This window comes from Thamnophis elegans, chromosome 11, assembly GCF_009769535.1.
Source record: "Thamnophis elegans isolate rThaEle1 chromosome 11, rThaEle1.pri, whole genome shotgun sequence".
Taxonomy (NCBI): domain Eukaryota; kingdom Metazoa; phylum Chordata; class Lepidosauria; order Squamata; family Colubridae; genus Thamnophis; species Thamnophis elegans.
Genome location: NC_045551.1, coordinates 13,047,006 through 13,191,184, shown reverse-complemented (window position 1 = coordinate 13,191,184; position 144,179 = coordinate 13,047,006). Strand labels below are relative to the sequence as shown.

At 41.5% G+C, this 144,179-nt stretch overlaps 2 protein-coding genes across 5 annotated transcripts; both read left to right on the top strand.

Annotated features, from left to right (window-relative positions):
- The first annotated feature begins 6,562 nt into the window (after positions 1 to 6,562).
- GORAB (golgin, RAB6 interacting) lies at positions 6,563 to 12,828 on the top strand. 3 transcript variants are annotated; one of them, XM_032227057.1, is made up of 5 exons: positions 6,563 to 6,906; positions 9,438 to 9,687; positions 10,487 to 10,588; positions 11,462 to 11,602; positions 12,400 to 12,828. In XM_032227057.1, exons 1-5 carry the CDS (start codon positions 6,897 to 6,899, stop codon positions 12,755 to 12,757), a joined length of 861 nt encoding a protein of 286 aa, XP_032082948.1. In that variant the 5' UTR covers positions 6,563 to 6,896; the 3' UTR covers positions 12,758 to 12,828. The 3 variants fall into 3 exon arrangements, with proteins under 3 accessions (XP_032082948.1, XP_032082947.1, XP_032082946.1); XM_032227056.1 differs by lacking the exon at positions 6,563 to 6,906 and adding an exon at positions 6,953 to 7,101; XM_032227055.1 differs by lacking the exon at positions 6,563 to 6,906 and having other exon boundaries at positions 9,224 to 9,687.
- Positions 12,829 to 50,276: 37,448 nt separating this feature from the next.
- Positions 50,277 to 140,745, top strand: PRRX1 (paired related homeobox 1). Of its 2 annotated transcripts, none has more exons than XR_004256144.1 (4): positions 50,277 to 50,994; positions 128,927 to 129,102; positions 134,536 to 134,785; positions 139,587 to 139,652. XR_004256144.1 is itself a non-coding variant. In XM_032226148.1 (4 exons), the coding sequence occupies exons 1-4, from the start codon at positions 50,751 to 50,753 to the stop codon at positions 139,726 to 139,728; spliced, it is 744 nt and encodes a 247-aa protein (XP_032082039.1). In that variant the 5' UTR covers positions 50,277 to 50,750; the 3' UTR covers positions 139,729 to 140,745. The 2 variants fall into 2 exon arrangements, 1 of the variants encoding a protein (XP_032082039.1); XM_032226148.1 differs by having other exon boundaries at positions 134,536 to 134,717; positions 139,587 to 140,745.
- Positions 140,746 to 144,179: the final 3,434 nt, after the last annotated feature.

The window sequence follows — 144,179 nt, the reverse complement described above, 5'->3', positions numbered from 1 at the left end:
CCCTAAACCTAACCCTAAACCTAACCCTAAACCTAACCCTAAACCTAACCCTAAACCTAACCCTAAACCTAACCCTAAACCTAACCCTTACCTTAAGTTGAATCGGCTTGCTATTTAAAGCGCCCTTCTTTCTCCGCGCTGGCTGTTGTCGCCCTGTTGATGACATCAGCGACGCGGTTTAATCGGGCGCGGCTTAGTCGAGCGCAGTTTTGATGGGTCACGGCATGCCACAGGTGGCACACAGAGCCCTCTCTGCGGGTTCACCAGCTGTCACCCCAGCCCAGTTCCACCGTGGATGAGTGCTCGCTTCCTGCCAGCCAACTGGTCTTCCGGTTTCTGCTGTGCATGCACAGGGCTCATGCAGGGGCGGGGGGCATTTGCACTGCATTTTGGGGCCTTGTACAGTGCCCTTGTGCCCCATTTTGGCTTCCAGGTTGGTGCAGAAGGACTTCCAGGTCCAAAACTGGGCATGGGGGACACGCGTGGCACCCCCGCACCCTGTTTTGGCTTCCAGGTTGGTGCAGGAGGCCTTCCAGGCCCAAAATGGGGGGGGCACCCGAGGCCCTGGTCATGTGGGGGGTCCCATGCACATTTCATTATGGGTGTGGGTACATGCTGTGATGGTTAGCCATCACTGCCATAGCTCATCTGATTGTCTTTCTGTGATGTTGAACAGTTCAAATCTGTTAACTTCAACTACATATGCTGGGGGAATCTTTTTGACATCAAATTTCTGAATCATGAGTGGTCATTTGACTCTGCAGCACCTGAACTTTACCTTGGGAGCTAACAGTTCATGGCCTGATTTAGAATTTGTACCAGGGAACATTTTCACAGTGAGGATGGAACTTTAAACAGTGCAACCAGTAAATTCTTCTTTTGCTCGCTTGTTTTTACTGTAGCTTGAGAAGCCTCTCCCCGATCCTAATTTATACAATAGATTGTTCTTCTGCCTGATTTACTGAAACTTCTAGAAGAAATAAACACCATTGACTCTGTAATAATTGCAACAGATATACCCTAGCCAAGGTAAACTGATTAGCAATACATAATCACAGTCATACTTAATCATCCGGTAACAATAATAACCCAGTACACAACAACATTCATTTGTGATGAAATTAACATGATGAAAGAGGGAAAAACTCTGTGCTTTGTACACCTACCGAATGCATAGAACTACAATAGAGCCACATAAGTGAGGCTGCCAAGCATCATAACCTCTGCCTGAAATGCATAGCAAGTCCATGAAAGTTGACTTTAGAAGAGAAAGAGGTACTTGAGATCCCACTGCTAACATCTAATGGATTATGGAAATGGGAATTTCAAAAGGACACCTATTTCTGTTTCTTTGATGAATCAATGTCTTTCAAATATGTAAATCACAGCACATTACATACATGAGTGTGCCAGGCTGAATAATTTATAGGAAGACAATATAGTAATCGTTAACATAAGATGTATAGCAACTAAACTGGGGGAAAAGTGCCCCAATAACTAATTTGCTGGACATATCATAAAAAGGCTAAATTAGGCAAAATAGAAATAGAAATTTTAAAAATTGGAATAAAGATCAGCAACATCAAATAAGAGATTTCACTTTAATGACTAGAAATGATGAATATTTAACAAATGTCTTTAAAGCCACAATAAGATAATGCAAAAGCAATCTTTTGCTAATTATTTAAAAACTCAACGACTAAGGTTATACCAAAAGGCAACGTGAATGTAGTGAAAAGAGATGAAGAAAATGATTATAGTTAAGATATTTAACTTCCTAGGCTCACACATTCACAGGCAGCCTTAAAATAAAGAAGCATCTGCTACTTGGATAAACCTAAACAACATACAGAGAGGTATCACACTGATAACAAAGGTATATATTGCCTAGGCCAATAGTCATGGTTTCCTAGTTTTAACCATATGGATATGGAAGCTGGACTATCGGAAAAGCTGAACAAAGGAAATTTGAGGTCTTTGAATTAAATGTTGAATCTTGGACTGTAAGGACAACAAATCATTGTATGTAAGATAAAGTAAAACCAGACTACTTACTGGAAGCACTAATAAAGCTTTAATATTTTAATATTTAATAAGAACACCAAAGCCATTGAAGAAAATCCTGATCCAAGGAAAAATCAAAGGCAATTAAAGAAAGAGGCCAATAGGTGCAACTATATTATCACAGAAGACATGATCATGAGTGCACATGAACTCATGAAGAGCCGAGGTGGTGCAGTGGTTGGGGTGCAGTACTGCAGGCCACTTTAGCTGACTGTGATCTGCAGTTCAGTGGTTCAAATCTCACCGGCTCAAGGTCGACTCAGCCTTCCATCCTTCCAAGGTAGGTGAAATGAGGACCCGGAATGTGGGGGCGATATGCTGACTCAATTTGCTAAAAAATTTGTAAACCGCTTAGAGAGGGCTGAAAGCCCTATGAAGTGGTATATAAGTCTAATAAATAAATAAATAAATAAATAAATAAATAAATAAATAAATAAATAAATAAATAAATAAATAAATAAACAAACTCAAAGAAACAGTTACTGACAGACAATGCTGGTAAATTATCATCAAGTCACAAGAAACAGAAATAGCTGAACAGTAACAGAAATAAGAGAAGGAGGCTCTTTAATTGTTGCTGACCCACTATCTTTGACCCTCATCATTTACAGACAAGTTGCAATATGTCAAGTACAACATTATTTCTTCATCTCATGCAAGTGAACAAATCTACAGTTGAAGGTTCAGTTGACATACTAAACCGTACCAGCTCCTACAGATCATAAACTATCCTAGAAAATTAATAGAAAAACGAGCGATAAACCTAGCACTACACAGTGTGAGCTTTACATTGCTATTTTAGGACAGTATTTAAGACAGTTGATTCAGTATTACCCAATCAACTATCAATATAATCTGCAGTTAGATAAATAATTAGAAACAGGAACAGTCAAATCATTTTGAGACAGTGCTCATCTGACAGTAAAACCCCACAAAGTATAAACAGGCTGTTTTTCTAAGTAGACACATATTGTATAGATTGAAAACCTACAATTCTAAGCAATCAATTGGCCTTATTTCCAAGTAAACATATATCCACCATGTAATTAGGATATTGAGTGTGACTGCCAGAACCTTCTTTCTCTGTTGAGAATAAGTACTGTGAATGCACACATGGGTTGTGTTAGTCATGCAGAAGCTGTTAAAATGTTTCAGAGATAAATCTCGGGGATTATATATGGTCATTCAGTTATGAATATTCCTCAAAGGTCTCTGAAATGGCAGAACTTTAGAGCCTCCGCTAATCCTTTACAGATCAGACAAGTGTGGAACTGTGAAGGGCATGATGGCATATGATTTAAGATCCACACTGCAGCATAAACATTATTAGTTATGCTGTAGCCTGCTGGATTATTATAACAGCTTGATCTTGTGCATGTTGATGAGAGGGGGAAGGAAATTTGAAGGTTCACAGGATTGAAGCCATCTCAGTCAGGCTTACTTCTGAGTATGTGTATTTCAGAATCAGGCTAAACACGCAAGTATTTATAGTTTTGCATTGCTATCTAGAAGTCGTAATTGTATGGACCATATTTAACTAGCTATCTTGCAACTCATTACGTGTGTCTTCTTCAAAGTAAGTCCACCTATGCTCTGAGATGATTGCTTCCAGTAAATTTTTAAAGAGCTGCACCTTTAGAAATAAATTACCTCTACTTTGATGACCTCTTCATAGATCCTGACCTTGTAGCAATGAAGGAGCTTCCACATCCTAATGACATTATGAGCTGTATCACTGGGACTGTATATTTTCAAAAGAATTCACAACTAGTTACAGACGGAAGATCAGACTGAACACAGTCCACTAGAAGTGTCAATCAATTTCAGAAGTCTATCAAGAAATCCAAATTCTTTCACAATCAGAACAATGACAACATGATATGAAAAATAAATCACAATCACCACCATCCCAGATTAAAAGATAATTAACAAGCTTTTGGGGAAGAGTAGAGGCAAATAGAAGTAGCACCAAGGTTTATGATGTGGCTGGATTAAAACACAAAATCCAGCTGATTATAATGCCCAGAGGCAAAGAGAAATTAGCAGCAGCAAAAACATTGCCATAAATATCAGAAGAGAATAAAACCTTCTCTTGCAGACAAGAAAAGTCATAGAAGTGGAATAGCATAATTTTTTAGCAAAAGTGTATCAAAACCTAAAATTATGATAAAACAATTTCAATTTGAATCCAAGTCAAGTCACTCAGTCATACAGTGGGGTGTCCCAAGTCTATATTCCAACCAGAAATGCAGAAAAAGCAGAAGTTGAATATTCAGAAGTTGAATGTGGTAAATTGCAGCACCTAAAGACATCATACTAATTATATGAGAACGAAATGCTAAAGTTGGAAATAAGTTAGCATCTGGAATACAGTAGTGGGAAAGTTTACCCCATATGTACAAAACAAAGCAGAAGTCAGAGAAATATTCTTCAGGAAACCTATTAGCAACAGCAATAGCAATAGCAGTTAGATTTATATACCGCTTCATAGGGCTTTCAGCCCTCTCTAAGCGGTTTACAGAGTCAGCATATTGCCCCTAACAACAATCCAGGTCCTCATTTTACCCACCTCGGCTGAGTCAACCCTGAGCCAGTGAGATTTGAACAGCCGAACTACAGAACTGCAGTCAGCTGAAGTAGCCTGCAGTGCTGCATTTAACCACTGCGCCACCTCGGCTCTCTGTGTATATGTATTCTGTGTATGTATGTAAGGGGGGGGGGGGGGGAAGGAAGGACTGATGACCTCCACTTATGGCAGAATTCCATCTGATATTCAAAACAAATGTGTTATCTGCATCTATTTTATAATTAGTGAGCTCAAAAATTACACTAAACCTGAGTTAAAATAATGCAGCATCTCTGAATGTTCTGTCCTTGATGCCAACAAACTATGCCTCGCCCTATTTGAATGCATAATAGTAGCAATAGCACTTAGACTTATATACTGCTTCGCAGTGCTTTACAGCTCTCTCTAAGCGGTTTAACCAGTCAGCATATTGCCCCAACAATCTGGGTCCTCATTTTACCAATCTTAGAAGCTTGGAAGGCTGAGTCAACCTTGAGACAGTGAGATTTGATCTGCCCAACTGCTGGCAGCTGGCAAGCAGCAGAAGTAGCCTGCAGTACTGCACTCTAACCACTGCGCCACCGCAGCTCAGTATTGATGGAAGCTGGTGAAGTTCAGCCCAAATGGCATTTTGCAGCATAACATTACAAGGTTTCCAGCTGCGGTCCAGTAGTGCACCTGTCATAGCCGCTATTTTTTTCTTTATTGCACCTCAGTGTTTGGTGCTTTGTATAGCAGATCTCGATGGGACTTTTCCCACCTAACCATTTTACACATCTAAAGCAGACGTAAAGTGAGATTTGGACATTAAGTGTGAAACCTACTGGGTCAGGCTGGACAGCCTCTTAGAGCCCCTCTACTTCTATATTAAAGCCACATAGACAAGAGTTGGAGCTTGCAAAAGAAACAGGAAGCCAGTGCCTAACCACAAGATGTCCCTATGTCAAAAGCCTATGTCAAAAGTCCCAGGTTCAATTAAAGTTCCTTAATGAACTCATAAAAGGAGAAGTAAGACCCCTCGCCTTATAAGGCTTTCTCCTCAAGGTAACCACTAAGAAATGTGTTAAGTATTTCCGTGTTGCAATGCTTTTGAGAATGTATAAGAACTCGAGCTTTGATCATGAAGGTTGTTCAGAACTTGCAATGCTAAGCCATGGACTAGCTTTCTGAACCTGGCTGCCAAATAAACTTTTCCTGTATCCTGAGAAGTCTAAAAGCCTGTCATTTTCTGCAACACATCAGCTTCCCAAAGGGTTTCTGCATTTAAAATCCTTCTCCGATCCAGTAGAAGCAGCCACTTCCCCTGGGACGCTTCTTCTTCCAGAACAAGGATTTACATTCATGGGACACACTGAGCCCCCAACTCCTAGTTGCATTGGTAGCAATGGAAGTAAAGGTGTTGAAAGAAATGTCCTTCTGGGTTCAGCTCCAAGTGGGGAAAAAGACACTGGAGACATGGAGGCTGCTTGGAAAGATGGTTTATTGTTGGACAGGGCCACATGGCTTGAGCCCTGAACAGAAAAGATGATCACATGCTTCAATGTTGGTGGAGAAGAAGAGAAGGGCTGAGGGAGGGGCTTGCTAGGCTTTTTATACCCTGTTCAGTCCCACCTCTCTGTTTCCTGTTCCTGTGTAAGAAATGTATTCTGATTGGTTGTCAGACTCCCATGGTGCCATGCAGGGGGCTACTCTCTAGGCTGTGATGAGTTCTCAGTTGCCTTGTGGTCAGTTGAGTAATATCCCTTCCCCCTACAGCTGCAGTGAGGAGAAGTCTTTATTATGTAAAGTGGGCTAGCCCGGCCATCTTAATGGCCCATTAGCTGGGGATGGGCAGAAAGCTATAGGCAACTATTTTGTCTTTTAAAACATGTTTCTTTTCACATCGAGAGAAATATTCTGCCTTTTCAATATTTCCTAGGATATTTCGTTTTTCTGGGAGAGGGCTGGATGATTAACTTCCCACAAAGGAAAGCAGGTGTGGCCACTTCAGTGTATTCTGTGAATGGAGCAAAAATTGGGTCGCGTGTTTGCAAGCTCACGTTCTTAAGGAGACCCACAAACTTAGCACCACCAACCAGCGTTTAGAAGCGACAGGATTGCGCCTCCACGCAATGAAGATACCGCGGCGCGCGGCAGACGGGAGCTCCCCGTTGCCCGCCTCCAGCGCTCCCGTCCGGCGACTCAGCAGCCTGACCGAAACCGCTGCCTCGGAGATGAGCAGCGGAATATACGGCGCCCCAAGGCGAGGCCGCTGCCTTTGGTTTCCATGGCTGCCCGTGTGTATTAGACGCCCAGCAAACCGCGCGAGGCCTCAAGGAAGGCCGGGTTTTCCCCAAGACGCGGGGCGGGTTTTGGGAGACGTGGCAGCGGAAGGCGGAGTGGGCTAGGAGGAGGAGGAGGAGGCACCATGGCAGGGGGCTGGGCCGGGTTCTCGGAGCAGGAGCTTCGGCAGCTTCAGGGGCATCGCAAAGGTAACCCCCCCCCTCCCCCCCAAATGTTAGCGGCGGCGCGGGTGGAAGCGAGGAGCGGCGTGGGCTGCTGGGATTGGCCGAGAACCAGACCGGCTGCGATCCCAGGATTCCGAAGCAGCTCATGGGTTCCTCTCCTCTGACGTCATCTGCCCGGGGTGGGAGTGCGGGGGCACGTGCGAGGCGCATAGGCTCCAGTGGTCTCTATCACATTGTTTCTCAACTTTAGCAACTTGAAGATGTCTGGACTTCAACTCCCAGAATTCCCCAGCCAGTGAATGCTGGCTGAGGAATTCTGGGAGTTGAAGTCCGGACATCTTCAAGTTGCCAAGGTTGAGAAACACTGGTCTATCAGAATGGGAATAAGACACACACACCCCCCTCTTAATTTCAGAAGAGCTTTCTCTTAAGAAAATGCATGGGGGGGGGGATATGTACAGAAAGCAAGGACGAACTAGGAGATCTCTGGATTTATCTGCAGCGGGGGAGGTAGCTTTTTTTTTGCAAAAGTTCGGATTAAGAAAAGGCTTTTGCCCCCCCCCCCCTCCAATCCTTAATCAGTGTAAAAATAGATCATTGAAAGATTCAGCCCAAAACGAGATCAGTTTGGTTAAGTTGTTGCACTAGAATAGTGTTTCTCAACCTTGGCAACTTGAAGATGTCTGGACTTCAACTCCCAGAATTCCCCAGCCAGCGAATGCGAATGCTGGCTGGGGAATTCTGGGAGTTGAAGTCCAGACATCTTCAAGTTGCCAAGGTTGAGAAACACTGCACTAGAAACTAAGAGGCCATAAATGCTAGTCCTCCTTTAGGCACAGGAGCCAGTTCCTTTGGGCCGATTGTACTCTCAGCCCAGCTCACATTATAAATTGTGGAGAAAATAGAGCGTGCACCGTTTATGTTGCTTTGACTTACTCAGAATAAAAGTGGGATATAAACCTAATGCCCTAAAGAAATGCCATAATATAGGGAGAACTATTCTCTTGCATAGTTTGTAAAGCTTTATGCAAGGAAGCAGGTACCTTAGAATATTAATTTTCCCCTGCAAGATCCTCAAAATTCTCAGAGGGGGGGGGATTTATGGATGAGAATGAATTTCAAAGAAAGTGCCTTGGCAGAGTAGAACTGGACTCCATAGCAACTATTTACCCAAGGCCTAAATAATCTCTCAGACCAAACCCAATTTAAGAAACCAGAGTTTTAACAGTCTCTGGGATCTTGCAGGCATTTCCATCATCTGCCAATCTTAATCTCAGTTGAAGCAACAATTTTCCTTGAAAAAAACAAAGGTTATAATGATGCTTTTTTCCCCAAAGGAAAGTGATAAGATAGAGAACTTGTTAGCCTCTGCATGGGTTTTGACTCCAACTTACGTCAGCCGGTATTCGTGTGGCTAATGTTTAGGGGCAAATTCTGGTATTGTTATTTGGGGAGTGAAAATGCAAAAGAGCAATCCCTGATTCATGTTCTTTATTGACATTAATTTAAAAATCAAAACTGTTGCCATGATGCTGTTCAAAAACCACTTGATTCCAAAATTAGTGCTGGTCTGTAAATCTCAACTCTTTTGAATAAAAACGGGAAAGTTCTGCTATTTGTGTAGAAATACCCTCTTCTCATAGATATCTGAAAGTCTGGCAAGAACTGATGGGCTTAAAGAAAGTTTACCATGTATTGCAAATTAGGTCTATGTATTACTTGTTAGCAGGAGCTGCAGAAATGCATTTCTTAATAATTTGTGACAATAGTTTGTTTATACATTTTAAATATCAGTTAATGCCACGGCAACTTAAAATTGGATTTGGATTGGATTTGGATTTATTACATTTATATGCCGCCCTTTTCCCCGAAGGGGACTCAGGGCGGCTCACAATTCAGTCAGGGAAGGGGGTACAGACAGGGGATAAAAAGACGAACATAACAGTACACAATTTAAAACACACAACAACCGTACCATTCGAGGAGGGGGGCAAAAGCTCTTTAGCCCCAGGCCTGTCGGAACAGCCAGGTTTTAAGGGCTTTGCGGAAGGCCTGGAGGGTGGTGAGGGTTCGAATCTCCATGGGGAGTTCGTTCCAGAGGGTCGGAGCAGCCACAGAGAAGGCTCTCCTCCGGGTAGTCTCCAGTCGGCATTGGCCGGCGGATGGAATTCGGAGGAGGCCTAATCTGTGGGATCTGATCGGTCTATTGGAGGTAATAATTTAAATAAGTTTTTATGAGGGCTAAACTCAGGACATAAGATCTCATATGTTTTCTATTATTTGTTCCCTTGGCAGAAGTGGTTTTTTTTCCAGCTGTGTAAAACTAACATCTACCTATTTGTGCTATCTGGATCCACCAGGACCTCTATCCAAACAACAGAATCAAAGACCTTCAGTAAACAAAAGCCGCCAACGTTTGCAGCAGAAAAAGGTGCCTCAGAAGATAGAAGAAACACTGGAATTGCCAGATGGAGCAGCATTGTCACCTCTGGAGAAGGCTGAGCAACAGGAGTCCAAAAATCAACAGGTGGAAGTTGGACTTGAACAGTCTTGTAATAGTGACCCAACTGCAGCAACAAGTCCACAGCCTGTGAAAAAGAAAATGGAATTGTTAGTAAGTCTGTGATAACATTGCAGGAATTTTACCATCCCTGATAAGTTAGTTGGTGATTTGTATAATAAATTGACATGCACATATTTTTCAGTGGTTTTAGGGTATTAGGTAAAAAGAACTTTCTAAACTTTCTCTTTTTGTTTTGGAATGTTTTGCCTACAGTATAAAACCTGGTCAATTGTATGTTTTCTGTAATGTCAGGCCACTTGCCTCTGTAGAATCATCATTAACTAGTCCAGACTTTGTCAACTAGGAATAATTATTCTGTGATTGCTGTAAATGACCCTTTTTGAAGTTTTAGTTTGACCTTCTAAGACCCCTCTTCATCTGCAGAGTCGGCATATTGATAGAAGTCCAAGGAAATCATGTTCAAAAATATGAGGCTATGTGCTACTTCCGCTTAAGATTACTCTGAGGGCCCTAATATGTGTAGTTTATAGATTTTCTGCCTTTTGGATCTTGTAACACTTCGCCTTTCTCTCATCCATACATACTATTTGATCATGTAGCCTTCTTGAGGAATTCAAGAATCCTTAGGGAGGATCATTGAGATCTGAAGTAAGTCTAAGAGACCTGACTTTGAATCCAGGCTTAGCATAGGAAATGTTTCTTGGGATTTTTCAAATGTTGAAAAAAATATTAGATACATAGTCATTTATTTATTACAAAGACTAATTTAAGAAATTGTATTTTGCCCAGAGTTTCTAGTGAGATGGGTGGCCAAATAAATTTGCTAAATAAGAGACAAAAAGGAATATAATTTAGTATTGATTCTTTTATTTTGTTATTGCTCAGGCAGGAGAAGTCTCGGTGGGAAATCCTTCAACAAGAGCAGAAACTGATGGAAGAAAAAAATAAACGCAAGAAGGCTTTCCTTGCTAAAGCAATTGCTGAAAGGTGTGGAATCTTATAGCTGGAAAAACAGTGCATATTTTATATTATATATTAGTTAATCAAATCCACTTCATTCTATTTTGCAGCCCTCCTTTAAATATGATAGAAATTGAAAGTCTTGTCAAGGTTTTATTTGAATAGTTAGCTGCCTGAGTATTTAGCTGCATTCAAGTAGGATGTAAATCAGACAAAGACATTTGAAGATATAATCCCATTAGTTTCATAAGGGGCCATCAAACTGTTTTTGTTTATGTATCTTGAGACTTTTTACCATGAGTCCTACCCAGCATAGGCAAATGATGGCATGAGTTCTAATTCAAAACATCTAAAATGCAGCAGGTTTCCTTTCTCAAAGTTACCCTTAGAAAATCCAGGTTGAAAATTGCTAGCTGCTCTTCTTGCAAATAAATATGTGGCCTTGAGTACATTTAAAAAAAATTTCTCTTGAGAATAATATGCATTTTTTTCAGGAGAATGATGCCGCATAAATGGAAACTGTTGGGAATTTATAATGCTGTTCAGTGAGTCCTGGAATTGTGGTGTCAAGCTTGATAAAGGCATATTTTAAATTGATTTGTTAGAAGCAAGCATATGATTTGGCAGGGAACATGAAATTTGTTAAACTGATGTCTATTTTAAGCACAATTTCTATTTTTTTATAATGTTTTCCTATAACTCAGGCGTTTATTAGAAAAAAAAAAGAGGGTTTCTTGGGAATCTCTCTTCCCTCTCTGGAAAATAGAATCTGCTTTTGCAATTTACTTACAAAAGAACAAACAAAAATTTTGACTGGCTTTATCAGGCAACCGTATCTTCTGTTGAAAAACAGTTGTTTATAAGTACAGGTCAAATGCATTTTACCTGTTCCTTCCACAGATCTAAAAGAACTCAGGCTGAAACAGTTAAATTAAAGCGGATTCAAAAGCAGCTCCAAGCTTTAGATGACATGGTATCTGCTGATATTGGGATCCTGAGAAATAGGATTGACCAGGCAAGCTTGGAATATTCAAGTGCTCGGTAAGGACTAAAAATTGAGGAATAATGTCAACTTATTAGTATTTTTCTACCTAAGAATGGTATTGTTTGATTTACTACCTTAAATTAACACTGTTTTCTTACAAAAAAAATATTATTTCATCAGCATCTGCTTTCATTATCTTCTGTTGCAATGCTCATTAGCTCTGCCCTGTTTTTACATTTTACTAGTATACCCTGTGGGCACAAGCAGTTTGAAAAAATGACATAATTCATCACTGTCCAACGAAAAGCTAAACAAAATTGAAGAAAGCAGCTGTGTTGGTCACAGGTCTAATTTGTTTGCATTATGGTTGAAATTGGGACTTTTTTAGTTATTCAATAGATGATGAAATATTTCACTTACTCTCCGTGATAATTGTAGTACTAAAATATGACTACTTTCAATTATCTTTAGGTTTTTATGTCTTAATTAGTAATATGTTAACTGCCAATTTTAAAAAATCGCCTTCCAATAAGAGATACAGCAAGCAAGCAAATAAGAAATGGAGTATGTCAATTGCAGCTACATCAATACGCAATTCTGCCCTTGCTAACACTTTCTACATCTCAGTAGCCATTCAGTTTTTTTTTTAACTGAGTGTGGCTGAAAGGACGTCAGACTTAAAAAGTGCAAGTCTTTTACTGAAGCTCGATGGAAATCCCATTATTTCATCCCTGCTACTATTGGCTTTTCTTCTGTTAGGTTTGCTATCGATGTAAGCCTTTTTACAACCTTATTAGAATGAACTCTGCTAAAACACTATAAAATTAAGCATAAATAAATTATTATTTTTCAGGAAGCGTTATGATAAAGCAGAATCGGAATATGTGACTGCAAAACTGGATCTCCAAAAGAAAACAGACGTTAAAGAACAACTTGCAGAGCACTTGAGCACAATCATACAACAAAATGAACTCCGAAAGGCAAAGAAATTGGAGGAGTTGATGAAAGAGCTGGAAGTAGAAGCTGATGAAGAGAACTTGGAACTGGAGATTGAAGTAGAGCAAATGTTGCAACAGCAGGAGACAGAAGCTAGAAAGCAAGAGATCGAGACACAAAAGCTTGCTCAGATTGATGTGCAGGACACAGTTTCTCAGACTTTGAGTGAAGGACATGAAAATGAAAACCTTAGAAACATTAATGGAGCAATTTAGAAGTTCCCATATGGATGACCAAAGTCACACAGCAAACTCTGTTTACGAAATAAATTATGATTCATCCAGAATATGTCTGATAACATTATTTTTGATATTTGAATAATAAGAAGGACTGGCATATAATGACAAGCAGCCTCTGAATTTGTGCAGATTTTTAGTGTCTATTATTATCAGAGTACATCTCTGTGTGTGTGTGCGCGCGCGGGGATGTGTATACGGATTGTATTATATATACAAATGATCTCTTCAATGTCTACCTTACTTTTCACTGAGAAATCGGCATGTGATCCCTTATGAAGGGGAAAGAGTAATTTATCTACATAATATTTAAAGTTCAAAACACCATGCCAGTAGAGTAAGGAGTTGTATATTTCTTATCGTGGCACGACAAAACCGCACTCCACTAAAGCGCGCCCGATTAAACCGCGTCGCTGACGTCATCAGCAGGGCGACAACAGCGACCGCGGAGAAAAAAGGGCGCTTTAAATAGCGCTTTGAAAGCAAGCCGATTCAAGTTAAGGTAAGGGTTAGGGTTAGGGTTAGGGTTAGGTTAAGGGTTAGGGTTAGGTTAAGGGTTAGGGTTAGGGTTAGGTTTAGGGGGGTTAGGTTTAGGGTTAGGGGTTAATTTTAGCTTTAGCGTTCACAGCGTGCTTTTTTCGTCGCGCTGTGATGACATCAGCTACGCGGTTTCGTTGAGCGCGCTTTAGTCGAATGCGGTTTTGTGGTGGAACCATTTCTTATATGAAATCCTCACTAAATCTTACATTATTGACTTAGACGTACTCCTCTATTAAGTAGTTCATTTTTCAGTGCTCATAAATGAATATAAAAGGTCACAACTGAGCAAATCAGGAGAAAATCTGATTCCTCCAACTGCCAAATATTTTCTACCCTTGTTAGTGATTCTGTAAAAAAAAAAAAGTTGGGCCGTTAATAAATTAAATATGTTTCTGGACTAAACCTAATTACTGGGCAATAAACAGGAAATACCTTCCAATATTTTAAATATATTAATTGAAGTATAAATAAATATTCAGTAAATAAGAAACAAAACACTTTTAAATTCATATTTGGATTCTCAAGATTCTCTGGTGATTTCATTATTTCACCTTTTTATTTTATTCATCTTTGCATGTTTCTCTACCATTCATGTATTGTTGGAAGTGTTAATCCTTTGTTTTTACTTGCATAATCAGCACATGCCAAATTTCAATAAAAATGTTCCTATTTTTAAAAATTGGGTTAGTTTTTCTTGTATTGCCATGTTATGCAATTATTGGACTTCAGAGTTAAATCAAAGACTTTTATCACATGCGCTAAAATAAAATGATTTTGTAGAAAATTGTTAAATGTTCTTGTTTTTAAAAATGAAAATGTTGTGATTTAAGAATTGTAAAGCCAAATATAGTATAGCATTTTTTAGTATTATCTGTAGCTTCTTTATGCCTAGCCATAGCCTAGCCCTAAAACAAATTAATTCATGTTAAGAGCCATTTCAGTTGTTACCTGTTTATTTCCAAAGTGAAAAAGTCACAACATATCATGGTCTACCGACTAACTTGGTATTAGATGGGTATTTGATAGATCAAGCTTACTTATGCTACAGTGTCATCAGAGAAACTAAAAGAAGGCAAACTGTTTGGCGTGAAGGCAGATAATGTTTTTGAAGACGAGAAAGATTATTTGAAAGCACATCACTTTTGACAAACTTGTTTCTTTTATTTGTATTGTAGTAAACTATGAAAAGTAGTTGAATGTTCTTATGGCCCAGAAAAAAGTGGCAGTGCCAAAAAGGAGTCACTCTGTGGTCGTACTAGGACCAAAGAATCTGTCATAAATATTAAATGTTCAGTGTGTTTTCCTCCTAAATGTCTGGTACCCACACTGATATTTAAGATACAAAACTGCAGGATCCAGGGATCAATATAAATTAGCAGCTCTTCACCTACCTCAGAATGTGAGTAATGTTCCTTAATATTCAGCAAAACAAGAAAAGAAAAGATTACAGGTTTTAACAGCAGTTATAGTACTTTGTATTATAGATAAATGAATAAAACCTAGGCCGTCAAAATCTTTCCAGATCAAATAAACACACTCTTGTCTCTGCATTCAGTTATTTAATGAAGACATAAGTATTATGTGCACTAAGTAAATCCAGTGTTGACAGAGATGGGGCACAAAAAAGATTTTGAAACAGGTGGCATGCTCATATAGCCCCTCGCCTTTTAATAGGTGTGGAACAAAAAGCAGAATACACAAATCAATTAAAAGAACATTCATACATATACTTTTATCAACACATCTGGGCTCCATTAACATCCTGGCCTTGGGAAAATGCCAGATCTTGAAGGCATTCTTGATGGCCAACAAGGTTGAGCTATTCCATAAGGCAGTGGCCAAGAAAGAGAAGGCAGGCTTCCTGAAGTAACATTGTCCACTTTAACAGATGTAGTGGAACAGATAAAAACATCAAGGATGGGAGCCCCACAAGTAAACTGTCCCCACAACGTAAGGCTTTAAAGATGACAATCAGCATTTAGAATTGCACCTGAAGCCTACTAGGAGCAAGTTCAACTTACATAGCAGTGGTGATACCTAGACATGGGTAAGACAAAGGGAAAGCACACCACATCATACAGTTGCTTTAAAACAAAACATAGAACGATGTGGATATTTTGCTATATAGCTGGATTCTTCCCAACTATGCCCTTTCCTGGATTGTGAGGTTCTGTGCTCAGTCATTGATGACTCATCATTCAGTTGGATTTCTGCAATGCACTCTAGATTGGTGCTATCCTTGAAGAATATTTGGAAACTACAGATGGTACAGAATGCAGTGGCGCTGGTGCAGACAATTCCGGAAGCTTCTGTGTTACATATAACACTGCTCTTATGCAAACTGCATTGCTTCAGATTTGCTTCTGGGTCCAATTCAACACTTTAAAGTCCTTCATTTAAATCCTAAGCCTAACCTGTTATTAAATTGTTGACATTCTTAATTATAAAGTTTTAATGCTTTCATACCTAAGTTTTTATTCTATTGTAAGCCACCCAGAGTTACTTGGAATAGTAAGATGGGCGGCATATACATTTAATAAATAAATGCAGAAACCTCTGCTTTACAGGTACACTTTCCTTGCTTGCAATCAACATGGAATCACTAGGTTTTCTATGAATGGAGGTGCAGGTACACCAACTGTGTGCCAGTGACTGATGGCTTGCATTTTAGTACTTGTTTCTACTAAATGCTGGCTGTGAAACATATAATTTGGCACTTTTTTCTGTCTGTCACAGTGTATCTTCCATAGGTTTGGGGATAATTTTTATTATGACAAGTGAGATAGAAGTTTTACAAATAAGCACATATTTTATGTATTTCCCCTGTTAGATATACTACATTCAGCATTAAGGAGATTTTTGTAATTCCTATCTCAATGGATATTGATTTTCACTTAATATTTGTTCTTATTCATTCTTGGTTTTGTAAAACCCAGATCTTTCCAAAGTTCTATTAAATGAATATGTTCTTTTTTGTTCATGTTCTTCCCTTCTATCTTACCATCAGTTTTTAACTCTCATTATCTAATCTAGAGAATAGTAAATAGTAAATCCATGGGAGAAAGAAGAGTAGTATAGCTGTTTTCTATGCTAATTAATATTCAAAATACTTACTCAAACTATCTTAATCATAATTATAATTAAACAACACACACACACATATATATACAATATACACACACACACACACACACACACACACACAATATACACTATGTATATACACACACACTATATATAGATAGATAGATAGATAGATAGATAGATAGATAGATAGATAGATAGATAGATAGATAGATATAGATATAGATATAGATATAGATATAGATATAGATATAGATATAGATATAGATATAGATATAGATATAGATATAGATATAGATAATGTTATCAAAGATGTCTCTAGAATAGAGTTTCAGCACCAGGAACACCATGACACAATAACTGAATAACACAATAATCACTCAATAGAAGAGGATAAAAATCATAATAACATCACTCTATACCAAGTTGATAAAAACATCAAACATCTGGCTGACTATGGCTGTAACCAGACATAAGAATAATAATACTGACCCCTTGAATAGTCCCATTGACCTTTGGAGGTCAATATTGATTATTTTTAGAGAACCCTGTTTTAAATGGATAGGTTAAAAATATCAGGGTACAGTGGATACATATAGGATGGAAATGCTTAACTATGTATAATACACAATATCAATAAGTGCATATCAGCTGACCCTTTGCAGCTAACAACTGTGGGGACTTAATATATTCTTGCTCTGAAATAGCTCTGCTGCTCACCCCTAACAAATGAAAAGCTGAACCTAAAGTGGACATTGTGTTAGAATCTTACATGTTCTTGTTCTGTACCTGATACCTTGTCCCCAAACTATCTGCAAAGTATGATTATAAAAAGCCACATTGGTAGGCACAGCCATGCAATTCAACCTCTGTGCATTTTACGTGACCATAAAAAGGAGGAGAAACTTCAACCACACCATTATGGCCACCATCTTAACTTTTTGACCATACCTTGTGGATACCACTACACTGTATTCATGTAGCATCCATAAAAAGGCCAATGTATTCCAATACTTTACTGAGAGGCAGGTTCAGCCATCAGCCATTTATCGTCTGGAAGTTCCAAAGTGTCCAGACCAATACCTAAGCAGAATTAGGGTAGATATATTCAGGACTTAGATGTTTATGGCACCCAAAGAAGAAAAGGGAATAAATATAAGCACTAAAATAAATTAGAAATTATGTCTTTGACAAGCCATCCTCATTAAATCTGATGTAGCTCTAATTATATTAATTTATACCAGATGGGGACTACAAGACTCAAGTAACACCTAAATGGTAGAAAATATATATATTTTTTTAAATTTTATTTATATACCCGCCCACCGCAGATATGTGATGCAGAAAAATCTAACACTGTGTTGCCATCTAGTGATTATCTCACTTTTGCAGCCTGGATCTTGAAGCCCTAATTAATTGTAATGTTTGTAAGCCTCCCAGAGTTATTTGTAGGTGAGATGCGTGGCAAACAAGTCTAATAAATAAATAAAAATTTGGAACAGAGTGCTTTAGAAACAAATCCTTTCCATTGCAAGAAGGTTTTTATTTTTATTTTTTTATTTTGAAGGCAAACAGCCCAATGGGTATGTCCAATGAAGACTCTAGTACAGTGTTTCTCAACCTTGGCAACTTGAAGATGTCCGGACTTCAACTCCCAGAATTCCCCAGCCAGCGAATGGGGGAATTCTGGGAGTTGAAGTCCGGACATCTTCAAGTTGCCAAGGTTGAGAAACACTGCTCTAGTAGTATTGTTAGAGAGAAGGCCAACTCCTCTCCTTTTAGTGCCCTAGGCAAAGTCAAATCCTGGCACCCCCTGTGGTTTAACACCCTTCTCTTTTTGTTAGGGATTTCAAAAGGGTACCCTCTTGTGTCGCTTTTTTTAAAAAAAAGTTTTGGGACTTTACGCTCACAATTTTCAGCCTGGACAATTTTTTTCTTAGGAATTTTCATCCTATTTATACAATAAGTAATTACATCAGCACCCATTGTTTTGTGATACCCTTGAGCAGGGACACTGGATCACAGAGTACACCATTATTCCCCCTCCCTTTTTTAAAATTGTGTTTTCATTTTTTAATAAAGATTTTTATTAACAAACATGTAAAATACATAGACACAAAAATTAGACGTACACCACATTTATACAATACAGTCGAACAGGAACTTCCTGTTTTTTATAATAGCAATCATCAATCGATACCGCTCACCTTACATTATTTCCCCTTCTATTGTATTTCATTTAGATTTCACCATTCTTAACCCTCTTATTTTACTCATGACTATTATTTTTGAGTTTTTGTTATATTCTTTCATTGATTTTTGTTTCTTTCCTCCATCCACCTATACCATTTATCCCATATCTGGTAGAATTCTGATTATTCCTTTCCCTGGATTTCTTTAGTTAGTTTATCCATTTTGGCACAGTCCATAATCTTTCTTATTATTTCATCTTCATTTGGAATTAATTTGTTTTTCCATTTCTGGGCAAAGGCAATCCTTGCCGCTGTAAGTATATGTCATATTAAATAATGGATTTCTTTTTTGTATTTCACCGACATAATTCCTAATAAAAAACCTTCAGGTTTCCATTCTATTTTAACCCCTGTTATTGCCTCCAGCCAATTTTTGATCCTTTTCCAAAAACTTTTTCAGAGGGCTTTTTAATTTCCGTGCTTCCTAAAATTTGGACCCTCTATTTGGCCTTAGCCTAAGTCCTAATGATGACCTAATTCATGGCCCAACTCTACTGTAGTATCACAAAAACCTTTATGGGATTGCAATCTACTTCATTCTCTCTCTGTCCAGCTCATCTTACAGAGTTGTTGGTGTGGGGAGGAGAAATAGGAGGGAGCAGTAGATATGCCATTTTGTGAATATGAAAGATGGAACACATATCTCATAATCAAAGGAAGTAAGCTTCTTTATTTTATATTATTTCAAACTGGGCAAAGATACCAGAGATTCCTCAAATAACAGCCATCCCTTTCTGACTGACAAGTGATATGCTGAAAGGCAGGAAATTGGAGAGGGGAACCATCACTTTGCCAGTTATGACTGGCACCTCTGCCAACTAGAATAACAATGACTTGAATCTGACAAAATAAAGGCAGGAAAGTTAATGTTATTTTAAAAAATAATTTAATTAACAGTTTTAATTAAAATAGTAAAAGACTGCAGACTAAAAAAGAAAAGGGCTGCAAGAAAAAGTCTTAAACATCACGTTAAATCTTAGCAAATCCAATACATATTTTTTTCTAGTCCAGGCAACAGCCAGTCTAAAAGAAAAAAAAACACTCCAAATAATATGTCACATTTTAACCCCGATCAAATAAAGTGACTTTGTGTTCCTTATTTTTATGTGAAACAATCTTGCTCTTTAATCCGTTCAGAAGATTGTTGATGCTTGTTTTGAATTTCACCAAAACTTTAAGCATCCTGCTTTGTAAGTCCAGCCAAAATAAGATATTCTAATTGCTTCTTGAGATTGTCATTTTTATTTCTTTCTTAATTTTTAAAGCCTCCTCCATTTTTTTTTATGTTTAATGACAAATTCATGTTCATCTTGTTCTCAGATAGACTCTGTTGCATATCTTTTTCTGCAACATCTTTGGGGAACAGACTGTTCCCAGGCAAAACACAGCTGACCTTTCTGATTGAAAATCCTGATGCAGCTCCTCAAAAATGTCTCTAAATGCCATTATAAGTAGCTTGTCTTATTATTCATCCAATATTGAAAAGTTTTTCTTTCTCATAAAAAATACATTTATTTTAAAAAAATTAATTTCAAAGTCTTAATATTCAAAATCCAATTCCCCAACATTTTTTTTGAACTTTTAATCTCTTTAAAAAATTTTATAGTCAAAACATTGTATTTTTTTGTTGTTGTTTACTTTAAATTCTTAAAGGTGCATCTTCATTTTTCTACAGTAAGGATTGAAGGTCCTCATCTGTTATTTTCAGCCTGGTCACTTTACAGATGTCTAACTTCTTTAAAGCAATTAATGGGCAACTTCTGAAAGTGATTAGCAAGGGTAGCTTAGTCTCCTCTTCAAAAGCAACCATATGGAGCACAGCTTGGACCATCTTGCGTCTTCTCTTTGTCCAGAGTTGAAGGAAGAGTAGAGGATGCTGGAAGATGCAACTTCCAGTTTTCAGAATGATGAATGTACCCTCCTGTTCATGATGCCTCTTGATGTACCTGGTCAATCTCAGATCTGTAATAAGCAGGGCACTTTAGAAACAAATTGGAAAGATTGCTGGTTAGGTTTGTTTATCGGGGTTTCTAGCTCAGTTTCAAGACAATACATGTACAATTGCCACCTCCATCACAATATTCTGATTTTTTTTTTAATATAGGACATTGAACATTGAACATATGGGAGCCTGAGCATACAGACAAGGTGGAAGCAATAATGAATCTATCATCCCCACCCATCCTTCTTCTCACTTTAATATATTTTCTTTTAAAGATATTTTTTAATTTCCATTTTCACAACATACAATCACATGTATACTATACATAGCCAGTATCATATAGTAACAAATAATGATCACATCAGTTCCTCTTGTCATCAACCCCCGCCCAAAATAAAAAAATAAAAAAACCATTATTAGCTCTTCTGCCCTCCATACACCTCCCTCTTCTACCTCTCTCCTACTTCCTATCTTCCCTCCATCATCCCTTCCCTCTCTACTTCCCCTTCCCCTCTCCCTCTTCTCTCCCTACATTCCACTCCTCCCTATCCTCATCCTCCTTTAATATATTTTCTATAGTAGATGTTGAAAATTGAAACTGTGTGTGAGAAATTTCATTTTCTTTACTGACACTATTTGCCTTAGTCTCATAACTAATAACCTGAAAAGTTCAAATTCTGTACTTCTCCTTGATAGTAAAACAGCTTCTGTGCCCTACCTCTCCAATTTTCTTCAACACAAAAATAAATATAGTAGAAGGATGCCAAAAGTAATTACAATTTTGCTCTGCGTTACCTCTAAATTCTTTCAGAAATTACTAGACAGTACTACTTTTTTCATAAAGGGGGTGGGGAGGGAGCGAGATGGGGGAATTGAAAGTATCATGAAATGCCCAAGAGTCTGAATATCCCCAGAGCATTTAGCCTAGAGTCCCTTATCCCTAGTAGTGCTGATAACTGGACCTTGACAGGGATGGAGGAGAAGATAGGGAAAGCACAGCCTCTTGATCAGGTCTAGTGAGAGTTTTGGGATGAGGTAGGAAGTATTCACTTTCTGTTTTTTCTTCCTCTCTTGTCCCCTCCAGGTCTGTTATGCATCTCCTTCCTTAGATCTGGCAAGAATCAGACGGCACATGCCCGCCCATCTCAGAACCCGAGAAAGAATGCGATGTAATATCATTCATCAGAAAAGTCTCATTTGCTAAATGTTATGATTCTGGAGAAATAGAAAATCTAAATATTATTTCAAAACATCAAAACATAAGGAATAAGAGGGCAAAGATGATTTCCTATGAAGAACCAGATGCCTTTTTAATAAGGCTGCAACTTGTATTCATTCTGAAGGTAGTGTAGTCTATTACAAGTTATGTTGATTAATTTGTAGGGAAATTAATTGGTGGGACAGAATCAATGCCACTGATTTTTTTTTTTTGTGAGTGCCATTTTGAGTTTATTGTGTTACTAAAATAGGCAATGAAAAAAGATATTATATAGCATATTTTACTTCTAGCAAGGAACAGTTGATTTTAAGCCAGAATAAAAATATGTGACAATTTGCAAGAAACTTCAACATGTTACCTTTTTTACAATATTGTAATCCCTTTAAAAATGAGTTTCACAATCCACTCAAAGACTCCTCATTGTCATTAATAGCTGACTGGAAACTTTTAATGAATTTAATCTATAATAAACACTCTCTCTCTGACACACCTTTTTTTTTACTGTTCATTATTTTGCAAATGGTTGTTAAATATGGCAGATACCAATTTTCTAAGAATTCGTTCTACCACTACTGCCAATTACCTCCAATAGACCAATCAGATCCCACAGATTAGGCCTCCTCCAAATTCCATCCGCCGGCCAATGCCGACTGGCGACTACCCGGAGGAGAGTCTTCTCTGTGGCTGCTCCGACCCTCTGGAACGAGCTCCCCGTGGAGATTCGAACCCTCACCACCCTCCAGGCCTTCCGCAAAGCCCTTAAAACCTGGCTGTTCCGACAGGCCTGGGGCTAAAGAGCTTTTGCCCCCCCCCCCCTCGAATGGTATGGTTGTTGTGTGCTTTTAAATTGTGTATTGTTCTGTTCGTCTTTTTATCCCTTATCTGTACCCCCTTCCCTGACTTGGATTGTGAGCCGCCCTGAGTCCCCTTCGGGGAAAAGGGCGGCATATAAATGCAATAAATTCAATTCAATTCAATTCAATACTGGTGTAAGATCAACCTGGCTTCCCAAATTGGTTCTAAAATGTATCAGTATTTATAACAAATTCTGTCTGGTATAGAGCTGGAGTTGAATTAAAAGTTTGAATTCTTTCTCAGTCACCAAGTTTATACAGTGGGTACAAGTGGAGTATAGCAGCATTCGTAAGATTCCTGAAAGTCGAAATTAAAAGGAATCATCCAGGAACATAGCTGGTGTTAAGATATGAAATAAATAATTACTAAGATCTCCAGTCCATCACTGAATTGATCCAATACAATAATATTTTGTAACTCAAATGATGGTAAAAAAACCTAAAAATATGAAATGCAAACTTCCAGGTTACAGTCTTCTTCAAGTAAAAAAATGGAAAGAGAAACTTTTCAGCAAGGGATATAATGATAACTTAAATTCTGTATACAAGTTATTTTTGTTCAAATGTTGATGGAAAAGAAATTATTGCAAACTAATTAGGATTGTTTCTTATATAAGTTATTGTGTTCTGTTCACAACAAGGTGATTTTTTTTTGGCTTTTCTTCTGGAAATACAAAAACTAGCAGCTAATTATACAATGTATTTTTACCATAATGTGGTAAAAATACATTGTTAATGAAGTGAAGAGATATCTGTTTTTGATTATCTTAAACCTCTTAGGAAAACCTTGATGCCTGGCATGAAAAGACAATACCAGACCTTGCCCTTTCTATTTTTATAAACTAAGCATATCTAAATATCTGACTTCAACTGATCCATATGGTTTAGTCAGTGACACTGGTTTTAAAGATGGGCCACTTTTTCATTAAAGCTGAGGCTTGAAGAACTGAAGACAGTAGCAGCATTCTTGAAGAGTTCCTGAGTGAAAGATATGGCTGGGTCTTCTTTATTAGGATGAATAAAGACTCTAAAGACAATGGAAGAGGAAGGCAGCTATGAAGAACCTTAAGGAGATGCTCCAAATGTGGCATCAGTGGCACAGAGTGCACTTTCATGGTTTCATCCCACTGCAACAGTGGTGGGTTTCAAAAATTGTTCGAACCTACTCTGTGGGTGTGGCCTCCTTTGTGGGAGTGGCTTGCTGCCCATGTGACTGGATGGGAGTGGCTTGCCGCCCATGTGACCGGATATGAAGATGCCGACGACACATGTCAAAACCACCTTAAATTACCTCACACACAGCACTAGCATGCGTAAGAATATGATGTAAACTTGTTTTTTAAAAGGCATCTTTGGTTTGCGTTAAAACAACTTCAACACATGCAATGTTCTGATTGGACCACAAACGCAGTAGTCATCCTTACCTTTCACAGAGGCACTGAGTTTTATAAATATGAGCATGATAGTGTAGAATAATCATATCCAAGGACCAGTGGTGGGTTTCAAAAAAAATTTGGAACCTCTTCTGTAGGTGTGGTCTGCTTTACGGGTCCACTGGTAGAACCTCTTCTAACCGGTTCGGTAGATTTGACGAACCGGTTCTACCGAATAGGTGCGAACTGGTAGGAACCCACCTCTGCACTGCAATATTAAAAAGCTTCGTATCAGCTGCTCCTCCCCATCTGCTCCCTATCTTAGTTAAGCAAACATGAATGGGAAAGATCCAATGCAGATGTAAAATTATGTCTCTGAGGTAATAACAATATCATAGGGTGAAGCTACTGGACAGTGGTTTCTTGGCAGCTCGATTAGCATTTATGAGATTTTGTTATTTTTGCTGGATTTTCCAGGGTACTTAATATGTTTATGTATGAGTTTTTGTTAATTTGGGAATTTGAGACTGCAGCTCATCTTAATATCTTACTTTGGTTGCTAGGCTAGAATTTTTTTTTTTTTTAAAGTTTCTTTTATACACATTAAACTTAATTTTCTTGCCAGTTAATTTCCACTATTCCACCACAAGAAAAACAATTCAAAAGAATAAATACAAATAACAAAACACAGGTAGGCAAAAGATCAGTTAATGTTTATGTACATTTACACAGTTACTGTATTATAACAAGTCCTGTATATGAAGTTGAGAAAATTAGGCTCATTGAACTTTGTTTTATGTAAATACAGATCACATTTCTTTCTCTGTTTTTTGGCATTTCCACCAAACGCTTCCTCAAAAGCCAAATTGTTTCTTCGTAATCTATAATCAGAAACAGAATGGAGATAGAATTCATTCAGATATTTGGTCATGGAAGTTAGTGCAAATAAACAAGGATGCTTCCACGGCTTATAGCTATTTTACAAAGGTAATTTTACCTTTGCTATTTGCTATTGTCTTAGGACTCGGCCCAGCTATCCGTGGTGGGACTTTGTCCCCAAATTACTCTGCCAATCTCTCTCTCTTTTGCTCCTCTTGGTGCTCTTCCATTACGCCCTGAGTTACTATGGCTACTTTAGGATTCATTTTTCCTTTGCCACCTCAAACATGATGGGTGCCCAGTTGTGAATTCTGCTCTGGAAGGACTCTTAGCTCTGGCCTGCTAAATCTACTAAGACTATAATACCATTTTGTTGTTGTTGCTAGAGACAAAATTTTCTTATGGGGTGGAAAACATTTTAGTTTTAAATCCACTAATACAAATACCTGGACTGTGCATTTTGTAGTTGGCAGAAGGTATTCCTTTATATGTTTGGAGGAAATATTATTATACTTCTTAGTTAACAGTGTCTTTCAGAGAACATAAAAAATGGGGCAAAAAAATCCTTTCAGTCAACAGCAACAAAACCTTCAATATAAATGTTAACAGAACAACAACAAAAAAGAAGTCTCATTTTTCGACATTTCTTATAGACTCTGACCTGTCAAGAAACATTTCTAAGTTATGCAGAAAGGGAAGAGAAATCCTAAACAGTATATAAATTGTGCATTTAAAAAAAATATTAATCATACTAGCTTTTTCTATGAAAGATTTAGACAATATGTGATATTTTATAGTGTAATGTATGAAATACACTATCTGAAACTTTAGATGAATGCCAAAATATATTTTTAAAAAAGATAAAATAAATCAATGAGAATGAGGTTAAATGTTCTCAGGTACATCCAACTATTTTCTTCTCTACAAAATTAAATGTATAATTATTGCAAGAGCTGTACACTTTATGCTCTTAGATACGTTTATTATTGTAACTTAATGCCATTAAAATATAGGATAACATTTAATGAGAGGCACAGAAATGGAGAGGTAAGCAAAGAAAGGAGATTTATTGACAGAAGTGAAATGTGAGGAATAAAAAAGATAGAGCTCTGACTTAGTATCCAAGGGCAGAGGAAGATAATAGTAGAGAGAAAAAGTAAGTTATAGGTAAGGGAAATAGAAAAAAAATACGGAATATTTAAGATGATGAACTTCTTCTCAACTGCCCCTGAAGAGTGCTCGAAGACTGCAGTTGGTCCAGAATGCAGCCGCGTGAGCGATAATGGGTGTACCTAGATACACCCATGTTACACCTATCCTCCGCAAGCTGCACTGGCTCCCCATTGGTCTCTGGACATATTTCAAAGTGCTAGTTGTTACTTTTAAAGCCCTACATGGTTTAGGACCTGGCTACCTGAGAGACTGCCTCCTGCCAAGAGGCAGGAGGCAGTCTCTAAGAGAGAGTCTGCTAAGAGCCAAGGTGGCGCAGTGGTTAAATGCAGCACTGCAGGCTACTGCTAGATCAGCAGGTCAGCGGTTCAAATCTCACCGGCTCAGGGTTGACTCAGCCTTCCATCCTTCCGAGGTGGGTAAAATGAGGACCCAGATTGTTGGGGGCAATATGCTGACTCTCTGTAAACCGCTTAGAGAGGCCTGAAAGGCCTATGAAGCGGTATATAAGTCTACTGCTATTGCTATTGCTATTGCCGTTTACCTCCCAAAGACCGATAAGATCACACAGATTGGGCCTCCTCCGGGTACCATCGACTGGTCAATGTCGGCTGGTGACCCCCCGGAGGAGGGCCTTCTCTGTTGGTGCCCCGGCCCTATGGAATGATCTTCCCATTGAGATCCGGACCCTCACTACTCTTCCGGCCTTCTGTAAAGCCACTAAGACCTGGCTGTTCTGGCAGGCCTGCGGCTGTTGATTAGCATCCAGCCCCACTTTAAGTAGTATGTATGTTGTGGAATTTTAAACAATTGTATTTCTATTTTAATTTTTATATATTCCCTTGTTTGTCTGTAAGCCGCCCAGAGTCCCTAGGGAGTGGGCGGCATACAAATGTCAATAAACTTCCAAACTTCCAAACTTCCAAACTGAACTCTCAGCCTTATTCATTTATCAGCATTTTGCAGACCACTACAGATAAATTTACAGGTCCTTTTTCTAGGTTGCTACATGTGATACAGCATCCATTTCCAAGTCTTATATAGACAAGAATATATGTCTGTTTCTCTTACAGTCATTTGTAGATTGTTCAACGATATCTATTTTTGAACAGATCTTAGATGTAAGATGCAATTTTAGTTGTGCATTTTCATGCATAGCGCTCAATTTGAATTCTAATCATGCAATTTATTTGCATTCAGTTCAAGATAAGAAGTAGAATAAATTTTAAAATAGTATTTTAAAAGAAAATATATCCCAATACCTCAGTCTGCCATACCATCAAATGTTCCACCCCTGTCCTACCACAGAAATCTATTTTGTTCCAACTTGAAAGAAAAGGCTGTCTCTATAGATTTGTATTGACCTGGATGGATAACAGATATTCACTTAATTACCTACAAATCAGACAACAGTCACCTATTCTTTGAACTGCTGCTGAAGCTGGATGGGAATGCTAGTTGGACGCATCTGGATATTCTCAAAGTCCCCTTTAGCTCTGATCATATCAGTAAACTGATTGCTACTCTTTGGGATATGATCTCCATTCTGCAGATATTTGGAATGCATGCCTTGTGTAGAGATGTGGCATAACTAAAGATGCACCTTGTTATCTAATTTGAACAACAAAACCTTCCCTTTCCTCTTCCCCTTCTCCACTTTTCTTTCTCTGCATTTCTTTAAAGCTGTTTTCATGTTGAATGGATACCTGGGAGGAACACTTTGCTATTTCTAACAAGGAAAAGGCAGTCAAAGTTTCTAAACTCATTAGAAGGATTCATAAATAAGTGAGGTGTATCTTAAGTTTTTCTCAACATGTTTGTTAATCTAATGACCTCATTTGAGAAGAAACAATCTGCTAGACCTACTGAATTTCCTTTTCTTGCATACCATTGTGTTACAGTCTGCTACTTAGAGGTGGGTTCCTACCAGTTCGCACCTATTCGGTAGAACCAGTTCATCAAATCTACCGAACCGGTTAGAAGAGGTTCCACCAGTGGACCCGGAAAGCAGGCCACACCTACAGAAGAAGTTCCAAAATTTTTGAAACCCACCACTGGTCCTTGGATATGATTATTCTACACTATCATGCTCATATTTATAAAACTCAGTGCCTCTGTGAAAAGTAAGGATGACTACTGCGTTTGTGGTGCAATCAGAACATTGCGTGTGTTGAAGTTGTTTTAACGCAAACCAAAGATGCCTTTTAAAAAACAAGTTTATATCATATTCTTATGCATGCCAATGCTGTGTGTGAGGTAATTTAAGTTGGTTCTGACAAGTGTTGTCGGTATCTTCATATCCGGTCACATGGGCGGCAAGCCACTCCCATCCGGTCACATGGGTGGCAAGCCACTCCCACAAAGGAGGCCACACCCACAGAGTAGGTTTGAACAATTTTTGAAACCCACCATTGCTGCTACTCTACAGTATCACATAGTTTATCTCATAAAGAAAGACAATATGATATGGCAAAATATCAGAGTCTGAACTGGAAGCATAATTTAGAAGGATAGCTGAATTATTTTGTGCAACGAAGTGTCAACTACTTAAAGATGAGAAATATACTGTGACATCTAAGAAAACAGTTTTTATTCCATGAATATTTAAGAATGAAGGTACCATAATTTAAGATGTTATAACTACATATCTCTTAATTGTTTCAGAAGTAGTAATAAGTTGGGTCACATGTTTTATTCTTTACAACATGAAATCTGATCTTGTCCTTTTGTGCTAGCAACTTCCATGCCATTTGTATATGAGTCAGGCATGATAAATTATTTTTTTAATAAACTAATTACTTATTCCTTTACTGAGGAGAGAGTTTAGGTTCATTTCTTTATGGGGCATCTTTGCAGTGTTTATCTCAAGACAAGACTGCCATATCAAATCAAGTCAAATCTTTATTATGGTCATAGACCAGCATAAAGAAAATGGGGCGCAATCAATTAAAATCATAGACTATACACCAGAGTTTAAAAATATATGAAAAGTTAGAAGATATAAAATATTTTCTTAAAGCAGAAAATGTACCTAAAAACAAGAGTCTAAAACAATTTAAAAGGTGAAGTAGGAGCATTGGAAGGGTGCAAGGAGGCATCAAAGTTAGTATATGTAAGATTATAGCTATCAAATTACAAGGCACTCTAGTGTGGTGAACTAGATGCTCATTAAGTAATTTACAGCACAGGTCATCTTCCAAAGAATTTTAAGCAGTGCTAGGTAGAACCTGGCAATATTATATGTTGTAGCACAGTTGGTATCTGAAAGTAGCAGGCAGCTATAGCTGCCATATTGCCATTTTTTAAAATGAAAACACTATCCATGCAAATGGGGAGTCCAACAAAAATACCCCACTAGAATTTTTTAAAATATATTTTTAATTATTTTTTAAATAATTTTTGAATGTTCAAACTATTGCACCATTGCACTCATTTCACATGCTAGTAAAGTTAAGCTCAAAATTCTACAAGCTAGGCTCCAGCACAGGGGTGGGTTTCAACCGGTTCGCGGCAGTCCCTGCAAACCGGTTGGTTGCCGAACCCGGAAGTAAGTAACTTCCGGGAACGGCGAAGGGCGCGCCCGCTCGCCCGCGGTCCTTACCCAGTTTTGACGAGTTCTGCGCTTCCACGCATGCGCAGGATGCATACAGCGCCTGCGCGATCGTCCAGGAGCAGCTGGAGCGTCGCGCAGACACTAGTACGCATGCATGCACCGCGCGCGTGCATGAGGACGCCACCGGCCCCGTTCCAACCAAACCGGTTGGAACGGGGCGAAAAACCCACCCCTGCTCCAGCAGTATGTGGATCAGGAACTACTAGAAGTATAGGCAGGATTTCAAAGAGGCAGAGGAATTAGAGATCAGATTGCCAACATACGCTGGATCATGGAGAAAGCTAGAGAGTTCCAGAAAAACATCTACTTCTGCTTCATTGACTATGCTAAAGCCTTTGATTATGTGGATCACAACAAATTGTGACAAGTTCTTAAAGAGATGGGAATACCAGACCATCTTATTTGTCCCTTGAGAAACCTATATGCCTATATGTCAAAAAGCAACAATGAGAATTAGACATGGAACCACTGATTGGTTGAAAATTGGGAAAGAATTCTGTCAAGGCTGTATACTGTCACCCTGCCTATTTAATTTATATGCAGAGTACATCATGAGAAAGTTGGGACTAGATGAATCAAAAATTGGAATTAAGATTGCCAGGAGAAATATCAACAACCTTAGCTATGCAGATGATACCACTCTAATGGCAGGAAGTGAAGAGGAACTAAAGATGCAGGGCAAGAAGGAGAGTGCAAAAGCTGGCTTGAAACTCAACATTAAGAAAACTAAGATCATGGCATCTGACCCTCTCAATTCCTGGCAAATATATGGGGAAGAAATGGAGGTAGTGACAGATTTTATTTTCCCGGGCTCCAATATCACTGCAGGTGGGGACTGAAGCCAAGAAATTAAAAGACGCTTGCTTCTGGGGAGGAAAGCTATGCCAAATCTAGACAGCATACTAAAAAGGCAGAGACATCACCCTACCAACAAAAGTGTGTATAGTCAAGGCTATGGTTTTCACAGTTGCAATGTATGGATGTAAAGATTGGACCATAAGAAAGACTGAGTGCCAAAGAATGGAGGCCTTTGAACTCCTGTGAGTCCCTTGGACTGCAAGGCGATCAAACCAGTCAGTTCCAGAGGAAATAAACCCTGACTGCTCTTTAGAAGGTCAGATCCTGAGGATGAAACTCAAATGCTTTGGCCACCTAATGAGAAGGAAGGACTCACTGGAGAAGAGCCTAATGCTGGGAAAGATTGAGGGCAAAAGACGAAGGGGATGACAGAGAATGAGGTGGCTGGATGGAGACACTGAAGCAGTCGACATGAGCTTAAATGGATTCCAGAGAATGGTAGAGGACAGGAAGGCCTGGATGAGCATTGTCCATGGGGCCGTGATGGGTTGGACATGACTTTGCAAGTAACAACAAGAAGAATTTTTTAAAATTATAAATTAAATTAAAATTAAACATTTTTAACAGGAGAAAAGCAATACAAATTTTTAGAAAGAAATAAAGAAAGTAATAAAAAATGGTGAATAGATTAAAAAGAAAAGATGAGAGGAGGGGGGAGAGAAAAGAGGAGATAAAAGTTCCAATATTCTTAACAGATGTTATAAATTCATAAATTTATTCTTTCTCTAATATTATATCATAATTTATCTCTAATTCCATCTTCATGAGCTCTTTCTCTATTGAGGTATTTCAGAGTCTTTCCATGTTTGTATATGTAATGGTCACCAAACAGTTTTCATACACAAAAACATTGTTGCATAACTCTTTTTAAATTGTCTATCTGTAAGTCCCAACAAGAAAAATTCTGGTTTTAGTTGAATGTTAATCTTTAAAATTCTTTATATTTGAACCCAAAAGCTTTTTTTTATAAAATGACCCTTCATATTGTCCACATTTTCAGCATACATTTGAGGTATATTTATATATTCTGGATAATTTTTGGTGTTATGTATCAATAGTACATTATTTTATAAAATCCTCTTTAACATTATTACATGCTGTAAATTTAGTCCTTTCAACCACATATTTTAAGAGCTTCTCCAAAAATTCTTAACTTACCATGGGGTGATTTTAAACAGGGGGTGGGAGCTATAGTTGAACTGTAAAGCTAAGGCCTCACAATCAAAGAGTAGGGAAATGAAACCCAATGATTAGCAAATGAGGACCTTAGCCACAAACTGCCTTATGGACATACATAATTCACTGAGAGCACCAGTGGTGGGTTTCAAAAATTGTTGGAACCTACTCTGTGGGTGTGGCCTCCTTTGTGGGAGTGGCTTGCCACCCATGTGACCGGATGGGAGTGGCTTGCCGCCCATGTGACCAGATATGAAATTATGAATTAGTACTTAGGTCGGTCCAAGTAGCTAATCAGAAGTTAGTGGTTAGAAGCAATCGTAAAGCAAGATATGGAATTAAAACCAGAAATATTTTGTTGGCTATTTGAAAGGGAGTATAATATATATTTAATTTTACACATGGTAGCAGCTGCTGGAATTGTGTTTGCACAACAGTGGAAAAACAGAGATATGTAAATGAATAAATATTACAATGTGCAAGGTATAAATAAATTGACAATTAAAATCAAAAAGGCTTTGAATACTTTTTCATGTGGGATTGGTTTTAGCAATTGCCAACTAAAGGAAACAGAAATTAAAAATCCAAAAGTATGAAAGAAAAGACCAATTATGTAAGGAAAGGTCCCTAAAATGTATAAGGAAATATTACTAGTTCATTATTAATGCGTAGATAACTGCGGGACATTACACACCCACCAGTGGTGGGTTTCAAAAATTTTTGGAACCTCTTCTGTAGGTGTGTCCTGCTTTCCAGGTCCACTGGTGGAACCTCTTCTAACCGGTTCGGTAGATTTGACGAACCGGTTCTACCGAATAGATGCGAACTGGTAGGAACCCACCTCTGGAGAGTACGCTACCATCTATTAAGGATGACTCTCATCACAGTATTCATTCAAATTCCTACTGTACTCAGGGGTCAAGTTGGTGGCTGGCTAGTGCTGAAGATGCTCCTTGTTTTAGTTGTAGTTTAAAATATTGTAATTCTTTCCCAAAGAAAATGATGCTTATTCCGAAAAAGAGCTTCCACAATACAGTGTGGTGGTGTAGCTTATCAAGGAATAACTGACTTGCTGAAAATTCCTGGAGGTTTGCACAACTTTCTTTCTGCTGCCACATTTTATTACTCCTAGGCACATAATTAATTGATGGAGCTCTCCTGTTATAAAAAAACTTAGAAAAGACATGTGGAGAAGATCAAGAGTCCAGAGAATGCCTACCTGAATCTTAGAGTTTGTCTGGGAATGAGGTTGCTGAAATTATCACTTAGAAAGCAGCAGATAGATAGGATCAGGATTCTTGCTTTTTTGTTGTTGAAGCAGGGATGTCGCTAATGTGTGTGTGTGTTATAAAAAATATTAAAGTCATTAAAAGTATATGTGGTGGTGTGTACTAAATAATGGCCTGTATTCCTAAGTAAATGGATGTAGCATCCATTCACCTAGCAGAATCAAGATGTGTAGCACTTGTATAGTGATGATATTGTTATAATTTAAGAATTTAAGATGCAGAACCATACATGCTCAGAATGTTTGTTCTGGGGGATGAAAAAAAATATGTTTATATCATTATTGAATTTGCACAAGTGACCATCTCAAGGGAGTTACATGTAACTATGAAGTCTAAGATCTTGCCATGAGCAGAGGCATAAACATTGCAGCCTAAGACTTTGTGAGAACCAGCCCTCCCTACTTGCCAAATAGGAATACAAGGATGCAACAATACAAAAGACTTCCTCAGCATTTTCCATATTCATGAAATTCTTTTTCCCTCACAACAATTATAATGTTGAATGATTTTGTCAGTTTGAGCGCTGATATTTTGTTATTAGCTGTGCAATCTAATCCTGGAAGTATTTCCTCGTATGTTCCAAGAGGACCAGACCTATTGTCAAATACCACTTTAATATACTTACTATAATCCTTATTTTCTAAAATAATTCAGATCTGTTTCCATGTCTGTAAAAACAAATCAAATAGCAGCTGAAGAGCTGAAGTGGGAAGTGCTTTAAAACGTAGGCATTTTTTTAGTCTAGCGAAATTCTGGATTAGAGCTTTATCTCCCCTCCTGTAGTTTTGTCCATGTGTTTATGTAATTTTATTTATGAATGCAACATTTTGCAAATTCAAAGCCTAAGCAGAAAATTATTTAGCAGAGGTCAATATCGCAAGCGTTTTCATTTATTATATTTTAAAGACATGACAACAGCAATGAAATGTTTTCAAATGGGTAAAGAGGAAACAAATGACAGTACCTTTTAAAGATTAAAGACAAGTTTAGAAGTCAATGAGATTTTAATTAAATTAAATGGTACTTTAATGGGTACTTACTGGGAAGATTTATGGAAACATATACATTTAGTTTCCATGAGGTGAAGTCTAAGCTTTTAAGAATTACCCTTCCTTGTTTTTTCCTCATGCAACATAATCCCCCAAATATTTGTGAATTGTGACTAAATGCTGAAGTTTCCTTTTTCAAAAAGAGAGATGGAAGGTTGAAGGGGAAGTTCAGTGGTGCCAATTTGTCTGCCTGTGCTCTGATTATTGGGTGTATTTTTAATTGTGTGTGTGCGTGCGTGCCCATAAAGGAGAGTGGCTGAAGGCGGACTAGAGGTTTCTTCCTTCAGGTTTAGTGATATCTGATATCCATCCTGAGTGCAGCCAGGAGGGCAACTTTCCTCTCAGGCTGCAAAATGGGGAGGGGGACCCTGGGGAAGGGAACAGACAATGGATTTGATTTTCCTTTTCCTACAGCTTTCTTTTCTTTTTGCAAACTTTGCAGGATATCTTTATTTCCTGTAGGCAGTGATACCTTTTTTTTTAATATTTCTAACTCATAACTCTAATTTTCCCTTCCATTTTAAAGTGCGGGATAAAGAAAAAGTCCTTGGAAAGAAGAGGGGGGGGGGACTAATGTGCACTTATTTGTTTACATATTCTCCCTCTCGGCTGCCCCTGTCTCCTGTCTAGAAGTGCTATCCAATGACCCCTGGCACTGATTAAAGTTTCAAGATGACCCCGGAGAGCTTTCGTTACACAGGCCGGTCATAAAAGTTGTTTAAATGACTAGCTTATCCAAACTCTGTCCGTTCTCTATGCAGAGTTTTGAGGCAGTTTCCAGGCACAGAGGAGCCCATAAAGAGCAGCTCCACTGAAGGACCTCTTGGAAGTTCTTCCTCCTCATTCTCCTACTCAACTCAGGCACCACCTTGATGTACTTTGTAACTTTGTTTAGCTTAGCATGTGAAGGGAACCCAACTGCTCTATGGTTTGTAAGCCACATGGCTTCTATTTGGCATTTTATTATGAGCTATTTAATACATTCTAGTCAAAATCAACCATATTTTGGTACAATGTGTTATCTTGGAATGCTCTCTCAAAGCTAATCATCACAATTTGTCTTCTGTAAATCAGTATTGAGGGTCTAGTCCAGGGGTGGGTTTCTTGCCGGCGGCGTCCTCGTGCACGCGCGTGGTGCACGCATGCGTACTAGCGTCTGCGTGACGCTCCAGCTGCTCCTGGACGATCGCGCAGGTGCTGTATGCGTCCTGTGCATGCATGGAAGCGCAGAACTCGTCAAAACCGGGTAAGGACCGCAGGCGGGCGGGCGCGCCCTTCGCCGTTCCCGGAAGTTACTTACTTCCGGGTTTGGCGACCAACCGGTTCGCAGGGACCGCCGCGAACTGGTTGAAACCCACCCCTGGTCTAGTCAGGTCTAATGTAAAAGCTGCTTTGGGGAGGAGAAGCTACTCATGGCAGCCATTTTGCTCTTAGAAAGTGCACAACATTGTCTCCAAAGTTTGACTGCATTCACTGACCTGCCCAATGTTCTTTAATTTTAACCAGGAGGTGAGTGAGAAAACCTTCAAGTGTTGGAGAAAGAGTGGTTTGAGTCAAAAACCTTTTTGGAACAGCTCTACATGCACTAAATACTTCTTCTGAAAGTAATATTTGAATTACTTTGGTTAACTACATTCATATTCTCAATCAGTCTTGTAACAAGATGTAGTGAGGGCTCAACACTAAACTGACTTGACTGCACAAGACATGAACTCAAACATGCGTTCTTAATGTTTTGGAGAAGTAGAATAAACTTTGGTTTCAAATTGCTGCCCTCTTGCAGACTTGATTGGACTCTGATGGTCTGCTCACCCTAAAGTTGCCTGAGGTATTTGGAGTTCTAAAGCCTAATTTTCAACTGCTTGTGGCATTTCTAGATGACATCAAGATGTTTGGGATTTTTTAAAAAGTTGAATGGACTGTGGAAACTTATCATAGGCTTTCAAAAATCCTTTAAAAGGGGGCAAAATGAAGAAGTCCATAGCAAGTAAAAAAAAAAACATAATGCAGGTAAGTAATTTAAGTAAGACTATAGCTCTTAATTCAGTTTTGCAGAAATCGTACGCATATGAAGAGGTTTTGAACAAGTGAAATATTGAGAGTGCTCCAACTGTTCACAGATTGTTGTTTCTTAAGGCCAATATGTGTAATAGGTTTACAGGTAATCCTCGACTTACAAGAGTTCATTTAGTGACTGTTCAAAGTTATAATGGCATTGAAAAAAGTGACTTATGACCATTTTTCACAACAATTGCAGCATTTCCATGCTCACAGGCTCAAAATTCAGACGCTTGGCAACTGACTCATTTTTATGATGGTTGCAGTGTCTTGGGATCATATGATCACATTTTGCAACCTCCTGACAAGCAAAGTCAGTGCGAAAGCCAGATTTACTTAACAGTTGTGTTACTAACTTAAGAACTGCAGTAATTCACTTAACGATTGTGGCAAGAAAGGACGCAAAATGGGGCAAAATTCATTTAACAAATATTTCACTTAGCAACAGACATTTGGGGATCAGTTGTGATCCGAAGTTGAGGATTATCTGTATTTAGTTTTGGGTGTTTTGTTTTTTTAATGATTTACATTATGCCTTTGTAAATCTGCCATTCTGTTCAAAATCTCAAGGTGGCGTACATTGTAGTCTCTCCTATTTTTTCCCCAACTAATTCAATAATACTGTGAGGTGGGTTGGCTCCCAAATGACCCAAGGAGTTTCTGTGGCTGAAAGTGGACTGTAACCTAAGTCTTCCCAGTTTTCGTCCAACACTTTAATAGGCTCTGGTTCAGTGGTGGGATTCAGCCAATTCGCACCTATTCGGGAGAACCGGTTTTGGGAAGAAATCTTTTGTTTTTTCCCACTTTACAGGGCTAATCCTGTAAGGAAGGCAGGAAGGAAACATTCTGGTGTTGCTTCTAGCCTAATCTTTATTGCCCTGCTTACAAAAGCTGCCTCTCCAGTTAACCCTTATTACCATTGTAACAACTAAGGCGAAGTGCCCATCGACCTGAGTGACATTGGATTGGCCATGCCCACATGATCACATGACCACTGAGCCCCGCCTACCCAGCTGGTTATTAGGGCAGAGAACTGGTTGGTAAATTATTTGAATCCCATCACTGCTTTGGTCCGTCCTTATTGGATACGTTCATTCAGAGCCATCTCTCAGTGATGCTTTATTTTAAATTTTTGCACCAAGCAGATGAAGGATTGAGCAGCTTTAATAGCACAATCCAGCTTGATGATCCTGTGATGCTATGGTTCTTGACCATGGATGGATGGATGGATGGATGGACAGACAGACAGACAGATATAACTTCTTAACCATTCCTTTCTTACTGATAATTATTGTTTTTCCTGGCTGTTCTGCTTCCCCTCTTTGGTCTTTCTTTTCACTTTAATCTTCCTTCTCCTGGTGCTAATTAGGCTTTTCTGGAGTGATCTGAGAAAGTCAGCAACCGTGTAAGAAACTGCCTTGAGTTGGCTGCATGCCAAAATTATGAAGACAAAGTAGAGCTAAAGCTAGGGATGATGGGACTCAGCATGCTTTAAGTCTCCTTCAAGTGATTTGTCAAAAATCATCTCCTTTTTTGAGTCATCTTGGACATTCTTCTAATCCTCTTGAATGTTCTCAAGGATCTCCCATCAGTCCCTGTTCTGTCCCCACTTCACGGCTCTTCACAAACGGCAAGGCAGGCAAACTTAAAAGGACTTTTCTTCATCAGTCCTCAGCTCAGACTGGCTTCGAGCCCAAAAATAACAGAAATACAGTCTTTGACCAGATAACGTAATGAAAACAAATCTTTCTTACGGCAACTCAATTTGAACAAAACGAAAGCAAAACACTTCTTCCAAAGTCTCTATGAATCAGGGTTACAGACATACAGAGCACTTATCCAAGTGAATCTTACATAAACCACGACTGATGATCAAACAATGTTGTACAAACTCACGAAGGAACGTTGACTCCAGCAACTAGGACGTGGCAGCATCCGTCCTTTTATCTCCAAACTTGCCTCTAACCAGCCCCAGCTGCATAATGAATCTTGATCCCGAAAAAACTCACATCAGACATCTGCTGAGTCACAAGTCCCTAAAGAAGGTGAGGGAAGTGGCCTGGCAATACTGAAAACACATTAAAATAGCTTTAAAAGGCATTCTGTGTTAGGAGATCCTGGACATTATAGTTTGCCATTAGGCTTCCCAATGGGGAATCTACTAGGCCTTCCACCAAGTTTAAATTCTCTCAAGAAGCCGTATGGGAAACAACAACAACAACTCAAAGAGTGGGAAACCCAGCAAACTATAACAGGCAGTTGTATAGAAGAGGACTGCAGTCACCAATGATAATTATTGTCATCATTACCATCATCTCATAATCATCACTTCTCACTCTCACCCAGCAGCCAAGCTTTAAAAGGCCCCAAATCCCTTAGGGGAGCACCAGATACTGTAACTAGTGTTGATGAGAGGAAGTGTTAAGGCTCTTCACCTGAATTCCATGGATTAGAAAAAAGGGAAGAGCAAGAATCCCAAAGTGATGGCATGATGGCCATATAGGTTTTTTAAAGCTGCTTCTAGAGCAGTGGTTCCCAAACTTGGCAACTTTAAGACTTGTGGACTTCAACTCCCAGAATTCTCCAGCCAGCAGCTGCTGGCTGGAGAATTCTGGGAGTTGAAGTCCACAAGTCTTAAAGTTGCCAAGTTTGGGAACCACTGCTCTAGAGGTTTAATATTTGACTGTCCCTGCAAGATCTTCCACCATGTTGTGTTCTGATTGCTTTTCAAAAATATAGACTGCATACCTTGTGCAGAAAGAGAGAAAGAGAAAGAAAGGAGGGAGGGAGAGAGGAATCCAGAGGTGGGTTCCTACCAGTTCGCACCTATTCGGTAGAACCGGTTCGTCAAATCTCCCAAACCGGTTAGAAGAGGTTCTACCAGTGGACCCGGAAAGCAGGCCATACCTACAGAAGAGGTTCCAAAATTTTTTGAAACCCACCACTGGTCCTTGGATATGATTATTCTACACTATCATGCTCCTATTTATAAAACTCAGTGCCTCTGTGAAAGGTGAGGATGACTACTGCGTTTGTGGTGCAATCAGAACATTGCGTGTGTTGAAGTTGTTTTAACGCAAACCAAAGATGCCTTTTAAAAAACAAGTTTACATCATATTCTTCTGCATGCCAGTGCTGTGTGTGAGGTAATTTAAGGTGGTTCTGACAAGTGTCGTTGGCATCTTCATATCCGGTCACATGGGCGGCAAGCCACTCCCACAAAGGAGGCCACACCCACAGAGTAGGTTCAAACAATTTTTGAAACCCACCACTGGAGGAATCTATTGGACATCAATATAGTATCTTCTCTAACTATATTTTAAAGAGTACTAAAGAGTAATTTTCATCTTTGTGAGGCAAGTAATATCACATACTAATTATCTGAATTTTATTTTCTTCTTTCAAATTAACCGAACAACTGTCTATGATGCTTCTGATATAAAATACTCCATATAAAATCATGGTTGTTGAACAACCCATAATGATCTATTTCTTATAGACTTACTATGTGGACTTTCATATGTTAAGGCAAAAACAAATGGATTACAAAGTGCTTTAAAACAATGATATAGCATGAAGTGGGAGCCCAGCCTTAGTATGTGCCAGCCCTCAATAACTGCACTGAGAAAGTGCCTTGCATCCTACAAGTTAGCCAAAACAAACATTTTCAGAAACTTTTGTTCCTTCATATACAAAATTCCTCCTTATCAGAAGCCTGGTAAGTCTTAAAGTTGGGGAGGGGAACTGTACTGTAGAACTGGGATTGAAGAATTAGAGATAACTTTTGGCTCAGAGCGAAGCAGGATTTTTCTGAAACCAGATTTCTGAATAAATAATTTTTTCCTAACAAAACTCATGACAGGAAAAGCCACTTGGGAAGCAATTTGGAGTAGAATAACAGGAGGTGGATTAAATGCTGCTTTCCCACTCCTAATTGCCCTTTTAAAAGCAGTTTTTCTCATGGAAATTGGGTAACACTGTATGCCTTCATGTGACATTTAATTTGGCTCTGACAAAACCTTGAGGGGAGAGCAGGGAATGGACAAAGAGAAGGGCTTGGATTCTTCTTTAAAGGCACTGTTCTGGGGCAGTTGCAGCATAAGGCCATGCTTCCACCACAGAGGTGGGTTCCTACCAGTTCGCACCTATTCGGTAGAACCGGTGTGTCAAATCTACCGAACCGATTAGAAGAGGTTCCACCAGTGGACCCGGAAAGCAGGCCACACCTACAGAAGAGGTTCCAAAAAATTTTGGAACACACCACTGGTCCTTGGATATGATTATTCTACACTATCATGCTCATATTTATAAAACTCAGTGCCTCTGTGAAAGGTAAGGATGACTACTGCGTTTGTGGTGCAATCGGAACATTGCGTGTGTTGAAGTTGTTTTAACGCAAACCAAAGATGCCTTTTAAAAAACAAGTTTACATCATATTCTTATGCATGCCAGTGCTGTGTGTGAGGTAATTTAAGGTGGTTCTGACAAGTGTCGTCGGCATCTTCATATCCGGTCACATGGGCGGCAAGCCACTCCCATCCGGTCACATGGGCGGTAAGCTACTCCCACAAAGGAGGCCACACCCACAGAGTAGGTTCGAACAATTTTTGAAACCCACCACTGTTCCACCATCTGTACCAAGGTATCTGGAGTCTGAGAAGAGGTAGAAAGGGTAATACTGAATGGAAGGATATGGGCTGGTGGATAACATAAGCAGCAGGAAGAAGAACTCACCCAACAAAAAGAATTTGCAAGAGAGTTCAGACTCATGGACAAACGCATGAAATTCTTCATTGGATTTCATAACATGTCATTTCAAACATTTGTGCATGAGTACACACCAACTTCTCATCCAGAAAATCTAGGATGTCCGAAAGAAGACTTCTGGCTACCTTCGAGATATCCTGGAGTTTAGGTGATGGAGGGGGCAATCGTGCAGTGCCATGCTGATTTCTGAAATGGCATCATCTCATAATAGTATACCTACTGCATAAAAGAATAGTGTAGGAAGAAGTCAGGTGAAACTCTTTTTGCACTGCTATCAGCGCAAATGATGGCAGCAGAAACCTAAAGGTTCTTTATCTAGCAGCAATTAACTTGAACACAAGGAAGACTGGATCTGGTGTTGCCTTATAGAATTACCTTATCTAGCACTTTTATTCCTTCTTCAAAGGTGCTGGGTGCTGGTTTCTCCTTGTCCCTGTATCTGCCTTCTCGTGAAACATAAGGCAGTAGTCCTCTTGCTTTTTAAGGAGATGATTTCACTGGTTTCATGGTTAAAATAGCCCATATGGCTGATACAGCCAAAGGATAGCAATAGCAGTAGCAATAGCAGTTAGACTTATATACTGCTTCATAGGGCTTTCAGCCCTCTCTAAGCGGTTTACAGAGTCAGCATATCGCCCCCAGAGTCTGGGTCCTCATTTCACCCACCTCGGAAGGATGGAAGGCTGAGTCAACCTTGAGCCGGTGAGATTAGAACCGCTGAACTGCAGATAGCAGTCAGCTGAAGTGGCCTGCAGTACTGCACCCTAACCACTGCGCCACCTCGGCCAGCAGTACGAGAAGCTTGTGGTCTCCTGGGTCTTTGGCTCCCTGTATTTCAGTCCTTGTCAATTACAATACGTCCCAATGCTGATTTTGTTCAGGATTTGAAGATTTATAGCATGACGGGCAGTATATAAATTTAATAAATAATTAAATTAAATTAATAAGCCCTAACAGTATTCTGTGCATCTTAACATACAGAAGACCGTCTGGTCACGAACGCTTCTCACCACGGCCAAATTGGGTTCTAACAAAAAAAAAAAATCATATTTTTTTTCTGCAGCCGGTTTCCCCTCCCACGCCTTTTTTTTTTGTAAGCACCAAATTTCCAAAATTAGGTTCAGGTCACGACCAAATCGGTTTGCGACCAAAGTTATGGAATGAATTATGGTCATGACCAGAGGTTCTACTGTATACCATAATCATGCTGGCCACATGACCACAGAAATGTCTTTAGACAACACAGCCTCCCTTGGCTAAGAAATGGAGATGAGCACCTCCCCCCTAGAGTTAGACACGACTGGACTGAAAACTTTTATCTTGACCTTTAATAAATAAACCAGTGCAGTTCACAGAACAGAAGGGTAACATACACAGATTTAGGGACACATATAATTGCCCTTGCCACTGTATTTGCACCAACTGAAGCTTCCAAGTAATCGTCAGGGGCAGCTCTTTGTAGAATGCATTATAGGAAGATGATCAAGGCGTGACTGACTGCCATAGAGCACCTGATTCAGAAATGGGCACAACTCACACATAATTCAAAGATGTGCAGAGGCCCATGACTGCCATTTGTTCTTCCAACAGTTGTGAATGCAGAAGGCCCTTCAGATTATGCGCCTATCAAAGAGGAACCATCCAACATGTGATTTGAAATTGTTAACATTATTTAATGTATAGTTAAAGCTGATTCTGTGTGTGTTAAAGCATCATCCTAAGAGTTAGTTTCATAACTTCGATTTCCATTGCCATATACTGGTGTTGTCATATAACTCCTTGTGTAGTGTGGGTCACCCATGGCCCAGTGCATAACAGGGCATGTGCAGCCACACTGAACCACATAGGAAAAAACAAACTCCTAAAGAACATAACATCCTGATAGTTCATAACATAGCATCCTGATAGTTCACTCTAGATGTGCCTTACCAATGACACCCAGGATTTGACCATATATAGACAGAACTTCCCTGAGCAGTAGATTAGCAATTGTAGTTTGACAGGCTGTCTTAAATCACATGTTGATTGCTCCTCCTGCCTTTGTCCTATCTCAATAAAAGGGGCTCCCAGACCCCCAATTTGGGTCGCCTCATCCCGAGAAAGCTCGTGTCCGTGTCTTTTCTCAACATTGGCCTCATGAGCGAACCATGGGTACATCACATACTGGATATTGTCTTCAATGAATAAAAATAGTAGAGGAAGAAAGACCAGGATACCTTGAGAAGAAAATGCAGTGGATCTCATCACTGTACTCCAGAGTTATGTAAAAGAAGGGACATCTTGTAAGTGTCATGTAGGCATGGATACAGTCTGACCTGGGGCGTGCATAAGCACACCAGTGTGCCTAACATCCCTGTCCTACTGTCCCCATTTATTAGTACCCATTTCCTGTGTTCTTATTCATGTTTATTCTTATTCCTGTTATCTTGTACATGAGTGACAACAATAAGGTGGCGCAGTGGTTAAATGCAGCACTGCAGGCTACTTCAGCTGACTGCAGTTCTGCAGTTCGGCTGTTCAAATCTCACCAGCTCAGGGTTGACTCAGCCTTCCATCCTTCCGAGGTGGGTAAAATGGGGACCCGGATTGTTGTTGGGGGCAATATGCTGACTCTGTAAACCGCTTAGAGAGGCCTGAAAGCCCTATGAAGCGGTATATAAGTCTAACTGCTATTGCTATTGTTAAATTAAAAAAAACATGGTTAATATTACTGGGTTACATTATGTCTAAGGGCGCATACTTGGTTCCTGCCAGGATGTGATCCTCATTATATTTAAGTGCTCCTGCTTAAAAAAAAAAAAAAGATATTGGTCGAGTCGGTCTATGTTTCACTCAGATCACATTCTTTGAAAAAATCCCAGTTAGTGGCCCACACAAAAGGTGGCTATTTGGCTAGCAATGGCTGCAGGCGGGATAATGCTGGATTAGATGGAGTCCCTGCCGTACCAAAATTCCTCCCGTTTGCCTGTGAAGACATTGTTGGGATTTATTTGTGGGTGCACAGGAGCCAATCATACATGCCCAATGAGTGACAGATGATTATGCCCAGCATTATTTTAATATTTCCTTTACATTCATTGTATGTGGAAATACATAGAAGAGAAGTGGGGGTGGGCTCTGTATCCAAGGTTATCTGGAAGAATTTCCTGGGGTTTAAGGGGACCCTGCCTTCAGGATGAATGCCTGTATCTGAGTGTGGAAAGAAGCGCTGGAGAAATGTCCTTAATTTGGTAAATAGCCTGGCAGCATCCAACCCAGCCTGAATGAGAGGGGAAGACAGGATGAAACAGCCTCCTCCCCATCCAGAGCTCCTTAATTAAATGCATGGCAAGAACCAGGGGAAACACATCTGGTTTCAATCTGCACAGCCTTTGATGGCATCAGATGTTCTTTTCCCAAATCGGGTTGGGGGTTGGAAATCTTGGCCTGCCTGTGGCAGCTCTGAGCCCAGGCTGGCTCCTATCACTGAACCACAGGGGCCCTCTCTCTTTCCCTGCCATTGGTTGACCTTTAGAGCACACTCACTCCCCCTCTGCACTCTTACTCTCCCCATCCGGAGAGCACTCAAACCCAGAGAAAGAAGGTCCATGTTTTACCTGCTTCTTCCCTGCCTTTTTAAAAATAACACAAAAAAAACATCAGTTTTGGACAAGTCCACATTATTTTGGGGCTCCATATTTAAGAAATTGTCTTCGTAAAAAAAAAGCACTGAGTTTGATGAGATGGGAGATCAAATGAGAACCCTCTGCAATTCCACTGTTGCATTGCTAGGTGCGATGAAGACCTTTTGACTGAGAAAAGTGTGTTGGTGGAAACACATGCCGTACAAAACCTTCCACCACAGAATCAGAAATGGCTGCAGCTCTTGTGTTGCTGGTAGATCTGCTATGCAAAGCCTAGTTTCTTGCTAGGTAAAAATTGAGTAGGCAAGAGAGCAATTTCCGGAGTCCTTCGGGATTGGGTGGCATACAAATGTGTACAACAACAACAACAACAACAACAATAACAATACTAATAACAATAATAATAATCAGTGGTAATTGGCACACTGGGTGCTATTCCAAAAGCACTGGAATTACATTTAAAACAGTTAAAAATTGACAAAATCACCATCAGTCAAATGCAAAAAGCCGCACTGCTTGGATCTGCACGCATATTACGAAAATACGTTACGACGTCCTAGGCCCCTGGGTGGGGCCCGACTAGTAACCAATGCCAAATCCGGCGAAACAACTGGCCGCTGTGATACAATTGTATAATAATAATAATCAGTTGAAGAAGAAAAACATGCACTGGCTGATTATTTAAAAGAAAGTCAAGAACATCTATTAATCGAAGTAAAGAACAAAAATCTACTGAAGGGAAGGCCCAACAGACGAAACAAGAATACAGAAAAGATGTGATAAAATCAAGAATGGAGAGTTGGCAGAACAAAGCACTGCATGGCCAATTTCTGGAAAAAATAAAAGATAAAGTGGACAGTGAACAAACTTGGTTATGGTTAACAGCAGGTACATTAAAGAAAGAAACAGAGTCACTAATCCTGGCTGCGCAAGAACAAGCTATCCGCACAAATGCCATCAAGGCCAAAATCGAAAAATCCTCTGATGATGCCAAATGCAGACTTTGCAAAGAAGCTGATGAAACTGTTGATCACATACTCAGCTGCTGTAAGAAAATCGCGCAGACTGATTATAAGTTGCGGCACAATTCAGTAGCAGAAATGATCCATTGGAATTTGTGCAAAAATTATAATATTAAAACAGCAACAAACTGGTGGGAACATCAGCCTGAAAAAGTCACCGAAAATCAGATGGTCAAGATCTTGTGGGATTTTTGCATACAAACAGACAAAATACTGGCGCATAATACACCAGACATCACATTGGTTGAGAAAAATAAGGTCACAATCATAGACATCGCAATAACAGGTGATAGCAGGGTCGCCGAGAAGGAACATGAAAAAATTGCAAAATACCAGGACTTAAAAATCGAAATTCAACGACTATGGCACAAACCAGCAGTGGTAATTCCAGTGGTAATTGGCACACTGGGTGCTATTCCAAAAGCACTGGAATTACATTTAAAACAGTTAAAAATTGACAAAATCACCATCAGGCAAATGCAAAAAGCCGCACTGCTTGGATCTGCACGCATATTACCAAAATACGTTACGACGTCCTAGGCCCCTGGGTGGGGCCCGACTAGTAACCAATGCCAAATCCGGCAAAACAACTGGCCGCTATGATACAATTGTATAATAATAATAATAAGAATAATAATAATAATAATAAGAAGAAGAACAACAACAACAACTTGAGGCAAATCAGCCATTAATTTAATATACAGATAGGCACACAAAAACTATATGGTGTAATAATTAATGGGTTGTGGGTTGTATCTTCCGTCTGTGTGAAAACACACGATGTTAGGCATGCACACAAATTAATAATCTGCATGTTCTTATGTTAGCTGTTAGCTTATTCCTTGGCCAAAAATGAAGGGACTGGATTTTGTCTTACTTTAAAATACTCCTACTCCTGTTATTCTATCAACATGTTTGCATGTGATTCTCACAGCCTCATGTTCAAAATGGAAAGCCTTTGTTCTAGAATGGCTCTTTTCAGCTTGAATGTGGGAGCTGATTCTGGGTTCAGGTGAAGCAAGAGAATCTCTAATTATTGGATACTTAAAGCAATACAGGCCCCCCCTCCTCCCAGTAATCAAAGCACACCCCAGCATTCCAAGCCCTTCTGGCACTTGGGACAGAAACCCCTGAAAATGCTTCTCTTTTTTTAGTTTCAATATAAGGACAACCATAAATAACTTTGCCTTGCTAGGCCTCTCCCAATACCCCCAAAGCACTCTCTGAGCAGGATACTTCCAATTAGGTGTGTTGCAACAATAATGTAAGAGCCTTATTTTCCCCAACAGTTTTCCTTCAAAAGGGTAGCCAATTGCTGCTGGAGAAATGTGGGGTTCCTGTCTTTATCTGTAAATTGTTCCCTATTCCCCTCACCTTTAGATTTTGACAGATGTATTTTGTGGGATGATAGCTGCTGTTGATCTGCTTTTCCCGAGTTTCTCCTTGTTCTTGTCCAAAGGCATGAGTTGTCTCCCAAATCTGTCAATGAGCAATTTGGGGATTTCCTTCATAAAAGCACCACATTCCTAAATAGCAAGACAGACCTGGTCCTGAAAGGAAGTGCAGAAAACTGCACTCTGAGTGCATCAGAAACTCTAGCAAATGCCACATATTTAAATGTTTCAAATGGCTTAGAGAAAAGGTTGAAGATAAAGCTTCCTCTGATATGGATGATGGGCATGTGACTCCTGCAGTACTGATGCTAAGTCATTTCTCAGTGACAACGGCTGGAGAAGGCAAAGGGAAGGCTGCAATGGTGTTCCTCTTCTGTTGTGGGCACCTGGAGAATTTCTCCTGCAATAGAACAGGTCTTTGTAATGCCTAATGCATTTCAACATTTACACGTAGGACAAAGAGAAAGAAAGAATGCCCTGTCGAGGGAAATATTTTACATTCAGCTTACCGGAATGATCCAACAAAAGTTCCGCTGTTTTTATCACCACTGATTTTAATGGATCAATCTCTCTTTTACTGAAAGTGATGGGAGTTAAGCTTTGGGTAAATTGATGCTGTTGATACCTCCTTCTTTGTATCAACACAAAACAGTGCTCTCATAAAAGAGCAAATCTCTATCCCATTTCTGTTGCTACTTCCTGCCACTCAAGGTTTGGTTCAGATTGTTAGAACCACCATTTTTTTTAATACAAATTTATTGGTTTTCTATTTTGGCTTTGCTCTGGTCTCTCTTACTAGCCAACAGAAAGAGATCCACTCTACTTGGCCATATCACAGGTAAAATAGGAAATTAAACACATGGGAAGATGACTTCAAATCATAAAGTCCTTAAGAAGGATGCAGTGCCAAAAAGACTCTATTTGGGCAGAGAATCCAGAGACCATACACTACAGAAAGACACCAGGACAGAAGCACAAGAGAGGAGACAGGCCCTGTCATAATTGGTGCACTAAGTCCTCTAGGGAGAGAGTAACATTGACTAGTCAAGGAGCAACCAGATCTCTTTTTTAGGGGGGGAAAAAGATTAAAACTGACAGCTATAGGAAACATGAAAATAATCAACATGTTCCCATTTAAATATCCTTCTTTACACTCGAGATGTTGGGGAGAGGAAAAGCAAGGCTGTTGGATCACACCAGTTTCACAAAGCCAAGGTGGCGCAGTGGTTAAATGCAGCACTGCAGGCTACTTCAGCTGACTGCGGTTCTGCAGTTCGGCTGTTCAAATCTCACCGGCTCAGGGTTGACTCAGCCTTCCATCCTTCCGAGATGGGTAAAATGAGGACCCAGATTGTTGTTGGGGGCAATATGCTGACTCTGTAAACCGCTTAGAGAGGGCTGAAAGCCCTATGAAGCGGTATATAAGTCTAACTGCTATTGCTATTGCTATTGCTACAGCTGTGCAAATGCCAAGTTGTTGAAATAGCATCTTCTTCTGTAAATAAAACAGTAGACCTTCTTTTTTTTCCTGCTTTTTCCTTTCCTACCTGGTGGGAAACCAGAAGAAAAGTTGGCATTAAAAATAGGGAGGCCAATAAGGGTGGAAGGGGAGGAAACCGATATGAAAGGAACTCCGGAAACCAAGTACTAGCGGAAAGGACAAAGGCTGTCAGAGAAAGAGTTGCAATGGGAGCTGCCCAGGGACAAGTGATCAGAAGGGAGGAAACAAGCCCACGTGCTCCCAACATACCCCAAAGTCACCTCTGTTGGTCAGAACTACAATATCTACCAGAACATTGGTTGTATCATAGATGTTACCAATCTTGAAACTGTCTTGGTTTAACAGAGGGAAGCAATTTTTAATGCGGCAAACAAAACGACAACAACATAAAGTAACGACTTTAATAGACTTGAGCCTAGTGTGATTTCTGTTGATTCCATGTAGTTTTCTTGGCAATTTGTTGTTTCTTCTTTTTCTTCTTTTTCTTCTTTTTCTTCTTCTTCTTCTTCTTCTTCTTCTTCTTCTTCTTCTTCTTCTTCTTCTTCTTCTTCTTCTTCTCCTCCTCCTCCTCCTCCTCCTCCTCCTCCTTCTCCTTCTCCTTCTCCTTCTTCTTCATTTCCTACAATCCCGAGATTTCCTAGTGGTCTCCCATCGAAGCTCCAAACAGGGCGAATGCTATTATCTACAATATCTTTCTCAAGATTCGTACAGGTCGGCAGGGTGCTGTCATTTGCTATATACATGGCTATTTTAAGGCGGGGGCTGCAGAGAGATCAGACCAAAATGTGTGAGCCAAGAGCCAGTCTGTTGTTGTCCCAGGAAGCCTGACTCTGAGTCGTTCGAAATGACAGTTGAGCAAAAGGCCCCAAACAAGACCTTTTCACTGAGCCATTCATGTCGGGATGCACTCCAGTGCATAATGGACTAGATCAGTGTTTCTCAACCTTGACAACTTGAAGATGTCCGGACTTCTGGGAGTTGAAGTCTGGGAGTTGAAGTCCGGACATCTTCAAGTTGCCAAGGTTGAGAAACACTGGACTAGATAACGCTATGAGCCGAGATGGCGCAGTGGTTAAATGCAGCACTGCAGGCTACTTCAGCTGACTGCAGTTCGGCTGTTCAAATCCCACCAGGCTCAGGGTTGACTCAGCCTTCCATCCTTCCGAGGTGGGTAAAATGAGGACCCGGATTGTTGTTGGGGGCAATATGCTGACTCTGTAAACCGCTTAGAGAGGGCTGAAAGCCCTATGAAGCGGTATATAAGTCTAACTATTGCTAACCCTGTATTATATTTCCCCCCTCGGCTAGGTCGAAACCAAACGCTCGTACGCGCTGTTCCATTTTCCTCTCCTTTGTTTTAGCGGCTCCGAAGCAACACTTTGGGGGGGCAAGAAGGGAAAATATGTATATTAAAGGTCTAAGAGAAGTGAAGTTGATTTAGCCACGCCCGGCATGCTTTCCTAAAGAGCCCCCCGCCCTCCCTCCCGCCATGCAAATGAGATTCCCCGGCAGGACCTTCAACTAATCTTCCTCCAGCCGTTAATTAGCAAAGCAAATAAGCAGCCGGGCTCGGGAGTCCTCTCCGGCGTCCGCCTGGGCTTCCCAGCTTTCGACTGGCGCGCGGGGGGGGGGGAGTTATTGGCTCTTTGCGGGGAAATGGGCACGCGCGCGCGTTCGGGGGAGGGGGGGAGTGGATCCCTAAATGCGAGGGTGGGTTCTCCGAGGCCGGGCTGGAAGGGGGGAGGCGGGGGCGGTGGGGGGGGAGGAAGGAGGTCTGTGAAACGTCAGAAAGAGCACAAAGCCTTTGCCACGTAATTAGAGGCTCCTGTTAAGTCTGGCTCTGCCCTCCCGAGGGCCCTGGAGCTGCCCCGCCCGCCCGCTTGCCAGGCTGTTCCAAGTGGCAGAAGGAAGCCCAGCGGAGCTAGCGCACTTCCCCCAGGCAGCCCTCTTCCCTCGGCTCGCGGGCAAGGAGCTCAGCTGCGCCGCTAAGCCGGCGGGAAGCCTCGGCAAGACGTCTGCCCCTGGGCGCCTCGGTTGCTCGCCCGGCTATCCAAGGAGCGCGGCCGGCTAGGGAGACACAGGCGGGGTGCACGCTTCAGTCGACCTTTGCTGGGGCTGAAGAGGCGCAGGACGCGGCTGATCCGCCGGGCTTTGGGCCGCTCCGCGCGGCTTCCCCATCTTGAGCAGCCTCGCGGTCCCGGGAAGCAACAGTGGCCGGCGGGCTTGGCCGGGCGCCTTTCGTCCGGGACTCCGTCCGTCCTCCTCTGCCTTGGCTGCCCTCCTCCTACACGGTCGGGGGAGGCCAAGCCATGACTTCCAGCTACGGGCACGTCCTGGAGAGACAGCCGGCCGTCTTAGCCACGCGCTTGGAGAGCCCCGGCAACCTCGACAGCCTGCAGGCAAAGAAGAACTTCTCGGTCAGCCACCTGTTGGATCTGGAGGAAGCCGGCGACTTGGTGGCGGCTCAGACCGACGAGGGCGTCGGGGAAAGCGGCCGGAGTCTCCTGGAGTCGCCGGGGCTGACCAGCGGCAGTGATACTCAGCAGCAGGACGGTAAGTGTGTCCGAGCCGCGGCTGCGGGGCCGCGCGCTTCTCCAGATCGCTCTTTTGCCCTCCCTTTCGGATGGCTGCGGAACAAACGGTCGTCTGACAGCTAAGCATCGATCCAGGAACCCGGCTTCTTAGACACGCACGTGTACACCCACGCGTGACACGGGCGTTTCCCGGGCGAGAGAGAGAGGAAGGATCAAGCCGATGCGTACGCGCGGAAACCATGCTGCTCCGTTTTTTAAAACGATGCGTTTGGAAGGGGGAAAGTCTACCCATTCCAGGGCTTTGGGTATGCGGTCTCTGCCGGTTAGCAGGAACAAATTACCTCCTAATCGCGTTCCCACGAACGTAGTTTCCCTTTCTTTCCTTTCGTTCACGAATCCAGACCGGTTTAATCATAATGACTCCATTCTGACTTCGCCTACACTGGCTTCGCAAATTCACGTCCCCACTTTCTTCACATTTTGTGGCGAGGCGTGAAACGATAACGGGGAGCCAACGAGAGAGAGAGGGAGAGAGAGAGAGAGGGAGGGAGGGAGGGGGAGAGGGAGAGAGGGAGAGGGGGAGAGAGAGAGAGAGAGAGAGAGAGAGAGAGGGAGGGAGGGAGGGAGGGAGGGAGAGGCAGAGGGGGAGAGAGGGAGAGAGGGACTTTTTTCTCAGGTTATAAAGGCTCCTCCAGTCCTGTGAGAGGCGGCTTACAATCCAAGAAAAGGGGAAATACAGGGCACCTTCAGCTCAGGGATATTAAGGATAGGAAACTTCCAGCGGACCCACCCGTTCGCGCCCCACAGTTGAAGTTTTAATGGTCCTCGTTTTTTTTGGAGAGGGTGGGGGAGTCTTGGCGGACACCAGGGACTTACTTCCAAGTAAGCATGCACAGCATTTGGCCATCAGGCCGCAAAGCTTCCAGGCGCGCGGCCTCTTTCCCGGGCAAGTCCTCGGCTCCAAGGATTTGGGAATTTGGAGCGAGGGCGCCAGGCGCGCTCCTTCGAAAAAGTCTGGCCTGAGTCGAAGTGCCCCTCCGAAAAGTCTATGAAGAAAGACAAGCACCCTCCCCAGGCAGGGATCGGTGGCCGAGTTGGGAAGGAGGGCAAAAAGTGAGCGGCTCCGGCGAGAGGGGCCCTCAAGTCTGTCCTTCAAACGTGCAGCGTGAGTTGAGTTGAGTTGAGTTGATTATATTTCTATGCCGCCCTATTCCCTGGAGGGGACTCAGGGCGGCTCACAACCAAGGGGTGTGTGTGTACAAATAAGAAAAAAGAACACGAAAAAAACAATACCACAATTTAAAACACTCAACAACCATACCGTTCGAGGGGGGGGGGCAAAAACTCATTAGCCCCAGGCCTGCCGGAACAGCCAGGTTTTAAGGGCTTTGCGGAAGGCCTGGAGGGTGGTGAGGGTCCCAATCTCCACCGCCGAAGGCTTTGCTGAAGCCTCAGCGACCCTCGGCTGGGGGGGTTGGAGGCCCAAGGCAGACAGATGGCCGCTCAGTTGCCGGAAAAATTGAAGTTGGGTCCCTTCTTTTTGGAAACACTCCAGATCCGCCAGGAGCTGCTGCTTCCCGCCCACCCAGGGCCCCTTCCCCGGCCTTCTGCTGCAAATCGCAGACCAAGCCGGAGCGGGAGACTCTCTCTAGGCATCAGTTCGAGCCGTCAAGCAGAGCTTTGAGGGGCTTGTCTCGCGGGCCCTTCCTTGCTCCCCTGAATCTGCCTTTCTTCCGCTCTACCCCCCCCCCCCGGTGCTTCTCACCGAACCCTTTCAAAATCTGTTTCCATTTCTTGACCAGAAGAAATGGAAGCATTTTTCAGTTTCTTATTCAATCACTTAACAACACCCGGCTTCATTCGGGTGGAAACGTTATCAATTAGGAAACGTTATCAATCGCTAGTGAGGAAACGGGGTGCCGCTTCCATCGATCTGCCTTGGCTGCGGAAGGGTGGCATGTATCCTTCAGGGCACCTTCAGCTCAGGGGTATTAAGGATAGGAAACTTCCAGCGGACCCACCCGGTCGCTGCGGAAAGGTTGCATGCGCGACCCACAGAGGTTTTTCTCCAACCTTGGGAATGGTTTTGAGGCCTGAGCGGAGCGAGCCGAGCCCCAGGCTGGCTCCAAAAGCTTCCCCTCGGCTTGTGCCCAGAGAGTGAGTTGCCTCTGAGGGATACGAAGCCGTCTCGCACCGCTCCCCTCGATGCAATCGACTCACTTCCGACTCCCCTGGCCTGTTGCCCTGAACCATTAGGCCGACCAGAGCAGGCCGCCTTAAACCAGGTCGGTCTCAGGAGTTTTAAGGAAGACGTTCCACTATAATAGGTGGATTTTCTTGGAATAAATCCATATAAAGCCCTTCATGGTATTGGACCTGGGTACTTGAGAGACCGCCTGCTGCTAATTACCTCCACTAGACCGATTAGATCCCACAGATTAGGCCTCCGAATTCCATCCGCCGGCCAGTGTCGACTGGCGACTACCTGGAGGAGAGCCTTCTCTGTGGCTGCTCCGACCCTCTGGAACGAACTCCCCGTGGAGATTCGAACCCTCACCACCCTCCAGGCCTTCCACAAAGCCGTTAAAACCTGGCTGTTCCGACAGGCCTGGGGCTAAAGAGCTGTTGCCCCCATCTCGAATGGTATGACTGTCGTGTGTTTTAAATTATGCATTGTTATGTGTCGTTTTTTAATTTTTTGTCTGTATCCCCCTTCCCTGGTTTGAGTTGTGAGCCGCCCTGAGTCCCCTTGGGGGAAAAGAGCGGCATATAAATATAATAAACAAACAAACAAACAAACAAACATTGGGACTTGGGAGTCAGAAATGAGTGTGCGATAATAGAGATTCTTCCAGGAATAACTTTCAGTACTCTCCAGAGGTGAAAGGCAGCCCTGGAAGTGAAGTCTGGTAATAGTACTTTAAAAAAAAAGGGTTAAGTATCATCTCAAGGAATCCCCCTCCCAAAAATAACCGACTGGGAATGAGAATGAGGGACTAGAGTTTGGAGGACCAGTCGTGCTGAAGAGGAGAAGCGTTTCAACGCCACCTAAATTCCCTGCACAAAATGCCCCCCCTCCCCCGGTTTACTTTATACTTTATAGGGAGGGGAATGCTACTTTGGTCTCTTAAATCTGATCCGTCTGCACTTTTGAGTACCCTTGAAATGTTATTTGAGCGTCAGAAACACAGGCTTAGGGGTCCTTTTCGATGAAGGGAGTTTTGGCCAGAATGTAAAAAGCAGAACTCCCAGTAACTTACTGTTTTACTGTACGTTCATGTCGGTGAAAAAGGGGAATCACCGACTCGAGCAAGGTAAGGGAGACTCCCGTTATGCCGTCCTACTTGCTGGACAAAGCCGGCAGATTCGGGAGAAAGTCGGGCTCTCTAGGAGGACTATTAGCCAGCCTCTGGTCTGATGTAAAGCTTTTTTTCCCCGGAACTGTCACAAAGTATGTCCCGGTGGGATTAGGAGACCCAGCGGAATGGGGCACAATGGTATCCTGCTAAGGTTTTCTGTGTAGGATATTTGAGCCGTTAACTTTTTGCTACCTCGTGAATTTGTGCACCAGGAGACAATTAGCACCGCTCACCAACTAATCAGCTAAGCCAAACCCTGCGTCCCCATATAAGGGGGATGTCCGATCTTGACACTACGGTCCTTGAAAAGAATCTGCTCCTGAGTGAAGCTTCTTTCCAGCAAGCGGCTTCTTCTTTGTCCCCTGAGAGGGAGGGAGGAAGATCCAGGGGGGAAAGACGCACCCAAGGAAAGAAAGACCATAGACAGGGCTATGAACCATCGGCAGAAGAAGAAGGGGGAAATGGGGGGACGGGGGTGGCGGCGGCGACGAGCTTATTGGTGAACTTCTGTGTTCTGGGAAGACCCTCATTCATCCTTCCTGGGGAAGAGGGCATGCCGCCTCTTTCTCCCTGGCTAAGAGAAAGGGAGGTCTTCACCCCAGCCGTTCTCCTTTGCCCAGGCTGGAAGCTTAGATTAGCGAGGGAAGAGGTCGGGGAGAGGCCTCGTTGAAGAAATGATGGGAGGGCGGTCTTGAGGGTCCTTCAGGGATGGAATCGATTTGGAGGGATAGGAGTCTGAGTTGAATAAACGGATGCATTGGTTGATATTCCATCACTTAAAAAAAAAAAGATAGTTTCCCAAAGATGTTGTGACTTTTGGAGAACTAAATCAGAAAACTTGGAAGAATGAAAATGACCTGACCGCATCTGAATTTTGAATTCTTTATCCTCTTCTTTTCTTCTCAGCTTTCCTATCTTGCAGAGAGAATTTTATAAGACTGGCTTGAAGTTGCAGTTCTCTCTGTAGTTCCCTATTCATCCCGATCACAGGAGGATGAATTATTTAGCTGTTGATGAATTGCGCAGCTGATAAGGATCTTTCCTTCGGGCGCAGCCGCACATCCTCAGAGGCAAAGCACAAGAAAAAGTTACATAACTTAAGTCTTGGGGACTCTGAGCCAGCCGCAGAACACCTTCCTCCAGGACGTTAAGGAAGGAGTACCAGGCCTAGAGTCTCTTAAATGCATGACTTTCTCACCTACTAGTAGCGAGAAACATCCGCTTGTGAATAGCAGGTCTGAAGTTAATCTGGCCATTTGACAATTAAAAGCGAAACAACTCACTAGGTAAAAGGAATCCAAGCTCTTTTTTTTAAAGAAGGAAAGCTACCACTGAACAATGAGTTGGTGTCTTTGAATTACATGAATTACATTCTAACTAGAGCAAGGTATAAGCAGGTTTGACTCAGTTGTCGCCCGCAAATATACGTTTGCCCATTTGCAGGTAACAAAGTTTTTGGCATTTCTGCCTGGATTTAAAAAAAATGTTTATGATAATTATCTGAGTGATGAATATCTATCTGAATGAAAGGATATTCTAGGACAGTGTTTCTCAACCTTGGCGACTTTAAGTCCTGTGGACTTCAACTCCCAGAATTCCCCAGCCAGCTGTGCTGGCTGGGGAATTCTGGGAGTTGAAGTCCACAGGACTTAAAGTCGCCAAGGTTGAGAAACACTGTTCTAGGACCTGATGGAAAATCCTTTCTATCTCAAAAATCCTTTCTATCCCCGGCGTTCTGGATTCCGCCAATCAAAAAATGCAGTTATGGATTTCAGATCCTGAGGGAGCCTGATTTGCTTTTCCTATTGTCTCTTACTGCAAAGCTTTGCCATCCTCGCGTACACAATGTCAATGAGATGGGGGGCGGGGGAGGATCCTTTAGAGCCCATGGCAATTATTCAGATATAAACAAAACAAACAAAACACAAGTTGTCGAGGTCAACACACATTTGCTTCGCGGGAGTTTTTCCAGAAGGAATTAGCATACCCCTGGCAGGTCGGGAGGATTGCAATAATCGTTGCAGATAGTTCAGCGCTGTTCATTATCTTACTTCAGAACCACTTTCCTGCCTGTTAATTAATTAAGAAGCCCTTCAACATTCAGCTTCAGCAGATGTCTGGGTAAATGAAAACTTTGTTGGAGAACACTGGGCTGCGGTCCGAATAAAACCAGAACATTCGCCCTTAAGGAAATAGTCTTGGTTACCCACTGAAATTGATCCAAGTGATAGCGATTGGGTCAGAAAAAAAAACATCTGGAATTGGGGGCAGGGTGCCTATTTACCTGATGCTTCTCTCCCCCCCCCCTTCTAAAATATCAGCTCCTGATTTGGTTATTAGTAACTGTTATCCGACCTGGGATTAGTAACTGTTATCCGACCTCCACTGATGGAAAAGGTTCTTCCCTTTTAAGTGTGAATTTGTTTTGAGTGAGCTATTTAGATCCGATTTATTTTATTCCTCTATTAACGGGTGAAAAAGCAATGCCCTTGACTAAAATCCAGCCTTAAACTAAGAACTTTCATTGACTGCGATTTAAAAGCAGTTGTTTATTGGGCTAAAGAGGGTTAAGAATGAATAACCTCCCCAGCCTCTTTTGCAGTACACATTAATTTGTCTGCGATTTTCCTTTTAAAAGATTTAAGGAGTGCGATACTTTGACTGCCACCCAATCTGGTTTAGGGAAAACGGGTGCTCTGCATTGATTCCAGTGATGGCTTTTTTCCACATAGGATTTTAAGTGCGTTCTACAACTGAGCTGAACTCTTTCTCGAATGAATCGATTCAGATCCACATTCTCTCATCAAGCGGGATCGATTTTTGTGCGGTAAATGGTGGTAGCGTTTAGAGGAATGGCTTAATCGCTTTGAAGCACTCCGAAATATTCTTTCAAACTATAAATACCTCCACAGTACTTTCACAGGAACAAGGCCAGGGAGGCAAACGTGCCGCAGCAGTCCCGGATAACGAATACTTGGTGTTTTTTTTAAGATTTAGATTTTATTTGTGATTTATAGGCCGCCCTTTTCCCTGAGGGGACTCAGGGCGGCTTACAATTCATGGGAGGGGGAGTGCAAGACAAAACAAGACAATGCGTGAATGAGAAAAAAATAAAGCAATAAAACACAACTTTCATTCAACAGTGTTGGTCTCTGCTCAATAGTACGCGCGTAAAAAGAGAGCACACACTTCTAAAACACACACAGATTAATAGCAGTCCACCTCGTGGTTCCCCTAAATCCAACAATTCCCCCCTTTTTTCACTTAATTTGCAAAGGAAACGGGTTTCAAGGCCTGCAAGGGTAGTTTCTCTACCGCTTTAACGACCGAGCCGTATTTTTTACACCATTGGCGTCTCATTTGATCCAAAAGGAAGTTGCTTCGCTTTCTTTTCAGTTCACGGCACTCGAGGATTTGCTTCGAAACGCTGCCGATCCCCAGTCAGATGCGTTGGCCGAGGCAGGGCTATCTTGATCTCCTCGTCCTCAGCATCTCCGCTCGAGATGAGGAAGGCACGAGAGCCCCCTGTCCCGTCCCCACCCTTCCTCCGCTTGTCTTGAAGCAGCGGCGGGAGGTCTTCTGTGTTTTAGGGAACATTGGCTTCTCTGTCCCCCCGCTTGCTCGGGCGTAGCCGGAGTTCTTCCGCAATTACGGATCTGGTGAGGTCCCAGTGTCCAGTAAGAGGCGCCGCGGAACTCCCCGCATCGTACTTGAAGGGGAAGCGGAGTTCAGTGGCTAGTGCTCTGGCCGGCCGTTTAGAAAAAGGCCGAGCCTTGCCCCAGAATCCTCCGGAGAAATTGGCTGCGGGGGCCCTCGGTCTTCCTTCCATCGTCCGCCGTTCCCCCTTCTAAATATGCCTCCTAACCCGAGCAAGAAGTAAAGCTGCATGGCCAGGGTGAGAAGGAAACTCCTTGAAACTTAGGGTTCCCACGACATGTTTGGCCATGATTAATTTGTTTCACCCTCCCTGAATGCAGTGCCTCACGCAACGAACTATATAAGCTAATTGCTCGCTTTGGCTGTACTGCCCGGTGGTTGTGGGTGAGGTTGTACCTCGGAAGCCCAGGAGCTAACGGACTGTGAAAATCGCCCGATACCTTGAAAGAAGCCTCCGGAGGTAGCCGGAGCAAGTGAGCAAGTTGCAGCTGTAAGTAAGGAAAAGAACAATAGTCTCCCAGCCATCTGTTGTGTGAATTGGGGTCTTTTTTAATACCCCGAAAGGAGGGCGGCTATGACCACCGGACCTTCAAGGGGCAGCCCTTGAAGAGTGTTCGGAGACTCCAGCTGGTCCAGAATGCAGCCGCGCCAGCGATTGTGGATGCACCCCGGTACACCCACATTACACCTATCCTCCTACCGATTGGTCTCCGGATACGCTTCAGGGTGCTAGTTATTACTTATAAAGCCCTACATGGTATTGGACCTGGGTACTTGAGAGACCGCCTTCTGCCGATTACCTCCCACAGACCCATTCCATCCCACAGATTAGGCCTCCTCCATATTCCATCTGCCAGCCAATGTCGGCTGGCGACTACTCGGAGGAGGGCCTTCTCTGTGGCTGCCCCGGCCCTTTGGAACGAGCTCCCCCGTGGAGATTCGGACCCTCTCCACCCTTCAGGCCTTCCTTCTTGCTGTCCCAGCAAGCCTGGGGTTGAGTCCCCCCCACTACTCGAATTTGCTGTGTCTGTTGTGCTTTTAAATTGTTTCTATTGTCTGTTTGTCTTTGTCTTACTTTTTTGTAATTTCCCCTCCCTTGGCTTTGTTCAGCCGCCCTGAGTCCCTTTCCGGGGAATAGGGCGGCCTACAAATTGAATAAAATCCAAATCCAAACCTAGCTAGTCAGCACATGGGCCTACATCACTTCAGTGACATTTACGGTTGGTTTTATTGAAGTGTATTTTAACGTGTGGGGCGAAGGTAAAAGTAGTTTCCACTGCGCGGGCCTAGCCTATGGGGACACGTATCGGGAACAAAAGGGGACAATTGGAAATAACATTTTTATATTCTTGATTTCTACTACTACTTAGTTTTCCTTGTTACCTGCAAGTAAGAGGTGTCTTAATCCTAGGCACGGGATCGGTCTGCCGCCTTCTCTTTCGCAGCTCACGGCCCAACAAGTTTCCCCAGATATATCGGGGATGTTAGAGATGAAGATAAAGTCCCTCTAGATCAGTGTTTTTCAACCTTTTTTGTGCAAAGGCACACTTTTTTCATGAAAAAAATCACGAGGCACACCACCATTAGAAAATGTTAAAATTTTTTAACTCTGTGCCTATATTGACTATATATAAAGTGTTTTTCCCACGGCACACCTTACACTATGTCACGGCACACTAGTGTGCCACGGCACAGTGGTTGAAAAACACTGCTCTAGATAAGGAGATCAGCCCCAGCAATGTATTTTGCAAGAGTTATTGAGGAAATCTGATTGATTTCATTCATGAGGTTCGGAATTCAGAGCCCCTTTTGTAGCAGCTAAGATGCTCTCTAGTGATCTGCCCAGCACAGAATGAAGACCGAGAATCCACTTTGTTTCCCTATCTTTGCAACCTAGCAGAAGCCCTCTAAAAGACAACTAACAAAAGACAATAAAAAAAAGCCTCCGTTGTCTTTTCAGTAAGTTCAAGGGCCGATTAACCCCAAGGCCTGCAAGAGAGGTTGGCTGGAAAATGACGCATTCCTACATAAGCCACCTCCAACACCGCTCTCTGGAACGAGTTGGAGATTCGAACCCTCACCACCCTCCAGGCCTTCCGCAAAGCCCTTAAAACCTGGCTGTTCCGACAGGCCTGGGGCTAATGAGCTCTTGTCCCCCCTCGAATGGTATGGTTGTTGTGTGTTTTTTAAATTGTGGTATTGTTTTGTTCGTCTTTTTTATTCCTTATTTGTACCCCCTCCCCTTGACTTGGGTTGTGAGCCGCCCTGAGTCCCCTTCGGGGGAAAAGGGCGGCATAGAAATATAATAAATTCAATTCAATTCAATTCAATTTCCATTTACGCTACTCCACCTTATCTCGGAGGAAATCTCAGGTTGAAAGGGTTTCTCACTGCAGCCTCGAATCTTAAATCCTGCCATTTCGGGTTGCCCAGAGATGGGAGCCTTCGCGGTGGAAGCAAACGGGCGACCAGACTGGCTGGATCTCCTGAACGCTACAGAGTCAAAAAAAGCTGCACGCAAAAAGCTGCAGGAGAATTCCCAAGGTCGGGCGGGTGGAGAGGAGGAAAGGAGAGAGTTACTTCTGAATAAAGACGTATAACAGCGTTGTCTTCGAGTGGAAGGAAAAGCTCAGTGGTCCTTTAAATGTAATCCATTACCTTGATAGAAGAAGCTTTATAGAAGAGAGTCCGATCAAGAGTCTCACGTTTAGAGGCCAGGCGAAATCCATATCGGGAGGAACTCCGTTGTTTTCGCTGGAACCACATTTGCTTCTAATAGCCGTTGGCTGGGACAGCACAGCAAAACCAGGCAGGCTTCAGGATTTAGGTCAGTGTTTCTCAACCTTGGCAACTTGAAGATGTCCGGACTTCAACTCCCAGAATTCCTTTAAAATATTGAATATAGCACTTTACAAGACAAAGGCCATATCTGTCTGTCTCAATTTTGTTTTTCAGCTTTAAGCATGCAGAAAACTATCCTGTATATTTTGCAGGGGAAGACTCTAAAACAGTGTTTCTCAACCTTGGCAACTTGAAGATGTCCGGACTTCAACTCCCAGAATTCCCCAGCCAGCATTCGCTGGCTGGGCAATTCTGGGAGTTGAAGTCCGGACATCTTCAAGTTGCCAAGGTTGAGAAACACTGATTTAGGTAGAGCAGTTTTTTGTGGGTTTTTTTTTGCGGCCGGGCTTATGTCGGGCAACTCCCTTAACTCTCCGCCAAGTTGGCAAAGGTTGGAACAGTCCGCTGCAGAACAATTCCAAATAAGGCTGGAATGTTCGGAAGGGACAGCGAGGAAACAGGGGCGAGAGATGGGTCGGTAGGGCCCTGGTTCCTCAACAACTTTTGCAAAGAAAAGATAGGCAGGTGTATAGACCGTTGCCTTGAGCCATGCTCAGTTGGATTTCAACTTTTATCAATCGAACTGGTGAGCACGATTGATTAGCAAAGTATGAAGAGACGCTTCTCATCATACCCTTGGCTTTACGGAGTGTATTGGGCCTGCTGTCCTCTTTCAACACACGGAAAATACTCAAGGCAGGAACCACAGCACAAAGTAGGGTTGCCTCAAGTCAGGCATTTCCCCCTAACCCCCAACCCTATCCAGATAGGTTTTTCTTTCCTCCAACGTTGTGTTCTCCAGGTGTGAGATCTCAATGCCCATAATACTCAAGCAGCATTTTCTTGGGACGCATGCTATTGGATTATAGAATTTCCTGTGCTCCAGCCTAAACAGGAGATTAGAGGAGCTGGTCTAACAAATGCATTGTTCAGGATAAAATATGCCAACAAAACTTAGCTCCGCTGTCTAGAAACCACTTATTTTTCAGGTTTGATTTCATTTGGGTCTGGGTTTATTTTTTTTTTGTTCTGCAGCTTAGATGGAATTCAAATTTTTGACTCCCTAGAGATTTGGGAGAAAACAGTTAAGTATCTGAACAATTAAGAACATATTCACTAGAATCCTGATAATCAGTGTGAAACTGTAATCTTACGCCTGTAGAGTTTTATGATTGAAAGCCATTCTCAAGAAAGGTTAAAAAAAACATGATTGTGTTTGCAAGAAAAAAAAATCCCTTCCCAAGAAAATTAATCAGAATGTTGCCTGCATCCTATTTCCATGAAGAATTAATATTGTCATATATAGTATGTCTTGAAAGATGCTTTTATCTGTCAGCCGGAAATCACCCACATTAAATCTGTTTACTTCCTCTAATTTCTAATCTTTTAACTACACTGAAATGATGCCTCTGTCACGCAATGTGTGATAGTTTTACATAGTATAAAATGTGGCGATGAACCTTGGTGATGCTAAATATTTTATTTTCTTTGTCTTCCTAAAACCGTATCAAATTTCAACATAGTTATCATTAGTTTGCGTTATAACTGCACTTTTCAAAGTTCTTTTCCTTTGAACTTGACTGCTGGACATTCTACGAACCTTGCTATATGGTCTGGCTTTTATTAAGTAAAGTTTGGGAGGATCCATCAAACAATTAAAATTGCATTAACTTCAATAGATCATTATGAATGTGTTGATGATTCAGTGTAATTCTATAAAATCTTAGGAGGATTTGACTCTGGTTTGATTGGTTTTTTTTAACATTAGGCAGTATTTAAGAGGTAACAATTGACATATAATAATTAACAGTATTTTATATTGCCATTGCATTAAACTATATATGAACTAAAGTACAATTGTATTTGCCTGCAACATTAATTTTGCATTTGAGAGTATTGTTATAGCTAATGAAATATGATTACAGCAAGGATATAAGTGGCCCAGTGACTCATTCCAATTGGTTATGAAGATGAACACTCACTCATCTCCTTCATATGGTCAAACCTCACAAAGCAAATTATTTGGGTTCCCAGCTTGCTATTATGGACCTGGAATTGGAATGATCGACTTATCTACCAGCTGATAGTTCCACTTCCAGAGTCATGAGTGTCCAATAGGCATATTTTGCATAACTAATTTCACTGTTTCTTGAGCATCAGAAATTCCAAGGATTTCTGATCACTCTTGACCCGCTATGATGACTATGTATATCGGAGCCTATTATAAGTTTTGATTCTGTAATATTATTGTTGCTGTATACAGCTTTATGCTATAAATCTGTTTTATGGCATAACTCTACTTATGTCATCAAAATGAACCCATAAAGGTAATATGTGCCTGACTGTCACTATGGATGCACCTTTGCAATGAAAATAGATTATACATTCTGTTGAAATTTGCACAGCCCAAAATCCAGATGCACCGAAACATTTTGAAAGTGTTAACAGCCACTGAAATCAGCAAGACTCCAGAGCTTCTCATTTTGTCTGAATAATATAAGGTTCCTAAATATTTGGTAGATCCTCCAATTGTGCATTTCTGTGAAGGAATTTAATATCCACTCTCTTTCTCCACTGGCCATGCCAACATTTTCATTCTCTGTGATTTTCCTATTGAGTCAAGAGCTCTGAAATTGGTAGATGTGGTAATATAATGTATCTTCATTTCCCCTCTCCTCCCATCAGATGCCAGTAATTTTGTAACTCTACAACAATTTTTCCATCAAGATGTCTTTATATTTCTGTTGTAGTATTTATTTAATGCTTCTTAAATATTTAAAGTTTTTTTTTATATCAGAGGCATTTTCCAACATGTCAAAATAGAATATTATCCCTACCTTGCAGTGTGAACCACAAGAGATAGACATAGAAGAGTTTTTCTTAAAGCTATACCGTGTACGGGCTCTGGGAAGTGGGGGGGGGGAGGGAGGTGGGGTCATAGGGGGGAGGAGGGGAGGGGGGAAATATAGTATGTGCTAGATTTTAAAGTAACATGATTGCACTTGTATACTGTTGCCTTTTTAATTCTAGTGTAAAAATAAGAAGCTGAATATATTGATAGATAGTAGAAATACACCGAAGGGAGGAGCAGAGGGAAAGAAGAAAGAGGGGGAGAGAGGGTGGGAGAGAGGATCTGAAGGAGGGTGAGATGGAAGGGAGGGAGTGTATTGGGAGAAAGGAGTGATAGAGGGGGAGGGGAAGTAGGAGAGGGGAATGTTGGAGGGGAGAAAGGAAAGTTGGAGGGGGGTGAAAGAAAGGGTGTATGGAGGGTTGAAGTGGTATATTGGGTTTGTATTTTGGGGAGTATTTTTGACAAGGATGGCTGTGTTTATTGCTCAATGCTATATGGCCCCGGTTATGCACAGTATATATGTGACTGTATGAAATGAAAATGAAAATAAAACATATTTGAAATAAGAAGAGTTTTTCTTATGTCTTAGGGATAAAGACTTGAATCAGGGACATCCCAATAGTATATTATTTTCCCCAAATAAAAAAGCTGGGGTATCAGAAATACCGAAATAATCTTTGTTTAACAATTGACTTGTCAGATAAGAAAGCAGAAGATAGGGGGATGAGGAGATTGTCAGGGATATAGATGTGTCAAAATCATATATAAACACTTTGACAAAGCACAGCTAGTGAAGTAATACAGAGGGTTTAGGAACAGGAGACATCTTTTCTGAAATTATTAGACTCAGCTGATGATATTGATAAGAGGCCTAAGATAAAGAAGTTGATCCTTGCTGTGGTAGATCTTAAAGTATGTGAAGGAATGCATCTCTTTTGTGAACTAAATCAGAAAATACTTTCAGGGTATTATAAATAAAAATTCATAATATTTGGATTCACTAACATGCTGATTGTTTGAAAGAAACTCATTCAAAAGAGCAAGCATTGTGTCAGACTCCAACCTGAAGCATCAGTTGAATTTTTTAAGAATGCTGTTTTAAAGCCTGTGAATATATCAGCAACGTTCCAATGGTAATGAAAAGACTACTTGATCTTCTCCTAAATGGTTTTTTGTGTGTGCAAAACTTGAAAACTAAGTTCAATTTCCAGAAATAGAATATAATACAATGTCAGTATTTCATGGTTTAATAGTATTCAGAAAAAAATGTTTGAAAATTAGAATTATGGGCCAAGGACACATTTCTATTGGCCAAATTTTCTTTTTCTTTTTCTTAAAAAAAAAAACCAACTTTATATCTTGCTCTTAAAGGGCTAACTTGTTTGTTTCCCCCCTGGGAATTCATCACCCATTCACTGCATTTTGGTACTTTTTTTTTTCCTGTGGAGGTTGATCTGCTGGACATTTTGAGCTCAAAACATTTCACTTTTGAAATAGCCAACAAGAAAGGGCAACATAGTAATTCCATTGATCAACTCTCTCATTAAAGATTTTGCCTGATTCTTTGTTCCATTCAGATTTACCTTCCCTTGGCTCATGTGACATTGCCAGAGCTGCTGGATCGAGTCAGGAGGAAAATTTAATTCCCTGCTCTCCGTTTTAATATCAGAAATTTTTTAATGCTGAACTTGAAAATGGCAATAATTACTCATATCAACAAACTATTCCCTGCCTGAAAGATGGTCAATTTTTCACTCCCTACAGAAATCCCATTCATTTTTTTTAAAAAAAATGTACTTTGTATTTTTTTTTATTATATTTGACTTATCAGTATATTTGATTCCTGACCAATATTATTAAAAACAGCAACTACTTCCTAGGTATTGTGTAATTATGTTTTTTTTTAAAGGGGGGAGTACACAGCCTGTTGTTAGATTCTTAGTCTAAAAACAACCTAAAGAAAAAGGAGAATTAAATTAAATGCAGGCATCAGGACATTTCAGTTACAGAAAGGCCAGGTGAAGTAGGTATTGGGGAGATATGATTGGGACAGAGAAATCAAATACAGCTTTTCCCAGTTGAGATGGTGTCCTGAGTTTCCTGGATTTTTCCTCAAGGATATTCTGTTGAAAAAATTCTAATAAAAGACTATCTCTTTGTCCCAGGGAAGCAAATGCTACTTTACATTTTACTGTTATACAACTTAGCCTGAATTTCATCTAACATATTGAGGTTTGTGGACTGTGATGCTATAACATTTATTAGCCTGTGAGCAAAACATAAATGAGATGCAGAAGCTGAACTCTGGAAATTATTCTACAGTGATGTCTTCTTTTAAAAATGAAAGTTTAAATAAACATACCGAGACAAAAGAGTTGAGGGATGTTCTTGGCAAACAGGAATATAAATTCTAGCAAGTCAATAATGTCAGGCTAGCAAAAGCAACACCTCTTTCTGATTTTCTGTTTTGCTTCAGTCCCATGTCACATGCCTAAAAAGCATCTCTTCAGCAATGGAAATATTCTTGACTATATTTTAATGCCACTGGTGTGTATAATCTCAAAGAAGTCATCTTTGGTCATAATCTTTGGTAAGATGGAAGTTTTTATTTTATTAAAAACAAAACTGCAGACTTTCTTGCACTTTTAATTGTCGAGAAATTCTCATAATATAAATATATCCCTGTTATATTAGAGATATTTTCCATTGACTTATCCCAACCCCTCATATGGAAATCAAATAAATCAAACACCTTGGCAGTCTTGTAAGCCTTTCTCAGCCTGCTGTATGCTTATGTCCTGTATGCTATTTTTCAAAACTATTTATGTTGCATGAAGTACAATATGCTATATCACTATCTAATATAAAAGTGCATAATAAATATCTGTTAACGGATCGAATTTGTAAGATAAAACATTGAATTGGCATGTCGTGATAGATTGTCTTTCATGAATATCAACTTTTTTCATTTGCACTAAGCATTCATTCTAGATGGTGTAATTTAATGAAGTACGAAACCACGATGAAAGCCCAGGGGAGAGTCCATTTTAAAAGCAAAACTGTCTAACCATTACTCCATCAACAAATCAGGCCTTTTCCTTTCCCCAAATTGCAATGCAGCTTAGAGACAGATGTTTAAAGTACACTAAAGCAGCATTTATTTTTCTTCAGTTAAGACTTGAAAAGGGCTTAGAGTTTGTAACAATCTTTCAAGAATCCAGCGTCCTGGAGTGTCACTTGCTAAAGTATTTCATTTCTTCAGAGGTAACTTTTCCCATGAATTTTCTGAGCAGAAGCTAAGCTGAACATAGGCAGAACGGTCTGGGCTGATATTTGTCTTTCCCACATAAACACGTGGCTGTTGTAAATTCTTCAGGGCATAGTTGAATCTGGCCTTCTTTGTCTTGCTTGCATGAAAAGTGTCATGAATATCAAGGGATCTTTTTTCCTTCCTTCTTCTCATTCCCATCTCTTCCTTCTTCCCTTTTTTCTTCCCTCCCTCCCTGGAAAGCTGAGAGAAGCCCTTTCTCGTTTTGTTTCTTTTAGAAACAAATCTTCTCCCCACTGGAGGAAGTGTTGTATTCACCAAGCAGTGATAATAGTACCACACAAGAGGTGGAGAGAGAGAATCCCACCTGTTATGAGTTTTGATTGCTGAACTGTCAGTCTGTCACTATTTGCCAGTGGTATGCCAAACAAGAAAATGGTCAGCCAGAAATTCTAAGAATACTTCTTCAGAAGTATTTATAAACATATAAAATTATTTTTAAATTGAAATGGCTCTCAATTTATTTTTTTTAAACAATAAACAATTTAAAAGGCACATGAGACATGGAAAAAACAGTTTGCAAATGTCTGTCAAGAATAATTTGAATTCTTCCTGGAGTAAAACTATGCTTCTAAAGGAGAAGCAAAAGGACAGGATGGGGGAGATCTGGTTGATCTTCCATGAGAGTCTTTCAGCATAATGGAAGTAGCAGACAGATCTCTGATATTAGAATCAGTTGATCACAAAAGAACAGCAGAACCACATGGGAACAGATGATTTCTGTGTCTGCTTAAGTGTTATGTCAAGGAGGAGTTTCTAAGTCTTGTAACTAAGAATTCCAAGGACTGGAATAACCAGGGGGTGCCTGTTCCAGCAGAACGCATTTTTGCTGCAAAGTTCAGTAGCATCTCAAAGTCGTTCAAAAGTATAGGAGTGCTATTCAAAGGCAGCACTATAGTGGGGCAGTCATGAGGTACAGGTAACCCTTGACCAGAGATGGGTTCCTACCAGTTCGCACCTATTCGGTAGAACCAGTTCGTTAAATCTACCGAACCGGTTAGAAGAGGTTCCACCAGTGGACCCGGAAAGCAGGCCACACCTACAGAAGAGGTTCCAAAATTTTTTGAAACTCACCACTGGTGGGTGTGTAATGTCCCGCAGTTATCTACGCATTAATAATGATCTAGTAATATTTCCTTATACATTTTAGGGACCTTTCCTTACATAATTGGTGTTTTCTTTCATACTTTTGGATTTCTAATTTCTGTTTCCGTTAGTTGGCAATTGCTAAAACCAATCCCACGTGAAAAAGTATTCAAAGCCTTCTTGATTTTAATTGTCAATTTATTTATTCTGGACCCTTACTACTCTTCCGGCCTTCTGCAAAGCGATTAAGACCTGGCTGTTCCGGCAGGCCTGGGGCTGTTGATTTTATCCAGCTCCACTCTAAGCTGTATGTATGTTGTGAAATTTTAATGTCTGTTCTTTTTAATTTTTATATGTCCCCCCCCACCCCCCGTTTTTATCTGTAAGCCGCCCAGAGTCCCTAGGGAGTGGGAGGCATACAAATCCTAATAAAACCAAAACCAAACAAACCAAACTATTCCTGCACATTGTAATATTTATTCATTTACATATCTCTGTTTTTCCACTGTTGTGCAAACACAATTCCAGCAGCTGCTACCATGTGTAAAATTAAATATATATTATACTCCCTTTCAAATAGCCAACAAAATATTTCTGGTTTTAATTCCATATGTTGCTTTACGATTGCTTCTAACCACTAACTTCTGATTAGCTACTTGGACCGACCTAAGTACTAATTCATAATTTCATATCCGGTCACATGGGCGGCAAGCCACTCCCATCCGGTCACATGGGTGGCAAGCCACTCCCATCCGATCACATGGGCGGCAAGCCACTCCCATCCGGTCACATGAGTGGCAAGCCACTCCCACAAAGGAGGCCACACCCACAGAGTAGGTTCCAACAATTTTTGAAACCCACCACTGCCCTTGATCTACAGAGTTTGTTTGTTTAGTGACCATTCAAAAATAATGGCACTGAAAAAAGTGACTTATCGACATTTTTCACAATTATGCCCTTTCCAGCATCTCCACATGATCATGTGATCACAATTCAGATACTTTGCAACTGATTCATACTTAGGACTGTTGCAGCATCCCAGGGTCATTTGATCACCTTTTGGGATCTTCTGACAAGCAAAATCAATGGGGAAGCCAGTTTCACTTAACGACCAGGTTATTAACTTATCAAATGCAGTGATTCACTTAATAACTGAGGCAAGGAAGGTCGTAAAATGGGGCAAAATTCACTTAAGAAATGTCTCACGTAACAACAATGGGCTCAATTGTGGTTGTAAGCGGTCATAAGTCGAGGACTACCTGTATTAATATTATACCTCTACAATCACACCTGACAGTATAAAAGTACACCATTGTCATAATAACTCCCGGACTTTGGTTTATGAGTCCTTTTGCACAACTGCATGCAAATGAAGCCGAGATGGCGCAGTGGTTAAATGCAGCACTGCAGGCTACTTCAGCTGACTGCAGTTCAGCAGTTCGGCGGTTCAAATCTCACCGGCTCAGGGTTGATTCAGCCTTCCATCCTTCCAAGGTGGGTAAAATGAGGACCCGGATTGTTGTTGGGGGCAATATGCTGACTCTGTAAACCGCTTAGAGGGGGCTGAAAGCCCTATGAAGCGGTATATAAGTCTAACTGCTATTGAGTTGAGTTGAGTTTATTGATCTTGTATGCTGCCCACTCCCGAAGGACTCCGGGCGGCTTACAATAAACAAGGGAAGGGGATAAATAAACAAAACAACACTTTAAAATATACAACATTCACAGTTACCGTGGGGCTGGATATTTCATAAGACCCCCGGCCTGCTGGAGCAGCCAGGACTTGGTGGCTTTGCGGAAGGCCGGGAGGGTAGTAAGGGTCTCCACGGGGAGGTCGTTCCAAAGGGCTGGAGCTGCAACAGAGAAGGCTCTCCCCCGGGGAGTCGCCAGCCGACACTGGCTGGCAGATGGAATCCGGAGGAGACCTAACCTGTGAAATCTAATCGGTCTATGGGAGGTAATCGGTAGGAGGCGGTCTCTCAGGTACCCAGGTCCATTGCCATGTAGGGCTTTATAGGTGACTAATAGGTTGCTATTGCTAAATGTCAGAAGCAGAGTTGCAGTTATTAAAACCACTTATTTGGCTGACAGGACTTTCATCAGTTTTGGTCCTGAACAGTTTGATGCTTATGTGCTCAGTCCGACTGAATTGCCCTCCACTTTCTGCCCCATTCACAGCTAATCCTTTGGCACATTCTTGAGTGAAGTTTTGCCTTTTCCTGCATGGGGATGGTAAGTCGTGCCCTTTTGGCCTCCAGCCCTGGCACCTAGACTGTTTGCTTAGCACTGGGCAGAAGAGGTGAGGTTATTCCAGAGATCTGCTAGAGTGAGAGGCCATATCTCAGGGAGTGGTGACAGAGCAGCTCTCCGATCTCTGCGGTTTTCCATGTTTGCGCTGAGGCCTGTGATCCGATTCCCCCTGAGCAAGCAAATTACAAAACGTTTGCCTCCAAGAACTCTCCCCAGCAAAACCTCAAGACTGTTTTCCCAGCATGGGATATTTTTCTTTCCCTTTTGGACTCAGCAGAAGCTGCAATGTGGCATGAAGTAAGGCGCCTCGGAGACTCCAGGGCTGCATGATGTCATGATGGATTACAGTAGAATATCAAGGAGAGAGTGGAAGACAATGTAGGAATAGGTGTGTGTGTGTGGGGTGTTGCTACTGAGTAGCAGCATTCAGATCCCCAAATAGGCAGGTTTGGATGGTGTGTAACCGTAACGAGAAAATGCACTGGGAGCAAAAAGTCTAATTTCTTTGTGCCTCCCCCCCCCCCCCCATTCAAGCTTCCCAATTTACAGCTCAGTCCGATAAGGCCTTTCCCTTCCCGTCCTGTTCACTCGGCATCAAGCTAACTTAAAACAACACTAGCATCAACTTGGCTGTTCCCATTGCTTCTCTTGTCTCTGTTCCAAGTCGCTGATGAAGGATGTTGCCCTGGAAAAAGTGGCTCTTGATACAGGCAAAGGGAGTGGTGTGTGTGTGTGTGTGCCTTTCCCTGTTTGACTGGAGTTCTCTTTTAGCAGGCAGTACAGAATTCACTAGGTTGATCTGTCTGCACCCTCAGTCTGATAAATAAAGTAAACTTTAAAAATGTATAGATGAGTCCAACTGACAAATAAGCCACAAAACCCCAGTTCTAATTCCTCATTTTTTTGCAAACAGTGCATTTCAGACTACTATTATGCAGACCAGTGCAAAGCCTCTCTTCCTAGGAAATAAATGAGATCTGCTGTCTTCTTCTTCTTGCCTAGCAGGGGCAGGAAAAATGGAAAGGGAATTGACTTAAAGTTTAAAGTTTAGTTTAAAGTTTAATAACATTTGTATGCCGCCCAATCCCGTAGGACTCCGGGTGGCTAACAATACAAATAAATCAAAAAGAAGAGAAGGAAAGAAAAGATAGATTTAAAAAACACACCATGCACTCTGTTCCAAGTGGGGCTGGACCATACGAGCCAAGGGGGCGCAGTGGTTAGAGTGCAGTACTGCAGCCACTTCAGCTGACTGCTATCTGTAGTTCAGCGGTTCAAATCTTACCGGCTCAAAGGTTGACTCAGCCTTCCATCCTTCCGAGGTGGGTGAAATGAGGACCCAGACTGTGGGGGCAATATGCTGACTCTGTAAACCGCTTAGAGAGGGCTGAAAGCCCTATGAAGCGGTATATAAGTCTAACTGCTATTGCTATTGCTATATTTTGGGGCCAACAGCCCCAGGCCTGCCGGAACAGCCAGGTTTTAGTGGCTTTACGGAAGGCCGAGAGAGTGGGAAGGATCCGGATCTCTGCGGGTAGATCATTCCACAGGGCCAGGGCAGCTATAGAAAAAGACCTCCCCCGAGTAGTCGCCAACCGGCATTGCCCGGTCGACGGTACCCAAAGGAGGCCCAATCTGTGAGATCTTATAGGTCATTGGGAGGTATGTGGCAGGAGGCGGTCCCGTAGGTATCCAGATCCTAAGCCATGTAGGGCTTTAAAGGTAACGACCAGCACCTTGAAGCGCGTTCGGAGACCGATGGGAAGCCAGTGCAGCTCGCGGAGGATAGGTGTAACATGGGTGTACCTAGGTACACCCGATATCGCTCGCGTGACCACATTCTGGATCAATTGTAGTCTCCGAACACTCTTCAGGGGCAGCCCCAAGTAAAGCACATTACAGTAATCAAGCCTAGAGGTGACAAGAGCATGAGTGACCATTTGAAGTGCCTCCCGGTCCAGATATGGCCGCAACTGGTGCACCAGGCGAACCTGGGCAAAAGCCCAGACTTGAGGAAATAATATGCTAATGGAGAAGGCAAAAGTCTGGAAAGAAATGGTTGTGGTGGAGGATGTGTAGTGAACAGGGGAGACCTCTCCAAACGCTTTTCTGATTGCAAGAGATGAGCGACTTTGCTGACATAATAATCTAGGACAAAGCATTCAAATTTTAATATTTCATTTCATTTGTTTGATTTAGGCACCACGCGGCTGCAAACTTCACTCCTTGAAGTAATCATAGGATAGTATCTATTTAGGAAGGGAAAATGCTACTTTAAAACCAGTAGATTTTTTAAAAAGATTTTTATTAACAAACATGTAAAATACAAAAAATTAGATGTACACCACATTTATACAATACAATACAAACAGGAACTTCCTGTTCTTCATAATAGCAATCATCAATCGATACCGCTCACCTTATATTATTTCCCCTTCTATTGTATTTCATTTGGATTCCACCATCCTTAACCCTCTTATTTTACTCATAACTATTATTTTTTGAGTTTTGTTATATTCCTTCATTGATTCTTGTTTCTTTCCTCCATCCACCTATACCATTTATCCCATATCTGGTAGAATTCTCTGGTTCTTCTTTTCCCTGGATTTCTTTAGTTAGTTTGTCCATTTCGGCACAGTCCATAACCTTTCTTATTATTTCATCTTCGCTTGGGATTAATTTGTTTTTACATTTCTGGGCAAAGGCAATCCTTGCCGCCGTAATTATATGTAGTATTAAATACTAAAAAAACAGTAGATTTAATAATGATTTAAAGCTGATACACTCAAGTGCTTCATGAGCTGGATATATACCCCTTCTTTGCATTTAACATTTTTCTCTGTAAACATCAATTTTCATCTTTGGTCTCACAACCATGCCTTCATCTCTTGCCCCAAGAACCGCAGCTAGTGCTATTTGTTTTTAGTTGTTATCCAAAGGATGTATTTGCTACATGTGAGGGCTATGACTGCTATATGGGAAGTGGGGCATGCAAAGCTGCCCAGAGGAGCATCAATATAATTTCATCAGACTTCACTCTATCCTACTCTAATTCCTACTGCAGGGTCTGATTGTTGGATGTCTGATCTGCCAGCTGGGCGTATGCTAAAGAGCAGGTTGGAATGTCAGAGCAGTAAACCAAGAAGGGAAAGATTGCTGTTGTCAGAAATGATTGTGTCAGGATAAAGGACAAGTGGAGCAGTCATAGCTAGTACATCTTTTGATATTTCAATAGCAATAGCAATAGCAGTTAGACTTATAATACCGCTTCATAGGGCTTTCAGCCCTCTCTAAGCGGTTTACAGAGTCAGCATATCGCCCCCACAGTCTGGGTCCTCATTTCACCCACCTCGGAAGGATGGAAGGCTGAGTCAACCCTGAGCCGGTGAGATTAGAACTGCTGAACTGCAGATAACAGTCAGCTGAAGTGGCCTGCAGTACTGCACCCTAACCACTGCGCCACCTCGGCTCTTAGATATCAGCAATCTAGCCTTCAAATTTGTTCCCGGTGGAAAGTATTTCTTCTGCCAATCTAGATGAAGTGGCTACTGTTGCCCACAACCTTGAGACTTCCTCATGCAGAATAGAAATAACAGAGTTGAAAGAGACCTTGGAGGTCTTCTAGTCCAACCACCTGCTTAGGGAGGAAACCCTATACCAGTGGTGGACTTTTTCTGGACCAAGCACCCAAAGCGCATGCACGCATGCATGAATGCACACATGTGTGCCCCAACTCCCAAAATGCAATGCGTGCGCAGCCATGTGTGTGCACCCAGCTCTCGGCATGCAGATGTGACCCCCCTGCTCACCCCACTCCCTGCACATGACCCCCTGCATGTGCACTCCCCCACATGCACTCACAACCCCCCCATGCCCTGCCACCCCGGTGCATGCATGCTCCTGTGTATGCACAGCAGAGACCCGAAGACCAGGTGGCTAGGGGGAGGCGTGTGTGCATATGCGGCAGAGCTGAACTATAGCAATAGAAATAGCAGTTAGACTTATATACCGCTTCATAGGGCTTTCAGCCCTCTCTAAGCGGTTTACAGAGTCAGCATATCGCCCCCACAGTCTGAGTCCTCATTTCACCCACCTCGGAAGGATGGAAGGCTGAGTCAACCCTGAGCCGGTGAGATTTGAACCGCCGAACTGCAGATAGCAGTCAGCTGAAGTGGCCTGCAGTACTGCACCCTAACCACTGCGCCACCTCGGCTCTCTAGGGTGACAGCTTGCGTGCCATCAGAGAGGGCGCTGCTTACTACCTCTGGCACACGTGCCATAGGTTCGCCATCATGACCCTATACCATTTCAGACAAATGATTATCCAATCTCTTCTTAAAAATTTCCAACGTTGGAGCATTCACAACTCCTGGAGTCAAGTTGTTCCACTGGTTAATATGAAACGGGAATGGTTCATCCCAGCTATTGATAAATTTAAAGAGTACACTACTGCCTATTACCAGCACTGGATAATCTTCCAGTAGATAAGGTTGTGAGGCTCAGATCTGTTTCTATTCATCTGCCTCGTTTTACTTATCCAAAATGTTCCTCCAAGTCTCTTTCCTCACTCGGTCTGTCACCTGCCTTGATCAAACCAGCTGTTCAATTGACTCAGTTGTTGCATAGTCCACCACAAAGCTAAGCAAACGGAAATCTGTTACCATTTTAAAAGTGGTTTAAAAATTACTATCTTTCCAATTTTCCTGTTTTCCAACAACTATATATTTTGATTAGTTGCAGTAATTAAAACAGAATGGTTTTCAGTTACATATAATTCTTCTGTGATCTGGTTATACTGTTTAGATTCCTGCTGCACTATAGAATTCATATAGACTTACAGAAGCAACTGTCAAATTAAGCATTTCTGTTTCACTGTTTATCTATGAATGTAAAATAGAAGGCAATATCATTTCCTGGAAGATTACATTCCCAAACATTTTCATAAGACCGAAGTAGTTAATACTGTACAGAACAGCATTTCTTTAGTTGATTACAAGGACTATTGTATTGTATTGTATTTATTTGTCTTGTATGCCGCCCACTCCCGAAGGACTCCGGGCGGCTCACAATAGACAAGGGAAGGGGGAAGACTAGACAAAGACAACACTTTAAAAACAAAACCACAACATTCACAATTTCCGCGGGGCTGGATGTTTCACAGCCCCCCCGGCCTGCTGGAGCAGCCAGGACTTGGTGGCTTTGCGGAAAGCCGGGAGGGTCGTAAGGGTCCGGATCTTGACAGGGAGATCATTCCAGAGGGCTGGAGCTGCAACAGAGAAGGCTCTCCCCCGGGGGGTCGCCAGCCGACATTGGCTGGCAGATGGAATCCGGAGGAGACCTAACCTGTGAGATCTGATCGGTCTATGGGAGGTAATCGGCAGGAGGTGGTCTCTCAGGTACCCAGGTCCGATGCCATGTAGGGCTTTATAGGTAGCGACCAGCACCTTGAAGCGGATTTGGAGACTAATGGGTAGCCAGTGCAGCTCACGGAGGATAGGTGTGACGTGGGTGTATCTGGATGCACCCACAATTGCTCGCGCGATTCAGTCTGGACTAACTGAAGTCTTTGAACACTCTTCAAGGGCAGCCCCATGTAGAGCGCATTACAATAATACTATCAACTGATGTTCACGTTTCACCTGAATCATTTCTTAGCAATGGTTTATTGGATGAATTGCAATTGGTTTGGTTCATACAATATGTTAAGCTACAAAATCAAGTTTTACAAATTGCAATGTCTCGATTAATTTAAATGATCTCATATATATATGTGCACCGTTGCATTTATTTCAGCCCGGAATGTACGAACTCACAAAAAAGGAACTATGTTTCATATTTCACCATACTTTGGCACAAAATGTCACTTTTATTATTCCTAGTGTTATCTTTTTTTTACATAAAAGGGCAGATTTTAACTCAGTCTGTTTTATAGAACATGGATTCATGTTTTTTAAAGACTTCAGCATGATTTTTTAAATATTTTACTGATGTTTTAAGGAAGCATTAATATACATTAATCTTTCAATCTTATTTCAGTACAATATTTGATTCCGAACTTTAAATTCTAATTTTATCTAGAAATATGTGCTATTCAGTAAAGTGAATTCATACAAAAGGATAGTGCCTTTGAAAAAAAAAGGTATAGACAGGATTTTTCTCTTCCCAATAGAAAATTGCTTAATACAGGAAGATCCTGTTAGAATGACACAAATCTTTCACAAGGGTTCAATGTAACACCTTGTATTCCATCCTTCTCTTTCTGAAACATATGCTGTTGTGCATTTGAGTCAGTCTCAACTCCTGGTGGATACCTAGATGAGGGGTCACCAAACGTTTGGCCCTCAGGGACCCCTAAATTCATAATTTTAAATCCCGTGGACCACTAATAAGATTTTTTTAAGGTAAATAGTTTCAAGTTTCGAGTTTAATAAAATGTCTATGCCGCCCACTCCCATTGGGACTCTGGGCGGCTCACAAGCAAGATAAAAAAGCTTATTTAAAAATTATAGATAAGAAATACAATGTTAAAAATTGACACACTGTACAACCAATCCGGTGCGGCTGGATATAATCAACAGCCCCAGGCCTGCTGGAACAGCCAGGTCTTAGTGGCTTTACGAAAGGCCGGGAGAGTGGTAAGGGTCTGGATTTCTACGGGTAGTTAGTTCCACAGGGCAAGCGCAGCAACAGAGAAGGCCCTCTCCTGAGGGGCCGCCAGCCGGCATTGTCCGGTCGACGGCACTCGGAGGAGGCCCAACCTGTGTGATCTTGTTGGCCGTTGGGAGGTAAGCGGCAGGAGGCGGTCTCTCAGGTAGCCAGGTCCTAAACCATGTTGGGTTTTAAAAGTGACGACTAGCACCTTGAAGCGCGTCCGGAGACCAATGGCGCGTCCGGAGACCAATGGGGAGTATTTAGTGCAATATAAAAATGCAAATAAGTTTTCTGTAAACCACCAAAATTTTATCGTGGACCACCAGTGGTCCCCAGACCACAAGTTAGTGACTGCCGACCTAGACAACTCCTTGCAGTTTTGTTGGCAAGATTTTAGAAGTGGTTTGCCTTTTCCTGCTTCCCAAGGCTGGGAGAAAGTGACTGGTCCAAGTTCATTCAGCTAGTTTGTGCCTAAGGAGGGATTTCAATTCATGGTCTTCTGGTTTCTAGCCTGATGCTTTAATCAGTATACTAAATTGTCTCTATTCCGAATCTTACCTGCCAATTAAATTGAAATCTTGCAGATTTGATTCAAGATGAGCATGGGGACAAAAAGTGAGCAAAAACAGCATCAGACTGAATGAAAGAAAAGTGGGCTGGGGAAACTTATCTCTAGATTGACATGTTCTGAAAAGACAACAGAGCTAGGGCAGATTTTAACACAGTCTGTTTTATAGAACATGGATTTATGCTTTTTAACTGCAGTACTGAACTGCAAACTAGGCCTAATGGAACGGATCTGGATCTTTGCAGAAAAACAGAGGTGGCAGAACTTAGCAAAGCAACCAGAATATTTCTATAAGTTGGAGTTTTTGACAGATCTTTGAAATTATACGCACCAAAGACATCTCTGTGTTCTATGAATCTTTCAATGCTAGCTCGGGAAAAATAGAAAAAGCTCTTTCCAACAATCCCCTAACCAATTATAGACTGTTTTCCCTTACAGAAACAGAAACAGAAACAGACAGCACTGATTTTCTCCTGCCTGTCCTCTTATCACAGGTAATCCTCATTCAATGGCCGCTTGTTCAGGAGCCGTTTGAAGTTAGAACAATGTTGAACTGAGTGGTGCTTATAATTGGTCCTCAAAGTTCTAGCTGTTGCTGCACCTCCACAGTCACGTGATCGTGATTTGGATGTTTGCAATGTCTGATGGTTACAGGTTCACCATTCCCCAGCTTCTCACAAGCAAAGTCAATGGGGAAGCCAGCAGGGAAGTCACAAGTCACTCTGGTAAGACACCTTCCCCCACCTGGCAGCAGCCACCCCCCAGTTCTGCCTTCTGGCCTGCTTGCAAGCCATCTGGGACTCATTTAACAAGTCAGAGTCCTTGCTTAACAATGGCAATGGGGAGTGCTGGGATTGCCCTCATTAAGCAAAAACGATGACATGATGTCACTCTTTATGACATCACAGCAATGGAAATTCTGGTCCTAATTACTGTCCTTAACTGGGAACTACCTGTATCAACTACTGCAATGCGCTCTACATGGGGCAGCCTTTGAAGAGTATTCGGAGACTACAACTCGTCCAGAATGCAGCCGCGCGAACGATTGTGGGTGCACCTCGGTACACCCACGTTACACCTATCCTCCGCGAGCTGCACTGGCTTCCGATCGGTCTCCGGATACGCTTCAAAGTGCTAGTCTTAACTTATAAAGCCCTTCATGGTATTGGACCTGGGTACTTGAGAGACCGCCTGCTGCCAATTACCTCCCAAAGACCCGTTAGATCGCACAGGGTCGGCCTCCTCCGGGTTCCGTCTACCAGCCAATGCCATCTGGCTACCACCCGGGGGAGGGCCTTCTCTGTAGCAGCTCCGGCCCTTTGGAATGAACTCCCCGCGGAGATTTGGAACCTCACCTCTCTCCAGGCCTTCCGGAAAGCCGTCAAAACCTGGCTGTGCCGGCAGGCCTGGGGTTGATGAGTTCCCCTCCCCTCTCGACTTGTATGGCTGTATGACTCTTGTGTATTTTAATTACGTGTATTGTGTTTGTATCCCCTTTCCCCTTTTGAGTTGTTCACCGCCCTGAGTCCCTCACGGAGAAGGGCAGCATACAAATAAACTAAATCTTAAATCTTAAATCTTAAATCAATAACAGAGAGAACTCTTTCTAGGATAATTTAAACCAGTGGTAGTCAACCTTTTTCTATCTACTGCCCACTAATGGATCTTTCTTGATGGAAAAATTTCCTTACCGTCCACCAGTTTTTGCGCAAGTGCGGAACATGAGCATATTTCTTTTTTTCAGACCTGGGTTCTAAATTTGTTTCACAATTTAACAACTACTTTTACTCTTACGTTTTGGTCTGCACTCCACACAGTGCTTTTTTCCCTCCTCTTTTCCTTTTTGTTACAAACACCAAAAACAATTCTGTATTAGGTGCCAATTTTTATTAAGTGTCACCATCAAAACAAAGTTCCTTTTCCTGCCTTCTTCTTCTTTACCTTTCTTATAGTATTTCACTATATCAAGGATCTCTTTTTCCCTCTTTTATTTTCTCCTTCTTCTTCCTTTACTTATTTCTTTTTTTATTTTATAAGATAACAAAACTTAATTTATGAGCCAGACTAAACACTGCTTACTCTCCTCCTTTATGTTATTCCCCTTTCCCTATTTTTCTTCCCTTTTTTTTGTTAATATTTTTTTATCTTTTCCTTTTTATCTCCTTTTTTTTTTTACCTTCCTTAGGGCAATGTACAAAAGTAAGGCTGAGCTAGTTAGCCCACTTATTATTGTTAGCCAACAACAATTCTCTCCTGCCTATAACTTTTCTTTCTCCTGTTTTGCAACTGCTCTGCTCTGCTTTATTTTATAAGATAACAAAACTTATCTGCCTGTCCCTGCTATCAGTTTCCACTCCTCCTCTTCCTCTTCCCACGTGTTTGCTTGTTTGCGTGCACGCGCACATTGGTTTATTGATGTATGCGCTCGCGCCTGCCCACTCGCTCAAAAGGAGGTTTTAACCTCCGAAGTCCCTACCGCCCACCTGGAATCCCGAAACGCCCACTAGTGGGCGGTAGGGACCAGATTGATGCCCCATGATTTAAACAAATAGTGTTATGGAAGTGAAAGTAGCTAGGTTCATACAGGTGGCTGTCATTCTGGCTGGAGTCTTCAGAAGTCTGTTCTCAAAGATTTTCCAGGCTTTTTGAGCAAATAGTTTTTTCCTATTTTTTCCCATTTATTTTGTCTTGTTAAGAAATAAAGATGCAAAGGAGAATTCTATGAAATTCTACAGACAGCAAGAAATCTGTTTCCAAGTTTCAGCAATTTGATCAGCAATGAAAAAGACTGCTGAGCATTTGAGTTCTCCATGTTTAAAAATAATGCAATCACTTGATTGCATTTTTATCTGACTCTTGTTTGATTCCTTGAATTTCACGACTGAGTGCTAATGAATGCAGTACAAAACATCACATATTCGGCAACTGAGACTGTGGGAGTATCCGTACTAGTATCATATTCTGAGGTTTTTGTACCTATGAGCCATAAGTAAGCAAACATTCATGCTTTACAAGGAAAGGGTATGTTCAGACAGTTTCAACATATATCTGCATTACTGTCCCAAAATGTTTGTGTGTCTGTGACAGGGAAAATATATATATATGTAAAAATTGGAGACTTCCATGATATCCAACTTTCAACCCTTATCTCAGCGTCTGGAATTTTTCCCATTGTTCAAAATTAATTGAAGCAGGGATCAGAGGTTCAGAAAATGAAATGTTCATTTTTTTTTTAATCGCAAGAAATTAAAATGGATTTGCTGGCTTCTTTCCTTGTCATAAAGAATTATAGCCTGCCACTCCAATAACAGGTTTTATTTGGCTTTAATTTGTCAGAGAATTCTTTTTAAAGTCAAAAAATGATATGGAGATACTGTGGAATAGTGTTTTTTACCTTGGCAACTTTAAGATTGGTGGACCTCAACTCCAGAATTCCCCAGCCAGTCATACTGTACACCCAATTGCAGTTGCTGAAGATTTTTTAGAGTATGCATTTGGTTTGGTTCTATACAAAGGTTTCAGAAAAGAGCTCTGTGTCTGCTTGAACCATATGAAAGGCTGCACAATATAGTCAGATTCCACTCACTCAAAATTGGTGTGAACACTAATTACTGTGGAAACAACAAAAGCAACTGTGGCTATTTAACAGAATTATTTTTATGAGCAGTGGATGCTTATCAAGGGGTGAAATTTGCCTGTCTTCAGGGATATAAATGTTGAAATTGTGAAGACAGAATCCCTTAGATGTGCAATTTGTGTGGAATGGAGTTTGTCTGTCTATCTATTCCATCCATCCATCCATCCATTCATCCATCCATCCATCCATCCGATGTAGTAATATGGCCACCTATTTTGTAAAACATGGGAGGCGGTGACTCAGTGGCTAAGATGCTGAGCTTGTCGATCAGAAAGGTCGGCAGTTCAGCGGTTTGAATCCCTAGTGCCGCGTAACGGAGTTAGCTCCCGTTACTTGTCCCAGCTTCTGCCAACCTGGCAGTTCGCAAGCATGTACAAAACCGAGTAGAAAAAATAGGAACCACCACAGAGGTAACAGTGTTCCATGCACCTTTGGTGTTTAGTCATGCTGGATACATGACCATGGAGACATCTTTGGACAGCATTGGTTCTTTGGCTTTGAAACAGAGATGAGCACCGCCCCCTAGAGTCAGGAATGACTAGCACATATGTGTGAGGGGAACCTTTACCTTTACCTGTTTTGTAAAACACAGCTCTGCCTAACTCATTGTTTCCACCCAAACAATCTGTACACTTCTTTTTTTTTTTTTTTTTTTTTTTTTTTTTTTTTTTTTTTTGAAATTTATATGCCGCCCTTTTCCCTGAGGGGACTCAGGGCGGCTTACAACAGTGAAGGGAAGGGAGTGCAAGACAAGACTTAAAAAGAAAGGAATCGTGATTAAAAGAAAATTGATCATAAAAACACAACATTCACTCAACATTCGGGCGGGGTGAGAGTAATCCTATCCCCAGGCCTGACGGGATAGCCAGTTCTTAAGGGCTGTGCGGAAGGCCTGGACTGTGGTGAGGGTACGGATCTCCACGGGGAGGTTGTTCCATAATGTCGGAGCAGCAACCGAGAAGGCTCTCCTCCGCGTAGTCGCCAGTCGGCACTGACTGGCGGATGGAATTCGGAGGAGGCCTACTCTGTGCGATCTGATGGGACGCAGGGAGGTGATTGGCAGGAGGCGGTCTCTCAAATAGTCAGATCCACTACCATGGAGCGCTTTATAGGTGGTAAGTAAGACCTTGAAGTGCACCCGACGATCAACAGGTAGCCAGCGCAGCTCACGGAGGATTGGTGTTATATGGGCGAACCGTGGTGCGCCCATGATCACTCGCGCGGCCGCGTTCTGGACTAGCTGAAGTCGCCGGATGCTCTTCAAGGGCAGCCCCATGTAGAGCACATTGCAGTATACTTCTGCATGAAAGGCAGACACCAACTTTCTTTCATACTTCTGCATGAAAGGCAGACACCAACTGCTTTCCTTTCCTTGAATGGGTGTTTGAGTACATGTCATGTTCATACATGTTTCGTGCAACCTTTGTATACACTTCATTGACTGGCTTCTTCTCTTACCTTCATCCCCATCTGAGGCATCCACTGGTAAAAAATAAAAGACCCCAATTTTTTCATTCTGTCAGGTGCTGCTTCATTTAATAATCAGGAAAGAAACCACTCAACTCCATTTGTTTGAAATTAAGTGTACTTTTACTAATTACAAATGAATAGTAGCAAAGCTAAGCTGAATCTGGTTAATTAGGCACGAAAGCAAAGAATGTAATGTATAGGTCAATCCCCTCCCCTTGGCACCCCAGTCCATAGTCCAATTATAATTCACCCAACTGTCAGGTGGGAGATATCTTCAAAAAACATCATCAGGGTGGAATGCTGGACAGTTAACCTTGGCGGGAAACTCCCTTCCTCCACATGCGCAATGAGATGGCCAGGCCAGCATCTAGAATATTCCTCCAGCACATAATGATTCACCCCAAATACCATGCCCCCTCCCCGTTCCAATGGCAGCCGAAGCAGTAGCAAAGCAGAGTCTGACACACTCTTTCTGTCATTCAGATTTGAAGGCATGTTGGGGTTTGAAATGTTCCGTACAAATAATTCTCATCTTATAACCCAAATTGAGCCCAACATTTCTGTTGCCAAGTGAGACAGTACTTAAGTGAATTTTGTTCCATTTACAACCTTTCTTGCCACAGTTGTTAAGTCAATCATTGCAGTTGTTAAGTTAGTGACTCCGTTATTAAATTAATTCAGCTTGCTGATTGAATTACTTGTCGGAAGTTCGCAAAAGGTGATCACATGATCCCGGGGCAATGTAACCGTCATAACTATGAGTCAGTTGCCAAATATGTGAGTGTTGATCATGTGACCATGGAGATGCTGCAAGAGTCATAAATGTCAAAATCACTTTTTTCAGTGTTGTTAGAACTTTGAATGGTTACTAAATGAACTGTTGTAAGTTGAGGACTTCCTGTATATGTGTTTGGGAATGCAACTCTGAGTTGAGCTATGATTAGTGACCTAGTTTTAATAACTAGAACAGAAAGGAGACTTGTTTACATGGGTTCACCGACAAAAGGGCGACCGACAAAAGCGCGCCCGACTAAACCGTGGTGACAAAACCGCGCCGACGAATGAGCGCTGAATCACGCCGACAACAGCGCACTGACAGAAGAGTGCTGTAAACCTAACCCTAACCCTAACCCTAACGCTAACCCTAACGCTAACCCTAACCCTAAACGTAATGCTAACCCTAACCCTAAATGTAACGCTAAGCCTAAGCCTAAGCCTAAGCCTAAGCCTAAGCCTAAGCCTAAGCCTAAGCCTAAGCCTAAGCCTAAGCCTAAGCCTAAGCCTAACCCTAACCCTAACCCTAACCCTAACCCTTATCTTAACTTAAATCGCCCTTCTGTCAACGCGCTGTTGTAAATCGCCCTTCTGTCAACGCACTGTTGTCGACGCGCTGTTGTTGGCGCATCGTGGTTTTGTCGGCGTGCTTTTGTCGTGCGCACTTTTGTCGGGTCACGGTTTACATGAAAGACACTGTAAGAATAGTCAAGCGGCAACTCAAGGGAGTGTGTGGCTTGGGTGTTGCTAGGCTTGCATGCCTAGCAAAGAAAGGCAGAAAGAAGAAACTTCAGATTAGCAATTTCAGATTAGCAAAAGGCAGACAACATGATACACAAAGTTGGAATCCATAGAACACACTTTTACCTGCCTGCCATGTTGCTCGTCACAGTAGATCTTGAGATACTGAAGAGATAGTATTGTTGAATTTGGATCTCTAAAAAGGGGAAACATAATAACATTATCTTTATGAGTAAGATAACAGAGATTTTGCATGCTCCCAAGTAAATTCTACCACCTTCAATGAGATTTTCTTATTACCTTTTTCTACACTGTTCCCTAGCAGTGCAATAAAGATGGGATAAAAATGAATAATTTCTTAATCTCAGTTGCTAGAATTGGATAGAATAATATTTACAGATTTAGAAGGGTTGAGATTATAGATGTGAAGTTTTTTTTGAACATCTAAGTACTTTACAAATGGTTAGTTATTAGTAGCTTGACATTTATTGCTCAAGCTACACAGCTGTCATGTGAGAATGACAAATAACTGCATGTGAAACTAATGTACAAGTTCAAATAACTCACAGCAATGAGTACCTTCAGAATTCATCTGGTTTGAGCAATCCAAAGGGAACTGTTTGAGGAAGCCATAGCCAGTTAAAATCTCTCCAGAGAAGAGGTGAACCACAAGATGTTCCATTTTCCATCCTAAAACACTAGCTTGCTGCCAAATACATTATGCACTGAGTGTGTGGAGGTACACAGTATAATTTCTCAAGCTAAAGGCAGATTTGCTGCCAATAATACACAAAGCTTTGGAAACGCAGCAAATCTCATTTAACCAATGCAAGTTGCAAGGACTTGGTGCTCAAGAATAATCCTTCAGGATTAATAAAATACAGAATATGTCTGTGGTGTGATTGTCAGCATATCGTTACTTCCCAGCTGAGTGACAGAACACATTTGGTGAGGAAGGTAGATATCTCCAAGCTGCCTGCCAAGTTTGGTGAAAAGGGGCTTTACTTGGACATTATCTTCTCTGTGGAAAACTCTTTCCTGTTTTCATTCCCCTAGCAAATATTTAATGAGCTGTGTTTTACAAACCTATTAAAGGAGCTGTCTGAAATTCATCTTCAAATATGTGGAACATTTATTTCTCTGCCTTGATATATGTCAGAATACTGAAACTGATAGCTTCTTCTCAGCAGCTAAGCAAAATATAAAACCATAAAATGTAAGACTTGGAAGGAGACTTGGTGACCATCTAGTCAAAACCACTGTCCAATGCAAGATCCCACAATTCCTTAATGTATGGCCATCCAGCCTCAGTCTCTATATTTCCAGCAAAGGAGAGGCTGTCTCTTCCATCTCTGAAGCCATTGGTTCCAGCGATGAACATTCTGCAATATTAAGACTCCTCCCACCAATAACTAATCAAAATTGGCTTCCGTGCATTTTTCTTCCTTCCTCCTGATATAACGCAAGCCTTCTAGGACAGCCCTTCACATATTTGTAGATAACTTTCACATATCCCTACACAGTGGTGGGATTCAATTTTTTTTACTACCAGTTCTGTGGGCGTGGCTTAGTGGGCGTGACATGGCTTGGTGGGCAGGCTTGGTGGTCATGGCAGATGAAGAATACTGTAAAATCTCCATTCCCACCCCACTCCAGGGGAAGGTTACTGCAAAATACCCATTCCCTCCTGATCAACTGGGACTCGGGAAGCAGGGAATAGATGTGGGTGGGGCCAGTCAGAGGTGGCATTTACCAGTTCTCCAAACTACTCAAAATTTCCACTACCGGTTCTCCAGAACTGGTCAGAACCTACTGAATACCACCTCTGTCCCTACAGTTCTCTCCCCTCCAGTGCCTCATTAATCCTTATTATGCTGATTGATCTTCTCCAGAGAAACACACAACAGTTTGTCAATGTCTTTCCTAAAATACAACTGGATATAATATTTCTAATTTGTTGCTTTGGTTTTGTAACTTAATCATATTGTTGGCTTATGTTCAGCTTATGATCCACCAAAATTCTTCTTACATGTATTCCTACCTAATATAGTCTCGCCTATCTCCATCCTATAGACAACGCTTTTTTTTTAACCCAGTGAAAGATTTTGCATTTGTTCCTTCAAAACGCATCTTGTTAGTTTCAGTCCATTGTTTCAGCTTGTCCAGTCTCTTGAATCTTGACACTAGGTATTTGCTATAATTTCTCTCACAGATTTAAAATTCCTATTTTCTAACCATGTGGCATATGATCCCTCTTTCCAGCTTGATCCTGAGTTACTGACATATATCCATTGAGTTCAATTATTTCTAAGATAACATATTACACACTTATCTTTTGCAATCTTCACCTTTAGAATTCCATGTAAGAGTTCATAAAACTCTTTGCTGAAATAAAGATACACTATGACCAATGAATTCCCATGATCAACAAAATTAACAATATTGTTTTAAAAAGAGAGAGAGAGAGATCAGATTGGTTTAGCACGATTAGTTCTTAATAGGCCCATGCCAACTCATGTCAAGCAATGCTGCATAAATGTCTATGGAGATTCTCAGTCACCCAGGTCATGGTTGTCTAAAATGTGCTTTTTCAAGAGGTAACAGAGGTGAAGAAACTTCTTGGATGAGAAGTGAAACATCTTCAAAGGAAAACCAGAAAGTCCAGTTGTCTCTTGAAAAAGTCCCTTTGGGACAGTCTGTTGCATAGTATTTCCTCTATTAATATCAAATTGATATTAATAGTGTATTACCACAGTACTCTCTCCCCATGGCACGACAAAACCACGCTCGACTAAGCCGCGCCCGATTAAACCGCATCGCTGACATCATCAACAGGGCGACAACAGCGAGCGCGGAGAAAGAAGGGCGCTTTAAATAGCGCTTTGAAAGCAAGCCGATTCAACTTAAGGTAAGGGTTAGGTTTAGGGTTAGGTTTAGGTTTAGGGTTAGGTTAAGGGTTAGGATTAGGTTTAGGGTTAGGGTTAGGGTTAGGGTTAGGTTTAGGTTAAGGGTTAGGTTTAGGGTTAGGTTTAGGATTAGGTTTAGGGGGGTTAGGTTTAGGTTTAGGGGTTAATTTTAGCTTTAGCGTTTACAGCGTGCTTCTGTCTCCGCACTGTTGTCGCCCTGTTGATGATGTCAGCTACGCGGTTTAGTCGAGCGCGGTTTAGTCGAACGCGGTTTTGTGGTGGAACCCTCTCTCCCCCACCTTCGAAGAATAGGAATATTTGAAAACAGCTCTGCTTTAAGGAGAAAAAAAAAAAAAGAGATGAGGAATTGATTTCATCACAATTCACCATCTTCCCTAGATAGAAGGGGGCTTGCCCCTCCTCTTCCTCACAAAACCTCTTTCAGTACTTTTAACTCCCCTAGCAAGAATTTCCATGTTTTAGGCAATGTGACTTTCTTCTTGCAAATTGTGGCTACTAGCTGATATGCCTCTTGGTGATTATGTTTATTTCCCATTTATTACATCCTTGGGGTAGTCAAGAGTTCCTTAACATCCAAAATAGTTTCCTAAGGTGTTCCATTTTTTTTCTCCATTGGAGGGATATGTGATTCTACTTTTAATACCTTATTTTGAGATGTTTCCAACTCTTCTGATTTCCCAGTGACCTGAGGATTTCTTTAATGGGATGCTGCCCTGCACTTTTCTAATCTTATTGAAAATTTATAGTATGATTGTTGTTTGTACTGCCTTAATCTTAGTTACTATGTTAGAGAGCCGAGGTGGCGCAGTGGTTAAATGCAGCACTGCAGGCTACTTCAGCTGACTGCAGTTCTGCAGTTTGGCTGTTCAAATCTCACTGGCTCAAGGTTGACTCAATCTTCCATCCTTCCGAGGTGGGTGAAATGAGGACCCAGACTGTGGGGGCGATATGCTGACTCTGTAAACCGCTTAGAGAGGGCTGAAAGCCCTATGAAGCGGTATATAAGTCTAACTGCTATTGCTATTGCTATTGCTACTATGGGCAACTCAAAGACTTTACCAAGTGAGATCTTGACATAATGAGAGCTATAGAAATAACAAACATTGTATTTTTGTGTACCTCCACATGCTGCACATCAGAGGGTGTGCTGCTCCTGGGGAACGTACTCTCAGTAATCCTGTCCTAACTCTACTTCAAGTCTTGCCATTGGATTCTTGGTAGTCCTGATCTCAGGTTGCTGCAGCATAATATTTTGAGTTCCCCTCATTCAAGAACTTACTTTGGAAGAGAAGGCCAATCTGGTTTGAATCATTGAAGCTTGGTGAACAAGAAATCATAATTTCTTTTTCAGACATGTATGGCCTTCCCCCTTTTGAGTGTGGCTTCAGCTCTGATCTCAGTAGAGGAGAATAGTGTTATTCAGGAGATTCTTGTGGCTGTCAAGAGTTGCTACCCTGCAGATGATCAGATGTGAGAGATCTTATTGGTGAAATTGAGCTCTAGGGAACAAATTAGATTGTTGACTCTGAAGTGATCTCTGGGTTTCAGGGAATCATCTCTAAGACCAAGCTACTTGATTCATACATCCATTTGGAGTTTCCTAGACTTATGATCCTAGCGAGTTCACATCTTGGGAGTTCACAGCTATCATAACTAGTATGGACCTATCCCATGTCATTGAGAACATGGGATAGAGCCAAGGTGGCGCAGTGGTTAAATGCAGCACTGCAGGCTACTTCAGCTGACTGCAGTTCTGCAGTTCGGCTGTTCAAATCTCACCGGCTCAGGGTTGACTCAGCCTTCCATCCTTCCGAGGTAAGTAAAATGAGGACCCGGATTGTTGTTGGGAGCAATATGCTGATTCTGTAAACCGCTTAGAGAGGGCTGAAAGCCCTATGAAGCGGTATATAAGTCTAACTGCTATTGCTATTGCTATGATACCCAGCGGGGTTACATTGGATTTGGTGTTTTTTCAGGCAGGGGTGACATGATTTAAAGTTGAGGGATGTTTCTGTTTCTGCCTTGTCATAGACCATCCGCACTTTGATGGCTTTGGAGTTCTCCCCTATGCATTCTCTACTGCTGGGAAGCAGGACCTATTTATCTGGTCTTTCCTAGGAAATGGGATTGGGTTTCGGAGACACCTGGTAGAATTCCTCAGGATCTAGTGCAGAATTTGGTTAAGGCTTTAATTGAAATGAAGGGTTGTTTGTGCCAAAATCCTTAGACTAGATTGTCCCTGCATGGTTTCTCTCTGTTTATGGATTCTGGAGGGCCATTGGATTTACAGAAGTATTATTTGAGATGAAATGGCAGAAGAACCATTTAGTGCAATGCTAGAAAGAGTAAAACTGACTGGAAATAAGTTAAGAACTTTTTGTTAAGGATTACATGGTAATAAGAGCAGCCAAATTGGAATAACTCTTACTGTGTCCACAGATTGATGTCTGGGGTTGGAAGTTCACCTGCAAAACCACTGCAAATGTTTTGCATGCCACCCATCAAATAATACTTGGAGTCTATTTGTACACATCCAATGGATTTCTAATTTCCTACTTGTCTCCAATCTTCCTTTGCTGAGAGGGTGGTCAACTGCAGCTCCAAAGGATTCTGGATGAAGTTAATTTTTTGGACCCCTTTCAGTCAAGTTTCAGACCTGAATACAATATGTAGATGACATTGGATTTTGTTTGTTGATGATCTATGGCAGGACCAAGATAGAGGTGTTGCAATCAGCATTAATGGGGGAGGTGGATAGGAGAGATCTGGTCCAGTGCTATTGTTGGATTTTTCAATGTTTGTTTTTTTCTCTGTTCCTGTATAACCATCTACACATCTTGACCGTGAACCCACCAACTGATGCTGTTGAAATTCTGTCTTGGTATCTAGAGGCTGATAGGGGAGAACAAAATCAGATCTAATTTTCATGAGATTGAATGGATCCTACTTAATTTAGGTGGGATTGCACTAGTTTATAGTTTATAGTTTATAGTTTTATTGATTTGTATGCCGCCCACTCCTGAAGGACTCCGGGCGGCTTACAATAAAACAAGGGAGGAGGGGATAATACACAAACAACATATTAAAATATACAACAGTCACAATTTCCGGGGGGCTGGATATTTCGAGAGCCCCCCGGCCTGCTGGAGCAGCCAGGACTTAACAGCTTTGCGGAAGGCTGGGAGGGTAGTAAGGGTCCGGATCTCCATGGGGAGATTGTTCCAAAGGGCTGGAGCTGCAACAGAGAAGGCTCTCCCCCGGGGAGTCGCCAGCCAACATTGGCTGGCAGATGGAATCCGGAGGAGATCTAACCTGTGTGATCGAATTGGTCTATGGGAGGTGATCGGCAGGAGGCGGTCTCTCAGGTACCCAGGTCCGATGCCATGAAGGGCTTTATAGGTAACGACCAGCGCCTTGAAGCGGATCCGGAGACTAATGGGTAACCAGTGCAGCTTGCGGAGGATAGGTGTAACATGGGTGTACCTGGGTGCACCCACGATCGCTCGCGTGGCTGCGTTCTGGACCAGCTGGAGTCTTCGAACACTCTTCAAGGGCAGCCCCATGTAGAGCGTGTTACAATAATCCAGTCTTGAGGTCACAAGGGCAAACAGATCTGGTATGCAATTAGGGAGTCTTCCCAGAGGCATAGTCCCTGTTTGAAAAGCAGATGACAGAGTTGTGGCTGAGAGGATCTTTGCAAAATTTTGTGTACTTCTTAGCCTCTGCCAAAGTTAATTAATCCAGCAATACATTCTGCATGGATTGCCCTCAGTGATCACTCACAATCTTCAACTGTCCAAAATGTAACAGTACAGATGATCCGTATATCTCATATGCCATGTAACACTTATACTCTGTGAACTACACTGGTTACCATCTGCTGAGTCTTACCTGTAGAGCCCTTCATAGCTCAAGACTAGGTTACTTGTGGGACCATCCATCTCCAGTTACACCTCTGACAAAGTTGGCATGCTTTGGGTCTCATCACTTCAGTGATGACATCTGGTGAGCTCCAAGAAATGACCTTTCTTTGATGCTGCTCTTTGAAATAGCATTCCTCCTGAGATTCAGATAGTTCTTTCTGCTTTTGCAAAGGCATTAAAGATCTGTTTTTTTCCCTTTAGCTATTAGGTTTAGGACCTAGGACATCATAGGATGTCAAAAATGACTAAATGGCACATAATGAATCAATGATCAATTGAGTCCAGGAGTGATGTGACCAGTTTGATGCTTTCTTTTTCCCTTTGATATTTATGTCTTTATACGTCAGTGTTTTGGTTTATAATTTCATATTACGGTATATTTTAGTATGTGATTTTTATTGATCTACTCCTCTGTTGGTGATGTATGCCATGTATCCTGAGCCAGAGGTGGGTTCCTACCAGTTCGCACCTATTCGGTAGAACCGGTTCGTCAAATCTACCAAACCGGTTAGAAGAGGTTCCATCAGTGGACCCGGAAAGCAGGCCACACCTACAGAAGAGGTTCCAAATTTTTTTGAAACCCACCACTGGTCCTTGGATATGATTATTCTACACTATCATGCTCATATTTATAAAACTCAATGCCTCTGTGAAAGGCAAGGATAACTACTGCGTTTGTGGTGAAATCAGAACATTGCGTGTATTGAAGTTGTTTTAACGCAAACCAAAGATGCCTTTTAAAGAACAAGTTTACATCCTATTCTTATGCATGCCAGTGCTGTGTGTGAGGTAATTTAAGGTGGTTCTGACAAGTGTCGTCGGCATCTTCATATCCGGTCACATGGGTGGCAAGCCACCCCCATCTGGTCACATGGGCAGCAAGCCACTCCCACAAAGGAGGCCACACCCACAGAGTAGGTTCAAACAATTTTTGAAACCCACCACTGATCCTGAGTCAAATACTGAGCAGAGCAGCTATATAAATAGATTCAGTCACTCTACCTATCCTGCACTTGGGCCGTCTTCTCCATCCTCACAAGATTCAATTTAAAGGCCTCTGGATTAGGTCAAGAAGATGCCCCCCCCCCAAACCACATTTTACCCAGATATCATAAGGTGAAGCCCATTTCTTTGCCAGGAGTTGTTCATCATGAAAACACATCTCAAAATCAAAGAATCCAATTATTCATAGTCTCTTATGGTAGTTTTCACCTGGTTAGTGATGGGTGGAGATCTCAATTCTAGAATTTTGGCTGAGATAGCAGGCTGGTGAAAACTATCTTTGATAGCCTAAGTAGGACTTTAATTCGTTATATCAAGGAACCATCTAATCTACCACTTGATCTGCTTTGAACAGAGTAGAACACACATAATACATCATCACCTCTGTTTTTTTTTTTAATTTGAAGATTTTCTGTAGTCAATAACTACTAATATTCCTATTTTCCTTCCTACTTTTTTTAACATTATCAGCTAGTAGAACCATCATTCTTTGTGGGAAATAATATATATTGTCGTAAGAAATACTTTTCTTGTTTATTGCAGAATTCCCTATCTACTTCCAGAATTTCAGTGATTGAAATTTCAGGTTGCTTCTAAAATGTGCTTTGCACATCAGGGCATACATATATTTTAAAAACGGGTATATTTTTGTTTGCTTGTGTCCTTGTTTTCCAGGATAAAAAGCTGGAGAGGTTTTAGATGTTTTGCAAAAAAAAAAAGAAAGATATTCCAGGCACCCTTTTGCCTTATTTATCACAACTATTTTGTTCTACACATTAAATAGATGTCATTTGCACTACAATGATAAAATGTATTGCAATTTAATAAGCTAGATGTTTTTTGCAACTGACTCAACAATATGATTTTACATGCAATGTTTGTAACAGTCTTGAATCTGGAGCAGACTGTCCTGCTGAGCTCTTGAGAAGATCAATATGTGAACCAGACATTTCCCGAATCCCAGTTAAATCTCTAAGTGTCTCTTCAACACTGGCTAGCTTTTAATAGGCATCACAAAAAAAAAACTTTATTTATTAAACTTATATGCCCCCCCCTCTTGCCACATGAGAATTTAGGCAGTTTACAATCCTAAAATAGATATCTGATTTGTGTGTGTGTGTTTTATATAACATCATTGGTATTCAATTTTTAAAATTCATTCTATATTTTAATTTTAATTATTTCAGTAAAGTAATTTAGAAAAGAAACATTCCTCAGAATAAAAAGAGGAGCCAACGTCGCGACGATATGGACGTGTGGTCTTGATGCTCTGAGACCGCAGCCAATACTTTTGCCGCTGGGTGGTCCAATCGGACCTAAACCGTCCCAAAGAGATGGTGAACAGGAAGAATACGTCTTGCTAACCTCAGGGATATTACAAAATCCTTGAAAGAAGCAAGAGAAGTTCTTCAAGCCAGCGACAAAAAATCCATCCAAGGCTGACGAAGTCGGGGCGGCTCCAAAACGGAAGGATATGGAAAGACGAAGTGTTTCCAGCTGGTGAGGAACTTTTACTGTTTTAAAAAGAGACTGCCTATAAAAACTTAAAATTAATTTAAATTGGAGAACAGAAGGATCAAGCAGCGGAATTAAATTTGGTATGGTCTTGGACAGTGATTATCTTGGATGGAATTTATGCAAGCCTTTTGAAATGGATGGATTAAGTTTTCTTCTTCTATTTTTTTCTAACTTGAAATACAAAAAGGATACAAAAGGAAATTAGATTTTCAACAGTATTATTGCTGCTCGGAGGCTGGGAGGGTTTGTTGATTGGAGTTTGTGTATTGAAAATGGAACACTTTTTTTTCTCCCCTGATTGTTTTGACTTGGCACTACAAGGTTTCACTGCTTGGCTACAGAGAGTGATAAGAAGGGAAGCACACAGATGTCCCTTTGAAATATATTTCTAATCAGAGAAAAGTGAAAACAACGTTCTTTGTGAATCTATGCTTTAATTTTATTAACCTTCCAAGCTAGAGCAGCTGTGTTTGTTAGAATGGCACAATTTCAAAAGAAAATAGAAATCTCAACTTTGCAAAAGATACTTTCAGAAATACAGAAATTATCAAATACATATGAAAGAATAGAGAAAAAACTGGAAGATTTAGAGCATATAACAACAAAATATGATGAAGAAATCGAGGATGTCTATCAAATGCAAAATGAGGTGATTAAAACTCAAAAAATCGAAGTGGAAAATGAATATAAAGAGATTAAACCTGCTGATATTTATGGTGATTGGTTTGTCTCTGAAAATGGAAAGAAAGAGGAACTAAATGGAGAGGAAATTTATTCCAAAGGGCAAGATACAGAAGAAGAAAAAACCAAAGAATCTATGGATTTAAAGAGAGAAATTCTATTAGCAAAAGCATTGATAACACTGCTGACAGTCAAAGATAAGCTGAATAAGGAAACAGAAAGAGGGCATCAAGATTCTATGAGAGATCTTATAAGCAAGGAGTTACTAAGAGGAGTCTATACAAAGCTGAACAAGAAGATGATTAGAGGATTGGCACCACAAATGGCAGAAGATATGAGACTGTTTTGCTATTGGAAAGATACAGGTTGGTAGATGGAAGAATGTAATTTAAAACTAGTTAAACTTAGTGAAGTTTATTGACAATAGATATAGCTTAAATAAATAACTGATAATGTTACTAATGTATACAATGTGTAGTGTTATGATGAGTATAATTGGATATGAATACTGAATGGTACCCATATAAGGAAGATTAGCAATCCCTGTGGATTATACATAAAGGATAATAATAATAATAATAATAATAATAATAATAATAATAATAATAATAATAGAACTAAGTTAGATACAATTAAAATTTTGATTATTAGGGGGAAAATGTTATGATATAGGATATAGTCAAATAAAAGAGGGATAAGATCAACAACATATAGATAGATATGGGTATAACATAAGGAAACTGGATGTAAACTTTAAATAGTGATTTGGAAAGGAGGATTAGAAAACTTTGTTATTAAATATAATGGATGTTTAGCTAGAATAGGACATAAGGATTCAGTGTTAGTAGAGGATTTTAGAAATAGTAATTGAAAGACCAGTATGTGGTTATGTATTAAACTTTGGTATATTTTATGATGAAGGACGTTTAAACAATTATAGTCGAATGAAAATGGAGATTTGATGATGGTGATATGTATGAATGTTTGAGTTAAAATACTTAAGTTAATATGAATTATGTTTGTTGACTGTGGAAGAGATGCACGCAAGTCTTTTTGTAACCAACTGATACTTTCTATAGCATGCAAAGAAGGATGTTGTATTTGTTTTAAATTAAAAATTAAAAAAATTATTAAAAAAAAGAATAAAAAGAGTATTTCATCAATCTGTACTTGATATTTTATTTACTGCATTTATATATGGAAAGTATAAGAATAAACAATAGTGATATAACATAAAGAAAATGTTACGTTTTCATTGCGAGTATCTTAATTTTAGTGTTTTAATTTTAATTAAATCATTTCATGAATTGGAGCCTTCTCGGTGGCTGCTCCGACCCTATGGAACGAACTCCCCGTGGAGATTCGTACCCTCATCACCCTCCAGACCTTCCGCATAGCCCTTAAATCCTGGCTGTTCCGACAGGCCTGGGGCTAAAGACTTCAACCCCACTCGAATGGTATGACTGCTGTGCTTTTTTAACGGTGTATTGTTTTCATGTTTGTAACTTGTCTATTCTCCCCTTCCCTTATATTGTGAGCCGCCCTGAGTCCCCCCAGGGAAAAGGGCGGCATACAAATAAAGTAAAATCAAATCAAAATCAAACTATTTTGGTTTAAGCATGTGAAAGCTAACCCTTTTTTGGTCAAAACTGATACCATAGTTTTAAAAAACCTTCCTTTGCAAATGAAACTAAGCTGTTTGATTTTTTAGTCACAGTCTTCAGTGAAATATTTTTTTTGGTCAAAATATGCTCAAACAGAAGAGTGAAAAATGACAGATGGGGCAGTGGGCCATGATAGAAGTAAGGAAATGGCTTCTGATCTGGAAAAGAAAGGATCACCAATCTCCATCCTTCTACTCTTTTGCTTTTTGTGACTCCCTGAAACAGCATTTGACCAACCAAGCAGAAAGGCACCCACAAATTGAGGTATTGAGATATGAATAAGGGAGCTCTTATATCACTGTGGAATTCTGCAATCAGTGATTCTGCTGTAGTTACTTTGTCTTCTTTCTCTTTTCTTAAAGTGAAATAAAAACAGGGAAAAGTAACTCCCAATTAGAACACTTAGGATAACAACAACAACAACAACAACACAGTAGTACCAATACAGGTAGTCCTTGATTTATGACTGATTGAGCCAAATATTTCCGTTAAGATATTCATTAAGTGAATTTTGCTCATTTTACAACTTTCCTTACCTCAGTTGCTAAGTGAATCACTGCAATTTATAAGTTAGTAACTCAGTTGTTAAGTGAATCTGGCTTCCCCATTGACTTTGCTTCTCAGAAGGTTGTAGAAGGTGATCTTGGGACACAGCAATGGTCATAAATATGACTCAGTTGCCAAACATCTGAATTTTGATCATATGACCATGGGGATGCTGGAAAGGTCGTAGATGTAAAAAACCATCATAAGTCACTTTTTTCAGTGCTGTTGTAACTTTGAACAGTCATTAAATGAGCTCTTGTAAGTCGAGGACTACCACAAATGCGCGCACAACAAAAGCGCGCCTGACTAAAGCGCGGTGTCTAAAGCGCGGTGACAAAACCGTGCGACGAATGAGCGACGAATTAGCCCTAAAGCGCGCCGACAAAAGTGCGCCGACAGAAGCGCGCTGTAATGTAACCCTAACCCTAAACCTAACCCTAAACCTAACCCTAAACCTAACCCTAAACCTAACCCTAAACCTAACCCTAAACTTAACCCTAAACCTAACCCTAAACCTAACCCTAAACCTAACCCTAAACCTAACCCTAAACCTAACCCTAAACCTAACCCTAAACCTAACCCTAAACCTAACCCTAAACCTAACCCTAAACCTAACCGTAAATCTTACCTTAAATTAAATCGCGCTTCTGTCGGCGCGCTGTTGTCAGCGCGCTTTTAACATCGCGGTTTTAGCGCCGCGGTGTTGTTGGCGCGCTTATGACGTTCGCGCTTTTGTTGGGTCACGGTAGCAGTAAGCCCCTTGGGTGCAATCCCAAAACAACTGAACCCCATCCTCATTGACAAATTCATCTTCTGTTAACTGGAAAAGCCAGCTGGACTTGGAGTAGCTTACATTCTGCAACAATATCTTTTAACACCATCAAACATCCACATCTGCCTATCCTAGGCCCTTGGAAAAGACTTGATGGGTGGATAAAAATGCTAAACCCAATCCAAACCTCTGGCTGATTTGCAACAAACCACAGCAATAATAATTTAAATAAGCAGGACCACAGATTCCAGTTCAGACAGTGTAGTCTGACATATACAGGAATTCTTATTCTGTGGCCTTCCAATTTAAGTAACGACTAGGTTGCAGGTTTAATTTTTTTCTTCTAAAATTAAAGGTTCCTGTAATAAAGGAATTAAATTTTAAGGAAACTTGGATGTTGACATCTCTACTGTACAAAATTTCAATGTACTCCTCCCATGTTTGTTTGATTTTCTTTGAATCAGTTGTTGGCAATCTATTGGCAGCCTTTTAGCCTAACAATTTGAGGTTGGAATTTCTTTCTGAGTTTGAAATTTTTTTGGAAGATTTTCGTTATTTTTCTATGTCTGCTTTCATCTTCAGTGTCTTTACAGATGTTGTAATTCTGCTTCTTGTGTCTTCTAATCCTTTGTCTTTCTTGGCATTTGTTCATTTCTCTTCTTGGCAATTTCCATTGTTTTGACTTCTAAGCTAGATCCTTCTGTTCCTTAGTTTTCAGCAGTCTCCTTTCACATTAATCCTTAATTATTTCTTTGATTTCATTCCAGGGTTTCTCTAGTTTCTTTTCAATTAAGTTCAGGATTTCAAAGCAATTTATTTATTTGTATCCCATCATTCTTATTTTGACAAATAACTCAAGGTGGCAAACATTTCCAACACAGCTTCATTCTCTTATTTACCCCACCAACAATCCTGTGAGGTAGATTGGGCAGAGAGAGGAAGCAATTCGGAGGTGGGTTGTTCCTAGTTTGGACCGGAATGGACATACCGGTAGTGGAAATTGGCCATACGTTTGTGGACCGGTAGAGAAAGAGAAAGGAAAAGAAACAAAGGAAGGGAGAGAGAGAGAGAGAAAGAGAAAAAGAGAAAGAAAGATAGAAAGAGAGAGAAAGAAAGAAAAAGAAGGAAAGAGAAAGAAAGAAAGAAAGTGGGAGAGAGAAATGAAAGAAAGAAAGAAAGAAGGAAGGAAAGAAAGAAAGAAAGAAAGAAAGAAAGAAAGAAAGAAAAAGAATTTATGATCACAATTGAGTCCAAAATTTTGGTTGCTAAGCAAGAGCATTGTTAAGTGAGTTTCACCACATTTTACAAGATGGCCACGCCCACCCAGTCACATGACTGCCAAGCCATGCCCTCAAAATAGGCCACACCCACAGAATAGATAGTATATTTTTTTGAAACCCACCCCTGGGGCAACTGACCCCAAGTCACCCAGCATGGCTTTCATGCTAAAGTGGGGCTTGAACTCAGGACCTCCCGTCTTTTAGCTTGGTACCTTGGTAATCAGCAGACCAAACTTGTTCTCGTGCTTCATTTCTGTTTCCTGGGACATATACCGGTAATTTCCTAGAACATACATTTTTCTCCTTATTCTTTCCAGTCTTGGTATTTCAATCGTGTTTCATATCTTGCTTGCACATTCTGTTGATTTCCAATATGAAATCAAACATAAGTTAATCATAGAATACATCAGCCTCCAAGTATAAACTTGCCAACACGTTAACTCTAATTTAAATTATTTAGTCATTGATTGCACTGTATTGTCTATCCTTCCTAGTCAATAATTTCACGCTACAAGATTCCCTGGGACTATTAATGCTGTAAGTTTACAATGAAGTCTTGTTAGAAGCTAAAATACTAAAATCCTGGATAGAAGCAAATCTCACCCTTATACCAAAAGAAGATGTAGACTTACCGCAGATTAAAAACTATAGACCCATCTCACTTTTAAATGTGGACTACAAAACTTACTCATTAATAATAGCTGAAAGACTGAAGAGATTCCTGAATGAGTTTATACATTTAGATCAGAATGGTTTCTTTCCAAATAGATAAATTAAAAACAACATGAGAATCATTTTGAACAGATTGGAATATTAAGAAGCACACCCGGAAAAACAAATTGCACTGATGTTTCTGGATGTGCAGAAAGCATTTGATAATGTAAACTGGTGATTCATGATACTGCAGATACAATATATGGAATTGTGGGGGGGATTTATTAATATGATCAAGGCAATATAAACTGAGACTGCAAAAGTGTTTGTAAATGGGGACACAACAGAGAATATTAATAGTAAAAGAGGCACAAAAGAAGGATGTCCATTGGCCCCCTTATTATTTTTTCTGACTCTGGAAGTGTTAAATAGAAATATCCACCAAGATACAGAAATAAAAGGAATGGAGATAAAAAAAAGAAAAATACAAATTACAAGCTTTGGTACTCATCATTGAGGAACCATAAGAAATGGGACTCAAATTAATAAAGAAAATAGAAATGGTGATGTTGCAAGATCAAAAATAAATAAAGAGAAAACTAAAATCTTAGTTAAGAACAGACAAACAGAAAAAAGACCTAATGAAAAAGACAGATAGTTAAAAGATAGTTAAAAAAGTAAAATATGAGATGATGGTGATGATGATGATGATGATGATGATGATGATGATGATTATTACTCAAAAGAATTGTAACCAGTAAACACACTGTTTATATGGATATTGAATACGTTGCTCTTTCTATTTATATTAAAAAACAATACAAATAGTTTTAAAAATAATTTCACATTTCTACTTTCTTTTTCATATTCTGACCAAAATAATTAGGTTGAGCAGGGGGCTAGACTAGAATACCTCTAAGGTTCTTTTCTATCCTTTCCTATTTCTATTATTTCTATTTCTATTATTTCTATTTCTATTATTTCTATTTCTATTCTATTCCTCAGTAGCATATTGAGGGACATTTAGTGCAATATCACCAAAAACTTTACATTGCTTATCCATATGGATTTCGTAGTAAAATATAGAGCCGAGGTGGCGCAGTGGTTAGAGTGCTGTACTGCAGCCACTCCAGCTGACTGTTATCTGCAGTTCAGCAGTTCAAATCTCACCGGCTCAGGGTTGACTCAGCCTTCCATCCTTCTGAGGTGGGTAAAATGAGGATTCAGACTGTGGGGGCAATAAGCTGACTCTGTAAACCGCTTAGAGAGGGCTGAAAGCCCTATGAAGCGGTATATAAGTCTAACTGCTATTGCTATATAGGATGGGGTTACCGTTGCCTTCTGCTATGCAATATGAAACTATGTCTTTGTTGCAATCAATAATCGTCTGCATCAGGCGTATATCTATATTGCTACTGCAAAATAGATACAAACCCCAAATAAAAACTTGCTTGCTTTATTCTCCCAGGTCAGATGACCTTCAATCCATACCTTGGATGACCCTGTTGAGAATATAGATTTTTCATGTACACTTCTAGTATACTTTGATTATCCTTCCAAGAAATATCCCCTTCCTGGCCTGACTTGATAGGAATGTTAAACAGAGTTTTCCCTTTTTTGTAGCAGTTACCTTTTGCCATTAAGCAATATTTTGCTGAAGACTAGAAAATGTATTTACTTTTTACATTTTAATGCTGTGGTGATTTTGGATATTTTGGCTTGCTGCCACAGTATTTGTTACCATATTAGTCCCATAAATATTTCATAGAAGTAATGTTGCCCTCTGTATTTTAATAGTGGGCAATCTACTCTTCGAGACCGCCTGCTGACACATACCTCCCAGCGGCCAGTAAGATCCCACAGATTGGGCCTCCTTCACATGCCGTCAGCCAAACAGTGTCGGCTGGCGGGCCCTCGGAGGAGAGCCTTCTCTGTGGCTGCTCCGACTCTCTAGAACCAGCTCCCCCCGGAAATTTGGACCATACCCACTCTCATGGCCTTCAGGAAAGCCGTAAAAACTTGGCTGTTCCGGCAGACCTGTTGACCTCACTGTTGAGGTCCAGCCCCGGTTAGAATGAATGTACGAGGGATGTCTGTTGTTTTTAAATTGTTTTTATCGTTATGTGTTTTTTTATAATTCTTGTAAGCCGCCCAGAGTCCTTTGGGGTTGGGCGGCATATAAATATATTTAATAAATAAATAAAATAATAATACTCTTTCCTCAGATTTGATCACTCTGAATACTTCTGTAAAAGTGGGCAGAAGGCTAGAGATTCCCCCTCCCCCTTTAAATAAGGAACATCTGTGTTTTTGAGGTATTTGGTCTCAGTCAGTTAGAATTTATTGCAAATGCTTCCTAAGTAGGTAGGAAATACTTTATGAGTCTTCTCAGGTACTTGGGATCCAAGGACATCATGTTTCTTCTCTTTCATCAGAGCACAAAGTGGAGAGTAAAAGTTAGATTTTAATTACTTTTTCACTGCCCAGGTGTGGAATGCTCCAAATACCTTGCTGTGAATTTCACAGTCCAGCTGGTGTTCTCCCTGACATTGTCATTTGCTGCCTATGATTTCGAGAGAATGAAAATAAAGGCATTGGTAGGACAGAGATGGTTCTTACCCTAGAGACAGAAAAGCAAAAGAGACTTCATGGCAGGGATGTGCAGTCGGTTCCACCACAAAACCGCGGATGACAAAATCGCGGTCGACGAAAGCGCGCATTTGATGTCATCACAGCGCGACGAAAACATCGCGCTGTGATCGAAAAATGTAAAAATAAAGCGAAAACCTTACCCTAACCCCCCAAACCTAACCCTTAACCTAAGCCTAAATCTAACCCTAAACCTAACCCTTAACCTAACGCTAAACCTAACGCTAACCCTTAACCTAACGCTAAACATAACCCTAACGCTCTAAACCTAACCCTAACCCTTAACCTAACCCTAACCCTAACCCTAACCCTTACCTTTATGTGAATCGGCTTGCTTTAATTTTATTTTTATTTCAATTTTTAATTTTTTCCGTCGCGCAGTGATGATGTCAAATGCGCGCTTTCGTCGATCGCGCTTTTGTGGACCGTGGTTTTGACGGGTCACGGTGCAGTCACTAGAGGCAAGGGAGGCGTGGCCTCACCAGTCATGAGGAAAAGGAAAGGATTTTAAAGAATTTTTAAAAAATAATTAAAGCCAAGGTAGTTGCTGCCAGATTCACAGTGACTTGGAACAGTGCTGTGTTAACCATAGAAGGAGGCCAGAGAACTAGGGGCCTCTTTTGCATAAGGAATTTTTCGCCTTTTAAGAGATAACCAAGGGTTAACAAGCAAAAAATTCCTTATGCAAAGGAGGCACGTATTCTCTTGCCTCCTGTAAAGGGCATTTTTAGAGGCTTTTTAGAGTTCTCTGGGAGCAACTAGCTCAGTCTGACAGAGCTCTGGCCTTTCATGAGGGGAGGGCATGGCAGGGCAGGGAGAAGCAGAGTTGAAATCGTCTCTGAAACAGCTGGAAAAGGTGCATGTGTGGGGAGGGGGTAGGAATTCAAAAAGTTTGATCAGAAGGCAGCAGGGGATGGGGGGGTGTATGGCAGAGGAGCTGCTTTCAAGCCTTTGGAAAATATATCCAATCCAACTTCTGTGTTTGTGTTTGAGAGTGAATGAGAGAGGGATCGAAGTTCTCTGTGTGCGTGTGTCTGTTTGAGAGAGAGGGGAGAGAGGGAGGAAGGAGGGGGAGGGAGAAGAAAAAGAATGGGAAAACTTATTTTGCAAGGGGGAAAAATGCTGTTGCTTTAAATCGGAACTGAGCATGCCTGGCTGTGGAATTCTGGGAGTTGAAGTCCACAAGTCAAAAAAGCTGCCTCACCAGGCTTAAAGCTGACCGCACGTCACTGCTTCATGGGGTGTGGGTAAAGGGGACTAGAGATGAACAGAGATTAACACCAAGGTCAACATTAGACCAACAATCCAAAAGTAAACAATACCCCAATCAAGGAACTGCCAAAGAAGCTAATAGTAAACAGCCCAATCAAGGAACCATCAAGACCTTTCCCACTAACACTGACAGGGCAAGTTGCCAGAATATAAAATAAGAGGAAACCCTATTAACATTGATGATGTTACCTAGTTTGGTAACGAAATATCTGCAAGAAAACAACCAAGCTTAGAGAGTATCAAGGACCCCATAGTTCAACCCTAGGCTACTTTACAATATCTTTTGTAAAGAGGACTAAGGATGTCAGATCACTGGATCTAATCAGACGTTTCAAGTTTTACTTTTTAGGGAAAAGAAGAAAATATTAAGGTAAGGGGCCAAACCCAAGAGCCTATTAACATGAAAAGTAGGAAAAAGGGCCTCCAAGAACACAAGCAACTTTTCCACTATAGCTTCTATTCCAGTCATTTCTGCTTTTAGCTTATCAGGTTGTGTTCCTTGATCCACAGGCATCACTCTCTTTAATTGCTAAGACTCTTTGTCTAATGCTTGCAAGACCATATTTATCCTGGGAGATATATAAGCCGTGCGGTGAGGTTTATGGCTGGTGAGGCAGCAATTGTTGTAGACTTGTGGACTTCAACTCCCAGAATTCCACAGCCAGGCATGCTCAGTTCCAATTTAAAGTGACAGCATTTGTTTTTCTCCTTTGCTAAATAAGTTTCCTTCATTCTTTTTATTTTTCTTCTCCCTTCCCCTCCTTCCTCCCTCTCTCCCTCCCTCCCCCTCTCAAACACACATGCACACACACACACAGACAGCAGTTGGATTGGACTATCTCGCCTACCCCCTTCCCTCTCTCATTCAAACAAACTCTCTCTCAAACAAGCACACACACACACACACACACACACAAACACACACAAAGTTGGATTGGAGGGAGTCAGGGAGACCACAGGAGGAGGCAGGAAGCCAGTCAAAGAGCCATACTGGAGCGCACACACACTTTCCCCCAGCCCCAGAAGGATCCAGCCCAGTTGAGGTCAGGCTGGGCTAGTTGCTGCCAGAGTCAACATGGATGACTCTGCTTTGTGCTTAACTGTTTAAAAAAGCCTCTAAAAAAGTGCCCTCTACAGGAGGAGGCAGGAGAACGACATGCCTCATCTATGTCAGGAATTTTTCGGCTTTTAACCCTTGCTTAACTCTGTTTGAATGATCATAAAACTCCAGACTAGATGAGGCATGTCGTTCTCCTGCCTCCTCCTGTAGAGGGCGCTTTTTAGAGGCTTTTTTAAACAGTTAAGCACTAAGCAGAGTCATCCACGGTGACTCTGGCAGCAACTAGCTCAACCTGACCTCAGCTCTTGCCTTTTTCCTTTTACATTTTTTTTCTTTTCATGATGACAGTGGTGAGGCTCTGCCTCCCCTGCCTCCCCTGACTGCACGTCCCTGATATAAGTTATATGCTTCTATATCTATATCTATTATCAATCTATCTATCTATCTATCTATCTATCTATCTATCTATCTATCTATCTATCTATCTATCTATCTATCTATCTATCTATCATGCTTGCAAGACCATATTTATCCTGGGAGATATATAAGATACATAATTCAAGGAGCGTATTCAAAAGTATTAAAGAATATGAAAACTACAGTATCAGATTAAGGCTGCAAAATTTACATGGCAGCAAAGAGATACAGAAAACTAGCTTTTGTGTGCCCTCTTGTGGTCATAGAGATCATTGCAGACCAAATCTGGTAACTAAGGAAATTTTGTAGAGTACTGTAAAAGAAAGTGCTTGAACCAAGGGGAAAATAATAAATTAATAACTACATTAAAGAAAAGGTCCAGCAAATGTATTAGCAATGACTTGCCAAGTGCCATGGGAGTTTTGTGGCCAGAGTGTATGTTTTGTTATTGATAAGCAAAGCACACATAACCTGTTTTCTATTTAACAAATTGCCACTTGTGTGCTGCAGAATGAAAATTTAGCAACCCAAAAAATCCTGTGAGTGTAACTTGGCAGCAAAATTACCAGTACATGTAGCGTTTTCCAAAGTGAGTGATTTATAAGAATGCTTGCCACCCAGAAGACAGTGGAAAAATCACATCCAGAAGTCCTCCGGGTCTGGAAACATTTAAAAAATATTCTTGGATTTTATAAGTAGGATGCAGGATCCACATGAGTATAAACTTTTATGCCCCCTCTCTACAATGTCCCACACACTTAGAATTGCTCCTTTCCCAGTGCCTTGAACAGGAAAGAAGCTTAAAAATCTAGTATTACACCAGTGGTGGGTTTCAAAAATTATTTAAACCTACTCTGTGGGTGTGGCCTCTTTTGTGGGAGTGGCTTGCCGCCCATGTGACCGGATGAGAGTGGCTTGTCGCCCATGTGACTGGATATGAAGATGCCGACGACACTTGTCAGAACCACCTTAAATTACCTCATACACATGGCATGCATAAGAATATGATGTAAACTTGTTTTTTAAAAGGCATCTTTGGTTTGCGTTAAAACAACTTCAACACACGCAATGTTCTGATTGCACCACAAACGCAGTAGTCATCCTTACCTTTCACAGAGGCACTGAGTTTTATAAATAGGAGCATGATAGTGTAGAATAATCATATCCAAGGACCAGTGGTGGGTTTCAAAATTTTTTGGAACCTCTTCTGTAGGTGTGGTCTGCTTTCTGGGTCCACTGGTCGAACCTCTTCTAACCAGTTCGGTAGATTTGATGAACCGGTTCTACCGAATAGGTGCGAACTGGTAGGAACCCACCTCTGTATTACACCACTCAGATCTTTTGAACACCTTTTCCCATCCACCTCAGCCTCATGGATAGGGATTGTAGGAATGGTTTACTTCTAAGCAAAGAGTAATCGATTAATTAATCTCATTCTGATCTCCTAATATATCTGCATACAATAAATTGGGCCAATACCATTACTTATATGATGACTTTTCAATCATATAGGTATGGTGACAAAGCTCAGGATTGAAGAAATCATTCAGTCCTCTTCCTTCTGAAAGAACCTAAAGCAGTTAATATGCATTGTGGTGGAAATATGTCCCATGGATACATTAGAAGTCTATCATTTATAAAAAAAATAATTTATTCACCACATATTTGTCATGTTATAGATCAATTCTGTTTTATAAAATCTCAATCTTCTCAGTAGTGATGTGGCAAAGTAGCAATACACAGTCATATCCAATAATACTGGACCTCATTACTCAAAGACTGAGTATCACTGATTTCAAGCAAATGTATTATCCATCTTTAAATTACTGGGTTCAAACACATGCTTCTCACTAGCTGGATTGTATTCATGATAAAAATGACATGTAGAACTGCATAAACCAAGCCCAAAATATTATCAGCACTACTAATATGAATGGCTCTACAGAGAGTCTTATTTAATGTAATGCATTAATATATCTAATAGAAGAAATGAAATTATTTTTTTAAAAAAAACAATGATCTCATCTGTCTTTTCGTTGGGAACTTTGTTCTAAGCAGCAGTTAATTTTTGGGAAACATACATGGGATTATATTACTCATTCTTGAGATTTAGAATCTCAAGATAGTCATTAGATTTTGGCAAGCAACCAGGAACTCTGGCTATTCATTGGATTAAAAGGTTAAGAGTTGTGAGACGTAATAGTGTAGGAATTAAATGTGAAATCCATTCAGTGTTTCATGATGGGTTAAAACTGCCATTCCTACGGGACTACACAGAGCAAGTGCTTTGGAAAGCTTCCACTTGCTTACTTCCAAGGAATTCCACTGATTTTCAGAGATGATAAAATGAGGTCATGCGCTTTGTTTTAAGAAATTATCAGCAATAGTAGATCTCCATCGTAGAGTTATTTGATTGTGTCAGGATATAAATATAATATATTGACTGTATTACATATGGATAATTTCCCTTGTCAACTATTCAGCCACCTCCAATGCCACCAGAAAGAGCAGGTGTGTTTGTAGGAGTGTTGGAAGAAGTATCCATCCGGGTTCAGTTCCAAGTGGGAAGGAAGACACTGGAAACATGGAGACTGCTTGGAAAGATGATTTAATGGTGGACAGGACCATATGATTTTTTGGGGGTCCTAGGCAAAAAAGAGCACATGGGAGGGAGGGAGGGAAGTTGTCAGACTCCCATGGGGCCATGCAGGGGTAACTTTGTAGTATCTTGAGTCCCAAGCTTGGCTGAATCTTGCTGGGTGATGTAACCCCCCCCCCCCCCCAGGTGCCATGTGGGGCATACTGTTGCTAGATGGGTAGAGGGCCAATCCTATCATGTCCTGAGGGCCATGTCTTTTGTGTTGTAGATAAGCTGGCCCAACCTTTCTGGGGCTAATAGCAAAGGTGGGGACTGCTTTCCAAAAGCATGTTTCTCCTTTTCTCATCCAGGGAAGTATAATATTCTGCCTTTTAAATATTTCCTAGAATATTTCATTTTTCTAGGAGGAGTGGATGCTATCTTCCTACAGGAAGTATGAACATCTGATTTGGTGGGTTTCAAAAAATTTTCAAACCTACTCTGTGGGTGTGGCCTCCTTTGTGGGAGTGGCTTGCCAGCCAAGTGACCTGGTGGGAGTGGCTTGCCGGCTATGTGTTTTCTCCCTCCCTCCCTCCCTCCCTCCCTCCCTCTCTCTTTCTTTCCTTTTGTCTCTCTGTCCCTTTTTCCTTTTTTTCTTTCATCTCTCTCTCACTTTTTCTTTCTCTTTCTTTCTTTCTTTCTTTCTTTCTTTCTTTCTTTCTTTCTTCTTTCCTTTCTCTTTCTCTTTCTCTCTCTGTGTGAGTCTGTGTGTGTGTGTGTGTGTGTGTGTGTGTGTCAGTGGTGGGTTTCAAAATTTTTTGGAACCTCTTCTGTAGGTGTGGCCTGCTTTCTGGCTCCATTGATGGAACTTCTTCTAACCGGTTCGGTAGATTTGACGAACCGGTTCTACCAAACTGGTGCGAACTGGTAGGAACCCACCTCTGTTTGGTAATCAAAGATTAGCTGTATTTTCTGATTTGTGGCAACGTCCATGGTGCTTTCTTTCAGTTTTGGCTTAGCTTTAACTATTAGTTCATGGTTAAGACTTCTGTATTAGAAGTAGTGCTGATTTAGTAACTATCACATTTAGCAATTGTTTTCAGTTATGATGGCAATCATAAAGTAACTTTATGGCTAATCAAACGTACAATCTTCATAGATCTGTAGAGCAAAACGAGGGCTACTTATAATTTATCCCATTTTTTAATTGTGGAATTTTTCTTTCCCAAACTATTTGACTAATCTGAAAATTCATAGTCACCTGTCTTTCAACTAACCTCTTCTTCTTTCATTTACGTGATGTGAAGTTCATAAATTATGATTCATTTAGATGTGGTACCATTCTGCATTTAACGAAGTAGAATGAGCCTGTGGTTGTTGTTTTTCCAAAACAAATTTAGAGTAAGTTAGAGTAAGGTTGCTAAAGCCAGTAACTAGCATCACTAGGCTCATAATTTACTTTGCATGGTTTAGGAAATCTTTTTGAGACCAGTCAAAACATCATCAAATCTCCCTTCCTCTTTCCTGGTGACCACAAAGCAAAACAAATTCTCAGCAGCTAATGTGAGACACAGGGAGCCATCACAACTATTTTAACTAGTTGTTTCAGTTTCACCTAGTTTCAAATAAATAATGCAGGAAAATAAGAAGTACTTGCCCTCCAAACTGCCAATTTCGGAGAATCAAAAGAGATCCACCACATCATACAAGATGAAAAGGTCTTTATTCTTAATTCAAGGAATGCGTTGACTTGCTTGCCTGCGCTGAAAGACCAATGGAGCCTGGAACGTAATAACCAGTCTCAAGTTGCGTTGTTGTTGGATCTCATGCTTCATTTTTTGAAGCCATGTCAAGACAGATTTTGCCAGGGGGACTCATAAAGCATATTAGTGGGTCAGGGCTTGCCGTTTAAATAAAAATCTGCCAGGAGTTCCTATCAGATCGAGATATTAACTTGGGGATCAGTTTCTCTACCTTAGAGTAATGGTAGAGTTTCACCTTTGGTGGCTTGAGCTTTTGGCTATAGCTTGTATTTGCTTCTTTCATTAGCCTGCAGCACCCAATCCATGCCAATGAATTATAGCATCATTGTTTCTGCTGTGTACTTAAATAAGGAGAGCAGGCAAAGAACCTGATCTACAGCCAGGCATTTTTGCTTGTGGTTTGGAACGATAGACAGATGGAATCTTTATTGAAAAGGGAATGTTTGATAACTTATAAAGCCAGTTGGCAAGTATATTTAACGGGCACTTTTCTGATAATGTTTCTTTTATAACACATAGAAATGAAATTTCAGGTTCAACAACCATTCTAGAAATAAGTAATAAGGACCAAGTGGGCAAAGACTTGTGAACTTATCCTTCATGCATGGACGTATCATCTTATGTATCACTAAGAGCTTGAGAGAGCTTGAAGAGGGTCTGTATTTTGCTCTCTGAGATAAACCTTTCTGAGTTTCATCTAACAGTAGTCTCAGAGCAGGGAGCCAGGTGGTAGTTCTCACCTGCGAAAACCTAATGCTTTCTGGAGCTTCTGTGCACTGCCGGAAAGATCTGGTGGCTAAAGTTGGACCATATGGAGCAGCTAGGTGAATTGTTATTTTACCAGCCTTCTTGCTGCACAGCAACTTTCCAGCCTGATCAGAAGTGGGTTCCTACCAGTTCGCACCTATTCGGTAGAACCGGTTGGTCAAATCTACCGAACCGGTTAGAAGGGGTTCCACCAGTGGACCCGGAAAGCAGGCCACACCTACAGAAGAGGTTCCAAAGGTTTTTGAAACCCACCACTGGTCCTTGGATATGATTATTCTACACTATCATGCTCCTATTTATAAAACTCAGTGCCTCTGTGAAAGGTAAGGATGACTACTGCGTTTGTGGTGCAATCAGAACATAGCGTGTGTTGAAGTTGTTTTAACACAAACCAAAGATGCCATTTAAAAAACAAGTTTACATCATATTCTTATGCAGGCCAGTGCTGTGTGTGAGGTAATTTAAGGTGGTTCTGACAAGTGTCGTCGGCATCTTCATATCTGGTCACATGGGCGGCAAGCCACTCCCATCTGGTCACATGGGCGGCAAGCCACTCCCACAAAGGAGGCCACACCCACAGAGTAGGTTCGAACAATGTTTGAAACCCGCCACTGAGCCTGATGTGCCTGGCTCCATTGCGTCACTAGGCTAGAGTTCTAGTTCAAGAAATCAAACTCTGCAGAAAGACTAAGACATATTATGTTTGGCTCTGATAACTGATCTTAAAAATATGACTTGTGTTTTATCTTCACCTCCTTCATAGTGTTCATTTAATTAAGGAGGATTCTGCCTGAACACTGAATAATATATGTCAGTTTCAGCCTTAAAATATGTTTGATTCCCTCTTTGTCTGGCAACAGATTTTGTATAGTCTCCATCAAGGTCATTTTCTTTACTCTCTACATAGAGAGTCCTCGACTTACAACAGTTTGCTTAGTGACCATTTGAAGTTACAACATCACTGAAGAAAATTTTATGAACATGTTTCACACTTATGACTGTAGTAGCACCCCTGTGGTCATGTGATTTACATCTGGATGCTTAGAAACTGATCCATATTTACGATGGTTGCAGTGTCCTGGGGTCTGCAATCCCCTTTTGTGACCTTCTGACAAGCAAAGTCAACGATGAAGGAAGATTTACATAACAACCGTGTTACTAATTTAATGAGTACATTGAGTCACTTAGTAACGTTGGCAAGAAAAGTCATAAAATAAGGGAAAACTCACTTAACAAATGTCTCACTTGACAACACTTGGCGCTCTACATGGGGTAGCCTTTGAAGAGTATTCGGAGACTTCAACTCGTCCAGAATGCAGCCGCGTGAGCGATTGTGGGTGCACCTCGGTACACCCACGTTACACCTATCATCCGCGAGCTGCACTGGTTACCGATCGGTCTCCGGATACGCTTCAAAGTGCTAGTCGTAACTTATAAAGCCCTTCATGGTATTGGACCTGGGTACTTGAGAGACCGCCTGCTGCCAATTACCTCCCACAGACCCGTTAGATCGGACAGGGTCGGCCTCCTCCAGGTTCCGTCTACCAGCCAATGCCATCTGGCTACCACCCGGGGGAGGGCCTTCTCTGTAGCAGCTCCAGCCCTTTGGAATGAACTCCCCGCAGAGATCCGGACCCTCATCTCTCTCCAGGCCTTCCGGAAAGCCGTCAAAACCTGGCTGTGCCGGCAGGCCTGGGGTTGATGAGTTCCCCTCCCCTCTCAACTGGTATGGCTGTGTGATTTTCGTGTATTTTAATTATGTGTACTGTTGTTTATGTTCCCTTCCCCCCCTGAGTTGTTCGCCGCCCTGAGTCCCTCCTGGAGAAGGGCAGCATACAAATAAACCAAATACAAATACAATACAATACAATAGAACAGGAATTTTGGGCTCAATTGTTGTAAGTCAAGGACTACCTGTATTGACTCTCCAAAATCTCCAGGTCTGAGAGCTTTTAGCCTGTCGTTGTGTGTTATATAGTATAGTCTGGTCCAAGAGTTCATGGTCACTTTGGGTAACCATGGGCCTGATCTGCAACATTCACAAACCAACAGACACAGGACGTCACATGGTTTGATTGGTTTTGGTTTGGTTTTATTAGTTTTGTATGCCGCCCACTCCCGAAGGACTCCGGGCGGCTAACAATAAAAAGGGAAGGGAAGATAAATAAGACAATACAGCAATTTAAAATACAACAACATTCACAATTAAAGTGGGGCTGGATACTTCAACAGCCCCAGGCCTGCCGGAGCAGCCAGGACTTAATAGCTTTACGGAAGGCCGGGAGGGTAGTAAGGGTCCGGATCTCCACGGGGAGATCGTTCCAGAGGGCCGGAGCTGCAACAGAGAAGGCCCTCCCCCAGGGGGTCGCCAGGTGACATTGGCTGGCAGATGGAATCTGGAGAAGTCCTAGTCTGTGCGATCGAATCGGTCTTTGGGAGGTAATTGGCAGGAGGCGGTCTCTCAGGTACCCAGGTCCGATGCCATGTAGCGCTTTATAAGTAATGACTAGCACCTTGAAGCGTGTCCGGAGACCAATGGGAAGCCAGTGCAGCTCGCGGAGGATAGGTGTAACGTGGGTGTACCTAGGTGCACCCACAATCGCTCGCGCGGCTGCTTTCTGGACTAACTGAAGTCTTCGAACACTCTTCAAGGGCAGCCCCATGTAGAGCGTGTTACAGTAATCCAGTCTTGAGGTGACAAGGGATGGTTCACCTGGTTTCCATCTTAGGTCATTATGACTTGATCTAAAGGTGCTTTGATGTTGTTATGGTCTGATCACTTTTTGATTGCTTTTTGACTTATGGTTACTGCTCACCTACTATAAGGAGAACCCACTCAATTGGTATGTCCAGGAAGCAAATGGACACAGATGGGTTTTAGAGAGTGTTGTCATATACCTCCTTGTGTAGGTGTGGCGGTCACCCATGGCCCAGTGCATAACAGGGCATGCGCAGCCACACTGAACCACACAGGAAAAAACAAACTCCTAAAAGACATAACATCCTGAGAGTTCACTCTAGATGTGCCTTACCCAACGACGCCCAGGATTTGACCATATATAGATAGAACTTCCCTGAGCAGTAGATTAGCAATTGTAGTTTGACAGGCTGTCTTAAATCACATGCTGATTGCTCCTCCTGCCTTTGTCCTATCTCAATAAAAGGGGCTCCCAGACCCCAATCTGGGTCGCCTCATCCCGAGAAAGCTCGTGTCCGTGTCTTTTCTCAACATTGGCCTCATGGGCGAACCACGGGTACTTCACAAGAGAGAACTTGGGGTTTTTCATGCCCAGCTCTTATGCCACACAACAAGTTTCCTGGATCAGTTCATGGCAAGAGAGTGCAGTGGAGACAGAGTTTTCAAAAGGACATGCCTTCATCCCCTCTCTATGGAAAACAAAAAGGACATTTGCTGGGGGTAGGAAGACTATTACATCATTTGAACTAAAATTAAAACTGAAATTTGGAGAATGTTTGATTGGAAAAGATTTTCCAATGCCTGTGCCAGTTGATATCAAAAAGGCATATAGAAAATTGGTTTTAGTTTATAAATTAAATCTATCAGAGTTTTGGGAATAGAGTAGTAGGATGCTGTTACAATTTTAATTGAGAAAACATTGTAAATGCAAGTGTGTAGTGCATAGTTTGAACTGTGACTCTAGCCATAAGTCACTACTGGAAAAATGAGCACCGAAGACCGTTTACAAGAAATCAATGCCCAGAGGATTAAAATCGTGTCTTCATTAAAAAAAACAAAAAATAAAAATGTTGTCTGCATTGAGCTTTAAATTTCCGAGAGTGCATTTGGATTCAAAATTGACTTGGAAGCTTCCTATCCTGTATATGGTTAATAGGCATTATCCTCATCTGAACCTTAGGAGACTGATAAAGACATTTGATTGCTTCTTCGGTTGATCCTTTTTAGCCTATAATGGGATATGGTTGCCAAAGGAATGCACAGGCTTCAGTATCATTGTTGTGAAGATTGTTTTTTGAATCAAAGGCTCTAAGACAAGTGTGTTACCATCCCTTGCAGTGTTGTGGAGAGAATAAGAAGGAAATTGACTCTATTTGAGGCAATTGTACTTACAGCATAGATTGAGGCATAGCAGTGGTAGGATTCAAATAATTTAAGAACCGGTTCTCTGCCTTAATGACCAGCTGGGTAGGTGTGGCTCGGTGGTCATGTGACTGGGTAGGCGTGGCCAACTCAGTGTAACTCACATCGATGGGCGCTTCGCCTTAGCTGTTACAATGTAATAAGGGTTAACAGGAGAGTCAGTTTCTGTAAGCAGGGCAATAAAGATTAGGCTAGAAACAACACCAGAATGTTTCCTTCCTGCCTTCCTTACAGGATTAGCCCTGTAAAGTAGAAAAAAACAAAAGGAGATTTCTTCCAACAACCGGTTCTCCAAACTGCTTAGAAAGTTAACAACCGGTTTTCCCGAATAGGTGCGAACTGGCTGAATCCCACCACTGAGGCATAGTCAGAAAACCTATACACAGACTATTGGGAATTTAATGTCTCTGGAACAGGTGCTACTGTGAATAATTTCCATGGAAGGAAAAAAAAATATTCTTGGTGCACTAAGTTGGATATGCAGGCTTTTTATACAAAAGAGGTTTTTTTTCCTGCACAGATCTGGAAACCTCTAAATCATGGTGGATATGCAATATATAAAGGATGGGAAAACATGTTTTTGGCCTAAATAATTTAAAACTGAGAGCACTAGGGATATATCCAACCATTAGTTGTAATTACTACTACTCAGTTTGAACTGATGATTCAAGGGAAATATTATTTGGGGAAAGAGCAAATTTATGTGCTTGCTTTTAGAGCTCATAAGAATGTTTATTCAGTTATCTTTTAATGACATCAACTTAGCTAATGATAGTGTGTGGTTTGCTTATCTTTGGAGCAGATTAGAAATTGGAAGAGCAGTAATGCAATCTGATTGTCAGGGTGGAACTGTGAATACTGGATTTTTTGAATCATCTGAGTTGGGTTGCAGCCTATGTAGATATTTTAAAGAATGGAAGATGAGATTATGTAGCTAAGAAGTGTTTATATCAGGCTGATGTGATATTCCTTCGGAGATGAAATCCAGGCTTTCATAGGAGATTAGAGAAGAAGGGCAGAGGGAATTGGAGTTAGAATATAGTAGATTGATTTGGCTGGGGGAACAGATTAGTTTTTTCTAATACTTTTATGGTGAATTCTCCGCAGAATATGAAGAAGTGCAACAGAGTGGTGTGATGTTTATGGAATGGAAGAAACAATGGACCATATTTTGGGGGACTGTTTCCATTATGGCAAAGAAATAGGCTTTCTGATAAATTGCTTAAGGATAGAGTAATTTGAAAATCTGATTCCACAACTCTCGTGGATATTTTTTTCAGGATTCCAGAATATATAATTGATTGAAAATGACTGAATTTATAAGTTTTTTTCAGTAGAGTGTGTTAATAGGACCTATCTTGTCCTTGTTCCAGCATTGGCCCCAAAGAGAAGAAAAATATTTTGCATTCTTAGCAAGGGTGGGTTGCTAATCCTGTTCCAACCGGTTTGGTTGGAACGGGGCCGGCGGCGTCCTCGTGCACGCGCGCAGTTCACGCATGCGTCTTAGCGCCTGCGCGATGCTCCAGCTGCTCGCAGAGACTCGCGCAGGCGCTGTATGTGCCATCCAGCTGCTCGCAGAGAATCGCGCAGGCGCTGTATGTGCCATGCGCCTGCGTGGAAGCGCAGAAGCCTTCAAAGACCAGTAAGGAGCGCGGGCGGGTGGGTGGGCCCTTCGCCGTTCCTGGAAGTTACTTACTTCCGGGTTCGCCGACCAACCGGTTCGCGGGGACCGCCGCGAACCGGTTGAAACCCACCCCTGATTCTTAGGTACTGAGCTTTAATAGCTCACTTGTCAGTTACGGTTGACCAGGGCAGTTTTGAACTGTTTTGAATATTTGACTGTGAAATGATTGAGTAGCTAGGCTGTCTCTACATGCACATCTGCTTCATTTCACCAGCAGTTCTAGTGGAAGTGTTAGTGCACATACATGATATGCCTGCAATCTGGGGAAAAATGGAAAAAAAACTGCTAAATTTTCTGGAGGATGCAGCTGTTTTAACATTTGGGAGGTGTTTCTCAACTTCGGCAACTTTATGACGTTTGCACTTCAACTCCCAGAATTTTCAAGGCAGGATGCTGGATGGGGAATTCTGGGAGTTGAAGTCTACAAAACTGCAAGAAAACAACGAAGCTCAGAGAGCACCAAGGACCCCCTCACCTATCACTGTTTTTGGTAGGTTGTTTACATTTTAAAATTGTTTTTCTTGAACATCACTGTATTTAGTTCTTATGGTCCAGGGAGCTGAAAGTTAAGAAATACCTTGTGTTGAAGGGCCTTCCTCCTAGGCAGGGCCGGATTTTCCTATAGGCTAACAGGGCTTCAGCCTAGGGCCTCAAGATCAAGAGGGGCCTACATTCAAATTGTTAGCAAAATTAAAATTACACTATTCTAAAAACAGTGAACACTAAAACACTGAATCGAAAATAAGGAGAACTTCTACGCATATGACTAATAAACAAACATAAAAATGTATTGGTTAAGACTGTTCCAGCATCGCTGCAGTTGGGGAGCCTGCCCACGTTCCTGGCACTGGCGGTCCGGCGAGAGGCGCGGCCGCTCCCAGTAGCCACCCCGTCGACGTGGAGCCTACCAGCAGCCAGGCAGGTGAGGGCGAGGGGGCCGAGCCGGGCAACTGAGCGCAGCAGGGGAGGCGGCTGGCCTCGCTGCCTTTGCCGCAGAGCAGAACCGCCCTCCGTCGGGAGGCCAGCTATATATATTTATATATATTGATATATATCACAGTAATGATGTATTTTATTGTCTCTCATGTAATTTACAAACTTAAAAATGGGAGGTGAAAGGGCCTCATAAGTGGAATAGCCTAGGGCCTCTTTTCATCTAAATCCGGCCCTGGACAGGGGGATTCCAGAATGAACCAAGAAGTTTAGATCCAGTAAGTTTGTAGCTCACATAGTCAAGCAAAAGGCAGTGATAGGCTGTCATTTACAAACTTAAAAATGGGAGGTGAAAGGGCCTCATAAGTGGAATAGCCTAGGGCCTCTTTTCATCTAAATCCGGCCCTGCTCCTAGGTAATAGCAATTGGACTGAAAACTCAGTGACTTTCTCCGTTTTATGTGCAATAATAACTATTGTGATTTGTTAAGTATTGTTCAGTGTTTTGCAAGATGGGTAAAACCAGCTAGATGTGATAAATCACACAATTAAGTAATCTACGCCTTAATTTTCTGTGTGAATGCAATCTACCTAAAATATTGTATGCCCTATTGTGTTTGCTGAGAAGAGTTAAATTTATATTGGTTCAAGACCAGTATCTCAACAAGCAGGATTGTTTTAGATTGGTTTTTTTATGCTGCCCATCTCTACGTATAAGGTGATTCTGGGCTTGTGACTACTGGATTTACCAGTAAGAAAAGCTTGGCTTCTTTTATTCTTGTAGCCAGCCCAGGGATGGGTTCCTGCCAGTTTTAACCTCTTCCATAGAAGAGGTTCCACAAATCTACAGTGCCGTTTAGAACCGGTTCCAGCTCCCTCCCCCCACCCGTCCACACATCATCAAGATGAAGAGCGAGAGGAGGAATTCTGGGAGTTGAAGTCCACAAGTCTTAAAGCTGTCAAGTTTGAACACTCCTGGGTTTTTTTTCCTAAAGGGTTAGGGGTGCAATGGTCTTGTAACTTGACAGCTTTAAGACTTGCGTGCTTCAAATGCCAGAGTTTCTGAGCCAACATTTTGGTTGCTAAGCAACAGCATTTTTAAGTGAGTTTCAATACATTTTACAAGTTGGCCATGCCCACCCGGTCACATGGCTGGCAAGCCACTCCCACCCAGTCACATGACCAGCAAGCCATTCCCACAAAGCAGGCCACACCTACAGAAGAAGTCCTAAATTTTTTTGAATCCTATCACTGAGCCAGCCATAGATAAAAATTCAGTTAGTGTTTGTTCCTAGGCTCTATATCTGTTATCATGTGGGCAGATTATTCAGTAAGGAAGTAAAATTAAAAAGTGTTCATTGTTGTCCAGAGAAGGCTCATTCTCCCATAATATGTCCTCTGAAGCTTCTTCTGTCATTGGATTTAACGTTTCTCAAAATTATATGAAATAGATGCAAGAGAAGGCATCTCCATAAATATGATGAATATCTACAAATGAGATAACCTTTTTCTTTGTTAATTTATGAATATACCTGGGATCAGTCTTCCCAAAATCTGTAGGCAATAATAAAGCCCGTGTCATTTCCCCTTCATGGATTGGGGAAAGAGTTTTCTTATGTATCATCAATTTTTTATTCAACTTACATCATATCTTTCTTTTTATTTGATCATTCAAAATGGCTGTAAACAATGCCTCCCACAACCCAAAGACAAAAATACTGCACAAAAGCATTGTTAAGTTGTATGTTCTGGCAAGCCGAGGTGGCGCAGTGGTTAAATGCAGCACTGCAGGCTACTTCAGCTTACTGCAGTTCTGCAGTTCAGCTGTTCAAATCTCACCGGCTCAGGGTTGATTCAGCCTTCCATCCTTCCAAGGTGGGTAAAATGAGGACCCGGATTGTTGTTGGGAGCAATATGCTGACTCTGTAAACCGCTTAGAGACGTCTGAAAGCCCTATGAAGTGGTATATAAGTCTAACTGCTATTGCTATTGCTAAATGCTCTTAGTGATTACTTTAATGAATCTCTAAGGATAGGGTAGTTACATACATATATGACATACAAAATTCCAGATTAAACATGATGTTGCAAAGGCTGCAGATCAAATGTTGGGAATAACTGCAGGCTCCTTGTGAAAAACATCTAATGGTTCTTAGGACTCCACCTCTCTCCAGGCCTTCCGAAAAGCCTGGAGACCTGGCTTTGCCGGCAGGCCTGGGGTTGGTGAGTTCCCCTCCCCTCTCGACCTGTGTGGTTGTGTGATTCTTGGCTATTTTAACTACTTGTATTGTGTTCTATGTTCCCCTTTTCCCCCTTTGAGTTGCTCGCCGCCCTGAGTCCCTCCCGGAGAAGGGCGGCATACAAATAAAATAAATCTAAATCTAAATCTAAATCTAAATCCATTATTGATTCTTTAGAATAGCCTCCCTAGCACATTAATCACAGACAAAAAACTTGCACTGGTTCTAATTTTCATACAATATCTTGCAATTTCTTAATAAACAGAAGAGTTTAGATGCTGAATTTCTAGCAGTCATGTAGCTCGGCGGCTTTTGCCAGAAAAAAAGTTGGCAGCTCAGCTGGATTATTTTATTCTGCTATTAATCATCTTATTCATTGTTGTTTGCACAATTAAGAGCTTGGTTGACCTGAAGTGGTTTACTTTGCTATTGGAGTGGGTGTTGGTTTTTTTTTCTTTTTCCCAGCTGAAGGTTTAATGTTGTGTGTTTCTGAGCTTTGCTTCCACCCTGTAATGACACTTGAGGGACCGTTTTATGTCTTACTTTACTATAGAGATTGCCTTCAGGGTTATGAGGTCGCTATGTTCCCAGCATATTTTATTTTCTTGCTGTGGAGTGAACATATTGTAAAATTATGCATGCATGTTTAATAATTAGAATTCTCTACAATAGCTTTATTAGACAGAGCAATGATAAGGCTGGGCTGGATAATATCACAATAAAAAAGGACAGTTAAAAAGGAAATCCACTTAGTGGAAGAAATGTAAGTTTTATTATGCCATGAATCCTATCAAGCACATCATCCATCTGGACATCTGCCGTGGCCCACTTTTTCAGATTTCCTCCATTTCCCTGTTATTATCATGAGGCTGTCATTGCTGTTTTCCCTAGCTAGCAGAGATGGGTTCCTGCTAGTTCTAATCTCTTCTATAGAAGAGGTTCCACAAATCTACAGTGCCGTTTAGAACCGGTTCCAGCTCCCTCCCTCCCACCCGTCTGCACATCATCAATGTAAATGTGTTTTTTTATTTTCATTTTCATTTTCGTACAGTCACATATACTGTGCATAACCGGGGTCATATAACATTAAACAATAAACACAGCCATTCCTCTTGTCAACAAAACCCCCAAAATAAAGACCCAATGTACCTCTTCAACCCTCCATACACCGTTTCTTTCGCCCCCCTCCAACTTTCCATCTTCCCTCCATCATTCCCCTCTACCCTACTTCCCCTCCCCCTCTACCACTCCCCTCTCCCGGTACACTCCCTCCCTTCCTTCTCACCCTCCCTCCAGTCCTCTCTCCCACCCTCTCTACCCCTCTTTCTTCTATCCCACTATTCCTCCCTTCGGTGTATTTCTACTATCTATTAATATATTCAGCTTATCCTATTTTTACAGTGGAATTAAAGAGCAACAGTATACAAGTGCAGTGACGTTACTTTAAAATCTTAAAAATTACTAAAATACTATTGGTCTTGATCCCATTTGCAGAGCAAGTTATTAATTTTCTTTTATGAAAAGAGTTGTGTCTATATTCATCTTTCCAGGGGTGGGTTCCTGCCAGTTCTAACCTCTTCTATAGAAGAGGTTCCACAAATCTACAGTGCCGTTTAGAACCGGTTTAGAACTGGTTCCAGCTCTCTCCACCCGCCTGTCCGCGCATCATCAAGATGAAGAGCGAGAGAAGGAATTCTGGGAGTTGAAGTCCACAAGTCTTAAAGCTGTCAAGTTTGAAAACCACTGGGAATTTTTTTTCCTAAAGGGTTAGGGGTGCAAGGGTCTTGTAACTTGACAGATTTAACACTTGCGTGCTTCAAATGCCAGAGTTTCTGAGCCAACATTTTGGTTGCTAAGAAAGAGCGTTGTTAAGCGAGTTTCACCACATTTTACAAGTTGGCCACGCCCACCCAGTTGCATGATTGCCAAGCTACTCCCACTCAGTCACATGGCTGGAAAGCCACTCCCACAAAGCAAGCCACACCTACACAAGAGGTTCTAAAAAAATTTGAAACCCACCACCACTAGCTAGCAAATTTCTATGGAGAATCTCAGTCATCCAGGCCATGGATGTCCCAAAGGTGCTTTTTCAAGAGGCAATTGGACTTTCTGGTTTTTCTTTGAAGGCATTTTGCTTCTCATCCACGAAATTTTAGAGCTGAAGAAGCTTCTTGGATGAGAAGTGAAATGTTTTCCAAGAAAATCCAGAAAATCCAGTTGCCTCTTTGAAAAAGCCCCTTTGGGACAACCTAGCTAGTAAACCATTCATGTCAGGGCAGGTTCCATAGCTGAAACAAATAGCTATCTCTTCCCTGGAGGACAGTGGTCTTGGAGGAACAAGCTCTGCGGAAATGCTCCACAGGCTCATACTGGAGTCTCTCCTGATAACCACAGGATAGCCCTTTTTCAGGGATGTGCAGTCACTAGAGGCAAGGGATGCGGGGCCTCACCAGTCTCCTCAGGGAAAGCAAAGGATTTTAAATAATTTTCTTAAAATAATTAAAGCCAGGGTAGTTGCTACCAGATTTCAAGTCACAGTGGCTTGGTGTCTGCTCTCAGTATTAACTAGGAGGAGGCCAGAGAACTAGAGGCCTCTTTTGCATAAGGAATTTTTAGCCTTTTAAGAGTTAAGCAAGGGTTAACAAGCAAAGAATTCCTTATGCAAATGAGGCATTTTTAGAGGCTTTTTAGAGTTCTCTGGGAGCAACTAGCTCAGTCTGACAGAGCTCTGGCTTTTCAAGAGGGGAGGGCAGGGCAGGGAGAAGCAGAGTTGAAATCGTCTCTGAAACAGCTGGAAAAGGTGCATGTGTGGGGAGGGGGGAGGAATTCAAAAAGTTTGATCGGAAGGCAGCAGGGGAAGGGGGGTATGGCAGAGGAGCTGCTTTCAAGCCTTTGGAAAATATATCCAATCCAACTTCTGTGTTTGTGTTTGAGAGTGAGTGAATGAGAGAGGGATCGAAGTTCTCTGTGTGCGTGTGTCTGTTTGAGAGAGGGGGGAGGGAGGGAGAGAGGGAGGAAGGAGGGGGAGGGAGAAGAAAAAGAATGGGAAAACTTATTTTGCAAAGGGGAAAAATGCTGTCGCTTTAAATCAGAACTGAGCATGCCTGGCAGTGGAATTCTGGGAGTTGAAGTCCACAAGTCTAAAAAGTGCCTCACCAGGGCTAAAGCTGACCGCACGTCACTGCCCTTTTTTCCTTGTTTGCTAAACAAGCTCAGTTTCAAAAGTGAATAATTATCAGAATCGAAATGAATAAATCTAGATTTTATTAAAAAAATGAAAATCAGCAGAATCCCCAAATCTCTGACCCTACCAATATAGCTAAGGTTGCTTGCTTGCTTGATTAGATGTCATCAAATCAGTGTCAGCTCTTAAAACCACTCAGGCTGGTTTTCCTCAAGACAACCTAAACAGGTTCTTTATGCCTTACAATTCTGGTACCCATCACTGCTATAACTGACCTTGCTGTTTGTCATCCTCATCTCCTCTTTCTTTCCACTTTTTTCAGCATTAATACCTTCTCCACAGAGCTTGAGCTTCACGTAATGTATCCAGAGTACGATCACTTTTAGTAACTTTAACTTTAACTTTAATAGGATTTGTATGCGGCCCACTCCCTAGGGACTCTGGGCGGCTCACAACAAGTAAAAGCATTTAAAATATTTAAAAATACAGAACTAAAATCAATACAACATCCATTCCATCAAGTGGGGCTGGAAATTAATCAACAGCCCCAGGCCTGCCGGAAGAGCCAGGTCTTGGTCGCTTTACGGAAGGCCGGGAGAGTGGTGAGGGTCCGGATCTCTGCAGGTAGCTCATTCCACAAGGCCGGTGCAGCTACAGAGAAGGCCCTCCCTCGGGGAGCCACCAGCCGGCATTGTCCGGTCAACGGCACCCGGAGGAGGCCCAAACTGTGTGATCTTATTGGTCGTTGGGAGGTAAATGGCAGGAGGCGGTCTCTCAGGTAGCCAGGTCCAATACCATGTAGGGCTTTAAAAGTAACGACTAGCACCTTGAAGCAGGTCTGGAGACCAATGGGAAGCCAGTGCAGCTCGCGGAGGATAGGTGTAACATGGGTGTACTTCGGTACACCCATTATCGCTCACGCAGCTGCATTCTGGACCAGTTGTAGTCTTCGGACACTCTTCAAGGGCAGTCTGCTCAGTTATGATTGAGATGGAACTCTGTGTGTTCAATGATCCATTTATATGTACCTCGTCTGTCCTTGGTCTTCTTAGTGGCATTCTCAAAAGTGTCAGTAGTTTTTCAATCCTACTTCTTCAAAGTCCAACTTTTGCTTCCACAGAGTGTCACAGGGGATATCACTGCACGCAGTACTCTGACACGTTATGGCATCTGAATATCTTTTCCAAGGTCATGACTACTCCACTAAGTGCTAGTCTGCAACATTTTCCTTGACTATTTGTTCCTTTATGGATGATGGTTATTTCTAAATGACAGAAGCATCTACCACGTCAATGTCTTCACTGTCAATTTTAAGATGGTATAGTCTCATTTTTTCACTGTGCACCTTCCATTTTACTGTATTGCAAATCCTTTGCCTTTTTAGCTGTCAGAGTCACCAACGTAGTGTAGGTCATTGATGTTTCTCTCTCCAATCTTAAAATCATACTGATCTTCCAATTCAGGATCCCTTTAGACATAATAGCATATAGGTTGAATGCTAAATTAAATAATCTACTATTATTTTTTATCTATGATTTCATTTCTCATTTTCTGTTCCACAAGGGCAGAGGTGGGTTCCTACCAGTTCGCACCTATTCGGTAGAACCGGTTCGTCAAATCTACCAAACCGGTTAGAAGAGGTTCCACCAGTGGACCCGGAAAGCAGGCCACACCTACAGAAGAGGTTCCAAAATTTTTTGAAACCCACCACTGGCAAGGATCTTGTAACTTGACAGCTTTAAGACTTGCATGCTTCAATGCTAGAGTTTCTGAATAGCTACTTGGACCGACGTAAATATTAATTCATAATTTCATATCCGGTCACATGGGTGGCAAGCCACTCCCACAAAGGAGGCCACACCCACAGAGTAGGTTCCAACAATTTTTGAAACCCGCCACTGCACAAGGGGAACAAATGCATCCCTTGTTATGTTTAGCAGGAGCAAAATTTCCCTCAGGAGCTTTTGTGGCAGCAATACATTATCAGAATATGAAAGAAAATACTAGAAGTTTTCCCGGTGATTGCTACAATAGTTGGTCTTTGACAATTTTTGTGTGTCTGAATGTATGTAAATGTTTTGAATCATTTTTTTTTTAAGAGAGTATTTTTAATACAAGCGGTTGATTGTATGCATATTTGTTCTGTAAAGTCACTTAGCTCTTAATTCTGGATTGCCTCTAAAGAAAAGATAAAAAGGCATTTATTTTGTTTCTTCTAACATTGTCAACCAGAAGACAGATGCCCTGATAGCTTTTTATAACAGCACAATAAAAGCCATTCCTTTTTCCTCAAATATCTTTATGTGACTTCTCAAACTAAACAACAGACAATTATTTTTAAAAATTTCTTCACAGAACCAGTTGAATGGAAGGGGAACTTCCCAACTCTCGGGCAGTTTCCAGCTTTATGGGATATGTTCACAGTGCATATCTTGAGATAATGTTCTCCATAAAGAGCTCCAAAATAAAGTTTGCTATACAATTATAATAAAATGCAGACTATATCGGAATTGACCGTCCATTAGACCGTTCTGTGTTGAATTTATTTTAGACATTTATATACATCATGTTATGAATGTTAAGTGTCCATTGAGGACTCGAGAGACCCAGGTTCATGTCCATCCTCCTCCGTGAAAGCTGACCTGTCACTGTAGCTTCTGGGGCAATAAAAAATAGAGAACAAGGAGGCAATATACAGCTGTGTGAAAAAGTCCTGCACGCTTTACGGTTTACAGTTTATATATTCCCTTTAGCTCCTAGACCTAGATGAAAGCTGTGAAGTTAATCTATCAAAATTGTTGTTAGAAATCATTCAGGTTATTAATATCTGTCGAAAATGAAAAATAAAAATTATGTTCAATTATACTGTAATTATCTCATTAAGTACAAATGTACTTCTCATTAGTAACTTAATCTGAATTCTGCCTATAATAATAATTTAGATATGCAGAATGAAAGGGAAGAAAAACTATGTAACAATAAAATCTAAAAAAAAAAAAAATTAAAGGAGAGATCGTATTAAAGTTATTTTATGCACCAAGGGCATTTTCATGGAAGGCTCTTTCCTTCTCTTTCATGAGAAGTAAAATTGAAACATACTGTATTCCAGCTTAATTTGAAAAGAAATACTTTGTTAATTTTAAATAGAGAGCCAGTGGTGTTAAAGGCAAGAGGATAAAAAGGGAGACCATTAATTCTAGACTTGTCTTAGGTACAAAGCCAGTTGGATGACTATTGGCTCCCCCCCATCCCCCCAAGATAAAAACACAAAAGTCTTTTATGCAAATATTGCCAAGAACACCGCAGGAATTTGTCTAGCAGATGCCAGGAGTCAGGGCTATTTGAAAGCAAGAAACAACCCAGAGGTGGGTTCCTACCGGTTCGCACCAGTTCAGTAGAACCGGTTCGTCAAATCTCCCAAACCGGTTAGAAGAGATTCCACCAGAAAGCAAGCCACACCTACAGAAGAGGTTCCAAAAATTTTTGAAACCCACCACTGAAACCCACCCAGGGGTGGGTTTCTCGCCCCGTTCCAACCGGTTCAGTTGGAACGAGGCCGGCGGCGTCCTCGCGCACGCGTGCGGCATCCTCGCGCATGCACGCGGCATGTGCATGCATGCACACGGCGCACGCATGCGTACCAGCGTCTGCGCGATGCTCCAGCTGCTCCTGGAGGATCGCGCAGGCGCTGTATGCGTTCTGCGCATGCGTGGAAGCGCAGAATTCATAAAAACCAGGTAAGGAGCGGGCGTGGGTGTGCGGGCGCGCGCGGGCGCGGGGGGGGGCTTTGCCGTTCCCGGAAGTTACTTACTTCCGGGTTCGGCGACCAACCAGATCGCAGGGACCGGTGCGAACCGGTTGAAACCCACCCCTGAACCCACCACTGAAACACACACACACACACACACACACACACACACAGACTCACACACAGAGCGAAAGAGAAAGTAAGGAAGAAAGAAATAAAGAAAAAAGAAAGAAAAAGTGAGAGAGAGATGAAAGAAAAAAAGGAAAAAGGGACAGAGAGACAAATGGAAGGAGAGAGAGAGAGAGAGAGAGAGAGAGAGAGAGGGAAAACACATGGCCGGCAAGCCACTCCCACCAGGTCACATGGCCAGCAAGCCACTCCCACAAAAGAGGCCACACCCACAGAGTAGGTTCGAATTTTTTTTGAAACCCACCACTGAAACAACCCCTCAACAAGGAACAATTCATTGAACAGACAACTCTCCTATTTTTATTCTACTGCATTTTGCAAGTGGATATTTGGAAGCATGGAGCTGCAACTGCATTTGGATCCTTGCATCTATGTCATATACAGAAATGTCAGAATCATATATTGCTTTTGATTGTTTTTCAACATAGATGAAAGAGGTGGGGATTTTGGATTAACTCCCAGCATTGTCAGTGAGCTTGGACTTTTTTTAAAAAAAATTAAAGAGTTTTAATAGATTTTACAAGTATTCCCCCTTCCCTCCATCCACCCCAACCCCGCACCCCCTCCAACCCTTCCCCCCCCAACTTCCCAGAGCAAAATACAGGGTATAAACATTTAATAATCATACACTAACATAAACTAACTAACTTTAGCATTGTACCTTCACTTATACTTTAACTCCCCTTTTATTAAGCTAACTTTAAGTAAATTGTAACATTGAATATAATCAGTCCATCTTCTCCATTCCAACTTGTATTTCTCATCTGAATGGTCCTTCAAGTATGCTGATATTTTGGGCATCTCTGCTAAGTTTATTATTTTTAACGTCCATTCTTGAATAGTGGGCAATTCTTCCTTCTTCCAGTACTGCGCCACCAACAATCTTGCTGCCGTTGTTAAGTTCAAAATCAAGTTAGTCTCTATAACTGTACAGTCTGTAGTTATACCTAACAAGAATAACTGAGGAGTTATTGTCAGTGAGCTTGGTCTTTGAGCACCGTGGTTAAGAATTAGGAAAACCACAGGTGAGGAAGGTCCCAGATTAATTCCACTTGTGGATGTTCTCACTGTTACGAAATTTATTCTTAGTTCTAGGTTGGTTCTCTACTTCATTAGTTTCCATCCATTGTTTCTTGTCTTGCCTTCTAGTGCTTTAGAAAATATTTTGGCAGCCCCACGAGAAAAGTGTGGTAGAAGAGTGATAATATTCTTTGTAACTAAGAGCAAGAAATAGTTAACATCAAAAGATTCAAAAAATGGAGGCCAATTTGATAGTAATAGGGAAATTTCATCATTTGGGAAAATTTATGTGATTCACAAATAACTATGATAAAAACCTATTTTTTAGTTACGCAGATTATAAAAAATATTTTAAAGGCCATGTGTTTATAATATTCAGTGTTACAAAGAATCTTAAAATTACTAAAATACTATTGGCCTTGATCCCATTTGCAGAGCAAGTTATTAATTTTCTTTTATGAAAAGAGTTGTGTCTATATTCATCTTTCCAGGGGTGGGTTCCTGCCAGTTCTAACCTCTTCTACAGAAGAGGTTCCACAAATCTACAGTGCCGTTTAGAACCGATTCCAGCTTCCTCCCCCTGCCTGTCCGAACATCATCAAGATGAAGAGCGAGAGGAGGAATTCTGGGAGTTGAAGTCCACAAGTCTTAAAGCTGTCAAGTTTGAACACCCCTGGGTTTTTTTTTCCTAAAGGGTTGGGGGTAACTTGACAGCTTTAAGACTTGCATGCTTCAAATGCCAGAGTTTCTGAGCCAACATTTTGGTTGCTAAGCAACAGCATTGTTAAGTGAGTTTCACCACATTTTACATTGGCCATGCCCACCCAGTCACATGGTCAGCAAGCCACTCCCACAAAGCAGGCCACAGAAGAGTTCTAAATTTTTTTGAAACCCACCCCTTCATATTACTTCACCTCACAAAACTGTCTGATTCTAGGCTATGCATCTATATATGTAATGAATAACTAATATTAATAGTGTTTGGCACTCTCTTTGTGTCCTGGTGTATCTTATTTCAATTGTCCGAGTTATTGTGATAATGATAGTCTGAGCCCTAAAGTCTTTTAAGAGGACAATACTGCTTTTTCACTCAGCCCATAAAGGGAGATGAATTGGAAACACTATACCAGTGTTTCTCAACCTTGGTGACTTTAAGTCCTGTGGACTTCAACTCCCAGAATTCCCCAGCCAGCTATGCTGGCTGGGGGATTCTGAGAGTTGAGGTCCACAGGACTTAAAGTTGTCAAAGTTGAGAAACACTGCACTATACTGTATGATCACTCATAAGCCATCATAATTACCCTACATTTGAACAGCCATTTGAAATTTATGCAAAGTTGCATGCTGTTCTTGTTTTACTGCTAATTTGGATTATATTTGACCTCACCTGTTAATTCCCATGCAGTTTTTGAGCCGAGGTGGCGCAGTGTTTAGAGTGCAGCACTGCAGGCTACTTCAGCTGACTGCAGTTCAGCAGTTCGGCTGTTCAAATCTCACCGGCTCAAAGGTTGACTCAGCCTTCCATCCTTCCGAGGCGGGTAAAATGAGGACCCCGATTGTTGTTGGGGGCAATATGCTGACTCTGTAAACTGCTTAGAGAGGGCTGAAAGCCCTATGAAGCGCTATATAAGTCTAACTGCTATTCAGTTCAGTTCAGTTCCTTTATTTGTATGTCGCCCTTTTCCCTGAGGGGACTCAGGGCGGCTCACAAGTCAGGGGAGGGGAGGACAAACAAGTCATGAACAAAATACAATACATTGTTAAAAGATAACACAACAGTCATACCATTCGGGTGGGGGTTAGGTCCTTAGCCCCAGGCCTGCTGGGATAGCCAGATTTTAAGGGCAGTGCGGAAGGTCTGGAGGGTGGTGAGGGTATGAATCTCCACGGGGAGTTCGTTCCAGAGGGTCGGAGCAGCCACCGAGAAGGCCCTCCTCCGGGTAGTTGCCAGATGACATTGGCTCGTTGATGGAATTCGGAGGAGGCCTAATCTATGCGATCTGATCGGTCTGGTGGAGGTAATTGGCAGTAGGCTATTGCTATTGCTGTTCTTTTAAAATGCTTAATCTCCATTTATTTGATGAATAGTTTTGTTTGATTTACTGAATCACCTCCCCACTTCAGTTTTTTGGCTGCTTCCTTTTCCAGGTGACCAGCTGAATTCTGAAGAGAAGAAGAAACGAAAGCAGAGGCGGAACAGGACCACCTTCAACAGCAGCCAGCTTCAGGCCCTGGAGAGAGTCTTTGAGAGAACACATTACCCAGATGCTTTTGTCCGAGAAGACCTGGCACGCAGGGTCAACCTCACCGAGGCTCGGGTTCAGGTAATGAATCCCGCACCCCAAAGAACAGAACAGCTGTCTTACTCTTCTCATTCCATCTTTTTTTAAAAAAGAGAAAACAAAAACAAAGAGGTAGATGTATTATCCTTTCTTCCAGCCCACTTTAGAAGTTCAGAGCCGAGGTTGCGCAGTGGTTAAATGCAGCACTGCAGGCTACTTCAGCTGACTGCAGTTCGGCTGTTCAAATCTCACCGGCTCAGGGTTGACTCAGCCTTCCATCCTTCCGAGGTGGGTAAAATGAGGACCCGGATTGTTGTTGGGGGCAATATGCTGACTCTGTAAACCGCTTAGAGAGGGCTGAAAGCTCTATGAAGCGGTATATAAGTCCAACTGCTATTGCTATTGCTAAGTTTTCGTTTAAAAAAACAGATCCACCTTTCTATTTATGCTGTTTTAAAGTGTATTTTGATTTCTCCATTCCTGTATTTTATTTGGGCATCAAAATGTACATGGTGACAAACAAACAAACAAACAAAAAGAACAATGTGTAAAATAATCAAACTGCTATATTGTAGATCTAGATAGTTGCAAGATACTTATCTGCCATAAGATGGGAGAAAGAGGCTGTCCTTTAGTTTTATCCCTGCCATGCAGTGGAACAGCTGTTCCAAAATTTGGTTTAGTCTGATAATGAACAAGAGTAGCATCTGGATCACATTTTTGCCACTCCAATAAATTAAAGCCATTCAAATTCACCAGAAGTATTAACTATTTTAGTAGGTTGTTACAATATGAATATTTGAATTTTAATACTTTATAACAGTTTCACATATAAAAATAATTTCTCTACTTACTTTTAAGCTAAAATGTTTTGTTTAAGTAATCTTTTTTCTTTAATTATGAAGACCAATGTTTCTGTAGCTTCTCTTATTGTATACCAAGTTGTTGACTTAAATTTTTCTGAGCTTCACATTTTGGCAATCTTCAAGGATCAAAGATGAAATACAAGTAGTCCTTGACTTACAACTGTACTTTTAGTGACCATTCAAAGTTACAACAGTACTGAAAAAAGTGATTTATGACCATTTTTCACACTTGTGACTGTTGCAGTATCCCCATCAGGGGTGGGTTTCAACTGGTTCGCGGCGGTCCCTGCGAACCGGTTGGTCAGCGAACCCGGAAGTAAGTAACTTCCAGGAACGGCGAAGGGCCGACCCGCCCGCACGCGCTCCTTACCCGGTTTGACGAGTTCTGCGCTTCCACACATGCGCAGGACGCATACAGCGCCTGCGCGATCCTCCAGGAGCAGCTGGAGCATCGCACAGACGCTAGTACGCGTGTGTGCGCTGCGCGCGTGCGCGAGGACGCCGCTGGCCCCGTTCCAATCGAACTGGTTGGAATGGGGCGAGAAACCCACCCCTGATCCCCATGGTCACATGATCAAAATTGAGATGCTTGACAACTGTATCCCAAGGTAATGTGATCACCTTTTGTGGACTTCTGAGAAGTAAAGTCAATGGGGAAGCTAGATTCACTTAAGAAAAATGTCAATTGCAGCAATTGACTTAACAACTGTGGCAAGAAAAGTCGTAAAATGGGGTAACATTCACTTAACAAATGTTTCACTTGGCAACATAAATTTTGGGCTCAATTGTGATCGTAAGTTGAGGGCTACCTGTAAGGGGGTAAGTATTTGATTAGGGTACCAGCCAGTGGTGGGATTCAAATAATTGAATAACCGGTTCTCTGCCCTAATGACCCTCTGGGTATGCATAGCTGGGTGGTCATGTGACCATGTGGGCATGGCCAACTCAACGTCACTCATGTCGATGGGCGCTTTGCCTTAGCTGTTACAACGGAATTAAGGGTGAACTGGAGAGGCAGTTTCTGTAAGCAGGACAGTAACGATTAGGCTAGAAACAAGAGCAGAATGTTTCCTTCCTGCCTTCCTTATAGATTAGCCCTGTAAAATGGGAAAAAGCAAAAGGAGGTTTTTTTCCCAACAACCAGGTCTCCAAACTGCTTAGAAAGTTAACAACCGGTTCTCCCGAATAGGTGCGAACTGGCTGAATCCCACCACTGGTACCAGCTCTAGACAAATCAAAACTATTCCCTCACTACAGGTCTTTCTATAAGCATTTCTGTCATAAACGTACAACCTTAAAAGCTAGAAAACTTCCATTTTTGAATTTCTAAAACTAAGTCCAGGTTATGCACACAGCTCTGTATTCTCATCATTATATGAGCAAAAATACTGGAAAACATTTTCTTAACACAGCAGTCCCCAATCTTTTGGGCACCAGGGACTGGTTCTGTGGAGAATGAATCTCATCCAGCATATACCGTACTTGGAGGATGCTTTCCTATTATAATATTAAATATATGTTCAAGAGAATCAATTAAAGCAGTTCAGTGTGGGATTCTATGAGTAAAAGTTCTGGACATCATCACTGTAGGTTTCCTGTGATTTCAACAAGCCACGGTAAATAATTCCTGTAAAACCTAAAGAGTTTTGTCTTTTGTTTGAGTTGGATTGTGCCCAAAATGTTTGTCCCAAGGAACTAGCGCTATTCATATTTTTGTAGAATATCTTTCTGCAGTTTACTTTAATCTATAAAGCACCACAACAGGGAAAAACTATTAGATTCGAGAAGGAGTTACAAACTTTCTTTGCTCTAACAATCTGAAGAAATTTAGTGGGAATGAGATGTCAAAATTTGTGTTTATGTTTCTAACTAAATTTACAGCATAGGCGCGTTCTAAGCCAAGAAAGGCTGCCAAATAAAATCGTTCAAAGCAGTGGACTTTATTGAAAACTATTGAAGTTTTCAGAGGAATGCCCAACCTATTTTTAAGTTTAAAAACATATGCTCATTGCATTCACTAAGGTGATTGCTGGAAACTTCAACGTTATTTTGAAGAGCAAGGGATATGCAGATATGTTATTCATCCTGACCCACTTCTAGCATTTCGCTGATAATTATATCGGATGAGATAGTTAGGTAGCATCTCGAGGTTCGAGGTTCATTTTATTTATATGCCGCCCTATTCCCGGCGGGACTCAGGGCGGCGCACAAACCCAAAGGAGGAGAAGGGAAACACAAAAACTACAGCAAAAAGTACAGGGCATTTAAAAACAACCAACAGCCACACAAATCGAGGAGGGAAGGGAACTCATCGACCCCAGGCCTGCCGACACAGCCAGGTTTTAACGGCTTTTCGGAAGGCCTGGAGAGAGGTGAGGGTCCGAATCTCTGCGGGGAGTTCGTTCCAAAGGGCCGGAGCCGCCACAGAGAAGGCCCTCCCCCGGGTAGTAGCCAGATGGCATTGGCTAGTAGATGGAACCCGGAGGAGGCCTAATCTGTGTGATCTAATGGGTCTTTGGGAGGTAATTGGCAGCAGGCGGTCTCTCAAGTACCCAGGTCCAATACCATGAAGGGCTTTATAAGTGACGACTAGCACCTTGAAGCGTATCCGGAGACCAATCGATAACCAGTGCAGCTCGCAGAGGATAGGTGTAACGTGGGTGTACCGAGGTGTACCTACAATCGCTCGTGCGGCTGCATTCTGGATGAGCTGAAGTCTCCGAATGCTCTTCAAGGGCTGCCCCATGTAGAGCGCATTGCAGTAGTCCAGTCTTGAGGTCCTTATTACAGTAACTCCTGCTTGCCAAGTAGGTAACTACCATTGACTAAATGCTGCCATTGACTAAACCAGCTCCTAGCTTGCCTTTTATCCCATAGATATATTTATTAATTAAATGTATATGCTGCCAATCCCACTATTCACTTTTTAAGCAGTAGAAATAATAACTTCTTAATAGTTTATATAGAGTATTTTTAATAGCTTCTAAAATGCAGTGGTAACAAAGTATGAAAACATTTCCAAAACCTAGAAAACTGATGTGAATATGATTAAGCTCATTCCATTAAATCTGATGATCTATCCAAAGGATTTTCGTCATATGAGGAACCAGGCAAGCCTACAGGAATGTCAAGCAGAAAATCACTGTCAGTCCTTTTCTTTCGTCTCTCCCTTTCCAATAGCATCTAGTCAAAGTTTTAGGTCTGGCTCCTTGCTTGAATGAGTGGAAGAGTTTCCAAAATTTACTGGGAGTTATTAACTTCCCTAACAAACACAAGATGTTTTCTTTGAAGAAAGGAATTCCAGCCAGAATCCAGTTATGAAACACTACACTGGAGAGCAGCATCCTGTTCACAACAACTGATCATAAAAACAAAGGAGGAGGAAGAGAATTTTGCAGATCTAAAAATCCCTTACTGGATCCTTTTGGTTTTTTCTCAGTAGGTCATCGAAATTTTTCACGATAGCACTTTCCTTCTTTCACACTTTCTTAACTTGAGAGTGAAAGTATTCACCTCATCTCTGCCTTATAGGTAAATGGACCATTTATTAAATAGTTTATATACCTTAGTGTTCTGGCCCCCCTCGTCCCACACCAACACACTCTGAGTCAAAGATACTTTACGGAATTTATTAACAGACAGGTCCTTGGCAGCAAACTGGCACAGATAAGCCTTGGCAGCAATCCAACACAGATAAGCTGTGGCAGCAATCCAGCCTGCCAGGCTCACAATACTGTTCTCCAACATTAGTTAATGCATTGACTTCTGCAAAAGGGGCGTGTGCACAAGCATTCCTTTTATAGTCTGGAGAGGAGCCTAATTACCAGCAGCTGAGTGCAATTACCTCCTGTAACTGCCCAACTGTTCCTTACGCCTATTAGCTCTCCGGTGCCGGGCATCCAGGAACAACTCGCTGCTGACATCAGGAACTCACTTCCTTGCCTCCTCTCCACTGGTCCAAGGCTCAGGTGCCTCTTGGTGGCCAACCAGCCTCTCTGTGCCCTGCTCGGAGTCGGAACCCTGTCCAGGGTCCTCCATATCCTCCAAAGCCAACTCATAGGGCCCCTCGCTGTCGGAGTCTGGTGGCAGCTCCAACGGCTCCTGCTGGGCCACAACACTTATTTATTTTTATTAAATAAATATTTAATATTTATTACACATTTATTAAAATGTAATGATTACATTAAGCCCTGTGGGTGTATGAAAAAATAAGTTACAAATTTCTTAAAGATCATAATCTCTGGTGAGGTAAACTGAAATGGTGGTATAGTTGTTTCATTTTAACTCTTGACCCAATATCGTGGGAGTGCTCTCCTTTTAGGATGATGGAGTGTATTCATTCCTTTACCTGAAAATGTGGTTAGCTAGACCAGCTGCTTTTTGTGAGTGGAGTTTGAACTTATGTTTCCTAGATCCTGCTTTGACATCCTCACTGAATCAAAAACATCTCCTTCTGGCCAATAAAAAACACAGTAACTATGTGAATTGCAACTTCTTATGCTGTGCAGTAAAGGATCTATTTTGATTTTTTTTGTGATGAAGAAGATTGAAATGCCTATTTTCATGCCACAGTATCTGATACCTGGTTCTGGTGTGCTTCTCTTTCTAGGTGTGGTTTCAGAACAGGCGGGCAAAGTTTCGCAGGAATGAGCGAGCGATGCTGGCCAACAAAAATGCATCCCTCCTTAAGTCTTACTCAGGTGATGTAACTGCAGTGGAGCAACCAATTGTACCTCGCCCAGCACCAAGAGCCACTGACTATCTCTCCTGGGGAACTGCCTCTCCTTACAGGTGACTATATATCTTGTACCCCTGTTGGTTGCCTCTGGTTCACTGCAGACACCTGTCATTCCTTCCAGGTGGGTGACAAAGCCTAATGAATTATATGTATCCTGAGGCATGTATGTCCAAATAAGGAAATGTTCAAATAACTTGTTTTTTCAAAGCTAAGAATCCTACTTAGATGCTGAGCAATGATGCCTATGTCTTAAGGAGGTGTGGCACGACAAAACCGCGCTCGACTACAGCGTGCCTGATTAAACCGCGTCGCTGACATCATCAGCAGGGCGACAACAGCGAGCGCGGAGAAAAATGGGCACTTTAAATAGCGCTTTGAAAGCAAGCCGATTCAAGTTAAGGTAAGGGTTAGGTTTAGGGTTAGGTTTAGGGTTAGGTTTAGGGTTAAGTTAAGGGTTAGGTTTAGGGTTAGATTTAGGGTTAGGTTTAGGGTTAGGTTTAGAGTTAGGGTTAGGGTTAGGTTAAGGGTTAGGGTTAGGTTTAGGATTAGGTTAAGGGTTAGGGTTAGGTTTAGGGTTAGGTTAAGGGTTAGGATTAGGTTAAGGGTTAGGTTTAGGGTTAGGTTTAGCGTTAGGTTAAGGGTTAGGTTTAGGGTTAGGTTTAGGATTAGGTTTAGGGGGGTTAGGTTTAGGGGTTAATTTTAGCTTTAGCGTTTACAGCGTGCTTTTTTCTCCGCGCTGTTGTCGCTCTGTGATGACATCAGCTACGCGGTTTCGTCTAGCGCGCTTTAGTCGAACACAGTTTTGTGGTGGAACCTTAAGGAGGAGGTAGGGCCAGGACATCAATAAAATGTGATCTGTTTAAAATTAATTAAATACATTTGATTATACCCTTGATTATTCTTGATTATTCTTCAACTTCTTCAGAGGGCCCATTGTCCAACAAAAATGAATTTTAATGTGGAGAAAAGCAAAGTTTTACATTTAGGCAGGAAAAACCAGAAGTATAAATACAGATTTGGAGAAACCATGCTCAAAAAACAGTAACTGTGAGAGTTGTTGAGACTTTGGGAAATGTTCAGAGAAGAGCAACTAAGATGATCAAAGGCCAGGAGGCTAAAAAACCTATGAAAAACAGCTGCAGGATTTGGTTTTGGCTAGTCTAAGGAAAAGAAGAATCAAGGATGACATGATAGCAATATTCCAGTATTTGAAGGGCTGCCACAAAGAAGTGGAGTTCAAATTTTTCTCCAAAGCATCAGAGGGCAGGACAAGAAACTAACCAAAGAGAGAAGTATCCTGGAATTAAGCAGAAACTTACTAATAGTGAGGACAATTAACCAGTGGAACAGTTTGCCTTCAGAAATAGTTGGTGCTCCATCATTGAAGGTTTTTAAGAAGAGACTAGACAGTCATTTATCTGAAATAGTATAGGTTCTCCTGCTTGAGAAGTGGGCTGAACTAGAACCTCCAAAGTCCCTTCCAGCTCTATTCTATTGAGTTCTAAACCTGGTATTGGGACCCTCTTGAAGCCATGCATGGCCCTGTCCCAGTGTGCCTGGGATCAAACCCAGCACATGATGATACTGCAGTGCTAGGCAGCCAATATGGCCAAGTGATGTTGGCACTGCTCAGTTCCATTTGGACAGCAATGCTTCATGTGCTCCAATCTGAGCCAACAGAGTATATTCAAAGCCACAGACACTTCTTCTTCACTTTGTCATTAATCTCTGGAAAATTGTTTGGTGCATCTTTGTCATTTGGGCTCCACAGTGACTCATTGCATCTCACCTGGCAAGCTGCCCTTTTAATTACTGTCAAATTATGAGAAAAGGTCATGTTTTTACAGTAATTGGCTCCTGTGCCCAAAGGAAGAACTGTTCCCAGGCCTAATCACTGTTGTTTTCTTCTCTTATACTATTGGCAGCTCTTTTGCCTGCCACCCTCAAGGATCATCCTTTGAAAGTCTTTTTTTCCAAAGGGGGGTGGACCCAAAAGCAAACAGTATTTCGCAAAACTCATGGGAAATGCTCTTGGCTAAACTCTGTATAACAAAGTAAAACAAACAAAAATAAATGTGGACCATGTTTTTGCTTGGTATGTAATTTTTTTAAAATTTTTTATTTTATTTTGATTGCCAGTAAGTCTGAGAAAGGCAAGGCAGAACTCAAAGTCTGATTGATCTGGCAAACAAACAGCAATGGGCTTTGAACCACTGGGAATATTTCCAGCGCCAGACTCTTGGAAATGAATGGGTTTATTTGAGGAACTTGGTAAACCTAAGGGAGATTAGTTCACTTCTCTTCAAAGAATTGAGTACTGAACCACTGGAACAAACTTGGTGCAACAGTTCCCAGAAGTGTTCATTACAGATGCCACTGGTCAATGATTAAAATTAAGCTGTCAAACCCAAAACAGATTTCCAGGGAACTCACAAATACACAAGCCTACAACACCAACGGAGTAGATACAGAAAGCAAAAGGTAGCCTACCGAAGATAGTTGGAAATAGTTTCCAAAAAGAACAAAGGAAAGAAAAAGAATATTCTTTTGGCTACTTTTAATTTAGCTCTGTGGGTTTTTACAAACATTGACCACTACTTTTACTGTACTCATGTCAGTGAGACTTTTGTGAATCATAAGGGTTCCACCACAAATGCGCGAATGACAAAAGTGCATGTGACTAAACCGCGGTGACAAAACCGCGCCGTCAAAACCGCGGAGACGAATGAGCGCTGAAGCGCACCGACAACAGCGCGCCGACAGAAGCGCGCTGTAACCTAACCCTAAACCTAACCCTAAACCTAACCCTAAACCTAACCCTAAACCTAACCCTAAACCTAACCCTAACCCTAAACCTAACCCTAAACCTAACCCTAAACCTTACCTTAACTTAAATCGCGCTGTTGTCGGCGCGCTTTTGACATCACGGTTTTAGCGCTGCGGTTTTGTCGACACGCTTTTGACGTTCGCACTTATGTCGTGCCACGAATCATAAGGACCTATGAGTTCTGCTCAAACCTTTTCTTTAGATATTTTTCGCCTGGTTGTGCATCCAGACTCTGAATGGAGGGATCCAAGGGAGTTCTGCATTGCTGATTGTAGCAGGATTAGCATCCCTATAAAAGTTCTTTGTATGATTGATTCCCAGATTCTTCCTCCAGTGATTAATCTGTAGACAAAAATGTATAAGACTTTGGAGCCTGAATGAAATCATAAGGGCAACAGATATGAAAAATACCCATGCCTAAAACTATCAAAATGCTATCAGACGGTGGCCCCATTTATTTTGTGCCCTGGTTAAACATGTGCAATTTCATTTATTCTTTGCATTTATCCATTTATGTTCCTTTTTAATGCTACTTATCAAAAAAAACCCTGACATATGCACTGAAGCATACATAAACCTACTTTTAGAGGAGTAGTAAACATTGAGATACTTAGGAAATAGGCCCATAGAAATAAATTGTCTGTAAATTAAAATCTATATTCATCCCCGCATTCCACATTGGAATATGTATTGTGATAATAAGAACGGTAATTCCTTTGATACTCTGATCTGGGATGTAGAAGCGATTCTTCCAAACTAAATTTGCGTTTGCTTGCTAGGCAAGAGTACCTTGACACACTGAATTCACTTGTTTAAGGATTAGATGATTATTAATATCTTGCAAGTGTACAATATGGATAAAGGCTCTTCCTAAGAGTAGCAGTATCTCCCCAACCCGGTGCTCTACAGACAGCTTGGATTTACAGTTTGTAGAATCCCCAACTGGCATGACTGCACAGTTCCAATTTATCTGCAGGGCACCAGATTAGGGATGTCTGTACCCAAATTATCAGTCTCTTCCACAATCTAGATTTAGATCTGCAATGGTTTCTATTCTAGTTGTTCCTAATTCAGAGTAGTAAACATATTATAAAGGTCTGATATATGAAAAGATATTTTGTTCCATTACAAATGTTGTTGTTGGGTTGTAATTATTTTAGGACCAGGACACAATCATATATACACAGGGAATGCTAACTTTTTTGAAAAAATGCATTTAATTTAGATCAGTTTGTTTTCCTATTGTCCCACCCTTTTTTGAGCCATAGCCCTGGCACATCATTCCAAATTTAGTAGTACTCCTTGGAAATTAAGATTGATGGAATACAGTTGCATAATCTGGCTGTAAATGTTTAACTCTAAGCTTCTATCCCTCTACTTTTCTTAGCCACTTCATTTGCAAATGCCATGTAAAGCCTTAAATGCTAAAATCAAACTGCATTGCAAGACTTGGGCAGGCTAGCTAGCTGTTTTTCTGGATACTTGACATCATGCAACTCAGTGGTGGGTTTCAAAAATTGTTCGAACCTACTCTGTGGGCGTGGCCTCCTTTGTGGGAGTGGCTTGCTGCCCATGTGACCGGATGGGAGTGGCTTGCCATGTGACCGGATATGAAGATGCTGACGACACTTGTCAGAACCACCTTAAATTACCTCACACACAGCACTGGCATGCATAAGAATATGATGTAAACTTGTTTTTTAAAAGGCATCTTTGGTTTGCATTAAAACAACTTCAACACACGCAATGTTCTGATTGCACCACAAACGCAGTAGTCATCCTTACCTTTCACAGAGGCACTGAGTTTTATAAATATGAGCATGATAGTGTAGAATAATCATATCCAAGGACCAGTGGTGGGTTTCAAAAAAATTTCGGAACCTCTTCTGTAGGTGTGGCCTGCTTTCCGGGTCCACTGGTGGAACCTCTTCTAACCGGTTCGGTAGATTTGACGAACCGGTTCTACCGAATAGGTGCGAACTGGTAGGAACCCACCTCTGATGCAACTCACCTGAATGCACATGAATTGTAGAATAAAAATATGACGTATTGTTGTTTTTCTCCCCTTCCCCCCTGTTTTCTCTCTGCCTCCCAGTACTGCCATGGCTTCTTATTCTGCTTCCTGTACCAATGCCAGCCCAGCTCAGGGCATGAATATGGCTAACAGCATTGCCAATCTGAGACTGAAGGCAAAGGAATATAGTTTACAGAGGAACCAGGTGCCAACCGTAAATTAGAGGGCAACAACCTGTAAGAACAGCCCAAATCTGGAAAGAAATGTTTCTGCCTGGCAACTGTCCTGCTTTGCCATCTGTTGAGACCTCGAAAGCCCACCAACCCGAGCTAAAGGATTGGGGATAAAAGCAGGATCCAAATGAATGGAAAACAGTTTCCAACATGATGCTACAAATACAAATAATCCCACAATATTGCCAAAGTGCCAAGTTTCTTCGGTGAAGGATACAAGGCTTGAATTAATCCTAGGAATGACTGCAAATCCAAAGATCCTGCCCTTGACTCTTCCGTCTCCCGCATTGGACTTCTGTGTTTGCCCCTCACCTCTTTCATTTGAAGCCTTCTAAAATACTCTTCAATCATATGCCAAAGATCCTCATGGTCGTTGATGCTCTGATCCATTCAAAGCACAAGGGATCCCATCTGATGTTGTGACCACCAGCATATGCCAGACGCCTTAGCATCTAAACGTTTATGCCTATTGGCTAGAATCTCGCCTTCTCTTAGCTGTTTGAAGTCAGTTTTGATTATAGATAAGTGTGTCTTACTGTTTATTCTGCCACAACCTCTTTGATATTATTATGGTGGTTTCCAAAGAAACGCTAAATATAAAAATACACTATTTTGAATCAATTTCTGCCAATGTAGAAGTGTAAATTTTTTTTCAAATCACATAGAACACTTTATCCTGGTGAAAATGTATAAGAATGTATTTGAGATATTACTCTGTGGAATTGAAAAGCTGGTACAAACCTACAAATCTTGGAGAAACCCAAAGAGCAGAATCCAGATGTGCAGGTACTATAAATGGAAGTTAATTTCCAATGCAAAAATCAGAGGCCTTAATCTAATGCAGAGATAGACATGCTTAAGCCTATTGTATTGGACTAAGTCTCCACATACTTCCTTTGCTACGTGTTTTGTTTCATGCCACACTCAACAGTGGTGCCTGAAATCATTTGATTTATATATACTGTATATATTTATATATATAAGATATACATACAAGCTTTGTGAGTTTTCCTTTTTTTTATTAAACAAATAAAATGAACTGAAAGTGTTCTGGTTGTAAGTGGATCCTGTAGAATTTCTAAAATAATCAGTTTCTGCTGTGTTGTGCTGTGGAAGACAACTTTCAGGAGTAAAATATGATACCCTCAAATAGATCATGGAATATGACAGCCTAATAGAGCTGGAAAAAATGCACTGGTCTGCAATATTCTTTTCTGCCTAGTTAAAAAAAATAAAGAAAATAATTATTCAGACAATGCTTTTCTCCCTTTCCATGAGCTGGCTGATCTAGATGTCTTTTCCTTAAGAAGTATTGAAAAAGCTCCAGATTGGTGAAAGAATTCAGAAAAGAACCAACCGGTGTTATTTGCTGAGACAGGTGGCTATAGAAATCAATCAATCAATCAATCAAACAAACAAACTAGAATATTTTGATCATTGCATTTTACTGCATGGTGATATATAGGTGTCCCTTCCTTGCAGCAGATGAAATCAGAGGTGGGATTCAGCCAGTTCAGCCTGGTTCAACAAAACCGGTTGTTAACTTTGTGTGCAGTTCGGACAACTGGCTGAACCTACCACTGGCTGGCAAAACCCCAAGGCACCTCTGACAAGGCACTCAGAGGGAGGGGCTGCAGCTACAGGCAGCCAAACTAAGTGCCTGAAAGACCCCATCACTAGGAGCCCAGGCACCTCAGCGGGCTGCGAGTGAGCAAAGGGTTTTGCAGGGAGCCGATCTAGTGCCTAGAGCTGGCTCTGCCCTAAGGAGGCCGGGGGAGTCATTGGGGCTCCCGTGAAAAAGGATTCAGACAGTTACCCAGGTGGCTTCTTCATGGGGGTGGCCTGCAGGTGGATGTCCTTGCCCCTCCCCTCCCAACCACTCCTCACCTGGCCTGAGAAGGTAAAGGCGATGGCTGGGGAGGGAGATCAGTTCTAGGCCCACCGCGATCAGCCAAAGGTCCCCTGGGAGGACACATGGCAAGGCTCAGCTGTCTTTTGGGCCTGGCCCCAGGAGGGGGGTGCAAGAGAAAACACCTGATGCAAGCACACAGTGCCCCAGTGTAGTGGTATCCCCTAAGGGTTGCCCGCTTGCTCGCCCACTGCCTGGAAGCAGCAAGTCCCTCCTTTGTGGGTTGGATGCGGGATCTGAGGTGGAGGGGAGGGTGAGTGGGTGGCTCTCACCCCTCCCACTCTTGCAAGTTTTGCTGCCTTTTCTCTTCCCAAGCGGCCCTCCCAATGTGTGAGAGTGCGGCTTCCTAAATGGGAAAGCTGTATGTGAGAGGAAGACAGAGGCTTCTTCACACGAGATCACTCAGCAGCGGGGAGAGAGAGGGAGAAGGGCAGCAGCACTCACTAGCAGAGAGGGGAGAGTGTGAAGTTTCTTCTTCTGGGATGAGGGGAGCATCTTCCTCTCACAACAGCGTGTGCTGCCACTGCCATTCCAGATGGCTGTCAGGAGTGAGGGGGAATAAAGAGGCCAGCCCACAGGCCGACGTTTCATTCACTCACTCGCTTACTTTGCTCTTCTGCCTCTACTCTTGCAAGTTTCACTGCCTTTTCTCTTCTTGCAAAGCAAGGGACGGAGTGAATGAACCTTCAACCTGCCAAATGGCCTCTTTATTCCCCTTGCTCCCAAGGCAGCCAGATAGCACCACATGAGGCTGCGGAAGCTTTATAGCATCCCATCTCTTTGCATGAGAAGCAACTGAAGGGCCTTCCTGCCGGGAGCACTGCCCTCATTCAGATTCCCCATCTGCCTCTGGCAAACCTTGGCTGAGTACAGCTACCCCATCAACTAAGGGGAGAAGTGGACCTGCTTCAGCAATACCACCACCCAGGGCCGGATTTAGATGAAAAGAGGCCCTAGGCTAAGCCCAGAATCACCTTATACGTAGAAATGGGCAGCATAAAAACACCAATCTAAAACAATCTTGCTTGTTGAGATACTAGTCTTGAACCAATATAAATTTAACTCTTCTCAGCAAACACAATAGGGCATACAATATTTTAGGTAGATTGCATTCACACAGAAAATTAAGGCGTAGATTACTTAATTGTGTGATTTATCACATCTAGCTGGTTTTACCCATCTTGCAAAACACTGAACAAATCACAATAGTTATTATTGCACATAAAACAGAGAAAGTCACTGAGTTTTCAGTCCAATTGCTATTACCTAGGAGCAGGGCCGGATTTAGATGAAAAGAGGCCCTAGGCTATTCCACTTATGAGGCCCTTTCACCTCCCATTTTTAAGTTTGTAAATTGCATGAGAGACAATAAAATACATCATTACTGTGATATATATCAATATATATCAATATATATAGCTGGCCTCCTGACGGAGGGCGGCTCTGCTCTGCGGCAAAGGCAGCGAGGCCAGCCGCCTCCCCTGCTGCACTCAGCTGCCCGACTTGGCCCCCTCGCCCTCACCTGCCTGGCCGCTGGTGGGCTCCACATCGACGGGGCGGCTACTGGGAGTGGCCGCGCCTCTCGCCCAACCGCTGATGCCAGGAACGTGGGCGGGCTCCCCAACTGCTGCGGCGCTGGAACGATCTTAACCAATACATTTTTATGTTTGTTTATTAGTCATATGCGTAGAATTTCTCCTTATTTTCGGTTCAGTGTTTTAGTGTTCACTGTTTTTAGAATAGTGTAATTTTAATTTTGTTAACAATTTGAATGTAGGCCCCTCTTGATCTTGAGGCCCTCGGCTGAAGCCTAGTTAGCCTATAGGAAAATTTGGCCCTGCCACCATCACCTGCACCCAAAATCTTTCAAGTCTTGAAGGGTTTCTTGACAGTCACCCCAAAGGGGCTTGCAAAGCAGGTTCCTTATTTTTATTTGGGATAGTCCTTGACTTATGAACCACAACTGAGCCCGAATTTCCATTTCTAAACAAGATTTTAGTGTGTTTTGCTCCATTTTGTGATTTTCCTTGCTACCGTTGTTAAGTGATGTTTACTAGTAGTAAATAAATAGAGAGGGAAATTATATCTTATTGAGGCCTTTGAGGGAAACAGCCGGGAGGCAGGGCCAGCAGTGGTGAGGGATATTGAGTTGGCTATGCCCACCCAGTCACATGACCACCCAGCCATGCTTACCCAACTGGTCAGTAGGGCAGAGAACCGGTTATTAAATTATTTGAATCCTACCACTGGATGAAATATTCTTAGTGCCCAAGTGGGAAACCTGAATCAGTTCTCCTTGTCTTTCCAGATGATTGGATTTCATGAAACAGATTTATTTCCACAGGCATATTACTAATGAAGAACATTGATCACCCTCAATGGGAAGGCACAAGCCACTTGTGCTCTGTCTAAACCAGTAATCTGGTAGTTATTACTCAATAATTTAACATGCTACGTAATATAATAATGTAAAACTCTGAATTTCATTCTTTTGCTAAAAAAACCAGTGTAGAGATCATTTAGATTTGAATT

Excerpts from the sequence above, each read along its gene's own strand:
- GORAB (XM_032227055.1), top strand. The coding sequence starts at position 9,344 with ATGTTTTCTATTATTTGTTCCCTTGGCAGAAGTGGTTTTTTTTCCAGC. Across the intron at positions 9,688-10,486 it reads GTGAAAAAGAAAATGGAATT|GCAGGAGAAGTCTCGGTGGG; the intron begins GTTAGTAAGTCT and ends GTTATTGCTCAG. Across the intron at positions 10,589-11,461 it reads GCTAAAGCAATTGCTGAAAG|ATCTAAAAGAACTCAGGCTG; the intron begins GTGTGGAATCTT and ends TTCCTTCCACAG.
- PRRX1 (XM_032226148.1), top strand. The coding sequence starts at position 50,751 with ATGACTTCCAGCTACGGGCACGTCCTGGAGAGACAGCCGGCCGTCTTA. Across the intron at positions 50,995-128,926 it reads TGATACTCAGCAGCAGGACG|GTGACCAGCTGAATTCTGAA; the intron begins GTAAGTGTGTCC and ends TTCCTTTTCCAG. Across the intron at positions 134,718-139,586 it reads GGAACTGCCTCTCCTTACAG|TACTGCCATGGCTTCTTATT; the intron begins GTGACTATATAT and ends TCTGCCTCCCAG.